Source organism: Zeus faber (assembly GCF_960531495.2).
Source record: "Zeus faber genome assembly, chromosome: 7".
NCBI classification, from domain to species: domain Eukaryota; kingdom Metazoa; phylum Chordata; class Actinopteri; order Zeiformes; family Zeidae; genus Zeus; species Zeus faber.
Window position 1 is genome coordinate 8,730,588 of NC_137203.1, and position 144,179 is coordinate 8,874,766.

General features: G+C 43.7%; 5 protein-coding genes across 15 annotated transcripts in view; all 5 read right to left on the reverse strand.

The window, feature by feature from the left end:
• The window catches only part of tars1 (threonyl-tRNA synthetase 1), a 23,138-nt gene extending 5,920 nt beyond the window's left edge, over positions 1-17,218 (reverse strand). Inside the window, exons 1-12 of the mRNA XM_080003469.1 lie at positions 17,091-17,218; positions 15,307-15,384; positions 12,849-13,039; positions 10,040-10,163; positions 8,440-8,564; positions 7,195-7,312; positions 6,994-7,058; positions 6,408-6,486; positions 5,840-5,986; positions 5,553-5,651; positions 2,618-2,784; positions 1,511-1,673 (exon numbers count right to left, since the gene is read on the reverse strand). Of these exons, the coding sequence (XP_079859595.1) occupies positions 1,511-1,673; positions 2,618-2,784; positions 5,553-5,651; positions 5,840-5,986; positions 6,408-6,486; positions 6,994-7,058; positions 7,195-7,312; positions 8,440-8,564; positions 10,040-10,163; positions 12,849-13,039; positions 15,307-15,384; positions 17,091-17,150 (1,416 nt within the window). The 5' untranslated portion in view covers positions 17,151-17,218. The remainder of the gene's footprint in view (positions 1-1,510; positions 1,674-2,617; positions 2,785-5,552; positions 5,652-5,839; positions 5,987-6,407; positions 6,487-6,993; positions 7,059-7,194; positions 7,313-8,439; positions 8,565-10,039; positions 10,164-12,848; positions 13,040-15,306; positions 15,385-17,090) is intronic.
• A 34,447-nt stretch (positions 17,219-51,665) lies between these two features.
• LOC307232685 (transmembrane protein 8B-like) lies at positions 51,666-74,504 on the reverse strand (the record flags this gene model as incomplete). Its single annotated transcript, XM_080003785.1, has 10 exons — positions 51,666-52,001; positions 55,454-55,570; positions 59,086-59,232; positions 59,705-59,883; positions 62,255-62,397; positions 65,643-65,766; positions 66,781-66,877; positions 69,824-70,206; positions 73,385-73,625; positions 74,493-74,504. The coding sequence occupies 10 exons, from the start codon at positions 74,502-74,504 to the stop codon at positions 51,666-51,668; spliced, it is 1,779 nt and encodes a 592-aa protein (XP_079859911.1).
• Positions 74,505-74,636: 132 nt separating this feature from the next.
• LOC307232686 (post-GPI attachment to proteins factor 6-like) lies at positions 74,637-80,643 on the reverse strand (the record flags this gene model as incomplete). Its single annotated transcript, XM_080003786.1, has 4 exons — positions 74,637-74,774; positions 78,443-78,650; positions 80,166-80,355; positions 80,583-80,643. 4 exons carry the CDS (start codon positions 80,641-80,643, stop codon positions 74,637-74,639), a joined length of 597 nt encoding a protein of 198 aa, XP_079859912.1.
• A 12,474-nt stretch (positions 80,644-93,117) lies between these two features.
• Positions 93,118-118,663, reverse strand: mccc2 (methylcrotonyl-CoA carboxylase subunit 2). The gene is made up of 17 exons (XM_080003712.1): positions 118,429-118,663; positions 116,901-116,967; positions 115,649-115,733; positions 115,212-115,313; positions 113,987-114,114; positions 113,403-113,515; positions 111,534-111,647; positions 111,100-111,164; positions 109,478-109,577; positions 109,181-109,276; positions 108,797-108,869; positions 108,631-108,707; positions 101,368-101,434; positions 97,531-97,687; positions 96,919-97,033; positions 95,502-95,587; positions 93,118-93,793 (listed from the first exon to the last, which is right to left on the reverse strand). Exons 1-17 carry the CDS (start codon positions 118,558-118,560, stop codon positions 93,676-93,678), a joined length of 1,695 nt encoding a protein of 564 aa, XP_079859838.1. The 5' UTR covers positions 118,561-118,663; the 3' UTR covers positions 93,118-93,675.
• A 16,167-nt stretch (positions 118,664-134,830) lies between these two features.
• Positions 134,831-144,179, reverse strand: part of LOC307232604 (transducin-like enhancer protein 4) — a gene marked incomplete at both ends in the record, with an annotated part of 40,116 nt that continues 30,767 nt past the window's right edge. For all 11 annotated transcript variants that reach the window (XM_080003696.1, XM_080003698.1, XM_080003697.1 and 8 more), the window contains 8 exons: positions 134,831-134,938; positions 136,210-136,286; positions 137,536-137,686; positions 138,943-139,090; positions 139,201-139,448; positions 141,235-141,484; positions 142,146-142,222; positions 143,654-143,841. In XM_080003696.1, coding sequence (XP_079859822.1) covers positions 134,831-134,938; positions 136,210-136,286; positions 137,536-137,686; positions 138,943-139,090; positions 139,201-139,448; positions 141,235-141,484; positions 142,146-142,222; positions 143,654-143,841 — 1,247 coding nt within the window. The remainder of the gene's footprint in view (positions 134,939-136,209; positions 136,287-137,535; positions 137,687-138,942; positions 139,091-139,200; positions 139,449-141,234; positions 141,485-142,145; positions 142,223-143,653; positions 143,842-144,179) is intronic.

The following is a 144,179-nucleotide window of genomic DNA, read 5'->3' on the forward strand; positions in this document are numbered from 1 at the left end:
CACGCTGTACTGCCACCCAAGTATGGTTGGCAGTAAGGCACACTGGAATTATGTTGCTTATTTTGTGAAAAACAAATAAATAAAATCTTTAAAAAATATATGATGTATTAATTGGATAATATAATAAACTATTATTATAGTACATCGTTAACGCAATAAGAAATTGTTCCATGACAACCACCTCGACCACATCCGGAATTAAATAAAATAATAATGCAACCATTCCAAAGTTTCCAACGTCATAACCTCCTGAGAAGAAGAGAAGAGTCTTCCCAAGACTGACAATGAAATAAGGAATGTTTTCGAGCCTGTTTATAATACATCAGATGAATGCCTGGGCTTAATGATGCCTGTTAGTAATGTAATATCCAGTCTGTGGATGTAATGTGCATCGTGCCTGTGCTCAGCAACAGTTTAGGAGGGAATTTGTCATTGCCGTAACCTTTCCAACGAGTTTAGACTATAAAGTCTGTGTCATTCAGAGGCAGTTTGAACGGCTCAAAATTGAGCCAGACGAATAATTGCGCCATCAAACAGCTGACAGTATTGACGCGCTGTTCGCCGTCCCGTCACAAAATCAAGTTTATGTGTGTATGTGTCTGTAAATATTTACAGTGGTTCCACTTGGAAATTAGCTCTGCCATTCAGCAGACTACAGCAGTATTTCTTTCTTTATTAGAATATATGTAAAATTATATTCTGAGAATGAGCAGTCAGTATCAAACACATATTGTGTTAGTAGAAGAGGGTTATTGTTTCGACTTTTATCCAGATAGTGAACTGAATTAAATTTGTCATATTGTGATGCACAACTGGGTGGTCTCTAAATTGACTTAACATACAAAATGATCATATGTCATCTGAAACATAAAAATAACTTAATTGAATAACTACAATTTTGGTCGTACATAATTGACTGTGTAATTCAATGTGATCAACCTCAGTTAGATTCATAATATATAGTATTTTGTATTGCTAAGCAGATACTATTTTAGATAATTGTGGAATAAGTTTTAATCAATATTTTTTCTTTGATTCAAAGGTAATGGCAAGGTACACTAAAGAGGTAATTGTAAAAGTGTAATGAGTCTGATTCATTAGTTAATATTACTCTTTTATGTTCCTTCTTATTTCTTTCTTGTCCCCATTCATTCATTTTAAGTATTATTATTATTTTGGTTTGTAATTGATGTCTCATGTGCAGCCTATTTATTATCAGCTGTGCAGCAATCTATCTGGTTCCTATATTTGTTTGTATGAATTTGTTTGTAATATTTCTGTGTGCACCGCATGAGGAATAGTGGCTGAATGTTGTTTATTTTGTGAAAAACAAATAAATAAAATCGAAAAGAAATTAGATAAAAACAATTCCCTTTTATTATCATCGTGACAAAATATTCCTTTATCATCCAACTCGACCGCACCAGGAATTAAAAAAAACAAAACATTGACCATTCAAAAAATTTCCAATATCATCCAAGTTATCCCCCTTCCCAGCGCTGATCCTCACCTGGTCCATGGAGCAGAAGATGTGAGCGTCGTCTTGCTGGAAGCGCCGAACCCTGGTGAGGCCGGTCAGTGCCCCCGACAGCTCGTTCCTGTGAAGCACGCCGAAATCGGCCAAGCGCAGGGGCAGCTCCCTCCAGGAGCGCGGGCGGTGGTCGAACATCAGACTGAGAAGAGCGGGAACACGAGGAACTGAACCATGCTGACAGGCGACGACTCAGTCCTTACGTTTTATACGCAGTCTCAAGGAAAACCCTGCTGATATTCAACCTTGTTTCCATGATTTGGTCTTAAGTGGTAGGTTCTCAGCTTCTCACCGTGGTTAAATGCGGTCCAACTGGGCAAACATTTTTAGCCTGAAGAAACAGTTAAATCTCCTTTTTGAAAACAGGAAGGTCATAATAGTCAGTAGATCTGAAAATGGTAGCTAGAAAGGTAGAAACTGTGACTCAAACTTATTGACTCTTTTGCAATTCTGCCAATCAGCTCCTTTGGCTACATCCACATTAATGTGAGATCTAGTAACGGGAAGTTGGGTCACTTCCAACTGGAAACCCATTGAAGCCAAAGTTACGCTCCAGAGTACAGCGGCAATTGCAAAAAAAGAGTTTAATATAAAATGTGATTTTTTATTAAAATATGTAAAAAATATAAAAATAATAATGATCATAATACACCGAGATACCTCAGACCATAATGTGAGTTTCCCCATTTTCAAAAAAGGTTTAACGATTTAAATATTTCAACTGCTTCAAGCCTTTTTTTTTTGTAGACTTCAAAAGACTTGTAGTTTTTTTTTACGTTTTCTGCCAGCATAGTAGTAGGTTTCTCAATAGTAAAGCATACAGCGAGGTTATGCTATGAAGAGTTATAAATGATGAGAACCAACATCTTAATAGAAATCATTGTGGAACTTAGAGATGCACAATCCTAACCTTGAAGGTTTTGTGCAACTATAATGTCCTCAATGAATTTGTAAATTCCATTTGAAAAGGCGGAAAGTAAGTTTCTCACCGAGTCCTCCCAATTTACCATCATGTAAATGGTCTAAAACACAATTTCACCTCCCCCCCTGTATTGTGTTTAGAGGTAGAACTGCAGAAGGCCTCACCAGTGTCCAGGGCAGTTCATGGGTTTGAGCGCGAAGGTCTCCTTCTCCACTTCGAAGGAGAACATGTTCTCGCTGTAGTGCTGCCAGTGACCAGAGGTCTGCCACAGCTTGCTGTTGTAGATGTTGGGAGTGACGACTTCCTGGAAGCCTCTCTTCCTGTACTCACTCTGTCAATAGCACAATAAAAAGATTTCCTTTTGTTTATTTTCTTCCCCGAGGGGCCATTCTCCATGACAACCGAATACAGGGAGGCTTATACCGTTTTTTGTTTGCCTACAGAAAAGGTTGGATTTTGCATGGATGTTTGTTTGTCTATAAGGTATAGACAAAACATCCTGTTAATATTCCTGGCAGATGACTGACTTTCCAACAGGTTTTCTTCCAATTGCTTCACACGAAACCCAAAATTTGCATAGAAATGTGTGTACTCCCGTGTGTATAACTGCATTTTATTCTTATTTTAAATTCAAATCATGAAGTGGGTCCACAGACAGTAAATATTGTTTCATTTTAAAAATGTAGAACGGCAGCATTATAACCTAAAAGGAGGCGCTTCATAATTGGTTTCACTTAGAGAGGCTCTTGAAACATGAAAAGAAGTAGAATTACTGTGTTGCGGTTGTATGCCTCCGCCAACCACTCAAGTTGCAGTTTACTGCACATCCATGTCTTTCAAGACTCAAAATATATGTAGGGAAGACTTTGAAGGAATTTTATAAAAGGTGTTAAGGTTATTTTTTGGCTAAATGGAAGTTATCACTTTATTGACATGTATGATTCCAGTGAATAATTCCAAGTGAGAAACATACTGTCTTCACTAAGAGACAATTTTTACAGGGGAGTACAGAGGACTGATATACAGTTTTTACACCAAAATTAGCAAATTTTAGGCGAGTGACGCCTTTCCCACTGCGAGGGGAAATGCCCTTGTTTTTATTTTTCTGGTGTGGCACGTTCAACGTCACGAACAGGCCGGAAAAGGGGCGTGTCATGGTTCCAGTGTGATTAAGAACAAAACAGTAAAGGAGACAGCAACCTAAACAAACAATGACATAAAACTGTAAAACTTAATAGAAGAAAAAAAAAAAAAAGTATTTTGTGCCGTTCAAAAGAATCTGCTCGTTCCTGAACGACCCAACACTAGAGTAGAAGCAGCATGGTGCCGATGCCTGCACCGCTCCTTCAGCGGTGGGGAGCGGAGACCGGCTTGGGGCGGTGCTGGAGTGGCTGGGAGCCCGGCGGGGAGCCTGGGGTCTCCCACTGTGGTCCCCACGGAGCGACCCCCACACTCACAACATTTCATGCGGGGAAAAAAAGTCATGACTTCTGATTTTGGATTCTAAATGGGATATGAAGTGGTCGAATGACACATGGATATTCCCGTCTATAAAACCCCAGCGTACTTGACTTCAATGCGCGTTGCATTGTGCAGGTAAAGGGGCCATAATTAGCGGGCGACCCCGGTGTCCTGTTCACATCAGAGCCACTCACATAAATGAGTCGGATACAAAGGAGCTAGAACACCCGCCTGTTTCCTAAAAATCAACCGTGTGGGAAGATTTTGGGTTCCCAGTGAACTACAACAGCAATGGAGAGCGAGTGGTGGATCGGATGAGGACGGTGTCTCGATGTTGTTCGACAGTTGTAGGGTATGTGTGCGGAAACAGAGTGAAACACTCCTAATGCGCACCTTTTATTTTTCATTATTCTACTGTACATTGACAAGTCTAGACCCCAAATATATCGACACCACATTTTCACACGCATTTTTTGTTTTCCAGGAAAAAGACAAACATCTTATATCCGGGTCAATATTGTAATTAACCAGAACGTCTCATAATGACAAATGCCGGTTCAGTGGTTGCATAAAATCGAAGCAGTTTAGGCTCGTACACAGGACCGGCAAAACCGGAAATGGACCCAACTCCACTCCAGGCGTTCCTGAGATATCGCATTCACGAGAATGGGACGGCACATGACGTCACAGTGACCTTGACCTGGGACTACCAAAATCTAATCAGTTCATCCTTGAGTCCAAGTGGTTGATTGAAGAAATTCCCTCAAGGCATTCCTGAGATATCGCGTTCACGAGAATGCGACAGGCGGACGGACAGAGGGACAGACGGACGGACAGATGGAAGGACAGAGAGACAGACAGACAAGAGGGACAGACAGAAAGACAGACCGACGGACAGACGGACAGAGGGACATACGGATGGACAGACAACCTGAAACGATAATGCCTCCAGCCTCGGCTATCGAGGCACGGAGGCTTAAAAAGCCAGGATTTCAACAACATACATGCCAGGCCTTTGACTGAGGAGACATTCCTTTGCTTAAACCATCTAATGAATGAGTCCTGTAACTTTTTTATGTCTTATGGAGATTATGCAAATACTACTTTTAAATAAGAAGCACATAAGATACATTCCCTGCCTTGGTGAATGCATTATTAGAGCTCAGGCTTACAAATTACTCCTTTCTCTCCAGAGGCTTCAAACTAAATCTATCAGCCTCACCATCTCCCTCTGGATGTCAAAGAAGAAATGACTCTGCATTTATCCAAATGTTCCTTTCAGAGAACAGACTCACTCCAGTTCCTGGCACACACTAACCAGGGTTGCGAGATATTGCGATACGAGACTAGACATCGTCTGGGATTTGGTTTATTGTAATATCATGATAAAGTTAAACGTTGCCTTTAACGAAATTACAATTTTGGAACTTTGTACACCGTTCTGACCAATGACGCTACCTGCTTGGTCATAATATCCACATTATTAATGATTGTTTCTGGAATATTTCTAGCGTGTAAATATCTTATGAAAGCAGCAATAGTTATCCCCAATATTATATTATTATTATATAGTCTTAAAAAAAAAAAAAAAAAAAAAAAAAAAACTTGATACAGAGGAAGAACAATTGTCAAACTCACTCTGATGAACTGGACCAGGGTGTTGTAGATAAAAGCTCCTTTAGGCAGGAAGAAGCAGCTTCCTGGACTCAGGTCATGGAAGAAGAAAAGATCTTGTTCCTTAAGAAGGAAATACAACACATTTTGTTCATTCATTCATAGGAAAACAATATATAAAATACCTGTAATTCCTTAAAAACAGACTTTGATGCTGTCTGTTCCAGGCACTAAACCGTACAGTGATAGAATTCTCCTTCTGCATTGAGTGGTTCCCAAAGTGTACTGTAGGAGATGCAGGAGCATCATACCCGGCCCAGTTTGCGATGATCCCGGTTCTTGGCTTCTTCCTGGAACTTCTCCCACTCCTTGAGCATCTTGGAGTCTGGGAAGGAGATCCCGTAGATCCTCTGGAGCGTCTCCATGTCCGCTTTTCCCTCCCAGTATGTGGAGGAATTCTACAAGGACATTTATCAAGAATAGTTGGCTTTTTAAGTGTCCCTTCTCCGTTTAGGCAGTGTAAATAAAGATTTTAAAAAAAAGAAAGACAAATAAAAATACAGATGAAATATAAACAAACAGCAATAAAAGACACCAGCTAAAAACTGGCATAAAAAAAAAAAAAAAGAAAAGAAACCTCATAAAAAACCCTGCTGGCATGACTTGGCATAACCAGCACATACAGATGGAACCATTAAAAGGTCAGAGAGAAACAAGAACATTTTGAAGATAACAAAAGACATGCCCTCAATCAAACATGCTCAATTTCCAGATGGTTTGGTATTACAAGATCATTTGTTTCCGTCCAATTAACGGTTTATAACTAAATTTATGTTTCACGGCCTACTTTAAACAAAGCCTGATCGTTGCGAGACCCACCTTGTGGATCTTCATGGCCTTGATCTTGCCGGTGTGTCGGACGTGCGGCCCTCGGCAAAGATCGATCAAGGGACCACACCTGGAATAAACAGCACGTTCAACAGGCGATACCAGGATGACTAGGTTTGGGTGATATTTTTGGGATATATTTTTCCACGGTATAACAGCATGTGACATTTCATTTTTATTTTTTATTTAAGCAGAAAATGTTTGTATAACTTCCATACAATGTATCGAAATTACAATTTTACAATTGATTTAGAAACAAGATAATTCAATTGTATCACAGTATAAACTTTTTGTTTTTAACCCAGCCCCAAATGGCAGGTTTCATTTTTCAAATATGAATTAAGATCTGCCACGAACCTTTTTCTCTTTCGAAGTCTATTCCCATTCCATTATACAACAGCATTTTATCTTATGATAAAATAATAAAAAACCATGCAATACAATGAAAAAAAAAAAGAAAAAAAAATGAATATCAACACTGCAGTTTTGGTCAAAAAAAAACATGAGGGTATTGTAAAAGCAATACCTGTATACCCTCAAAAGATATATCAACAACAAGTACTGAACTCCAACTAACCTGTAAACGGTGGTGGTGGGAGTGGTGACCTTCTCATTAAGGATACGACACTTGAACTTGTTGTACTGTCGAGGAGAACAGGGTCATTTTAGGGGGGGAGGTAGTAGCGGTGACCCAGTTATGCATTGTTCATATGCATAAGTATGTGGTGCATGCAGCGCTACTGCAAGCATGTGTGAGCCTGCATGCGTGCACATATACCTTAAACATTTCCAGGAGAGTCTCTTTCTTTATTTCCAGCCTCTCAAACGGCTGCTTCTCCTTGATAATCTTCTTGCACAAGGTCTCCAGGCCTGGAAAGTCGTTGCTGGAAACCCCCCTGTGAGGAGACACTCGGGTTTAACACAACACGAAAGCATGAAGAATGATTCCGCCGGATACTTTGTAGTCTGCATTAGTATGCCAAGTGTTTCTATTTCCGATTTCTGTTTTCCAGGGGGCATCGACAATGTGACGAGATGTTCCCCCCGTGCACATCCAGAGGTATTGTCCGGCGACAACTCTTGCCTCTGCCAGAAAGTGATAACCTCGAAAAGGCGGATTCGCATGCCCACCGGCCGGGGCATTCAGGGCTTGTGCACTTCAAAATGACCTCGCGAAAAGAGCCTCCAGATGCCATTAGCATAAAATCACTCCAATAAGGGCGCCGCAGAATTAATTAGACAGCACGCTTCAGCATCTCCAGCAGGCGGAGGCGGAGGGGGAAAAAAGCGCATTTGTTTTAGAAGAAGGAAGGTCAAACAAACAAGATGCTCTGAAAGGAAAGGGTACTTAGACTTAACAAGGCCTTACAAACACTGTCAAACTATAGTAAAATAAATCTCACCTGGTTGTACTCCCGGGGAACTGAATACTAGGTCTGGGTATCGACAGGATCTCACAATATGATTTTGATACAAAGGGTCACAATTGGATTCAACACGATATTAACACAAATCAATAAATTGCCAATGAGAATTGCCAAACCAAGCCTTGTACAGAAATGAAATATGTAAATGAATTTGTGACCGGTGGTACAGTATATAAGCGGAAAATGTAACTTCTGAACAAAGTATGGACATTACAATTTTTAAATAGATTCTGGAGCAACAGATTCAATCAAACAAGAGAATTCAATCAGCGCATATGAGGATCTTATCTTTTCAACCCAGACATACAAAATACAGTATGTATAGCATCCTTTTTTTAAGCTAAAACTATTAGAGACCAGATTGTCCTTCCAAAACAAAGCGCAAAAAAAGAAAAAAAATCGAGTTAGATGACATACTGCTCCCACATATTTCTTTTGCGTGTGTGTGTGTTGTGCGTTGGTCTTAATAATAAAACCTGACCGACAGCCTTGCAGCTCAGCGCCTGCCAAAACAAACACTGCATGCAAGTATAATGAGACAGCTAATTATCGTAAGCGGCGAAACGTCCCCACCCGGCTGCACCCGTGTGACTTACTCTGCGCCGTCGAGGAACATGTCATAGTAGAAGCCGTTCTCGATGGGGGGGCCGTAGCAGAGGCAGCCTCCGTACACCCTCTCCATGGCCTCACCCATGATGTGGGCGCTGGAGTGCCAGTACACCTGTGGAATGTCGGGGACAACACTGCCTGATTAGCCAAATCAGCAGGGGAATCCATTGTGTTTAAAATGATTAGAAAACACCAGTTTTTGTGAAAAATGTCCTCATTTCTATGCCGCTGTGGCTCTTTACTGTGAGTCTACAGAGCGTTCTGTCGTTTGAAAAACCTTCACACCCACAAGGTTATTTTTGGTCCAGTTATTCATATTAGCGGGTACCAGATCCGATTCTGTGCTCAGGTAATGGTAAAAACTGATATGGTAACCAGAAATAGAGTGAATTAGTTGCATTCAGTTCCTGTTTTTATTTTTGGAACTTTTTAAAAATGTATTATTGAAGTTATAGATGTGCACAAACAACACCCATAAACTAAAAATACAATTTCATTATCAAAACAAAGTGCTTAAGAGCGATAAGAGCCATTTCTATAATTGAGCTTAGGCAAAGGCTACAGCTCTCTGAAAAGAGCCAAAATGCCCAAAACAAGCCCTCAGCAATATCAAGGAATGCATACTTGTATTGCTATAGAGAACTGAGGTGTATTTTTTAAAAGCAGTTTTATATTATATTACTTCCATTATATCATGTCCATTGGTGTGTCCCATCTACACAATTTCTTGTAAATAAACAAGGTTGACCAAAAATAATATCTTTTATAAATGACACTGCAGTTGACACATCTTGCATGATTTGAAATGAGTCAACAAAAGCTGAGCCAATTATTGTATTGGGCAACTTCAAAATCAACTTAAATCTGGCCCCTCTTATTTGAGCAGTTTCACCCGTGTTTAATTCAAAATGATGGCGCTTTGTAACTTTTGACACTTTTTAAATAAACCAATTGTGAGAAATAACATAGCATCAGGAGAAATCAAAACAATTCCAAAAACAGGAGAAACAAAAATCAGAAATTGAAAAAAAATAATAATAATAAAAAAAATAATAATAATAATAATAAAAAAGCAAAATACACAGGCCTGTACTTTAGTGTACAGCCTCTGACTCAGGCTCTGTTCAGAATGTTTCAGCCTTTTCAACAAATGTTCCATGTAGGGAGCTAATTTTCCAGCATCGTAAAGAAAGGGAACAGAGCCGCGTTTGAATGTGTTCCCTGCAATGCAGCAGCGTGTCGCTGATAACACTTGCAGGTGCTCGCCCCGCGTACGCTTCCATCCCGGTGTTCGCTTGGAGACCTTGTTTCGTTTTGATAGAAATGCTAAACGGCGCTGCCATCAGGCCAATTAACAGTGCTCAACCAAGCCAATGGAAGACAACACCATCCATTGTTTTCGACACAAAGCATTTTAAATAAATTACCCTTTTTCATAGCTTTGCTCAAAATTCTTTGGAAAGAATTGGAGTGCCAATAATATTTGTAATGAGTTTCATCGGCGTAGTGATCCAGAAAATGTAAAAGGAACTGCTTAATAAGGAAAAGATAAAAAATAAAATGACCCTTTAACAAGCAGACACTTACTGCCTGAGCCTCCTCGTCCTCAAACTTGAGCAGCTGCAGACTACAGTCGTCCTCCAGAGGTCTGTCCAGGTCCCACACATCGTTGTTGACTTTAGAAATCACTGTGTTGTCAGCAAGACCTTGACTGGACAGGGGGGAAAAAATGTTTTTTGAAATAGATTTCCAAACACCATTTCTTTGAGTTAAACTAGTGCAATGCCTGTTCAAAACATGTGTTTGGAACGGGCTGAACTGTTCCGAACCCTGTGACCGTTCAAAACATGTCTGTTCCTAATGGGCTGCACTGTGGATGTAAATAAGTCAGTCGCAGAGCCCTGAAGCCCCACCGCTGCACACTACAAGACCTGTGCGGTCAAAAGTCTCTTGAGAGATATTTTTCTGGAAGTACCCAACAACTTTCCCCCGTTGTTCGAAGTTACTCGAGGGCAACGAGACTGAATTCATTGTCATAGTAGTAGTCGACCGAATTTCGGCCTGGACAATAATTGGATCTGTTAATCATCACTTTTCCAATTATCTGAATCGTTATTTTGTCGGATGATTGCCGATAAAATAAATACATAAATAAAAATGCGCTCCCCTGGCTCTGATGCAGCTGCATCTCTCTGAAAGGTTTCTGCTGGTAATCTGGCTCCATGTCCCGCCCGCAGCTTTTTCGGATTAGTTATACATCACGAATAAATAGCAGGGTTATCAGTGTTATTAACCCAATCAACACTGGATTTGTAGGAGAGACGTGGGGAAGAGAAACGCAGAGAGAGATCGATGGCTGAGACGAGAGGCTGTTTATTTTCAAAGGTAAGAATTATGGTAAGGCTAATCAAATGGTAGTCGTAATCAGATTTTTATCCGTAAAATGCACCTAATTGCCTTGTTCGGATGGTGGGAATCGGAAAAACCAGAAGTTGCTCAAAAAGGCAGTGAACGGAGCTACTTGCTTTTATTGTGGGGAAAAAAACGGATGCAATTTTTCCACTGTGTTGATTTTGCACTTTTCCGTCTTAAAATAAAAGTCTGCCTCCGAACAGACTGAAGATGGATGGATAATGCCTCACCTTACGTATGTCACGCCGTTGCGGCAGATGGCAAATGTTGTAATAATCCATGAATGGTGCCATCGCGCAAGTTCCAATGATTCCACTATGCCTCAAAACGCTCACGTTGCATGTATTGCATTCGGCTGTTTTGCTTTTGCACTTTGTCTTAAAATGATTCCACACCGCTGACATATACTGTATGTTACAAAGGCATGTTAAGGAAGTTTTGTGTTGGAGTTTGTATGACTGTAAATTTTGACACCAAAATTTTCATTTTTACTGCAAAAGTTCATGGGCCCCAAATATCGATTATCGGTCTCCTTGATTACTAACGGGGGGTGAGACGATAGAATAAAATTATATATTTTACTGTTTTTACGATATCTTATGTCCACTGAAGAGGGCAGAACAGAGACCGGCAGCTTGTGAGAAGTGCTGCTAGGTACCGGTACGCGCTCCATAACAGTAGTTAACGTTATGGATATGATTTTGGATTGTGATATATCAAAGATAAGATAATAATGTTAAACGGAACATGATGCTGTGATATGAGTAGAATTAGGAGGAAAAAGGGTGGCGCTAATCATATTTTTTCCATTCATTACCATGTTCAAAGGAAGGTATCATGCGTGCCTCATACTTGTATTTAAACATTGGACTTCTTGAATGTTGTTTTCATTCAAGCCTATGGGCAAAAGTTCCTTGTTTTAATTTTTTACAGAATAAATGGAAAGCAAAGTTATATTTGCACCCCCACACTTTCGCTGATCCGAAAAATGATCCAATCCGTGACTCTAAAACTGTGATACGATCCGAACCGTGATTTTTGTGATCAATTGAACCCCCCGGTTGGACAAAAATATTCGGTTGACTAAAAATGTTCATGAAAACTGTTCCTAAATCAATCCAAGTGGTTAATTTAAGCTCTTGACAAACATGAATATTTTAAATTACTAACTTGCAGTATGATGCATTGATATAAAAATCAATACATTTCACTTTGCCAGAAACAAACATCTGAACCTGCTGGGATAATTCAATCCGTAACTTTAACTGCAGCCTGCGTGCTTCTCTCAGGGCCATTAAAGGGGAGCCATTAAGTTTTTAACTACATATTTTGTCAATAGAAAATTAATTTCCACTTAGCAACCCCCATTTCCATCTAATGAACCAATGTTACTGAAGGAAAGATAAAAAGGCTGTCCTCTACTGTTGACTTACACTGTTTTTTGCTGCTGTGATGCCTGCATTTCTCCACAGTTATTAATAAAGTGTTATCTTATCTCTATAACCACCAACAATTGAGACTATTGTCAAGGAGATTGGTACTTTCTGCATAATGAATCCCAAAGCCTGGCACTCGGTGAGATTTCCTGTTATATCTGATAGAGCGTCCAAAGCAGACGGGAAGAGCCACAGTTATCTCTACATTAACAAAAGTGATGTACTTGAAAATAGCTGTTGCAACGCTATGCCACATGAGAGCAGATACAGCTATTGGTAACCAGAGGCAACGAAGCACATGGGAAATAAAGTCTTTATTCCAGGAAACATTACCGCTTCTCCAAAACTAGCCTTTAAGAACTAAAAATTGAAAACCCCAAGAAACCTTCTGTCAAATCCCCATGTTCCTTAAAGTGTATTTATGTAGACAGTTCTTTGGCACGGACACTTGAGGTCAACTTTTTCTTCTCCTTCTTTCATTTTTGTCTAATGAAGACACTCAACATTAGGTCAGATTGGGAAAGAACAGTCCCCACTGCCACACTGACCTGATCCCACTGGCCACCTGATAAGGGGTGGTCTTCCAGGATTCTGCCTCAACGACCTTTCCATCAGGCAGCGTCACCTTGATCGGTCGGCTGTTCTTCTCCGCTCTCTCGGTCATCAAGGCGTCGTGCTCCGCTTTCAGCTTTGTGTAGAGCGTGAGGCGCTGCTCGATATACTGAGGCTGCGGCGACAGCTGTAACATGACAATAATGCAGCCAAGGCAATGGAGGAAAGTTAATAACTGATCTCCACTCGGTAGTCAATCACCGCCTGACTTTTTGTCACATTGTGGCGATAACGTGACACATGAGGTAAGTGAGCAGTGTTTTGGTTTGTTGCACATATACAAAACTATATATGGCTGCCTCACAAACAGTTCATTTTATTTGTGCTGTTATTTTGTTTGCAACTAGTTTTACAAATACCATATATACAAGAACCTTCTGCACGACACAGTCACCTGTAGAACAACTATTTTGCATTGATGGCAACACATGCCAATAACGTGAGCAGTGCATTGACCAGAATCTGGTTTCTACTGTATGTGTCACTATACGAGGGTCACACATTAATTAGGATTGGACTGCATTGCATTTCTATCAATACAGCAACGTATGTATGTGAGATTGTGGCAAGATTTCGGATCTTCAGAGACCCAATCGACTGCCTACCTAACAGAGCTGTTACCATTCTGAAAGACTGTGTGTCTCTGCACAATTTTCTGAGCCACTCAGCTGACGCCCTGCCAGAGCCACACAGGTACTTTTCTTCCGGCGGAGACAAACCGTTTCCAGTGACACCTGCCTAGATGATCCTTCATGGGCAAGAGAGAGGCCCTGACTGTCAGGAATAATTTCAGAGATGACTTTGCCTCCGAGGCTGGAAATCGGCCATTCCAGGAGAATATTGTTCAGCATGGAGCCCTGGACTCAAATAAATAAATATAAATTGTGTAGTATGCTTTCGGTTCACATTAACTTCTGATTGATTAAATTGTCTACTTTTAACATTTTCACATTGTGTTTTGTGTGTCCCCCTGTTTGTCATATTTCAAGATTGGTAGTATACGTGTACTCTGATATATAAGTTAGGTTAAGAAAATATTAGTCCAGTACAGTAAGGCATTCTTTCAGAGGCAGTATTTATTTTTATTACTAAATAATTCTCCACTTCAAAAATCAATAGTCGATTATTTGCACATTACCGTTTACATATTACGACAAATAATGAACTCATATAGAAGAATATATAATTACAGCATGTTTTTCTGTGTACAGCAGAAAAATAAACAGTGGTCTAAATAAATATGCCTGTAATAAACTTAAAATTGAAAAACTCAACTAAGGCGGACAAAATGTCCATGTGTAAGCATCAGCTGGTTGATCTCCCTCATTAATCGTCTCCCTTCTTGCTCTGGCAGCAAAAAAAAAAACTGGTGTGAATTAAGTGATGAAAACTGAAAAGATGTCACGCTTCTTGGTGGCTGTATTCTCCTCCCGCAGTTCTCATAGCCGGTCCAGAAAGGCTCTCAACAGGATTCTGCTTTCTCTTTCTCTTTCTCTTTCTCTTCCTCTTCCTCTTCCCTGAGCTGAGCTGAGCCGCGCGGGCTGCAGGACGAGAGGTGGTGGGAGGATCTCTCTGGGGAGGGGGCTGGGACGTAGACTGAGAGACAGGCGCTGCTTGCTGGCTGTACTGGTTGAAACGACTGAGGTGTCGAGTCAGTTTGTACGAGGAAGCTGGCTGCGATCCGACCACCCTGACTACATTCCTCATGTGAACATTAAAAGCAACATAACACGGGGATGGTAGCTCAGGAGGTAGAGCTGGTCGTCTTGTAATCTAAAGGTAGCTTGATCGATCCCAGGCTCCTCCTGCTGGCATGCTGTAGTGTCCTTGAGCAAGACACTTAACCCCTAATTGCTCCTGATGGCTGCGTCCGTCGGTGTTTGAATAATTGTAAGTCGCTTTGGATAAAAGTATCTGCCTAATGTAATGTAAACGTAAACATAAGTTAAAGCTCTGTACAGATAGTGCGATTACAAACTGTAATTTTTACTTCCCATAATATTCTATATAGAATACTTGTAAACTATGCTCGTTGACCTAAATATTTGTGTTTGGTAGCAGGTGAATTTCATCAGAGCAATACAGTTAAATAGTTATTTAATAGTCAACATGTAGGGTACTGTAATTTAAGACTATGATTCCACACTCATACAATTTCAGTGAAGTATGTTGCAATTTTGCCATTGCACATTTCAACTATAGACAAGACAAAGAAAACATAACGTTGTCAATTTATCAAGGCTGGACTCGGAGGTACGTGGTGGTGCTTGTGAAAGTCAAGAGAGCCATCCCAGCAGTTCCAGAACCACTGGATACCCAGAACCACTCACAGCATCCCGCTACGCACATAGGGCACTGTTCAGACCTTTGCGCTCCTAAGATACAGTAACTCACCTCCGCTCTTCCACCAGCGTCGCCCGAAGCACCTTTCGCCTTCTTCTTTCCTCCATCTTTAGCACCGGCAGCTCCTGCCTGTCATCAAGTCACAGAATTGTGTCAAGAATATATATATTTACCTTAATATTAGAGTAAATATGATGAGTCGGCGCGTGCGCGCACACACACACACACACACTTTCCATTAGAAAATTGCTGCCAGTCAAAGTGTACTGGAAGATTGCCATTTCTCGGACAAATGGGAGAGATTCCAGTGTACAAATATTATCTGTGTTTATTGAGCTTAAAAACAATTGATAAGCAGGATATAAAAAGAATGAAGTCATGTCGATTTATAGTATTTTTTATTGAATATTCAAAATAAAAGAATTCCAGTAGGGTTACGCGGTTCGAAAAATAAATAAGTAAATATTAGGCATTTTATGATTTGAAATCAAATAATTTTCTGTTTGTGATCAGTAAATAACAAGTGCAGATGCTTTAATTAACATTTTACTCAAATACAATTTTGACGAAAATCAATAAAAATGGATGAAATGGCAAGCGGGTTTAAATAAACAACAAAAGTTGGCGGCGTTGCACCGCTTGTCGACATATTTTACACAATGGATATTCACCGTCTGCTTTGCGTCTGAACTTAAATATAAATATGATTAAAAAAATAAAAAAAAAAACCTCCAAACTATGGACTTAGGTGTGATTGTCGTCCCATGACGTCATCTTTCTGCTTCCCCTCCGCGCTCTGGATGCGCCGTCACGACTCCGCGCGCGCGCTCACGAGCCCAATTGTGCACGAGGGAGGAGGTGGGGCCTATTTCTACGTCGACAAACGCGATTGGTCGCGAGCTTTACGTCGTCCGAACCGATTGGCTTCCCGTTGCAACTTGCCCAACGCCGAAACGAACAGATCTGCGGATTTTTACTAATTCATGGGGATAAATATTGCCGATACATATTCTAATAATCATCGTTATCGTTTTGTCACCCGGCACGAGTTAAAATTGTGCTTGGAGGGAATTATTTTCACCGAACATTATGACCGGAGAGATGAAAATGTCAGGACTTCACCGGATTTTCCCCAGTCAAAAACCGGTAACCGAACCTCAGAGAGAGAGAGAGACACACACACACACACACACACACACACACACACACCTGTATGTACTAGGAAAGTGTTTCTCAGCTCGACTTTCTGCCATGGCAAATGTTTTTCAAAATGTTCAGCAAAATAAGCGGGTGGCGCACCTCTCCACCTCCCTCGAACGTCACGAGCATGTTTACCTGTGACTGTGATCGGGCTTCTCGTAGCACGACTAGAGCTCCGTGTGAAACCTGAGCTTGTTCGGATGCAGAACATAGTTGGTTTAATGGCCGCAAGAGATTATTCGGTGCGGCCCGGCACGTTTGACTTTAAAACACGTTTTGGGAGTTTTTTCTTTGAATTTGAAAAAAAAAAAAAAAAAAAAAAAGTCACAGCAGTTAAACACTGTGCTGGGGTTCTGGTTTCTATATATCCATCTGTATAAAATGCTTGCAGGGCGATATAACGTTGGTGTACTTGCCAAAATCTAATTATTGTTATTATTATTATTATTATTGTCATATACAGTAAAGCACATAACCTCAAGGTTCCAGGAAGTTTGGAAGCTAAACGTCATAGCGGCTAACCACAGCGCCGGCGTTCACGTCCCAGCATGCGGCTAACAGCTGGCTAGGCTCACCGCTAGCCGCCCACTTGGGTTAACTCTTCCCGCGGCGACGCGCTCGCAACAAAGCCTCACCTTGTCGCCGTCTCGCACCTGCAGTTCGCTCATCTTCTCCGCCACGCTGCCCTCGGCCATGACAGCGCTGCAGCCTCGTCTCCTTCCCGCGGCGGTGACGCCAACCGGCTCAGCGGGGCTCGGGCAACTCCGCGCGAGCCGGGTGCGCGACTGATGACGTACCCGGATGTTGCGAATCTGACGCAACAATCGCGAGCGGTGACTTTATTTTCACCTTTTTACTCTCTTTGTCAGTAATAGGGTAAACGATGGGAGATGTTTGGTAAGAAAAATACATACATAACTATTAAAATTAATTATATATGTATTTTTTATATTCTATTTATGTTTATTTTCTATTTCCCATTCATACCCATGTGATTAAATGACAATAATAATAAATAGATGATGTACCCTGTGTGTATATGGTGGTGCCAGGGAGTGTCTAAAAATGCCTCTTTTCTGATACTTTATAATAAATGATTATTTGGACGATTCTACATGTATGCACAGTATGCACACAGACATACAGTCACACTAGTTTTTTTTTTTTTAAAGCCCATCATCATGTTCTGTGATTATTCTGTTGATTTATGAGCTGATAGCGCGGGACTCAAGAGGAACGTCAACAAGGAAAGGAAAAAAAAACAACAGGAAATGTAATAAGAAAGAAAAGTATTAAAGTGAATTCAGTGATTTGTTTCTAAAATGCATTATAAATGTCAGAAAGTAATTGGCAAAAACATGCAAAGAGACCGAACCATGTCGTATTGAATTGCGGAGTCAAACTGTTAAACTGTCTCAACGTTTTCGCGTTCGGGATTATTTGGGGCGGGGCATAATAGTGACTTGATGACGCGGAGCGGCGTGGCCCCTCCCCACTAACGCCACATCAACACCGGGTGGGAATCGAAGCGTCAGTGGTGAAATAAGATAAGCTCACAGCCTGGAGTCTGCGCTCAAACGCTGTTGAGGGAATAAACGCCTGGAGTAAAAGGCGTCTTCTGGGAGACCGTGAACTTATGCCACGGACGCCCGTAACAAAAAAAGAAGCGTCCCGCTGGTTTGACCGCACAGGGGGTTTGGTTATGTTAGCGTTAGGTGCGTGCTAGCAGGCCGCGGAGCCCCGACTCAGCGGGGGGTCCAGCAGCCAGACAGCGCTGCTTCGAGGTCAACGGCTAGAGACACAGGACTGGATTCAGTAAAGTAACATTAAAACATGGAAGTTAATCTGATGTAAACGTTTATATATTATTACACGGTTTGGGTGTGGTTTCAGCAGACATGCCCCCAGCGTCTCGGGAACTGCCTTTTTTTTCTCCACGATTTTTTAAACCTAATTTTGTATACTTTGCCATTTCTTTAATCATTTAAATTTGGCTGTACGGTTTATAACACATTTTTCTGTGGTGTGACCAAGTCTGAACACATGTTCATTTTTGCTTTACAGGGACATTTAAGGTGCAGTTTGTAGGATCAACAGAACAGACTTGGAAATAGAATATATTATTATAAGTATGTTTAAATTACCGTATAATCCCATGAAAATAAGAATCGTTGTGTTGGAATTAGCTAGCGGGTACACTTCATGTAGGCAGCCATGTTGCACCGCCACGTTTCTTCTACAGTAGCCCAAAACAGACAAACCAAACACTGGCTCTAGAAAGGGCCTTTCGCGTTTTTCGCAGCTACTGTCTCTTCTACAGAGGCCGCCATGTTGCACCGCCATGAGGAGGGGGTATTCAATTGGCTGTGATCTGCAACCTCACCACTAGATGCCAGTAAATTCTGCACACTGCACCTTTAAGTAGTCTAAAAGTTAAGTTAAAAAATAAGCTATACTTTCCGAATGTACTTTGTCATTTGGCTTTTATAGCCTTAATAATATTTAATACACAAAACAGAATTCATGTCATGAACAAAAACACTTTAAAATGAAAAAATATTTTTTTGCCATAAGTTCCCTGTGGCCATCTCTGCAAATAACTACTGTATATCCAGTATGGATGTCAAATTACATTGTCTGTGTAGTCATTTAGTGATAATAGCTCCTTCATGTAAATGTCTTCCCTTATGCTTTTCTATCAGATAGCTGAACAATAAAAAACATTTGTGAATATATTTACACAGATGAGCCCTTTGGATGACTATTGACTATTGACACTCTAAAATCTGGTAACATTTAGTTTAAACAATGGCCTTCGGCCAATTTCCCAGATTTTAATATAAAATGAAAACAAACAAAAAAACCAAACACAGACTCCAGACTTGTACCACTCCCCTACTGCAACATCTTACAATAGGTTCCAAAACAACAGCGAGAGAGGAGCACGACAGCGACCCGTCGGGTTCCATCCTCGACGACAGACTGACCTTTGGAGGCGTCTGTCATGGAGCGCACACCAAATGTCACTCAAGCCTGTTTTTCCTTAACAAACTGAGGAGACTGAATGGGAACTGAATGGGTCGGTGCTCCGTGCCTCCTGTCCCTGCTTCATTGAGCGGGTATTGACCTTCAGTTGCAGAACTGTTTGGAACAATATGGAAGACTATGAGACCAGAGAGGGGGATAATGACGAGTGGTAAAATCACTGGAGAAAAAAAACAGCTAAATACCGCCAGGGACCCTTATGAGGAGCGAGCAATCCAGAAAGGAGAATATATTGTATAATGGACCTTCAAACCACATTTCAAAAAAAAAAAAAAAATCACCTCTGATCTCTATTATAGTCTGGAAGTACAATAGAAGGCCACCAGGGTTGAGCGCCTCCTCAACAGCTTTATGTGGACATATCTGAGGCTGGGAGCTCAGAACACCCCCTGAAGTTCCTGCATGGAAACATATTCTATTCTACACCTTTCCCTTTTCTGCGTCTCCAAATATTGATTCTTTATGCGTGTGGAGTCACTGGGTCGCTTCACTACAAACCCTCCTCAATGGCTTTAAAATGCACTGGTGACTTTGCAACGACTTTTAGATGGCAGATGCATGTAGGTTGCATAGTATAGTATCAATTCAGACAATTTAGACCAAAATTATCAATGTGAAGAATCTATCAGCTGGTTAATTGACAACAGGGGTGCATATTTTGACAAATTTCTTTAGCCTTAGTCTTGTGTATTTTTATTTAATTTAGTCGTATATACTTAATCAATCCCGGTAGTGCAAACTAGTTCCTTTATAGTTAAGGTTGTTTTTTTTTAATTATTACAATGGCATAGGATTTTACTTATATCTTAAATATACAGTATCATACAATTAATACAAAACAGTGGCTTAAAAAAGTAGTTTTATGATAAGGACCTTGTGTGAGGCTTTGCGCGATCATTTCCTCATTGAAGAATATAAGGAGCTCATTAATCTTCTGACTGATTAGAGTTAGATCTGATTGCTCGGTGCGAGTAATTACATTGACTTGTGCCATTCCAATTTTTTTGTCCAGTGCGAGTCTGAGGAGAATAAATCCCCGACAAAGACCCGCACGTTTCAATTAGAGGCTCGGAATGGTTTTAAACTTGTGACCCTCTCAAAGGGAATAAGGCAGAAGCTGCAGCAAATCCTGCTCTCGCACTGTTCCCAGTCTTGTTGTGAGGAGAGCCAAGCTGATGAATAATTAACCTCATAGCACTTGAAAAGTCAGATGCACTATGTTCCATTTCTTGGCACGGAATATTAGGAGCGTGTGACAAGACTGTTGGGTGGTCCGAGTTGGAGGAACGGACAAGAGGGTTCGGATATAGTCAGGCTTCTATTTTCCTTCAAATTAAACAAAAAGTCTAGAGAAGTAACCTACTAAACCACCTAAATTCACAGGTGCTCCTGTGCCCTCGGCGAACACAAAACACACCTTTTCAGACAGATTTCAATGTGCTGGGTCAGGCCAGCCTTTGTCAATTAAGCCCATTTCCCACTTGCACTGACTCGATATTCTGTAAAAGTCGTTCTGTGAATTTCCCCACTCTCGACCGAGTCATTTCTGGGGAAATTCCAGTATGGCTGTGAATTGAAGTGTGTGGGAATGGAAGCAGTAACATTGCCGTTAAGTAGGGGTTGGGCCAAACTCAAATAATGCACAAATAGCGGGTTATTACAAATATTTATTTAGTACAAAAATCTTTTTAAAATTAATTATTATTCAAGAAGACAAAAATATATATATATCTGATCCATGGTGCTCAGCTGCAAAGATGAGAACCTGAACCACATCCAGTCTCTACGGAGACAGGTCTTTATATTCTTACATTCTTTATGTTTCTATGTCTTTTAGCATTAGGGGTCTGGTGCGGTGGCATTTGGCACAAGCGCTGCGCTTGTCCACCAGCTGCACCAGAGCAGTAGACTGAGTGAGCAGAGAGGGAGAAGAACGGGTGGAGAACGTTCCTTCTCTGGAGGCAGAGCGCGTAGGACTGGTGGAAAATTATCACACTGATTTGATAACTTTGGGTGAGTATTATTGCATTTGGGGATGGGGGCTCTGTTAGCAGAGGGAACCGAGACCGTCCGGGAGGGGCGAGATGAGAGCAAAGCACTGGTCTAAAAAACAAAACAAATCTGTTGCCTAATCTAATAAAGGAGGCCAACGTGGGAATGACTCCTTGTGGCCTTTGCTGGATATTTTTTATCAAAGTTCAAAGTGTTTTATTTGTCAAGTGTACAGTACAACACAAGGTCATTCTGTACAATGAAATTCTTGGGGCATGACAGGCAACAACTGCATAGTGGGCATAAAAAGATAAAACAAGGCAAATATAAGGAGGAAATATATATTTTTTGTAAAATAAGTCGAATATAAAAAGTAAGAGTTGATGTTACAAATACGGGCAAGAGGTCACAGTGTACATAACATTAAAATAAGAAAAATAATCCTAAAATGGAAACTAAAAAATTGGAATTGTAGCAGTTCCAACAGAAATACCGTAGGTCAGTCTATTGCACAAGATATGGATATAAATATAAAGTGATGTAATTTTAATTTACATAGGTGACTACAGATGTTGCAGGTTGAGAAGCCTGATGGCCTGAGAGTAAAAACTGAGAGTCTGGTAGTCCGTGCCTGGATGCTCCGGTAACATAACCAGCAATGTCATGGATTCCATGTGTGAAAGGGGCTTCGGTTAAACTACCCACAGCTCTGTCTTCCACTGGTTGAGCCACAAACCATGCCCCCCTACCACATACCCCCACCACCCGACTTAAGCCGGGGAGCCATCCACCCGACAGCTAACTATCCTCCTCCTCCTCCTCCTCCTCAACCTCAGTCAATGAGGTTGCACACAATGACGTGTGGTTTGTGACAACAAAGGGCCCTTGGGGAATTGTTTGGAGCTAGATGTGGGGAGTAAAAGAAGGACCTTATCTCATGGTGAGAATTGTCTTAGCTGGGGTTTGAGGCCCTCTGTCGCCGTTGCCATTCCTGTGCCTGGAGTAAATTTTCCAGTGACAACTGTCCTAGAGTGTTGAGTTTCTCTCAGATCCAGGACATATTGAATTTCATTCTTAGTGGTGCTTGGGCCTCCCTCCCAGCTTTCCTTAAGTAGGTCCAACACACAACTGGGCTTTCTACCAAAAAGAAGCTCAAAGGGAGAAAATCCCATGGAGGCCTGGGGAACCTCTCGCACGGCAAATAACAGAGTGCAACAACCTATCCCATCTCAGCTGTCCTCGTGAACAAACTTCCAAACCAGGTTCCCCAGCGTTTCATTGAACCGTTCTAGACGGGATGGTACACACTGGTCCAAATGGAACACCCAACAATTTGTACACTTACTTGAGTGTGTGTGACAAAAACAAACTGCCTTGATCAGTTAATCTCTTTTGGGATTCCTACTCGGGAGATAACATGAAACAGAGTCTATGCAACACTCTTTGCAGAGATTCTACATTGGGGAACTGCTTCGTGATACCATGTTGCATAGTCCACCAGCACTAACACTAAGCGGTATCCCCTAGCACTCTGGTCTCATGGCCGATGAGGTACTTCCCAATTCTTTCTAAAGGGGCCTCAACTAACGGAAAAGCCGCGATGGCGCTTTTGGGGTGGCCAGCGGATTGAATAACTGGCATTCACGGTAGGACACACAACACAGTCGCACTTCTGCACAAATCCCTGGCCAATAGAAACGGGCCATTATCTGGTTCAGTGTTTTTTGTAACCCAGATGACAAGCCATGCTCAACCACCTCCTTTGTTGAGTGTCTTGACCTATCTGTACATCTTATTATGGATTACGCAGAAGTACGGTGAGTGGGAGCTACAGTACGCCAAGGGACACCAGTTGACCATCGATTTTCATCACCTAGTCAAAGGCTGAGCACAGGGTGTCGTCACACAACTACTCGAGGGGGAAATCTGCCATGGGCTGACCTCAGGAGCCTGTATGCTCTCCCTCAAAGACCCCTTTGGTTCTCTTCCCACAGCGGCATTGGACGACCCTGCGTCTCCACTGAGCACTGCACACCACTCGCACGTCCCCACCGGTCGTGAATGTGCCCCCCCACTACGTCCCTACAGTAACTAGCCGATTAAACCCTGGCCAATCAGTCCCTAATAACGAGCGTATGATGGGGGAGCTAACCGTGAACTTCATATAATGTTTCTTCCCCTTACAGTGAGTTTCCACCTACACTGGGCACTCATGAATGTCCTCATGCACACACCTTATCCTTACTCACGACGCCTCCACCAGTGGCCCAGGTCGAACCAGACGCTGGTAGATCAGGGTCTGCTTTCAGCCAAAATCCAACCTGGTGTGTACCCCCCTGTATATTTACCAGTATACTGTACCTCCATTCTGGACCAGGAGATGGGTCTGGTTCGCAAACGATCCAAACCAACTGCCCCACCTCCATTAACGGACACTCTCGGCGGATATGTCCTGGCCAACCATACCACCAACACCCCTGTCCCATGGTCTGAGGGGCCCCCTGTTGGTCCGGTACAGCAGACACTGATCTGGGCCCTGTGGGAAAAAGGGATTTGTGCCTTGACAGAGTTGGGAGGTATATCGGTTGGTGTGAGTAGGGGTGAATGTGGGGAAGTTTTTTCCAGGGGCTGGGGTAAGTGAAGCGGTGCTTGGAGGCCTTGCCTCATCCTCTGGCTGACTCCGGGGGGAAAGGGACAAGTTGTTCTCCGCTAGGGCGACTGCGTCTTCCAAGCTGGTGGGCCGCTCGCACTGGACCCAGGCCGCGATTTGCGGTGGCAGGACAGTGATCAGCTGCTCCAAGACGATGGTCCTCACCACCACCTCTGCTAACGGGATTTCCGGCTGGCACCAACAATGTCCAGTGTCCATAAGCTGCTGGGCGAGAGCAAAAAGCCAGCCAGCAGCCTTGAAAGTGAGCTCCCTGAAGTGGCAGCAATGGTCCTTGGGGGTGTGACCCAGCCAGTCCAGGATGGCCCACCTGACCTTCTTTAGTCCATGCGCAAGGCTGGCGGTAGACTGTGCGCCGCTACTTGTGCACCCCCCGTGAGGAGGGGGGGGGGGGGGGGGTGTGCACAAGCCAGTTTCACCTTTGGCCAACTGCACACCTCTCTGGTGCCCTCAAAGATGGCCAGATATGCCTAGGCACAGCGTTTGCGGTCGATGCTCCTCTCCATCTCCCGCACATAAGCCCTGTCCTCTGCCTGCCGCGCCACAAGCTCCACCAGGGACTTTGTGTGGTGCTGAATGGCTAGCAGCTGTTGTTGGAGGGCCGCCTGGCTGTCCTGTGCCCCCGCCAACCAAGCGAAGGGCTTGCCCGAGCTGAGACTTCCCTTGTCTTCCCAGTTCTCCTTCCATCCCGGATCCTGCTGACTACCCCACTGTGACAAGACTGTCTGTTGTGTGGGCCATACTGGAGGAATGGACAAGAGGGTTCGAGTACAATCAGACTTTTATTGTCCTTTAAATCAAACAAAAAGTCTCAATAAGAGTGAGACCCAGCCTCACTGTGAGAGAGAAGAGACAGAGATGAGACACATGGCAGTTTTTAAAGCCTCTATCAATTAGTTCAACCACCGACAGCTGTGTCTGCTGCCGTTCAGCCACTCCTCCCTCCACCCTGCTGCAGCAGACGCCAAACCACACCCCCCTACCAAAGACTGCAACATCACAGGCACAGGCTTTGTGCGGTGTGGAATAAGGGTTCAGGTAGATGAGGTGTTTAGAGTAAACAGGTTTTGGGTTATCAGATTTATTTTAAATGAAAAAAAAAAAAAAAAGTTAGAACTTAAAGAACTACGGGTGATAAAGAAAATTCAAGGATTTTTTTTTAACCTACTGTACATAATTGTTTCATGCAATCTGATTTGCAGATTACACCGTAGAGGACATATTCCAAATGTCGCCTGTAAATTTTCCATTCAAGTTCTCGGCGGCAAGGACAAGGCCAAAAGCAATCTGGAGTAATTGGATCAGAACGGATCAATTGAGATTGAAGAATGAGTCCAAAAAGAATTTGATTATGCCGAGATTACAATTTTAAAGCAGGTCGTTATGAAATCCATTTTGGAAGGAACCCTCTAATCCTGTAAACTGCGCTATGCATTCAACAAATTAAAATGAAAATGAGATAGAGGGGCTTAATGATAGATAAACCCGTGCCAGGAGACGCTTATTGGAGGAGAAGAAAGCTGGGCCGCTGACAAAGATGTGGTCCGAGCGCCATCCACGGTTTGTGGAGAGGCCAAACTGGCATGGAATCAAATGAATCCAGTTTATTCAGTGATTTATGGATTTTGATGTCACATGGTTCTACATTTCTGCCACATGGTGATTCCTAACACAATGATGAGAGCGGGACGAGGGAACAAGTGTTTTTAGGAGAGTAGGGCACGGTGGTATGGGGATGGTGTGTTTTGAGCAGCCACACCTGACCTGGATCTAGATAATTGGGGACCCAGGATGAGAGTGGCTGCATACCTGTTGCTCTATGGTTGGTCTTACGAGCAGCAGGCAAAATCCCCATCCCCACACACACTCAGGAGAGAGGAGCCCTTGTCATGACCCGTGTCCATCTGCTCCGGGGCTTTTTCTATCAAGCCCCCTCTCCACAATAAACTTGTGTGTTTTCTACAACCCCGTCTTCTGTGTCTCTGTGCTGGAGGTCCCTAAACATGACACTTGGGTGGCGCGTGGTAGGCGAAACTGCCACAGGCACATTAAGTATGATTTCAACGCTTGCTCCAACACAGTGTTCTAAATATTTGATGCTGGCAGTCATTAGGTGTGAGTAGAGAGAGAGATCTTACAGAGAAAAAAACCCAAGCCAGAGTGGGTTATCTCACACCTTTCCATCTCTGACACCCCCATTCACTTCCCACCTGACGCCTTCATCCCAGCGTCACCTCGCTTCTGAAACTTTCATTTGCACTTTGTCTCCAGGCTTCTCCTCTCACTCTTATCGGAGCCTTTCTCTCTGCTTTACATTCAAAGGGACAATTTGGGAGGCAAAAGCGTGGCGGGATTCCTTTCAAAACGCTCCATTAATATTTCAACCCTTCTATGTGAAACTGAGATGGTCTCTTTCATTTATAATTGACGTTAATTAGATTCTCATTCTATGCATAAGAGGGTCTCTCGCAGCTCTGAAACATTGACAGATGTTACTTGTTACTTGTCTGGGTCTGGGGTGGTTCAATTTATACTTAAAGTCAAAATTGAGACGTAAAATAAAAGACAAGCATTTAATAGCGCGGCCTCGATCAGGACTCTGCATTTTGGTGTATAGAACTGAAAAGTTTCCATTTTCTCACCATTTGCTATGCACCATTAATGTATGTTCCTTTTCAAGTCTATTTATGTCCGCGGGAACAAAACACATTCTGAAAAATGGATTTTGAAAGCATTAGCAGCGGAATCAATATCATCCGTGATGCTGTTCTCCCATCAGCAAATGAGGGAGCTTAATGTCTCGCAAACGATCTGTTTCCGATAGCGCAGGTCGCTAAATGAAAGTGTTCCAACAACCTCTGGTACGCTCACGTTATGCAGTACAGCATCTGGTGCCGTATCTGCATCGCTGAGTTTTGTACCCTTAGCCCTGCAAAAGGTAAAGGTGTGACACCAAATGTTTAACTTTACTTAAGTGGTAATCCGTGAAATTATTTTGCTTAATAAACCTGTATATGTCCCATATTTTATGCTTTACTTGGTCTATATTTTATTTAAAAAAAAGCTATTCAGTGTATTTGTGTTATGTTCTATACATGCTTCTCTACATGGCATGCTGTTGCCATTGTTGGTGGCGGGGTCCGCCACACCGTTTCCGACAAAACACACTGATTGGGAACAAGCAAGGAGGGAAAAGCAGCGGCTGTGAATTTGATGAAGCAGCGTGGGCTACTTGTGGTCAATAAATTGTCAATATGGATAAATATTCCCAAAACTGAACAGCACCCTCAGATGAATAAATATCACCGCCACCTCATGTGACCAAGAAATAAAAAACAAAAACAAATCAATTGATCAGAAGAAAGCAAACCTTGGAAAACAGAAAATGACCCGGAGGTTGGAAAAGGACATTGCAGTGAATTAAGTGCACTAGATTCTGGGATTTATCGAATAATCCACCTAACACAGACACTCCTATGGATTCACACTTTAAACAGGTTCATCTAATCTTAACTATATTCTACAATATGTGATTCTTTACACAGACTAGAGAGAAAATATATTGTCTCCAGCTTTGTTATGTGATCTACAGCCTTCCTCTGGAAACGTTTGGTGATTATATCCGTCTGGATAATATCTTTCAATTAGGATTTTCTATTAAATCTAAGATTGTTCCAGTCGTTTTATGATAATGGTGGTAATTAAAAACTATGATTTTTAGCCTTTTTCTCTTTTTTTTCGATTGCTCCTCGATCAGTCAATTTCGATCCAGGTACACTCACACAAAGAAAATATGTGAGTTGCAACCTTACAGAACCAAAAAAGCACATTGATATGAAGCAATGTTTCACTTAATGTTATGTACATAATGAAAAACATATATACACAGATTAGGGTGACCGGGCGCCCCTCTTTAGGTTGCACTGCATAGCTTTTTTATCCCGTCCCACATTTTGAGACAACGTCCCACATTTTGACTGGCTCTAGCTTTCAAAAGTCAAACCGCTGCAGGAGATGCTTTTCCAAAATCTGGCTTCTTACCAATGGCTGTGAAGAAAGCAGGGAAGGCTGTCGTCACGGGGCTGCGTTGGACGTCAATCAAACTGCGCTATGTGGGTCAGGTGCAGGTCAATCTGTCACCGTCTTTGCTATGCTTCCGGGCAAAATTGTGCAAGACTCCAAAGTCACAAACTATGCAGTTTTAGGCGGAATATGATGTAAACTAGCAGAAAGAAAAGGAAACGCAGCAACAACCTAGACTGGGAAGCCACTTATAACCAGGTGAAGCAGGTGCAAGGCGATTCCTACTGTTTTCTGCTGAATTTGCAAAAATGGTTTCTAAATTTTGTGCCGAGAGGAATCCGACATGAAACAGCACAGTACTGTAATGTGAGGCTCACAAGATAAAAAATGCATAGAGATGTTACGACCTATGGGGCGGAATAGAAATGTTTATTTTTGAAGTAGGATAAACGTTATGTCAACATTCTTAGACGGCCTCTCAACATTGGTAACGTGTCCCGCATTGTCCCACACAAACATACTCTTTGTCCCGCACATACTGCACAAAATTGAAAAATCCCTCTGTGTGAGGATCCGACTGGTTGTGTAATTTGTGTATAAATCTGAATTGACTTTGCCATCGTCATCAGCAGTGAGGCCAAATCCCTCAATTGACATTCCTTACTTTTTAAAAAAAACAACGTGTTTCCAACGCCTCTGTTTGCAGCTGAGAATTGTGACGCGACCCACCTCACGAGAAAAAAGCCCCGGTATACAGTGAAGAAGGCGCGTACGGTTCCACTGCAGCACAGATTGAGAGCTGAAAGCATGGAGCTTAAAAGGAAATCTGAATATCGAAACACAACAACCATCAAGTGAAGAGCAATAAACAACTCAAACTTAACGCTGGAAAAAACCTGTTCTCATAAACCTTGAGTGCCGCTCGTCTTTATTCCTTCTCAACTTTGGGGTAAAATGGCACGCTACAGTAATGTATTTTAAAAAGAGCTGCAATGCACCATAAAAAAAAATTAACCACACGTTACCTGACCGCTGTAGGGCAGACGGTAAGATTTGCGATTCAAATTAGGAGCAAAACAATGGAAACAATCGTAGGGCTATCCTCTAATTCATTATGTATGGAAACGATTCAGGTTTATTTAACAAAACAATGCACAAAAATACATTTCCACCTCTTTTTTGGACAGAAATATCTGCCCTTGGTTTAAGTGCCCCATTTTTGGTCTTTTGAAAGCACGAAACACTGAATTTTGACAGCTTACTCTTCACTATAAACTCAATTTTGTTCTCAAACTTTGCTCCTGGTCCCATTAAATATTTATCTTCAGTGCCATGTACCTCGAGTACAGACCTAGTTTTTAAAAGGGGGCAGGCCGTGCGGTTTGGCCTTTATGTTGTATTGTTGTCTTTACAGGCAGTGGCAGCAACGGGATTCCATTCAATAAAAGCTCCTTCTCGCCTCTCCTCTTCCCTCGAACCCCTCAGTTTCCCCCGTGAATCCATTTCTCTTTTTCGGCTGTGTAGAAAAACCCACCAAAGAGGCATTGAGATTATTTCTATCTGCTTCCTCCTCTGTGAGAAACGATTGTCTCGGTAATATAAGACAAAATGTAGAAAATGTACATCCATCCCATCTCGCCGGCATGAAAAAGAGACGATTTATTGTCTATTTACCACAGCCGGGGAGGAAAATGAAAAAAGATGTATAAAAAAAGTGTGTGAGGGATAGATAGAGAGAGAGCGTGAGAGAGAGAGAGAGAGAGAGAGAGAGAGAGAGAGGGATGGAGACAGCATTACTGTGAGGATTTAGGCTGTGTTCTTGTCCTTTATCATTCAGCTCGCTCAGCTGGCTCAGCAGTAAGCAAATTGAAACTAAACGGATTTGGTGGAGCTGCTTCCTCACAGCGGTGTGTGCGACACGCCGGCCCAGGCTGTCATTACCAGATTAGGAGATGGGTCCGAAATGCCACTGCCCAACTACCCCACTGCTCACTACCACACTACCCACTGTCCAACTACCCCACTGCTCACTACCACACTACCCACTGCCCAACTACCCCACTAGACACGACCCACTGCTCTCTACCCACTACCCACTGCTCACTACCAAACTACTCACTACAAACTACCACACTACTCCACTACCCACTGCTCACTATCAAACTACTCACTACATACTACCACACTACTCCACTACCCACTGCTCACTACCAAACTACTCACTAAAAACTACCACACTACCCACTACCCACTGCTCATTACCAAAATACTCACTACAAACTACCACACTACTCCACTACCCACTGCTCACTACCAAAATACTCACTACAAACTACCACACTACTCCACTACCCACTGCCCACTACCACACTACCCACAACCCACTGCTCACTACCACACTACCCACTACAAACTACCACACTACACCACTACCCACTCCCCACTACCACACTACTCACTACCCACTGCCACTACCCACTACAAACTACCACACTACCCACTACCCACTGCTCACTACCACACTACCCACTGCCACACTACCCACTACGCACTGCTCACTACTACACTACCCACTACCCGCTTCCTCACAGCGGTGTGTGTGACATGGCGGCCTGGGCTGTTATTACCAGATTAGTAGATGGGTCAGAAACCCCACTACCCACCTACCCCACTGCTCACTACCCCACTACCCACTGCCCACTACCACACTACCCACTACCCACTGCCCACTACCACACTACCAATGACCCACTGCTCTCTACCCCTACCCACTGCTCACTACCACATTACCCACTACAAACTACCACACTACCCACTGCTCACTACCACACTACCCACTACAAACTACCACACTACCCACTACCAACTGCTCACTACCAAACTACCCACTACAAACTACCACAGTTATTGTTGCTTTAGGCTTTGGTATTTTAATGCACCCACATGCCAACTAACATGCACATTTTGCATTGGTACTAGCATAGTATCTATACAGTCACTTATTTATTAGAAATAAAGAACATTCTTATTTTTTATATTTTAAAATAAGTTATTTTAGATCTCTTACAATGACTGACATATATTGATTATTGTCTACAAGCACAAGCTCAAATCTTTATACTGAGTCAATAGCCTTAAATATAAATGAATTCACTTCCATTTGACTTTTTGTCACCGTGGCTGTACAGTTTGGAACAAAACGTGTCCCAAGCAGAAAAATAGTGCAGTATGCAGAGAAACGGTTCATGAGAAATAACACCTTTCTAACGTTCTGAATTCCAGTTAGAGCCACGACACAACACCCTCCTCCCGGGGCTCAGCCACCGAGTCCATTCTGAGATCTGTGCAGGTAAGCTGGCTTCAGCTCACAGGCTTTGATTCCATTTTCCAATAAACAAAAATAAAAATAACCAGCCAGAAAGCTCACACATGCTCAGAAAGAGTGTGAAACTGGATTTTTGGTTCTTACAGGGGGTAGCAAATGAAGCGGATAAAAGGCTTTTTGAAACTTTGCGGCTGTGCAGACGGCACAACCTTGGATATTTCTTGCCATTTTGTTAAAAGAAAATTTAAACAAATTTTCACAATAATATTAAAGTGCAAATCCGTAAGATGATTTTCTTCAAAAACCCTTGTGGGAGTCTCTGCCCGCAGGTAGGGGTTTAGGGAGGGAGACGGAGTCTTTCTGGCCGCGCGTTGCCGACATTGCGAGAGTTGTTTTTTGTTTTTTTTGTAAAACAGAAAGGTTCCCTGGCCAAAAGCATAAATAACACACAATAATGGGTTGGGGGCGCAGAAGGAATGACATTTCTGATCTGGCTCCTGGTCAGCTAACGAGCCCGTGCGCCGATCCCACTCAGCAAGATGGACAAATATGGAGAAAAATCCCTCCCTCCGGATCGCGCCTCGCAGGCGCTGATCCGACCGACTCGGGGCAGATGTGCGGCCGCGGGAAGTACGCCATGCTGCCGTCTGCAGCCGCAGCTTAACCACGCCCCTGGGTCCGCTACAACCGTATACAGTATTTTATATCCATCCCATATTTATGTATTGGCACTTTTTAAGAAACAGCCATTCAATGTGCTTTCAATTTGTGTTATGCATGTACTCTTCCATGCTGTTTCCTTTGTCGGTGGCGGCGTCCACCTTTCCCGGCAAGAATGCGCCGATGGGGTATGTGAAGCGAGTTGCGATCAGTAGTTGGGGAAAACCATTCCCCACCATCTCAGGTGAGCAACTTTTTCGGATAGAAGTCTTTCGAACGCCTTTGGAAATCAGCCCTGACTGCACGTCCACTACCTTTATTTAACAGAGAGATGGATAATAATGACATTTAGCAGACGCTTTTATCCAAAGCGATTTACAATTCTTCAAACACCGACGGACGCAGCCATCAGGAGCAATTAGGGGTTAAGTGTCTTGCTCAAGGACACTACAGCATGCTAGCAGGAGGAGCCTGGGATCAAACCAGCAACCTTTTGATTACTAGACGACCAGCTCTACCATTCCCCAATAATAATGTCTTTGAAATGTCTTTGAATGGGGTAAAGGATGCCAGAGCGACCTAGTTCTCGCATCTGTTGTGTAACAATCGGCTTGACACTATCAGTCATGTTACTCCGCCATCACCCGCTGTTGCGATTTTTTTCAAGTGAGGAACACAAGAAATGTCTTTCTCTCCTTGTGGGCAAGATAAATGATATCAGATTGAACACCCTCCCCTCACTATCCCATGCTGCTCCCTGCCTACAACCCTGGAGAGTTTTTCTCCGACAACACGTCAAGATCCTACTGACTTGTTATGGAAACTTCCTCTCGCCCCCTTGACATCTTACCAACTTTAAAAAATGTCATTGGCTCAATCGCTCCCGTTGTGCTCTCCGTAATCAACAACTCTCTGCTATCTGGTCGTGTCTCTGCTGTTATTCAACCGCTTCTCAAAATAAATCAAACCTTGATCCGTCTGTACCTCAACATTTCAGGCCCATCTCCAAGATGCCCTTTTGTAGCCAGAATTTTAGAAAAAGTGGTTGCTAAGCAGCTGGTAGCGCTGGCTTCAGTCTGGCTTCCGCCGGGTCGCGCTCCACAGAAACAGCTCCGCTCAGAGTCTCGAGTGGTGCCGTGACGCGTGGTGACGCAGGAGAATGTTTGGCGTCGGTGCCGTTGGGTGGCAGCGCAGCTTTTGATACTGTGGACCGCCGTCCAGTATCGTGGTTAAGAGACAGAGACTACCTCTCTGGCGGGAGTTTTAACCGTTTCGCCTCCTCATCCGAAAAGGCCGCGTTGTGGTGCGCCCCAAGGTTCAGTCCTTGGTCCTGTTCCGTTTGCCTCGCATATGCTTCCCCTCGGACGGATGAAAAGGCACTTTAAAGGTATCTTCTTTCACTGCTGTGCAGATGATATTCAGATGTACATCTCATTTAAACCTCAGAGGATAGCTAAAATGGCAGTTTTAAATTATTGCCTAAACGCTACAAAAAAGTGGATCATTTCTCACCGCTAAATGCAGACAAAACAGCAATCCTTATTTCTGCCCCTGCTAGTCTTGACCCCGAGATTAAGGATGGTCTTGGGCCTCTGGTTAAATCCTCCATAAGGAATCTACCGTAGGTGTCACTATGGACCAGGCTCTGACTGTCAACTACCTGATTCGCTCTTGTTTTTTCAACTGAGAAACCCTGCAAAGCTCATGACCGTTGTGTCTCAAGCGGCGATGGAGATGTTAATTCACGCTTTTATCGCGCTCAGCAGTGACCGCACGCTCTTTGGACGGCTCAGTTTCCGGAAGTGAGTTTCCCAATTAATCACTCCATTGAAGTTTCCCGAAAATCCTTCTATAAAGAGTTTTAAGCCTGGAACCAAGCCAACCAACTACCGGATGAATCGGGGCCGTAAAACATTTGATTCGGAGCAAAAAAAAAAAGGAAAAAAGGAAAACGGGAAAAAACAGGCAACGGTGCAAGACTTGTTTTTGTCGTGTGTATACATACAATATAGTGTTTGTGGCGGTTAGTGGTTGCAGTAACTCACTCGTCGACAGTGACGTTCGCGGGTGCGGTAAACATTTCCACGGTTACAGCCAGCTCCACCAATCAGAGACATCGCTGTTACACTTGAGCACTGTGGAAAGTGACAGTAGTACTTCTCCAAGACATCGCAAATAAAACGCTTTTTTATTAAAACAAGGTTGATATCATACGGACTTGTGGCTTCTACAGGAGCGTGTACCGGCGTTTCACAATCTCATAGCTTCTGGTGAGTCTACCTGGGACGGTTACGACATCATGGCTACTAATCAAAATGCTCGATTCAGAATACGATTGCGATTTTCACTTTTGCCTCAGCAAATCATCCCTGGATCGCTTACGAGTAGTCCAAAATACTGCTACTAAACCCTGGACCGGGTCCTCCAACAGGTCTCATGTGACACCAATTCTCATTGCTCTTCACTGGCTCCCAATCCAATTCAAAGATCTTGTGACCTGTAGAGCTCTGCGTGATCTACTGCAGCCCTACGTCACCAGCAGGTCTCTAAGATCCTCTGATCAGAGTTTGCTGGTTGTTCCAAGATCGAGATCCTTTTAAACTAAAGGGGACCGTGCTTTTGAGGTTGTCACCCCTAAACTTTGGAACTCTCTCCCTTTGGGCTTAAGATCTGTGGACACTGTGAACACATTGAAAGGCAGCTTAAGAATCTTTTTTTTTTTAACTTGCCTATTTTTTTAAATTGTGTTTTGTGTATGTATGCATGTAGGTTTATGCTTATTTCCATTGTGAAGCACTTTGTGATGTATCTGCTCGCAAAAGGTGTTGTATAAATAAGGTAACTTATCTCATCTTTGATCATTTTCTTTCCATATGGAAAGCGAGTCATTATTGTCGGTCTGCATTTCATTAAAATATGATTAACATACTTTTCACCTCTTTTGAGATCAGTTTGAAACAATCACGGTTAAATCCACAAAAAAATCCACGTCGGTAAGATACCAGTGCAAGCAGCAAAGTGACTACTGACGGTAACCTTTTCGTACTGGTTTGGGGGAGGGAACACCTGCTGTGTGAAGGGCATAAAAGATGCTGAGGCTTCAACACCACAAACATTGCGAATAGACGGCGGATATAATCTGTACCGGCAGAGTCATCCGCACACAAAGCCAGTGAGGGGAAGGGGAAGAGGAAGGGGAAGGAGAAGGAGAAGGGGAAGTGAAAGGGGGAAGGGGAAGGCACCGGGGAGCACATAATGAGACAAACCCGCCTTGATCCCTGGCACCTGCTGGAGACCACAGGTATGAGGAGGAGCAGCAAGCAGGTGGAGCCAGCGAGGCGGCGAGGACATGAATGAAGCGGTCTGGAGATGGATGGGGCCCAGGCTCCCACCTCTCATCATTCCCCACGGAGCGCCCGCAAGCCGTCCCCGGCTTTAATCAGACCCACCTAAGCATGGCTCCGCACTGCCACGCCCGGTGATGGATGACCCGGGGAGGAACCTGGAGAGCTTTCCAGGTCCTCGCCGTACATTTTGTTAAGAGATGCAGCTCGCTTGCTTTGCACAGAGCAACGTGGAAAAGTGGAGCAGTGATGCCGGCGTGGGCGTCCGATAGAAAAAAAAGAAAGAAAAAAGAATGAGATATTCCCGGATCCTATTCGTTGCAATTTCTGTTGCAATTTCTCTCCCCCCAGATCCATCTGATGTGTATCTGGTGTGATAATCAGCTTAAGACCTCAAACTGCAAATCAGTCTATTAACGCGGTGCCAAGATAGCCCCTGCACTGGCTCTGCTGCAATCAGCCGGAAATAATTTTTTTTCCCCTGTTGTTGATGGAGTGTATAAGGCTGGTTTCATATGTGTTTCATTTTATTTTCAGGATTCATTATCACGTGCAGTCATATACGTATAGTGCAGTGAATTTCTAAATGAACCGAACAAATGCCCAAGACTGTGCAAAAGAACAAAGTAGGGGGAAAACATTGCCAAAAGAAATAACATAACAATATTCATCATCATCAAAATCATATTTTTAAGAGAGAGATATATATATACAGTGTATATATATATATATATATATATATATATATATACAAGTGAAGTGTTATCAAACTAAATTCTCTTAAAGATCTATACCTCCTGCTCCCATACCTCTGTGCAACAATACATTTTGAAGAGCAAAATCAGAAACAATGCCTATACACATACGGATGGGTATAAGTGTATTATGTACTATTCACTTGTACATAACAGATAAGTATAAGTGTATTATGTACTATACACGTATACATAACAGATACGTGTACGTGTATTATGTACTATGCAGGTGTACATAACAGATAAGTATAAGTGTATTATGTACCATACACGTGTACAAAACAGATACGTATAAGTGTGTTTTCTACTCTGCATATGTACATAACAGATAAGGGTCAACATCCAGAGAGAGACATCTTGTTTCGCTGACATCTTGTTTTGTATGTTTTGCCCTGTGTGTTCTTCCTCTCTGACATTATTCGGGGCAGAGGGAGCGCTGTGGGTCCTGCATGAAACATTATGTTTCAAGTTTCGTGTGTGTGTGTGTGTGTGTGTGTGTGTGTGTGTGTGTGTGTATGTGTGTGTGTGCGTGTGCGTGTGCGTGGGCGTGTCTGTGTGTGTGTGACGTGCCCGGGGGTCCACTAAGTCAAATCTATTCCAACGCTTCTCCACGCCGCCGCCGCCGCCACTGCCGCCACCGCCGCCGCCGCCGCCACCGCCTACAAGGTCTGAGGCTGCTGTTGAGCCGAGCTCTTCCTGTAATGGTGATAAATAATGTATGGTTAATACGGCTGATTAAACAGTCTGCGAATCCTCTCCCTTTGGGCAGTGCAACTTCTAGCAGAATAACAAAGAGTGTTCCCTCAGCCTTCCGCTCCCGTCACGCCCGCCGTCTGATGGGGAGTCAGACGGGCGTCGCAGATCAAAGAACACCTTTATGTAACTGAGCGGGGGGGTTGGCGCCGGGTCAGCCTGGATGCCAGCACGTTTTCAGGGCTCTCTGGGCTTTCTGGGCTTTGGGAAACGAACCTGGGAGGAGCATCTCCACAAGCAGCCCAGGGAAAGAGGTGCGTTTCCAATTGAAGATTCTTATATATTTTCGTTTTGCTTTTTCTTTTTTTTTTTTTTGCTTTTTTTTCTTCATCCGTATTTTGGCTAAATTGCAGGTTCTCTATGGCTCAGTTGCTCTTCCTTTGCAGGGTTTCAGGGGTTATATCGAGTTTCGAGGCTTCGGGAGATGACCCTGTACCATTTCCAGAGGCACTCACACACGTGAAAGAGGGGAATTTCCAATCGAAGATTCGGACATATTTTCTTTTTTCTCATTATTTATATGTATTTAAAACTGAATATGTGTTTTATATATACATAAAAATGCACATAAAATATACATAAAAATTAAACAATCTCTAACTCTGCTAGTGCGGTTTTACCCTCATGAAGGTTTAGCTGCAACAAAATGTACTTAAGTCACTTTGGACGAAAGTGTCTGAATGACCTCATGTAATGTAATAATGTATATGCTGTATATATGGGTATTTTAGATTTGGGGAAGGGAAAGCAGTCAAAGCACTAACCGCTTGCCTCAAAAAAAAGCAATGTTTGAATTTAACACCCGAACGTGTTTCATTTACCATTGCGATTTGATGCACTTTCGCGACACCTTGCGCGGGGAGGGCGCAGGTGGCACGTTGTGCACGTGCGGCCCCTTAACGTTGCATCTCGGTGAGAAGGCGTCGCAGATTTATTTCCTCCTTCCTCCTCCACCCCCCCGCCTCGAGCGCGAGGCGGCACCACGCCGTCTCACCATCTACGCATTATCCTTCCCAAATTCCTCCCTAATCCAGCTGCATGTAAATATTAATCACGGCGGTGCCAAGCGTGATTAGCGTCAGCTCCACTCCAGGCTCGACCTTTTTCACAAAACCCTTCCTGTGGGGATGTTATGGCGGAACGTCTCTCATTTTTTTAAAGAAATCGTTTGTGTTTGTCGATCGATTCATGAGGCCGGAATTGATGATTTAAGGGAATTTACCGCAATCACTGTCGGAATCGCACATTTAAGGGAAATCATCTGTATTTTACCATCGAGTCGGATCCTGATCTTGGGTGGGGGGACGCGGCGCCGAATTTTGTGGCTGTGCGATAATGACTTATGTTGCCGGGCTCCGACTAATGAACCCGATAGGATCGTTTCCACGAGCGGGAGGAAGAAGAGGTGAATTTATAATTGAAGCGGGGCGCCGCCGCGGAGGAGCTTTTTGAGAGACGCCGTCGCCCTTTTTCGGAGGAGGGCGCGTCTCCGAACACCCTCGCAGCGCGACGTCCGGGCGAGAGCGACGCGGTGGCCGCCTCCGTGAGTCATCGCCGTGAGTCACTTTTGCGCGAGGTCGCTCCGGTGGCGCTCTGGGGTGGAAAGAGACGTCTCAACGCGTGAAAAGGGAGGTGACGACAACAGGCGCCGCGTTCATTAGACTTCAGAAGAATCACAGCTTTCTGAGGTCACTCGGACGAAAACACAAACTTCCAGCTTTTCACGAATAGTGTGGAGCTGTTCCCAATTAATATCCTAATTTATGAAAGATTTTACTTCAAGTTGATTTTTTTTTTTATTGTAGACGAGCGGAAGCGGGTGGAGAAGGAATGTCATTAAACATGATACATAATATATGAAAATGAAACTTTTAGCCGTGAAGCCGTTTTACAGATATATAAAAGCAAAATGAACAACGTCATTAAAATTCAGGGCGGGAGGGAGGGGCTCTCCAAGGATCCGTCTGGATTCATCTTAAACAGCCGTCAAGTTAAGATAAAATAAGATGAGATGGAACTCAACTCCTGACAAACCCAGCAGGCGCTGGCGGGCGGGTGGAATAACGACTCAAGGTGAACCCTCCGGCTCAGTTTTTTTTTTTTTTGCAATCGCTTTTTAAATTTTTTTTTTTTATGTCGATTACCTGTTAATTTGAGAAAAATAACCTATAAATAGTCAAGGCTTTCGGAGCGAAATGTGATTACAGCCTCGGCCGCAGAAGATAAGCACATCGTGTCTCCGTGGGTGAAAGCTTTCGTGGAATGACTTTGCTTGACCTTGACACACACACACACACACACACACACACACACACACACACACACACAGGCACACACACGCACATGTTATTGAGGATAAATGCCTTAATAAAGTTTCCAATAGTTGAAGATAAGCTTGCCTGTCGTTATCAAGCGATCTTACACCTTGATGTGCGGATAACATTTTACACCTCCAAAGCCAAAATTGCAAACTCGCCCTATGCCATTCTGTGACACTCACACGCATTCTTCACACTGGAAAAAACACACACACACACGTGCACGCACATGCATGCACGCACACGCACGCACGCACACACACACACACACACACACACACACACACACACACACACACACACACACACACACACACACACACACACACACACACACCATTACACCCATATGAGGGGCACTTTGAATAGGTAAAGGCGTTTGATAGATATTCTTACATATTCTTTTAGTCTAATACTGTCATTCACCACCGCCTTCCCTCGTACAGTTGTTTTTTATGGCGCTCGTCCTGTTCCTCGCCGCCCGGGCGGGTTTTAGAGGAGGAAACTAAGCCGGGGACGCTGACTGGCAGCAGAGGAATTGGACCAGCTCCTGAAAAGGACAGTTGGTTACTCCTACTTTAAATCAATCATACTGGCAGCTGGTTATTGCTCTTGGACCAATAACGGCCCTTTTGGCTGTTGCCTCCGCGGAAAATAATCTCTCCTCCCAGCTAACCTATAAACAAAAACACAACATTGTTTGCCAAAGGGCAAACAGATTAAAAGTGCTGAGAGGCGGAGGGATGTGCTGCAGGTCTAAAATGGTGCCGTGGGCTGAAAGCACGGGGGGATCCCAAGCCCCAGGGACACGCCCTGACATTTCTAGAGAAGGGACGTTTCATTATAAGTTAATAGAAAGTGCTGAAATTCTTTAACAATAACATTTGTTGATATAAAATTCCACCAATTTATTGTACTGGTTTTTCGGTATAAGGCTATGTCAACCAAAAGATTAAAATAGTATGATTAACATAAATAAACAATTCAATTCAAAACAACCTATGCTAGAAAATGACTTAAGGAAATATTCAACTCTGCTGCCCGGTAACCGACATAATGCGGACCGGTGCCGGGTCGGGGACCAGTGTTTGGGAACCACTGGTGTGGCGGCCAAAACAAAAAAGGACTACTTCAAAACTTCAAAATTCAATTCCAATCTTGGTAGAGCGATCTGGACGACGACCCAACACAACACAGAGAAAATACAAAATTAATATTCTCACATGATTATTAATATTTTGTCTCTCGAATGGGAACTCGTGGCCCCGACCAGAGAATCCCTGTAACGACGCATTAAATACGATGATATAAGCAATGAACCGTTCATCCATCTCAGGTGGATGACCTCATTATAATTACACAGCCTGAAATGATGCTGCGCTGTATGGCCTCCGTGGTGTGACACCGCGGAATATTACATTTTAATTGAGCAATTTCTGAGGGCCCCACCGGTGAAACCATCCGCCGGGCGGGGTACAACACAAAATAAAATAAAATGAAAAAATAAATAAATAAATATATATATATATATATATATATATATATATATATATATATATATATATATAGAAATATGTTGCCGCACAGCTTGTTAAGCCTTAACCTTTGGCGTGTTTGAAGCTGCATGGGATGTAGATTAAAATCACCTTGAAATGTCACTCTCCACGATGGGAACTTTTATCACAGAGCCCAAAAGCAGGAGCCGGCTCCGATCAGCCCTTTCAGATATACGGAGCTGGAGCGCCCGGACGGATCATTTGGAAATGTTATAAATTCGCTCTGTGCGAGTCCCCCCTCTCGCTCTCTCTCTCTCTCTCTCTGTCTCTCTCTCCCCCTCTCTCCCTCTCCCCCTCTCTGTCTCTCTCTCTCTCCCTCTCTCTCTCACTCTCCATCTTGGTTCGGTTCTGAAACCCATTCTCTCTCTCTCTCTCTCTGTCTCTCTCTCCCTCTCGCTCTCTCCCCCCCCCCTCTCTCTCCCTCTCTCTCTCTACCCCCCCCCCCCCCCTCTCTCTCTCTCTCTCTCTCCCCCCTCTCTCTCCCTCTCTTTGAACCAGGCCCCTTTCACGCTGTAATGGATGTGATTTATGCCCGAACACTCCAGTGATTGAGCGCCCGAGTGTCGGTTTAGGGGATGGATGTCACGAAGACAGGGGCTGTCTTGATCCATTCGATATGACAGCCGTGAAACCACAATAGTTTGATTTGGGTAATATATGGCTCAGTGATGGAATTGAGTTGTTTTTTCTTTTTTTTTTTTTCTTCTCCCACTTCACAACACAACGGAGCGCGCTTCGCCTCGCTTCATGTCGAATCCTCCGCTCAATAAGGAGGAATGTGTGAATAGAAGATCAAAACATGGCGTACAGTATATGTTTTATATATAATCAAGGTGTTTTTTTTATCAATTTTTTTAAAGTTCTGCTTTGGATTCCTTATCCACAACCTTGGGGGTAGACTGTTATGATATCCAATATAAAAATCTCAAAGAATTCTAGAATTATATAAACTGACCTTGTCCGCTGCAATGCTGCGTTTTCTTCTTTGTCACTATCGTGGAGTGTTGCTCTATTTTACAACCGCAAAGGATTCAGAAGATAATAATGTTCTTATGTTGTTTGATGCTTTGACGTTTGAAAAGTACATTGCTCAGAACAATTATTTGGGAACTTTGAGTAGTTGCACTGCACCAGGAGCCCATTTACAATTCACTGATTGTAGAAGTGGCATCCCAGCATCCCCTGGAACAGTGTCTTCAATTCCACTTATTTTCATAAATCAACATTTACGACTGATTAAATTGAGACGAGGCCTATTTTAATATTCGGTAATCGGCCTCAATGAGAATAAACATAATAAAAGAAACTTTATTAGCCTCCAGAGGGTGGAATTTGGCATGAACAGCCAATGTGCTGCACAACAGGGACAGATAACGAACATAAACGGCACTCAATAGGACATCGCGTGTACGCACGTACAGAAACATTAGAGCAAAATCCAGAGGCACGACGGTTCAGTCTGGAAAAAGAATTCAGAACATTAAAAACTGTGAGAAATAATGAGAAAAAAAACAATAAGAAAAAAAACAAAAACGTAAAAAGGACAGTTATACTACAAAGTGCAATATTAATGCTTAATTTGCAAAATATGCCACAATGTTGACATTTCTACTGCATGACTTTATTAGAATCCATTTCACTTTTATTCGTCCCATTATGATTCAGAATCTATTTTAGGAAGAGAGAACCCGGCCAAGAAAACAGCAGAGAACCTTCCCGAATAAACAACATAAAATACAACACGTACAAAGCAGAGCAGCGCAGCGTAACAGAATATTTACACCTTAAAATGGGGAGAAAAATATATGAATATTTAACAGGAGAGATATATTCATTGTGGGAAGATTGGGTTCAGAATTTGAACACTTTTTAAAATAGACATTGGTTTGGGTGTGATGGACACGGACCAAACTCCTCTTTTCCTTTCTTTCCCTTTCTTTCCTTTATTTTCCTTTCTTTCTTTGCCTTTCTTTCCCTTTCTTTCCTTTATTTTATTTTCTTTCCTCCCTTATATTTATTTTCCTTTCTTTCCCTTTCCTTTCCTTTCTTTTCCTTTCTTTCCCTTTCCTTTCCTTTCTTTTCCTTTCTTTCCCTTTCTTTTCTTTCTCTTCTTTCTTTCCTTTTCTTTCCTTTCTGTTCCGTTCCTTCCAGGTCAGGTTGTGGTTGTGAAGCTCTAATTGGTAACGCGAGTGAACCAGGATTCCTTCTCCACAGGAGTGGAACCGTTCACCGACTATGGAGCTTGTTAGGGCAACGTGTGGCATCATGGGAAAAACACACACACGCATGTGCACACACATACACACACACACACACACACACACACACACACACACACTGACTCATGTGTGAACAGCATCAAACGTGTGTTTCTCAGATCACCAGGACAAACTGTTCTTTCCTTACAAAATTAAAACACCCTCATTACTCTAAGTTTCTTTCTGTGTTATAGATGGAAGCACAGCCATTAATCACAGTCAAAACATCATTATTCATATCATGAAATGTTCATGCTTCAACCAAATCTAAAATCATTAAACCAAATCCAAATTTATATAAAGTCTTTGTCAAATGTGTAAGAGCAACCATAAATCACCTAATATCTAGTATACTGATATACAAGATACACCTGATATATATAATACTAATATACACTTAATAATCACCTAATATACAATATACTCCTAATATCCACTACACTAATATACACTTAATAATCAGCTAATATACAATATCCACCTAATATATATACTATACTAATACACACTTAATAATAACCTAATATACAATATACACCTATATACTATACTCATACACACTTAATAATCACCTAATATACAATATACACCTTATATATACTATACTAATATTACACTTAATAATCACCTTATATACAATACACACCCAATATATATTATACTAATTCACACTTAATTATCACCTAATATACAATACACACCCAATATATATTATACTAATATACACTTATAATCACCTAATATACAATATATACCTTATATATACTATACTAATACACACTTAATAATCACCTAATATACAATATACTGTCCACCTGTTCCAGGCAGGGGCCTGTTGTGTGTTTTCCTCCATCTTGTTTTCTCTCCAGGTTCCGACACCACCAGTGGTTGCCACCTGTGCCGTCCGTTCCTGCTGCTCGCTGGCTCCCCCGGGCTTCCAGCCCGCCTGTCGTCATTGGGGCCCTCAATAAAAGGGCCGAGCCTCAAGAGTTTCGCTCTCTCATTTTCTTTATTTTTTTCATTTTTGTCGTGAACGACGGAAGGAGGTTTGCGGGGGGGAGGGTGAGGACGGTGGGCGAGGACACACACGTGGTTGACGTTCGTCCGGAGACTCTGGGATTATCAGCCGGTGCCACCCCTGGATCCCTGTTGGTGAAGCTCTTTTTGCAGATAAGCGAGTCGGGTCTTCTGTTGGTGCTTTTGTTTTCAGAGATAGGGATTAGTCAGGCCTGGTTTTGTTGATATTGATTTATATTTGTTTGGCAGGACCACCTTGCCCCCCCCCCCCCCGCACACACACACACACACACACACACACACACACACACACACACACACACACACACACACACACACACACATACACACACACACACACACACACTCATTTTGAGAACCTTTGTTATGTTTGCAAGTATCGAGCTGAAAATAAATCACTTTCATTATCACTTCTACTCTGACTCCTTCAAATTCTTGGGTTGTCGCGTTATCCTCTCCGTTCCGCCCCATTTTCCCCAAGGAGACGCAGCAGCACCTAATGCGCATTTATAAGTGTCATTTCAATGCCATTATTTACAGCTGCTTCACCTTTGTTCCGCCGGCCGTTACACCATTTTATCATAAAAAAGCAATATCAACAAAGCAATTTTTTGAAGGCGAAAATTACAAAGTGCAGATATAAATATAAATCACATTAGTTTCTCAGGCGCTGTTTGGGTTCGTCTGCGACTCTAAACGTTATCGGCACAACGGTCTTTCAACCGTTCCTCATTACTCGCCATTGATTTAAACACCGTCCCCCGGCGAACGTTAAGTGCAATTAATATCAACACGGAGTGACCTATCGCCTCAGATCCCCAAACCTCGTGAAGCCATAGGCCAGTGAGCAAGATGCATCCCATAATAGGACGGCGGCTGTGTGCAAAACGAATGACTCTAAGAACAGTACTCAGTGCGGCATCATTAGCAGCAACGGAGATCCGCTGCCGTGTTGTAATTTGTGTTAATGCAGCCGGGGCAATTTGTAACAGAGGCAATGGGAAAAGCTAAGAGTAATACGTCATATTTATCACATTATATTGAGGAGTACGCGTCAAAAGACTCCCTGGATGACGTCAGCGACAGCAACAAAATGACTTCACCGGGTCAGCCAGACGGGGCTCCTCAGTAAAGTAGCACAGTGAGGGATTTTGATCCTGGCCACAGAATTATTTTGGGAATTTCATAAATTCCAGCAGCTGGGAGGAGCGGCCCGGACGTGGCACTTTGATAGATTCTGCAATTTAGCGTAATGATAAACAACATTAGGCTCTGGCCCCGAGCGCTGGGAGGCACAGAGTCCAGATGCGGTTCAGGCCCCTGGATGCCACCATGGAGCAGCGGGAGGAGGAGGGAGGAGGGAGGAGGAGGGAGGGGGAGGAACAAGAAGAGGAGGGAGGAGGAAGAGGCGGAATAGGAGGATTAGGAGGAGGAGGAGGAGGAAGAGGAGGGATAGGAGGATGAGGAGGAGGAGGAAGAGGAATAATAGGAGGCTGAGGAGGAGGAGGAAGAAGAATAATAGGAGGATGAGGAGGAGGAGGAAGAGGAGGATGAGGAGGAAGAGGGGGGGGTCCTTTTTGCTTTTCTTTTTTTTAATTATCAAAGGGTAGAAAATGAAGAAAAGGTTGTATAGTCTGTGTTTATACACATACATATACATATATATATTTATATACATATATACTGTACATATATACATATACATATAGATATATTTATGTATACATATATACATATATACATATTTATATATACATATATACATATATACAGACACACACACATATATATGTATATATGCATTTGTATTTGTATATACTGTATGTATATATATATATATATACTAATCACTTCACTCTACTCTCACACAGATTATTCAGCAATTTATAAAAGACAACTTGAGGACATTAAAACATGTTTTCAAAGATGAAATTGAATCGGGTCTTTGCAGGAGGTCGTACAAGTGTTGTTTTGCAGCCTCCACATAAATGACACATTTTACCACTTTAAAAGCAGGAGGCCATTTGCATTTGGATGCCGTGGAAGTGAAAGATGAAGACTGAAACGATGCCCCCCCCCCCGAAAAAATATCACCATGAGAGAACGATCTGGAAGCCACGGCCCGATTTATCCCTCCATCGTTAGCGCTCGATAGTGAACCATCACGGCTTCTCATTATTTCGGCCGCCGGTCGATTCCCCCCCGTCCGGTGTGACGAGCATCTCGTCCGTGGGAGGAAACAGACACACAACTTGCCGGCTGCAGATTAAGAAGTTTAATCTGGCGGCGGCTTCACCCACCCGCCATACCCCACCCTCCCTCCACTCCGCATCTGAAATGGATTAGTGAGTTCCTCTGAATGCCGCCTGACCTTTTCCGGTCGCTCCAGACGGGCGGAGGAGCCGCCGCCGCCGCCGCCCGCCTGGCGCGGTGCGTTCAGCCTAAGCCGACAGTGCTCTGGTCGGAAGGCCACAAAAAAAAAACAAACAAAAAAAAAAAACGAACCAAAACGGAAACGGAAAAAAACAACAAAAAAAACCTCCAAATTCAGATGAGTCACTCCATGAAAGGAGCCCCATTGGGGTCCACGACGTTTAATGAAGTCTGTAAAACACAATAATCCGCCAACATGTTTTCCAAGATAAAAACGACTCATTTAAAGTTCATCACTGACACACTAGACGAGAAAATGTTATTTAAAGTGAATAATAATGTCGTTTTTTTTATAATTTCAAAATATATATATATTTTTTCATGTCCGTATATAGAGTCATGGAAGTTGCATCAAAAATATGACTAAATATGAATAAATGTATTACCGTCACAATTTGGCTGTTTTCAGGAGTAAATTTGTTTCTCCATCCACACGGCACATATTAATAAAATATAAAAACATGTTTTTTTTATTGTTCCTTAGTTGAACTGTTGCTATGCTAAGTGACATCATAAAGAGGAAGCAACTATATATACTGTATATATATACAGTGTATATATGTATATATTTATATCTATGTATATATATATAACATATATAACATGTATGTATGTATGTATGTATGTATGTATATATATAATTATTATCTAATGAATTTAGCCCTGGGTAAATCTTTTGTGTGGCTGACATTTTAGGATGAAATTTTCCACCCCGTCGTCCACAGAAACGTCTCCCGCTCCCACTCCTCGCTGCATCCGAGGCAGCCTCACACGAAGGAGGAAAAAAAAAAAAAAAAAAATCATGTGATTCGATTTGATTATATATCTTATTAAATACGAAATAGCTTAAATAGCCAAATCTTTGAGGGAATAAGCACCCCACACCCCCACACCCCTCCACTGAGTCAGAGCTCCAGTAAAGTATCAAAGCAGCAAAGTGATCCTAACGAGACCCATTGCACAGAACTGTAGATGGGTTATTTAATCAGCGTCCCCCTGAGGGGAACGCCGGAGGGGTAATCAGCATTCACCGTGTACATGTGTTGAAAAGCGGCGCATAATTGGACTTTTGTTTTCCTTTGCTGTGTGAACTGAATAGACGATCGCTCGAACCGGGCCTGGGATGCCGCCACCGTCTCAAACTGTGCAAATGTTCCTTGAAAGACGTTTTTTTTGATTTTTTATTTTTATTATACACTGTGACTGTGTGTTGAGATCCTCGCTGGTATTTAAATGGACGGGAAGGTTTCCACCAAACTAGATCCCACCGAGTGTTTACATGTTGTATATTCCTGTGTTATATCATTTAATGTTTAAAACGTCCGGGGCTGTTTAATATGAGCAGTCAGTGCTAATAAACACATCCGAGAGGCCTCTTGAATTATTAATATATGAAAATGAGTTAAAGAAGCTGTGGAAGATGTTAAAATCACCGCCGGATTACATGTGTGGTTGAAACCCCAATGACTTCGTTTGAGATTTGTACTTTTGTGAAATACTGTATGTCATGTATGTCAAATAGTCTTTTTATCATCAGAAAACGGCTCTAGCTGCACGATTTTAAGGATAAAATGCATCATGAGTGTGGGCGTAACCAGAATTTTCGGTTCTCCGCAAAATCCACTCGATTGTGATTCTGAAATATGGATATCCGGTACAGTACGGGTATGTCAGAACACTACAAATATTTTTTGTGGATTTGGGATGACGAAACAGCACAATGCCGAGTGAGCGGAAAAGTATCGGACCCCGTGGTTTAACCCGGCGCGGTAGCTTTCCCCGCAGACGGCGGGATTCATCCCTGGGAGCAACTGTCGCGCAAACAAGACAAGATGAAATTGCCCAAATGCTCCGGGCGGTGGCTTCGTAAGAGTAATAATCCTGTGAGATATGTTCGCCCGGAATCCATGAATACAAAACAGGCACTTGCTTTGATTTCATGCGCGGTTGAAGTGCGGCGATGTCCGCGGCCCCGCGCCCCGGCGTCTGAGGCCCCGTGTCGTTTCGGAATAATTTTCCTTAGTAAGTGCCGTCAAAAGGGGCCGTTAGTCCCCGTCGATCGGCGAACTCCGCTCCCCGAAAAACATCCACTCTCCGCTCAGGACGTTTCACCGAGTGGACCGGGAACAGGGCAGATGTTGCTTTTTTCATCCCCCTATTTCAACGTCTTCAGAAGCCCCATAAAGCGGTTGACACCACAAGATAATGAGCTGATGTTGGATCCCAATTTTTGGATGGCTCGAAAGATTATGGCGCCAGACTTTCCTGCGGCGTGAGGGATGTTACAAGTGTTTTTTTAGCAAGTCCGTCCCGGCGGCAGCCATCGCAATTTGCAAATATTGTTCAAACATGTTTCAAAATTCAGGATGGGATATCCTGTCATGCGGGGGGGGGGTGCAGACTGTGGGTTTTCCCACGGGAAAGAGCGAGAGCCGACGGGGAGCCGACGGGGAGCCGACGGGGAGCCGACGGGGAGCCGACGGGGAGCCGACGGGGAGCCGACCGGGAGCCGACGGGGAGCCGACGGGGAGCCGACCGGGAGCTGAACTGAGGTTATAAACACAAACACACCCCACGTTCACGCCGCCTCCATCAACTCATCCCTGCGTTTTTGCTTTTTTCGCGTTCAGATTTCCTGTGATAAATAGCGCAAAAACCGGTTGGTTCTTCCTGTCTGTCGTCCGGCATGTTTGTTTTCTCTAAGGTCACGTTTGATATTTGCCATTTTGAGATTCCGGGACTCTCGTCGCTGTTGTTGGGGAGTGGAATCCGTTGGTGTGTGCCGCCGGTTTGGCCAAATCGTCGCTCTCCGCACACACGTGTCGTGATGTGTTGTTATGTGCGTGGTCTCACACATTTTCAACATCCTCAAAAATCTTTTAGCGTGGGCCCACAACTGTAATTAAAACGTGTAGTTATTGATTGTAGTTAAGATTTTCAACTACTCAAAAATAACGCAAAGAAGTTAAAAGAGCACATTAAAACAAATCTCGCCCGCTGGTTAAAGAGTTGTCATTTTGATTTAAAGGAGCAATAGACAACCTTTTCGCTTTCACTTATCATTATGAAGTGAATGTTGATTGCACGGTGTATTGACTATAGAGAAATGACACCATGGGCGCCACCGCTGGTCTACGGTCATGGTTACACGCAGAGCGTTTTTGTTTTGTTTCAATAAATACTTCCAGGATAAAACACACACAAAAATTAAAAAAAACGCCGTTGTTATTGGTTTTGTTTGGAGACATGGGCGCGCGCAGTGGAACGGGGATCTTAGTGTTGCGTGCCACATAACACGTGTGTGTGTGTGTTTCTCTTCCCTCACCAGTGGAGATGTAACAGCGGAGATTGGCTGCTCAGCCAACCGCTGATTTTATTTAAAATCCCGAGAAAATAAAAACTGAGAGGACAGCGGGGATAAAAGGGGGGAAATGCGGGAAAATCCTGAGGGAAATGCGGGGGGTTGGCAGCCCCGCGTTTTTTCACACAGAACTTGGTCCTGTGGAATATGTAAAGCGATCCCATTGTCTTGGCGACAGTGGCGTAAACAATAATACCACTCAGAAACATAGATATATAAAATAATATATATGAATATAATAAAGATCATATCATATATAATATATATTAAATATAAAGGAATATAAAGGACGACTTTAAATCTGGAATTTTCTCACGCCACAGGTTGAACACCAGCGCTTTAAGGAGACAAAGGGAGGAGAGTTTTTCCTCCTTCCTGGAGCACATTTCTAAGGCAGGAACACGCAGGGGTGGAGGAGGGCGTGGCAGGTGACGGGAGGAAGGTTGGGACGTCGAGCGTGAGTGACGAGCCAGCGGAAGAGAACGTGAACCGGGGAATTATTCACCCCCCTCCCCCTGTCTACTCCCGGCGCCGTCGGCCGACTCCCCCCCGCGCGGACAAGCGGCTCGCATCGGGATCAGGGGGGCCGCGACGCGGTCGCCGCGTCTCGGATCCGCAGGTAGAGACGCAGGTAGAGAATGAGAAACAAAAAAGAAGAAGCATTTATTGTTTATGAATGCAGTGTCAGAAAGAACAGGAAAGTTGAGGTCATCGTTTGAGGTTTTCTGAAATGATCTGACGTCTCCCGCGCCTTCCCAACGGGGTGGGGGTGGGGGCGGGGGCTTTGGAACCGTTCCCCTCTTCGAGAACATCTAGCACATTCGTGTCGAAGCGGTTGAATTGAAAAATTTGCGAGAAAAAGAAAAGCGCGACTACGTTTTAAAAAGACGGCCTAACATTCCACGTCACAACTACGTTTTACATGTTCAACTCTGTGATGCCGATTTCGGCTTTAGACATATAATTAGAAAAGTTTACGGAGTAACATTTGTTGTGTCTCAGTGCAAAAGATATATTCGAAAAGAATTTGATAAAAGCGGTGCCCCTGACCCCTGACCCCGCCCGCCCGCCCCCCCCGGCGCCGCCCACAACAGTAAAATAAGTGTCCGTTGAAGAGACCCCCAATAAATATTGAACAGAAGCAGTTTTACAGTCACCGTCAAGTAGCAGCAGTGTTTCAGCTTTGACTTTTAAATACATACATATATACATATTCACAAACAATAGTGTGCCACTGTACACCCACAAAATTCATCAGAACAATTTCAACACCAGGCAATAATAATAATAATAATAATAATAATAATAATGATACGAATAATAATAATAATTAATAATTACAGTAGTATTGTGAAATAATAATTACCATGACGAGAACAACAACCCGAAAAATAAAATAAAAAACAAACAAACCAAAAAACGCAATGTGCCTCTCTCTCGTCTGAGATATTTACATTTGATATTTCGAGTTCTGTGGCTTGACTTCCTGTATCTGCGTGTGTGTGTGTGTGTGTGTGTGTACACGTGTGCGCTGGGCGTGTGTGCGTGTGTGTGTGTGTGAATATCCCGGTTTTCTAAAAGAAGGCAATGGAGTGTCTTTCAGGAGGGTTTTTTTTTTTGTTTTGTTTTTTTTGTTTTTTAGGGGGTGGGTGGGTAGGGGGGGGGGGGGGGTCTGAATCCATCAGCTGGTGCAGATGCTGTTGATGGAGATGATGGCGGGGTCCACCAGCCCCATCTCCTCGTGCTCGTTGACGCAGAGCTGGTAGCCGCAGCCGCGCCGGCGCTTCAGCGGCGTGACCTTGGCGTCGGGCTTGGCGCGCGGCGGCAGCAGGAAGCCCACGCTGCCGGCGATCAGCATGTGCCAGATGCTGTGGATGTAGAAGTAGTTCTCCTCCGTCTCCACGAAGGCGTACAGCGCCACGGCCGACGTGGCGATCATGGTGCCCGGGAACAGGAAGAACACCCAGCGCTTCCAGGTGGGCGGGTAGCAGCGTCGCCGCCGGACGGTGCGCACTGTCTGATTGGCCCGGAGAGGGAACACAGGTACACGCGCACGCACACGCACGCACACGCACACGCACACGCACACACACACACACACACACACACAGTTATTTATTGTTTTATTTTTGGTTTAATTTGAGTGTTTATTGATCATTCTTATTTTTAGGTTTACTGTACTGTATTATTGCCAGTTTTTATTGTTATCAATTTTCATTATTCATTGTTATTTTTCTGGCTTATTATTTATTGTTAGGTACATTTTTGTCATTTATTTATTTTTTATCGTTAATTGTTCTTTTTTTATGGTTTACTTTTATTGTTCATTACTAGCTTTACTCTATATTGCCAATTTGTACTGTTCATTGGTCATTTTAGGGTTAGGGTTTTAAGATTAGGGTTTTAGGGTTGGGATTGGCTAACCCTAAATCCCAAACCCTAGTATAACCCGAGCCCTAACCCTGTTGTTCTGGTTAATATTTAGTGTTAGGTTTATTTTTATTGTTTATAGTAAAAAAATATATAGTTCATTGTATATTTCCAATTTAGTATTTACTTTTATTGTTTTGCTAGTTCTTAGGTTTAATGCCTATTGCCAATCTTTCTGTTTTAGGGTTAGGGGTTAGGGTTAGGTCTACTTATATCTATCTACACAAGGCTGGTGATATATCAATATTGAGATATGAGCCTGTCTGGGATAGTAATAGATAAGATTGTACTTCATTGATTCCTGAAGGGGGGGATGGACAGACAGACAGACAGACAGATAGACAGACCCGAACACCATAGACTGTACCAACGCCTCTACCTGCTCAGCTCTTGTGTGTAAATACCAACAGTTACCCCCGAAATGTTAGCAGTATCCCAGCCCTACATCCACAAACGCAGGGCACTTTCTAACTCCGGTTCCAGTCGCCTGCCTGCCTCTAAACCCCTGTGACAGCCGAAACAGCTCAAACTGACACTCATAACAGACCACGGTAATTAGACGAGCATTCAAACAACGTCACTCACTGATTTTCAACGCTCGCACATATTTATCCCTCCTCGGGCATTTTCTTTAGACCAGATCTTAAAAAAAAAAAATCATTTTTTAAACTGCCGTGGTTATTGCATGTCTGCGACGTCATTGCAATCTATTTTGGAGCAAATGCAGCACTTGTGGAGGGGAGGTCGTGTTTATTGTATGAGCCAGCGAGCCCGCTCTGAGTGGAAAAGCACGGGTGTTTGGCGCTGACAGATCTGAACTCCCTGCCCGCCGCGCGGCACTTTGAGTGCACGACGCCCCCGCCAAGCAGCAGCCGCTCGGCGCTCTCCGCTCCACTGATCTAATTTGGTTTTGTCTGGGAACAGTGAGAACGCCCGGCTCGGCGCAGACATGACAGTTTGATGCGGGAGCGGCCGTCGCAGGAAATGTACGGCGGCTCGAATCCGGAGAGGGAACGCTGGGACGCAAACATTTTGGAACGCCTGCTAAATTAAAAAGAGACAAGTTAATCAAGGTGCGCACAGGAAAAGAAAAGGGAGAAAAAGTTTGCCGTGGGAATTCTTTTGCATCGTCATTCTGTCTCAATTTGGTGTTTGGCGGGAGATAATTATTCTGTCTTAATGTCACGCCTTTTCGGTGGGCCCCTCCTTCTGGACCCCACGCTGTAAATCATGATTGAGCGGACCTGCTGAATTGACCTCAGGTGTACGACTATGATGATATTTTATATCATGACGTATCCTATTGCTTCACATTGTAATTGGATGATCCTAAGCTGCGCGACATTTCCTAAAGTACAGTCTGTGCCGTCCCCGTAATTAATTTTGCAAATCATACAGAGCCATTCAGTCATACAGTCAGCCACCAGCTGATGTTGACAAGAAATATATAAATAAAATATTATGAAAATATATTAAAAATATTATATTAAAATAATTATTCAATATAATTGAATATATTAAATATTAATATTGGCATGACTTTGCTATATATTATTTATTATTCTTAATATCAAAAACAATTAATTACATATGATTTATTTTATTAAATATCAACAAATACTGTATATATTATAATAAATATATATTATATATATATTATAAATATTAATCGCAATGTGTAAAATAAATAATAATATTATTTATTTTACACATTTCGATTAATATCTATAATATATATACAATTTACATATATACATATTTTATATTACCATTAATCATATTCCATATCACAATAACATTAAGATTTTAGCCAGAAAAACAAAAAGTACTTTCAGAATTGAACTGCTTGGTGTAATTCTTGGAAAGCAGGACAGGACAGCGCATGAAGAGATATCTGTGTCTGACATCGGAATAAAATCAATCTTGTCCCTCGTGATATGCGTGTGAGGCTACATTAGGATTTGCAAAGTAAAATGAAATGCAAAATGTCGGTGCAGTCCTTGGCTCACGGGCCTCCCCGCTGCAATTTCTTCACGGGAGGCTGCAAACCTTGCTCTCAAACTCAAGTCAGAGTTGAGGTGTTGGAATTCCGTCTTCTTTTTTCTTATAACAACCCGCCTGAAATACTATTATTTTTTATCTTCTCAGTCCAGGGAACACATTATGACTCAGAGAAGAGTCAGTGAAAGTACAAGCTGACTTATAATGGAACTACGAGCCATGACTAATACCCACGGGCTGCAAAACTTTTAAATCTCCCTCTATGCTAATGTGGCAGAGCACCATTGGTCAGAAACTCAAGATTTTCTGGCTCTGCACATGCTCCCGTCCCACGCAACCCTAAGTGACAGATTAAGTCCCTTTACGCCGGCTCTGCAGCAAGAACAATGGCAGTACAATGCCGACACTCTTCATTTGGATGCTCTGGATATGTCGGATACGCCAGTGCTCTATAATACATGAGCAAGACGGCCACTTTCTGCATGCAGATAGAGCGTGCTCCTCTCGCTCGCCTCGGAGGGCTCCCTTTGTCCTCAGATTTTCTGTGTATCCACTTATATAAAAAAAGATATCCACACAAATACATTTCATGAGCCCGGCTGTCCCTCCCTGTAGGAGCCAAAATAGAGATTTTTATGTTCTATACCAGGCTTCATTTATTTTAAGAAACACCATTTTGGGAGCACATACAGTCTTTTGACCACACACATACACACACACACACACACACATACAGATACTCAGAGATCCTTTGACGTATTTTTATTAATATTTTTTCTGAATTTTTTGTGACAATCTCGGCTATGGAATAATACCGTCGATTTACCTTTTGTTTAAATCAACTCTGGACATCCAGACTATTTGGTCACCACAGTGGTTTTATTATAATAAAATTGCATAGGAAACAACCGCTACACTCCCCTTCTGCAAATGGTGTGGATCTCTCATCACGCATGTCGTCAAAAACACAACAATTATTGGGTCGCGGGCTGATTTTTTTTTTTTTTTTGGGGTGGGGGCGAGTGTGCTCCACCTTACCCAGGCCACCGCCATGATGCCCAGAGCGAACAGGCTGGGTCCCAGCAGGTTCCACAGGCCGTGGCGGTCCAGCTGCAGCGCCATGGACAGAGACATGGCCCCCAGCAGGTACAGCACCTGGAGGGTCGACACACACGGTTCATAGAAATGATTGTAATATTGTGGTAATACTGCAGGAAACAATTTAGCAATAACACATAGTACTCATTCATGTTATCTATGCCTGTATTATTGTAAACATATTTATTCATTGTGTACAGTATATCCCCCTATATTTAGATTTTATACTCACAGCCACACTGACACTGAAACCCAGATATTGCATTTTAAATTACCATATCCTGTGCATGGAGAATCACTTTTTGTACTTTTTGTATATTTTTGATATTTGGCTATTCATTTTTTTTTATTTGGCAATTTTTTATTGCCTTTTTTTGCCTATGTTTGTATATTTGTCTTTTTTATTTGGCTATTTTTGTATATTTGTCAATTGTTTTATTTTTTCTTTTAAGCTATTTTTATGCAAATTGTGTGTACAGCAATACACCAATCTGCCAAAACCACGACAAATATCCTTGTATATGAAAATGTACTCGGCCACATAAATGGATTCTGATCTGATTCTAAAGCTCAGCATCATTATAAAAATATAAGGAACTAAGAGTCTATTTACAAGAGTAGTGAGCTGACGCTGCCCATTGTGTGCACGGAACGGGACCTGTTTGTATGTTTACGCACAGTGACAGCATGCGCTAGGTTGTCATGGCAACAGAGGCAACAGACGCTCAACTCGGCAGGGCTCCTGCGTGGGAAGAGCTCTGTTATCTATGCCACACCTTCGTCAATAAAGGCGCTTGGATGCCGCGGTGGCGGTGGTGGCAGGACGTCTTTTGGCTTCCTCGTGGTTCCTAGAGAACTCTGGGATGATTGATTGATCTTGATGTGTGATCGTCGCTCCGGTTGCGTTTCCCCAAGACGGAGCGACCCGTTCAGCGGGGCCACACCTTCACTCACAGAGCCGCACGGTGCGCCGACTGCAAGGTGGACGGCTTTGTTTTGGCCGGTGAATATCTGACCCCGTAGCGCTTCAATTCAGGTCGGGTTGTTGAAAATGAAATGGGGAGGCATGAGGACATTATCGGCGGATCGCCGCCTCCCGGTCTGAACCCCAAATGAAACAATAAGAAGCATCAACAAGAGAAATCTCGAGAAAGTTTTATTTAAAAAATGGCATCTCCACGCGCTCTGGGCAGCTTATGCCGGTGTGTCAGAAAAGCCTGCCGGCTCGATTTTTCTACGGCCCTGGCAGGGGAAGATGAGTGTTGGAGGAGAGAGAGAGAGAGAGAGAGAGAGAGAGAGAGAGAGAGAGATGGGAGGGAGGGAGGGATGAGGGATGGGTGGGTGAGGGCAGGATATGACCCGCCTGCAGAGGGGTAGGACTAATTGGCGCAGAGCATGGAGAAAAGCAGCATTGTGGTGAAGCCTCCAGACTCCGGGCCGCACCGGTCATCAGTCATAGCAGATCGCACACACACACACACACACACACACACACACACACACACACACACACACACACACACACACACACACACACACACACACACACACACACACACACACACACACACACACACACATGCATTGCGCATTTGCAAGAACATTCCATTTACTTAAAATTGATTTCCTCGGCCCTAATTCATGGAGCTGCACATTCTGTATATTAACACACACACACACACACACACACACACACACACACACACACACACACACACACACAAAGAAATTAGACAATTTCAATTAGCTTCAATTAACATTTTTTTCATCCTCTGTCGTTAAAAGAAATCTTTTTGGATCTCTGAAAATAAGCCGTGTCTACACACCACACACGCACACACACCTACACACACACACACACACTCTGGTGCAAGCTCCCGGGGTCCTTCATCTGCGATGGCTGTTCTGGTCGTGGATATGAACAAACTACATTTATACACACACACACTTACTTGCCATTCCTGACATGTGCGATTTGATTAGTGACTGCGTAGTGCAGTGCTCAGCAGAAATGAAAGCTCTAGAGGACAGCAGATGTTCCTCTCTCTCTCTCTCTCTCTCTCTCTCTCTCTCTCTCTCTCTCTCTCTCTCTCTCTCTCTCTCTCTCTCTCTCTCTCTCTCTCTCTCTCTCTCTCTCTCTCTCTCTCTCTCTCTCTCTCTCTCTCTCTCTGCCGTGGTTCCGCCCTGGTGCGCGGCCAGGGAGTGACCCGGGGAGCGTGTGCACCTGTTCCTGTTTACGGACACACACACACACACACACACACACACACACACACACACACACACACACACACACACACACACACACACACACACACACACACACACACACACACACACACACACACACGCCAGGCCGCCGCCGCCGCCCAGTGGTTCCACGCCGGCCGCATCTCTGACACCCCTCGCTCCGTCAGGGGGGCCCTTCCGTGGACACAGAATACTAATCGCACGTCTTAGTCAATATACGTCGGGTTTTCGTTTCATCTGCTGCTTACCATCACCGTCCACCCCGCACCCCCCGTCACCTTCCCCGAGTGCGGAAGGTCACGGGAATTGAGGAAACCTGACAACCGTCGTTTGACATTACCTCGCCGTTTACCACAATGACGGTGCCCCCCACCAGCCCCTCCCCTCCTCCCCTCCAGCCTGTCGCTGTAGCTGCCACTTTAACAGCCGAAAACGCTGCCACCAAATGTCCTTGTGAAGACATTTTTCATTAGAACATTTAGCTACGCTTGACCTTTCGGAGTATGAATAAAGTCCGTCTCTGCCAATGAATCTGCACAAGTGCTTATTTTCCTTTCGTTTCACAGGCGCCAAAAGGTCTTCCGACGCCTCCTCAGGTTGTCCCGTGCTGACCAAGCAACGGGTGTTATTTCTTTGAATTTCTGCCAAATCAAGAAACCTCACCGCGGTGTCTCCTGTGCATTGTAACGGGAAGATTCTAAGCAGCTGTATTTCCTAACATTCCCAACATAGCCAAGAATTTACCTTGCAAATCAGATTTCATAGTGTAGTATGTATATAGATATGAACTACTAACAGTATCAATAGCTAAAAATATATATATAATATATGTATTTGTACTTATTATTTATAGCCTTATATAAATGTTCTTCTCCTCCAACAATTGCACTCCCAGTGGTATATTATAATGACATTGGGACATTGTCAAAAATGTTTTTGTAGTCTTAATTAATGATGATGAGAAGATAGAAACCCAAATTTCTTTTGATATGAGTTCTGAAATGTAATGTAATGTAATCTTGGAAAAACAACTGGATTCTTGAAAGGGATGCTGAAAAAGGGATTTCTGAAAAAACTAAATTTAAACACAGCTTTTTTTTTTTTTCAAACTTGATTTATGTCAACAATCTGGCAACCCTAACCCTGTAGGGCGCACAGGCAGCTTCACAGTGGATGGATAAATGGTTACCCATGAAAAAGTTCAGAAAGCAGCTGCAATTAAGACGACACTGTAATGTGTTTTAATTTCCCCCTTGTCGTAAAGACAAATAAATGGGGCAGCTGCCATCGCGAGGGTAAATTCTGCCGCATCGGTCCCCCACCTGTTTGACGATGGCCTTGAGTCTGGCCATGGCGATGACGGTGACCCACACCGACATGAGCGAGCCGAGGAAGTCACAGAACTGCAGGACGTCGTACTCCATGATGCAGAAAACCACGATGCCCGGCTGGTCGCACGCGTGGTAGAACTGCCGGGAGAGAGGGGGAGAAACGCAGCTAGGCCCAGAACCCCTAGCCTCACAGAGAAATACAGGCCAGCGGAACGGAAGCAAAAAAACCCTGACGTGTTAACGTCTCATCTGATGTTAAGCTCAAGAAAAACATCATGTATCCCATTAAAACCGGATGCAGCATTTGCGTGTATATTTAAGAGCATGGATGGTAAAATATTAATTCAACTGAATCAAATTAATTGAGCGAGCATCATAAATGGTCACACATACATTATTCCAATGTTAAGCAAAGCCAATGGAAGGTGGTGATTGTGCCGAAAAGACAATATTTGGCGTCACATGCAAACCAAGAACCCCAATTTTACAAACAGTCAAATGGTAGCTATTGTTATCATGAATAAAACGTCAAGAAAATAAATTTCCAGACGCCGCGAGCATGCACTGACTTTTGTCTATACTCGGTAACTTTTGTGTGGGCGGGACTCACGGTGGAGAAGAACATGGTGAAGATGTAGACGGACGCCTCCAGCAGGTAGTGGCTGCGGACGGCGATGAAGACGGGCGGGACGAACATCAGGTTGCTGAGGCAGAGCAGCAGCGTGGAGAGCAGCTGGAAGCCGTAGGAGTACGCCGCAGCGTTGTCCGTGCAGCCCCAGCCGTCCCAGCCTGGACGCCACAAACACAGTCACAGCATTATGTATTATGTATTACTGGCTATCTTCAGTTGTTTCCCCTTATGCACAGTTTTGCCTGTACACCCTTTACTTTATATATGCAGTATATGTGTGGAAACTTGCACAATTTCAAAATTATTTCTTGTTTTAACATTTATTTTTTGGGGTAATTTGTATTGTCTATTGTACATTTTTAGGTTTATTGTATATTGGCAATTTTTTCTTGTATCTTGTTTGTTTTAAGCTTTATCATTTGTCATTTTGGAGGTTATTGTATATTGCCAATGTTTCTAGCTGTAGTCAATTTTTTGGTTTATTGAATTTCAGAACTTTGAACTGTTTATTGGTAATTTTTCTGTTTATTGTATATTGAGGAATTGTTATTCTATTTTATTGAACATGGTATTCTTATTACTTTGTGTAGCTTTTCTGTTTCTTTTGTAAATTTTCACATTTATTGCATATTGCAGAATTGTTATTCAAGTTTTTAATCTTATTACTCCATCTACTATACTTATCTGTCTGTCTGTCTGTCTGTCTGTCTATCAAAAATAAAATGGTGTGCTGCAGTAAACTAGGTGTACAAAAAAAGATGATGGACCAGTTGTGAAAAAGGGATTATGGAAGCGAAACCTCTGCCGTCGGGAGCTACGACTTTCTTGTTGTCCCTGGAGACCGAAGAAACATGGCGACTGTTTCTTTTTTTTTTTTTCCCCCCCTCAGAACGTAGAAGGATTAAGAATTGGTCGCGGGCCCTTCCCGAAGCCTGCCCGATAAGCATCAAAATGAAATTGAAAGACCTTTATAAGTAGCCGATGGTTTATGCCACATGAAATAACCCCTTGAGGGTTTTTTTTTCAAACTCTCCACCCTCATGGAAAAACCTGGATTGTTATGCAGGCAGAGAGATGGGGGGGGGGGGGGGTGTAGCAGGTGTCAAGTACTGAAAGACTATTAGGACTTTCTATTGTTTGCATAATCAAAGCACCGCAGCGTCAGGCAGACAACCCCACGAGACCAGAAATCAGAAGCCCCGGAAGAAAGAAACGCTGCTAAATTAAGCTCAAAGGCAGTCGCTAAATCTAACACCAAAGGGAGCGGTCGTGTGTTCAAAGCCACATCCAGGCTGCGGGAAACTGGCGATTGAGGAAATGAAACGGAAAAAGGAATGGCAGAGAATTGTCGAATCACCGACTCACCGACGGGTCGAGGGGCGATGTGAGAACAGCGCCAGAACAGACACCTTGCACCTCCATCGCAACACAGTTCATAATTTTGAGTATTCCTGTAGATTGGAGAGCCCTGCCAGTGGTTTTGATGACATTGCAGCAACATCTGGACTCTATAGTAATGATGTATAACCAGTTACCATACCATAATATATCCAACCCGGCCACATCTGTTGGTTGATTGGACATGGGAGGTGTTAACAAGACACAGGATTCATTTAGAGAAGAGGAAATGTATAAAAGATACGATAGCTGGGAAGTGGTTTCTCAGTTTCCTGATTGATTTCACGTCAAAATCATGAATTTGTTCAAGTAGTAATCCGTCACATTATTTTGTAAAAACAACTAAATGTATTGATACTTTAGTCAGCTGCCACTTTTTTTTTTAAGAAACAGCCATTCAATGCATTTTTGTCATGTATGTGTTGTATGTTTCGTTTTGCTATATGCTGTTTCCATTGTTGGTGGCGGGGTCCACCACCACGCACTAGAAGTGAAAGGCGGCTGCAAGGAATTTGAGGAAGCAGCGCGCGGTGTGGGGATGGTGCGGTTTGAGCAGCTACACCTGTCTCGGGTCTCGGTAATTGGGGCCCAGGATCAGCGTGGCTATACAACGGTTGCCCGTTGATTGGTCTAACGAGCAGCAGGTAAAAACCCCATCACCCCCACACACACACACAGGAAAGGAGCCCTGTCATGACATCTTTCCATCAGCTCCGGGCTTGTTCCACCTAGCCCACTCGCCGCAATAAACTGATGTGCTTCCAACCCCATCGCCTGTGTGTCTGTGCCGGAGGGCCCTGAAAACGCCACTTAGGTGGCGTGTGGCAGGCGGAACTGCCACAGGGCGTGGCTAGTTGTGGTCGGTCAACCCGATATGGATGAACATCCCCAAAATGGATTGCCAGCCTCGGATGACAGAAAATCCCCACGACCTCAGGCGACCAAGAAAACAAACAAATAAACCCAGTCGATCAGGAGAAAAAGAACGTTTGGAGAAACCATGGATGTTGTGTTGTTGCAGTTTTGAATGGCGCTGTAATCCACCCAGCACAGACGGTCAGACGGATGACACGTTAAATTAACAATTAACAAGTAAGACACGTTTTGTTTTGTTTTAATCCACTTCCTTACCTGCTTTGCATTCGCACGCGGCATAAAGGAAGTTGTTGGTGCGCAGGAGTTTGCACTGTCCGTACGTGCCGCAGTCGTTGATGCAGGGCGTCAGGTAAGAGCGCAGGTAAACCTCCGCCGTCACTTTGGCGCACGCCTCGAACCTGGACGTGAAGGAAGGGAGAGAGAGGGAAAGAAAGAGAGAGAGAGAGAGAGAGAGAGAGAGGGAGAGAGAGAGGGAGAGAGAGAGGGAGAGAAGAGAGAGGGAAAGAGAGAGAGAGAGAGAGAGCGAGAGAAAGAGAGGGAGAGAAAGGGAGAGAAAGAGAGAGGGAGCGAGGAAGAGAGAGAGGTGACGAGCGGCGTATGTGTGCGGATCCTCAGTGCCCTTCAAACGTGGATAACAGAACCATCCATCAGATTTTGTCTTGGTCTAGAAAGGAGACTTTAAATTCACAAGCTGCTTCCCTTTCACGTCAACCGAAAAAAAAAAAAATGAAATAAGCAGAAGTTGCGACGACTTTTTTTTTTTCCCCCGCCCAGCGCCAAAAAAATTAAGCGATGCAGCTGTTATTTTATTTTATAATTTTATTTTATTTTATTTTTTTTATTTTTTTACGATCAATCATTTCAATTTCATCGCAATCAAGGACAGGGTTCTTCCTCCGCTCCTCGTTTGCAACCGACAGCCAAACAGGAATGTATAAATAAGTGGAAATCAAGGCGTTAAAGGCTTAACAGGGGTGCTCAGACCTCATCGATGTTCTCACGCGCGTCCCACGCCATCTGTTATTCAGATTCAATTTGAAACCCCCAAATGGCTGGAGAATTATTATTTTTTTAAACATTTTTTTTTTTTTTTAAATCTGCTCCATTTTATCCCGCGCACATTTTCTCCACTTAATTTAGGGCGTCAGTCCTAAAGCTGGATCTGCTTAACCAATGCCGTGAAAAATAATCTAAAAACTTTAATTTGCTCTTTTTCAACATCCTTCGGCGTCCCTGTTACAGTTGCACAGCGGCGGACGTGAAAATTAATTAAAAGAGCACCTATTGTGGCTCCTCCTCAACGAGTTAATGTAATGTCTCTGAGGTCCCCCAAAACATGTTTTTGAAGTTTCTTTTGCTGAAAATACCACTCCGATGATGCATTCTAGCCATTCTAACATGCGTCCAATCCACCCTGTCTAAAACCGGGCTGTTTGAGTGGGTGGAGCCTCCCTCCTGACGCCGCGAGCTCTGTGAGCCAATGGGGTTTGAGCATTGGCTTCCGGGTTCCGTTGTATTTGCCCCGTAACTTTCACTTGTTTCACCTCATCGGTCCGCCAAAATCAGTTTCTGAAAATTTGAGGGGAGAAATAATCAATCCAGTTGACGAATCTTCACTCATATTGGGTCTACGAGGCCTCGCTTAAATGTTCGTTCAGACTTTGGTTGCCGTGCCACAGGCTGGTGGGAGACATGGACACGCCTCTTCCGCCCTCCGACGCGATCGCCGCTGCCCAGCTTTTCTCCGAGGAGCGCGCGGCGAGGCTGACGCGGGCCCCCGGGGATGCTCAGCGTCCGGGCGCGGGCGGAGATCTCAGTGGGCACGCGGTGTCCAGGATCCTCGCTGGAGTTCTCCTGGGACGGGCTGGAGGGAGGCACTCGCCGCCGCAGAGGAAAGGCGACCCCGGAACGGGAACGCCGCGCTTTGGCGTGGCCTAGCCAAACCCAAGCCGCGACGGGGCGGGGCGCCGCCTTCGCGAGGAGAGGGGCTGTTGAGCAAAGACGCGCTTTGCCGGGCCACCGGGGGTGGGCGTTTTCACGGGAGAGGGGAAGGACAGTTTCCCAGTGGCCTGCTTTGGGTTGATCGCTCGGACCAGCTTGGGAGGCGGGAACCGACTCTCGCTTGTTTCATGTAAACGTCGGAAAATAAAATACAATAAATACATCTGCAATAAAAACACACCGTTTTTATTGGTTTTATAAGAAGGAATCTGATACGAGCTGACGCCTGAGCCTGATCGTGTTGTTCACAGCCATTACTTTGTCATTAGTTTATCTCGTTATCTGACACTTTGGTCACGTCTAATAAGAACTTCCCACATTCTAACATTATGTGAGATAAATGAGGAAAAGCCTAATAGGTCCCATTTAATAAAACACAGACACACACACACACACACACACACACACACACACACACACACACACACACACACACACACACACACACACACACACAGATAAAACTCCGGCAGGGTGTAAATGTGATTATATTTAAAAGTCTGCAATTAGGAGCTCAAACAAATGCGGCGACACGCGGCGTGAAGCCGGTTCCGAAATGAAACAGAGGCGGCGGGGGGGTGGGGTGGGTGTAAACTGAACCACGGGGGTGAACGTGTAACCGGGGGAGGCAGCTCCCCCTAAAAAGAGGGAAGAGTACTTTTGTACGTTTGGTGAACTATTCCAGATTCAAACTAAACTAAAGTGTATTTCACTGTGGTATTAAATGAACCCTCTGAATACTGGATGACCCACTCTACGTTCTGCACCGCTGCTGGCCCAATCTATCTATCTATCTATCTATTGCATCTATCTATCTATCTACAGTATCTATCTATCTATTTCATCTACACTATCTATCTATCTATGTATCTATCTATTGCATCTATCTAAGGCATCTATCTACTATCTATTGCATCTATCTATCTATCTATTGCATCTATCTACTATATATTGCATCTATCTATTGCATCCATCTACTATCTATTGCATCTATCTATCTATTTATCTATCTATCTATTTATCCATCTATCTATTTATCCATCTATCAATCGATCTATCTATCTTTGCATTGATCTATCCATCTATCTATCTATCTATCTATTGCATTGATCTATCTATTGCATTGATCTATCTATCTATCTATCTATCTATCTATCTATCTATCTATCTATCTATCGTATCTATCGTTAATGCTTGATTAGGTCCGTAATAGTTGTAAATGACATTGACGCTTCCAATACTATTTCTTTTGTAACTTGTAATCAGGATCTTCATGAGCATCATCTGGTACAAAGGTCCAGTAAAGACTTGACGTTGTATTAAAGACATTTAATTTTAGTACATTTTATGTACATTTAACAGCAAGTACTTAAATACTTTAACTGTGGTAATAATGTCAAAGTGGTACTTTCACTAGAGTCATGAGCGTCAGGAGTCTTTGTACATTTACTTAAAGTAAAAGGTCTGAGAACTTTTTCTTCCACCATTAGTCGGCAAATGTAGACTTTGACTGGATTTTTGGTTCATGGTTTACTGGTGCGTTGCGGCTTCTTTAGGGGCGGCCGGAAAACGGTGAATCTAATGAAGACGAATAATAATAAACCCAGCAGCTGTGTCACGGTTGTGTTGTTGTCGCTCTCACCCGTGCGCGGTGCCGCAGAGCGAGCGCAGGCTCAGGTACCAGGTCCCCGTCTGAGGGTACGGGATCCTCAGCTTGGTGATGTTGGACGAGGCGTTCACCGAGAGGAGGAAGCCAGACGCAGACTCTGAAGGGAGAGGATGGAGGGAGGGGAAGGGGAGGAGAGGAGCGAGGGAGGGGAGGGGGAGAGGAGTGGAGCAAGGGGGGGAGGGGGTGAGGGGAGGATGGAGGGAGGGGAGGAGAGGATGGCGGGAGGGGAGGGGGTGAGGAGAGGAGGGAGGGAGGGGAGGGGGTGAGGAGAGGAGGGAGGGAGGGGAGGGGGTGAGGAGAGGATGGAGGGAGAAAAGGGGTGAGAGAGATTGAATCAAATGGACCCAAAACATTAGATATTCAAGTAAAATAACACCATCAGATATATTTGTCATTATTGATTTAGACTGCACAACTGTTAATTTTAATAAGATAATGTTTATAGATAGATAGATAGATAGATAGATAGATAGATAGATAGATAGATAGATAGATAGATAGATAGATAGATTCAAGAGGTATATTCGTCACATACATATACATACGTTCATACATATATGCAGTGAAATGTCTTTGCAACGCACCCGGAGATTATGCACAATAGTTACTAAACCGAACAGCTAACCTAATTCCTACCTAGCAACTAACTGAAACTGATTCCTAAAACGTAATGCAGTTAGTGAATAGAATAATATAAATAAAATAAAATAAAAAGAAAACAAGACTCAAAAAGATAATACAAGTGGGGGTACAAAATACAAGGGAATATAGTTATGTGTATGGGATAGGCCATTTGTAAGCACAGATATGTGCATACAAGTGTGTATGTGTATATGGAGATATACAGAAGAATATACAACCGTACGACACAGCAATACAGCGCCGTATGCAGTAACCCAGAGAAGTGATACAATGACAGACAGACAGACAGACAGACAGACAGACAGACAGATAGACAGATAGATAGATAGACAGATAGACAGATAGACAGACAGATAGACAGGCAGACAGACAGACAGACAGATAGATGAGAAAAGAGGGGAATAAAGAGAGCGTTCCTCATGGACACGTTTCGGATGTCGTTCTAATTTAACTGTGTTTTACGTCGTACCTGATTCACACTTCAGGGAGGAGTTTTCGCGCAGGAACAGCGGAATTCCGTGGTTCAAGCAGCCGAACACGGTGACATTCATTCCTTTCAACGTCGACTGGAGGAGGAAACAAACCATTTCCACAAACATTGTTTATTTTTCCCAGCTGTCATCCGTCCGCTAATGCCACGTTTATGGACCAACAATTATGTGCTTATGTGTATTTGCCTTCAGCTGAAACTCAGAGGGTCTAAAACTAACAAATGAACTACTCAAAATGCTCGTTCCCTCCCCTCTTTTCTCTTCCAGGCAACTAAATGAAAATGTTGACAATTCGTCTCTCTACAGCATGCATTATTGATAAGCAAAAACCAAAAGTCGGGGAGTTACTGTGGGAGAAGAACGCAGAGCCGGGATGGCTTTTTACGAGTCACGGTGCACGTCGCATCCACTCAGTTTTAGAAAATAGGCCAGTGCAGCCAAATTTAACCAGACTACAAATACATTCATGAATAAATAAATAAATAAATCTGCACCTTAAAAAAAAGAAAAAAAAAAAAGAAAAGAAATAAATGGACGTATTCGCAATTTCCGACTCCAAGCTGCGGTAGAATGAGCAGACGTTCACAATAGAAGTGTAAAATATCTGACTCACTGTGCGCACCTTCACACTGCACTCCCACTTGACAAAAGCGAGATTAACTCTCGGGAAAATGACCACTTGCTATAGCTATATATAGGAAGATCCGCCTTCCATGAAATACTCTTCACTGTCCACCTGTTGTCCACACAGAAACCACCTAATCGCCCGAAATGGAAGCGACTTCCGCATTTCAGCAAAGTCTGTTTAATTCACGCTTTGCTTGACTGTAATTAAGGTTCTCGTGCATGTGGCAGCGTTTCAGATTCACCCTCCGTCTCTGAGTCCCCGGGAGGGAGGGAGGGAGGGAGGGAGAGGGATGAGGATCCGACTGACGCTGCTGATATCAACGGTGACTAACGCCGATCACTCACGGCCCGGAAAAGCCGACAGGCAGGGAAAATTTTGACACAAAACTTCTGCCTGCGCCGTCTGGACGTCAAGGGGGCTGAGATGGATTCAACAAGGCCAGCTGGTCGCGGCTTTGAAACATCTTTCTTCTGTGTGAATGTGGCGAGGACGTCTGACGCTGCCGGAACCATCACATAACGGCTGCGTTTCAAGGAGGGTTCGCGCCCCAGGCAGATAAAAGCGGAAACAATAAGAACAGAGCGAGCGGAGGGTTCATCAATACCCAGATCTCAAGGCCGCGCCGGGTCCTTGGGAAGCGCAGAAGTATAGAAGTACAGAAGTGCAGAAGTACAACAGTACAGAAGTGCAGAAGTATAGAAGTACAGAAGTGCAGAAGTATAGAAGTACAGAAGTGCAGAAGTGCAACAGCACAGAAGTTCAGAAGTATAGAAGTACAGAAGTGCAGAGATGTAGAAGTACAGAAGTACAACAGCACAGAAGTACAACATCACAGAGGTGCAGCAGTATAGAAGTACAGAAGTGCAGAAGTACAACAGCACAGAAGTGCAGAAGTACAGAAGCATTAAAGTAAATAAGTATAGAAGTACAGAAGTATACAAGTATTGCAGTACAGAAGTATAGAAGTACAGAATAGAAGCAGAGTACAACAAACGTATCGAAGTACAGAAGTGCAGGTTTTCCCTCCCGTCACACTGTCCATGTCAGACGAGTTATCCGAGTCACAGCAGACGAACGGGTGGAGCACACATCCGGGCATTTTGAGGCGTTTTGGCCTTGATTCAAGAGGGAAGATTCTCGACTCGTCACACGCCGCCACACGTGGACGGTGCAGGGAAATGACGGAAGGTCAAGAACCAAGGGCTGTGTAAAAGAGCAAGGCAGTAAAAAACAATCACCCAAATCAGAATAGACATTGTGGTGTGGGGGAGGTGTGGTTTGAGCAGCCACGCCTGTCTTGGGTCGAGGTAATTGGGCTCAGGGGTGGCTGTACGCCTGTTGCCCATCAGAGCAATCGACGAGCAACAGGTTCAATCACCCATCCCCCGCACACGCACACGGGGGGGGGGGGGGGGCTCTGTCATGACGAGTGTCCATCTCTCCCTGGAACCATCCGCTCTCTCCAAATCAACTGGTGTGTTTGAAACGTCTGCCTGTGTGTCTGTGTGGGAGGGCCCTGGAAGCGTCACTCGGGGGGCGCGTGGCAGGCGGACCTGCCACAGACATGTATTTATATACATGGAAGGAAAATGTAAATGTGTAATGTATGTATGTACAGTATCCAACGGGGAATAATTACCTCCACGGTGCTCAGCGGGAAAATAGATTCATTTAAATTCAATTATTCAGTAGGGGGCTGTCATTCCACGGACGTAAAGTGATTCAGACGTACTAGCGCCGTGTGCATTTCCGGTGCACACCAGGGGTGTGGCGGATACACGACTGCCCCTTTCAATTGGAGATTCAACTCGGGGGAAGATTTACACCAAATGACAATATATTCAGTATATGTGCATATTCAGTAGGAGACGGCCGGTCCGCCTGTGACTAATGTGCCTGTGACTGTGAGGAAACACAAATCTTCTCACGTGCAGATCACAACAGCGCGCGCATCAGAACAACCCATCATCACATTCATCGTAGTTGATCCTAACACAGTGTCCCTAAAAGGCGTCCCTCTCCCACAGGTTAATTTTTATTTGCTCTAACGATAAACCTTTTCATGGATTAATATTCTTTGTGTTTAGTTGCCATTTATGCCATTTATGGCAACTAAACATCATCTAAACATCTGAACATTTATCAGCCTCGCTGCTACATGTTTAGTTCATCATGTGTGTGGGATGATGACAAACTAGTCTGTTCTAGTGGAGAGGGAAGGAAAAAACAGTGAATATCTCTCCGGTCAAGTAAGGATTCTGTTTCGAGTGGATTGGTTCACAGTCTTATAACAATAATAACTCAATAGCCAAAAAAGCGACCATACACAGGTTAAGACAAAGTCCACACACTCCCGAAACCAATTGTCGATGGGTGTATATCGTCGTACTCACCATATTGAGTTTGATCTCCATGTTGAGGACGCCGCCGCTGTCCAGCACGGGCATCAGGTTGATGGCGAACACCGCGGCCCTGTCCGGCGGAATGGAGATGTTGGGACCGAAGAAGACGTAGAAGTGCACGGAGAAGGTATCCAGCTCGTTGCGCAGCGTGGGCCGGATGGGCCAGCATTTGTTGGGGTCGGAGCTGGGGGCCAGGTACGTGACGCTCTCCTCCGAGCCGCGGAGGTGACTGGCGTTCTTGGACAGGCTGGGGAGGTCCGCCACGGCGAGCGTCTCGGACAGGGAGAAGCCCAGCGCCATCCCAAAAGACTGGGGCATGTTCAGGGACGAGCCAGGAGACACCTGGTCCTTGGAAAGGTTAGATTTGGAGCAATCTGGTTGGAGAAAAGGGAATCGCGTTATGTCAATTCTATTTTCGGCGGTAACCCATTAGTGTCTTGTTTCACAAGATTTACCCCGATGTAATAACCCCTATAATATAATCTGGAATAAACATTACTTGAATTGCATTACGCACGCTGAGCTACAACGTCTTCTGCAAATGTTTGGAGTGATCCCCCTCAGCTGGTTTCCATAGAGCAGTGCTCATAGGCTGCACACTGTGTTTTTTAATGCGAGAGAGGTTCGGAGTGATTACAACATGCTTTCGCTCAACAGGAAACCAAAGAAAAGGCCACTGAAGGCAGCTGACAACACATCGCCAGAAAACAAACAATCCACAAGGGGAAGAATTTGAAAGGCTTTTTCTGGCTTGGCCTAATTTGCATAGTGTCAGACTCTTCACAGTCTCTGGAATTGCTTCCGATATTTCTACGCACATCTGGGACGGCAGCACCAGCGCCCCTCAAAACCCCCCGAAACCTGGTTCTCCCTCATCCAGTGTGAAGGTGGGGAAAATATTAGCATGAACAGTGATAAATCTCCACCCAGATCCTCTCCCTGAGCACATGGCCTCAGTATTAGTCGGTTTCACTCACTGGAAAAGAGGCCACGCATTTTCCTGAAAAGACGTCGCAGTGAAAGTGGCACAGCGAGGCAGTCTGTCCCTAAATTTGACGCATGCTCCAATTTAAGAGCAGATCTGCAAAAGGTCAAGTGAAATGTGGCTGGCTGGCACGGGGGAAGACAGCGCCTGAATAATTAGTGTCTGTGTTGCCATGGTGACAAAGTGCACCACCGTGGAGCGGAATGCAGGGGAAGGGATCTCTGCGCGGAAGTGGACTTCCCGCAGTGTTCCTGAGCCGTTCCCATGGTGGGAGCAGGGAGAGCGCCTTGGCGAGTACGACTCCAGAACGCAGCGTGCGGCTCTCCAGCGCAGCGTCGACCTCGACGATGACACGGGAATGTCTTTGTATCTCAGACACTTCATGACTCCCTCGTGGGGGAAACTAATTCTCCGCAATTGACCCAAACCGCAGTATCCTCAGATCTAGCAGCGGTGAGCTGCCACAAAGCGGCGCCCCGGGGACCAACTCCAGATGTTGACCGTTGCTCAGGGGCATCGGCAGCGGGGTCTGAAGGCGGAGGCGTACTTAAAAATACGTGGAGAACAAAAGACGTAACAACCACCGGAGAACATGTCCCCAGAACACTGTTGTTGTCAGAATACTCAATAAGAACTCCGTTTTGCTTCTTTATGTCATCCCATGCCCCTAGGGGGCGCAGAATAATTCCGCGGGACCTATTTCTGGAGTGAAACGGAAAGAAACTGAGCAAAACAACAAGGGCGGCGGTGGAACAAGCACGTATGCGACAGCGAGAGGAGTCGCCAGTGGCTTTGGCGGATTCAAAGATAAAAAATAAATAAAAATAAAAGGAAAAAGGAGGTCGACCCGGAAAGGGAGGCTGAAATCCCCTGCCATGACGCAAGGCCATTCGGATCAGTCGGCGACAAGGGGAGCTCTCAGAGCGAAAGAACCCAAATCACCGCGTCATTTTGTTCTTTTCTTGTTCTGAACGCGTCTCCTTGGTCAAGTTTTTCCGGAGGTTCTACGTTTCTTTTTAAGTATGCCTCCGCCCTAACCCTGACGTGCATGTCCTCTGGCGGGTGGGGGGAAACCCGAGCAGCCGGAGGAAACCCACTTGAACATGCAGACCCTGCACGGAAAGGCGCCTGTCTGGTTCGAACCCAGTGGGATTCAAACCCACAGCCGTCTTGAACCGCCCCTGTTTGGCTTCTAGACACCACACACACACCCCTCCGAGATTTTAAGATAAAGTATCTTAGCATTTTGAGCGAGTCGATGGAAAACACAACGTAAAAGATAAAGAAATGTCAATGTTAGACGGTGCGTGACAGCGTCTTGTGTTTTTTAGAAAATGGGCTGTGAGTTAAATAGGTCATCGAGCCATCCATGGCTTTTCCCAGGCCCACGTTAAAAAGAACAATTATACAACACTCCACAATCATGTTACATCAGTGGGGAAAGTAGGAACTGCTAGTTCAAACAGTAACCAGCGAGCAGTAGTAAATGTACCACTGTGTTGTTCAGGTACCTAACAAAAGCAGCAGCAGACCACCGTGGATGATACTCAACACGAATACAAAATATATATACATAGATTTCACATTTAAAAAAATATTACATTATACGTTTTAACAACAAAACCAGAAATATTTGTACTCATTAATTACGATAAATCAAATTGTTTTAACTATTTTAATTATTTCATCTTATTTTATTTCATTTTTTTATTGAGCTCATTTTGGGGAAATGGTTTGGCAAAATTGCTTAATCAGCAAAATGTGTATTAGGCAATCAGATGGAGTGGGTGATGTCATTTCTGTCTGACAAAGTCCCTTTCCCTTTCAAAGCTTTTTAAAGTCCATTTAAAAACCTCGCCTTAAGCAAGACAATTTTACTGTATAGCTACTTGCACAAGAAGCAAAAATTGGGGAATGGTTATACGAGGTCCACAGAGGGAGATTTTACAGCTGACAGCCATAAATACAGTTGAATTCCCTCCGTGTGAGAACATGATGATGAAATACATTACAGAACAATGTCGGACCACACACCTCAACAGGCTATTACTTCATGATGAATTACACAGCAATAATACGCTCATTACCTCATTATGAATGCTGTAATTGAGCAGTTGATCATTAGAAATCACATTACTGCATGTTTTGATGAATCTGTGTCCGCCAAGTAAAAAAAAAGATTTAAAAGTTTTACGCTGACAGGAAATCTGAATATGAATCTGAACTATTCAACACAATAACAATCAAGAAGCAACGAAAACAAACCTTTGCCCTACGCATGACAAACTTATTTTCTGTTGTCAATGTCAAGTTTATATGCAGCGCCACTAAATGGCGCCACAAGCTAGTGTCAGCATCAGCATGCAGGCAGCGCGAAACTACGGACGCCAGGCAGAGAGGTGGTTGCCGTGGGAACGGTCATCATCTAGAAATAACCGACTGCTGATTGCCGCTATTGACTAATCAGAATCGAGTATTCCAAAGAACCACGGTGTAATAAACTGGTTTATAGCCGATATTCATGATACGATAACGAGTTAATATATCATTAACGGTCATTAACTCACCAGTGACCTGGACCCCGATGCGGAAGTAGACGTCAGAGTTGCTGAGGTAGCGCTCCACCAGGATGTAGAACCACTGCCCCCAGGCCGAGGGCAGCGTGTCCAGCTCGCACGGGTTCCACTCCCTGCAGTCCAGGGCGCTGGAGTTGTGCACGGGCGGGGCCCGCGCCCTCATCTTCAGCACCACGGGACACGTGTCGCCGCTCCGGTTCCGGGTGCTGCAGTTGACCAGCTGCACCTTGATCTTGGAGATGTAGTTGGGGACGAACACTCTGCATCACGCACGCACGCACGCACGCACGCACGCACGCACGCACGCACGCACGCACGCACGCACACACACACACACACACACACACACACACACACACACACACACACACACACACACACACACACACACACACACACACACACACACGTGTTATGTTAAGTCATAACACCAAGTATTTTTATTTCATTTACTATTTACCACCTCAGCAAAAATCCTCTTTCTCATAAAACCTGGCAAAAAGGCATCCCACCTCTTCGAAATGGGACTGATTTCATATCTCACAATTATTACATCATGTAGTTGCTTTGCAAAAAAATTATATTTCATTTAGTTCACAATAATATCCTATGATTGCCTTTCAGTCCTCCATTGAGTTTGGGCATGGTGGAAAGCGATTGTTCTTTCGGTTCCACAGAGCTGCCTTTACCTCTTTTCAGTCTCAATCAACACTGCGGGCTGCCCTTGAATGGGTTATTACCTTAGATTAGCGTTAAATTACTGTTACAACCATGCGGTGTAAAAGCTAATGATTGTAAAATTTTAAACAGTGGAATTAGTTTTTAGACTAATAACCATGACCACCAACACCTTCAGCAAATTATTTAGAACGGCATCAAACATTTCAATAAAAACTGCGACACGCCCGCAAAATGTGAATCATCTTAATAATTAAAAATCACTTAAGCATACATTACTTTCTGCGTGCGCATTAGGACCTTTAAGGCTCCAGAAACTACGTATAAGATGAAGGTGACATTTAGGAATGCGGTAGTTTATAAAGGTGCTCAGGCGTTACGGGAGGACAAGCTTTTTTTTTTTCAAAGTAAAAGTCCTCACCACTGGGGACATCAAGTGAGAGGAAATTTTTCAGCAGAGGAGTTATATAAATTCGGGGTATAAAGCACTGTATTTATGTAACCATTGCGAATGACGAGGTGACTCATCGGAAACCAAACTCGGCTCCCAGACTTGCTTTCCCACTCACTTATAAAGCGCTGACCGGTTGTGGACGGGGATCATCTGGTCGATGAAGTACCCGGGGTAGAGCACGGCGATGCCCACCAGTCTCTGGACGATGAGCTGGGGCTGGAACAGATACTGGCACTCCTCATAAAGACCCTGCGGGGGGGGGCGGGGGAATTAGAGGAAACAGCCGTTAGGCGGCGCCGACGTCAGCGGACCTGTCGAAAGAGCCCGCGCCCCTCTGATCCTCGACCCAGATCTCGGTGCCTGTCGTCGTGTCCCGCGCCGGCGCGCGGCGCTTGATGTGAGTTGCACTGCGAAGAGACGCGCGGCGCCTTTCAACTCGGGCGGAGCGGGGAGGTGTATTCCTAAAAGGAAATGCACCAATTGCACAACTTCCAGGATGGTGAATTTGATGGTGGAGAGGTGCTATTTTTCTATTGTTTTTTTTTTCCCTGGTTGATTTGTTAGGTTTATATTTAACGTTTCTCGTTTGGTTTATAGTACATTACCAATTTCTCCTCATCTTTAGGTTCATCTTTCTGATTCACTCATTTCAGTAGGACCCATAGGTTTTTGGGTCATTTTTATTTATTATTATTTTATTCTTTATTCTCTCGTTTTTTTTTTAGGTTATTTTGGTTTGGATTATTACCTGTTGCTCGTTGGATGGTCTAACGAGCAGCAGGTAAAACCCCCATCCCCACACTCAGTCAGGAGAGGAGCCTGTGTCGTAACACATCTCTATCTGCTCCTGGGCTTATTCCAACTGGCCCACTCTCTACAATAAACTGGTGTCTGCACCCCCGTCTTCTGTGTCTCTGCGCCGGAGGTCCCTGAACACGCCACTTTAGTTGCGAGCGGTAGGCGAGCCGATAGACATGTGTTATGACAAGGGCTCTTCTCCTGAGTGAGTGTGGGGAGGGGGGCGTTACCTGCTGCTCATTAGACCAACCAGCAGGTATGCAGCCACTCTGATCCTGGATCCACCAGTCACCTCGACCCAGGTCAGGTGTGGCTGCTCGGACCACACCACAAGTACATATACTCAATTTAGTTTTAATTTAAAGTTGGTTTGTCTATCCATATGTCCATCAAACTGCTATCTATCTAATATATACCTACTATCTATCTAATTTATATCTATCTATCTATCTAATTTATAACTATTTATATGTATGTATATCTATCTACAGTATCTATTTATCTCTATCTATCTATTTATCGCTGTCTTTTGGAGTTTATCCCGAAAGTTTCCAGTCGCAAGGGTCACCCGAGCGTCTAAATCAAAAGGCCCGTGCGGGAGCCAAGTGTGATCCCTCATTCCTGTTGACGGATCGCGAGCCCTCCAGCCCGAGGCGCTGCAGCTACTGTGGCGTGTCATTAGAACCGCCGGTGTCACCCTGAACCTTTGATTCATGGTGGGCTGTCAGCCAGACCAGCAGCACCACCAGCATCAACACGGGTAACATGAAATATGATGAGATGAGATAAGACAAGATAATATATGATATGATATGATAATATATGGTATGATATGATACATGTGTGATATGATATGATATGATATATGGTATGAATTATATGACATGATAAGATAAGATAACATTTTATTAATCCCGGGAGTAAATTCAGGATGAGGAATAACCTTGCGCTTTTAAAAATGGCTTTTAAAATGTAGTGTCAATATGGACCTCAAAATTCCATTCCATTTTGCTCAAAATCAATATTTTATATCAATACTATGAAACGAAACTACAAAAAAGTCAAAAACAGAAAAAAACAAAACAAGGTTTACAGTAGCCATTTCCTTGTTTTCAGATTCCATGATCGGAAGAAATATGACGTAGCATTGATCGTTTGAATTCATAATGCAAAAATCCCGATTGGTTTCAATTGCTTAGGTCCCGCCTCCTACAGCTCAGAGCCACGCCCACTCATCTACCGAAAAGGCAGTAACCGCTGTTTTTGCTATTAGGTTGTGCTATTGAGTCGCGTTACCGTGGAGTCACACAGTATCAGCATCAGCACCAGCATTTCAAGAGGTAACGTCGGTTGACTTGTTGAGGGGCGTGTCCTACGAGCCACTGACCACGCCCGTCCAGCAGAACCCCGCCCACCTTTGAGCATTTTTCAACAAAAGAGGAGATGGCGAGAGAAACTGAAACTTCTGTGTTCAGAGGCTCTCTGAAATGAACGAACAAAGGAACGACCGAATGAAGAATTTAATGAATAAACAAATGAATAAACGATAAAATAAACGAACGAATAAACAAACAAACGAAGGAATGAATGAATGAGAGTGATGAGAGTGACACCAATGGAAGGTTCCCCAATTATGTCTATTTTCTTGACTGATGGTCTCATTTAGGAATAGCCGTCCGTTCTAATAGCTTGCACGGGTAATATTTCTATCAAAATTCAAAAGAAAACCGTCTGCAGGTGCATCCAATCTGCGATGCAACACCAATTTGGCTCCGGGTTCATAAAGATGTCTGCCCCCTTGATTACATCATTCAGTCCCCCCGCCTGAGTGGATAATGCAATATGAAGCCAATTACAACAAGCCTTTTGCTTTACAGTGATGTGTAATAACTTGGAAGCGGGCGGTAATGCACCTGCCGCAAAATGAAATTGATGAAAAAGCTGCCATGACAATACCCACAATTATATTTCGGGACAAATGGGTCTCTCAATGAAGATTGTTAAGCCAGGCACCCAGCCATACGTCGCATGCCGCAGAGATAATACAGGCAAAGTAATTTATTAGACGGCAATGTGGGAAAAAATGAATTTGATATAGGCGCCAAAGGAATGAATCTGAGATGAGTATCTGATTGAAATTGCGCTGAAGGGCGCGACATCCCGTCGTGTATAAAACGCAGCTGTATATTCTGTTTACCGCTTTGTTTCTCTTTGCTCGTGCCGTACTTAACTGTTGACATTTCACTCTTAATTACAGTATGACGCCTCACAAAGTACTGAACTGATTCGATTCCCTCTCAGATCCGTTTCTCTCACTGGAATACTCTGTTTGTTTTGTGGGAAATTCACTTACCCAGGCTCAGCTGAGAAGGTCAACGTGATAATGCTGCGTGAGCGACAAAAATAAAACAACTAAAATCGAGTTTTTGTTATCATGTTATTATTAATTTTTTTTTTTCAACTTTACTCATCATAAGACGCCAGATGCATCACACGAATGTCTTGGTTTTTTGAGCTTTAAGGTGCTGGAAGGAGTGTTTCCCTAATTTCACAGGAGCTAGGCTCGCTGATCCCACCCGCAGCCATGCATTGAGCTAACACAGTTAGCACGCAGCCCGTTGCTGTCACTGTACTGGACGCAGAGGGATGACGCTGGTGTTTGGCTTTCTCGCCTGAATCTGGGTAAGACTGAGCAAAAAACAGGAGTATCCCTTTAAAAGAAAGGAAAAAAAAAATGCTCACCATTACCGTGCAAAGCATGCTGGTCCCAAGTTGCAAATAATGAATACTTACAACCCTAAAATCACCTTTGTGAGTAGCAGTCGGTGGAAGCCACTCAAAAGCGTACATACATTTTGAGAGGTTAGCAGCAGGTTTTAATATGAGGGAGCGGGGAACGGAGCCCGGTGCTGTTACTCTCCTTTCAGCACTTCTTTAATCTCACAGCAACGCGGGTCAGAACACTAATACCGACGGAGGCTTAAATCACTTCCACCGTGTGTGTTTTTCCTCCTCACTCCAATTAACTGAAGGGGGTAGTTAAGTGGCCATGAATAAAACATCTTTACATGTGGATGTAAATTATTTTAATGTTATTTGCGTTAATTAGTTAATTTCACCTTGACGGAGATCTTCCCTTCATCCTTGGGCAGATGCGCTGCCAGGAACCAGTCCCCGGGGAGCGGGCTGGTGACATTGAACGCCCCCGTGGTGCGGTTCGGGAGGGTCCACGTCAGAGTGACGGCAAAGGATCCCGGGACGGCCGTGTCCCGGGGGAAGTGGGTGTAAAGGGGGTTGATCACGGGGGGAGCCCCGGACCTGAAGTACCTGAACCGCAAAAGAAGCCCAGTGTGAGAAGCCTTGTTAGTGGGACCGGCAGCATCTGGCAGATACAAAATAATACGAGTAAATATGAACTAATGAAGTGCCAGAGATAATAATAATAACAATAGTATTAATAACAACACTAACAATCATAATAATAATAATATTATTATTAATGATAATAATAACAATAGTATTAATAACAACACTAACAAAAATATTATTATTATTAATAATAATAATAATAATAATAATAATAATAATAATAGTAATATAATATTGTGCTAATGATATATGTATACTGCATGTTTAACAATGCAGTGCAGGTATCAGAGATTACATTTTTTTTAATAAAATAAAAGTAACGATAAAGTAAATGTAATTTTTTTAAAGAACTTTTAAAAGACAGATTCTAACCTAATGTTAGATGCATTTTTGAACAAATGGCCTCCCAGGTATCAGGTTCGGAATTAGACATCAGAGGCTTTTTTTAACGTCAGAAGGGCTGACGCAAGAACTTGACTAATTTCGACAAAAAGAAACGGGCTAATAGCATCGGACAAAACGTCTGCGCCGAGATTAGGACCTCGTAAATTCGGGACTATTTAACGACCTTTAAGGGCCTGCAGACACGCTGATATAAATCACCCAACAACCGCTGCACCAGATCGCAGAAACAACGCAGGAGATATAGTCCAGAAATACATGTCGTGTACATGTAGATGCCGATCGGTACCAAACAAGCGAAGAAAAAAAAAAAAAAAAAAAAAAAAAAAAAAAAAAAAAGCCTCGCTTGCCAGTGCCATTGAATTAGCCTGGTAACACAACGCAGGGCCCCGCCGACGATTGAGACTCTGCTATTAATATCTGACATCGAACGCGTTTTTTGGGCTGCGGTGGCCTCGCCCGTTCAGCGGCGAGCGGCGGTTCGATGGCTCATCATCCTGAGCCACGGCAGCAATCACTGCCCGTGCCGAGTGCTTTAAGAGCTTTGTGGGATTGGACGCCGGCGGCCATTAACCTCAACCAACACCTTTCGGGCTCCCCCACTTGATGCCAAAACAATTAAGGCGCTTTTCGCTTGTTTGTTCGACGGGAGCGATGAGAAGTTCGACCCCTTCCGGAGAGCCGGGCTCTGCGCGAGTGTACTCGGGGAGAACGCAACGTGCACTGTGGCACACGCGTCCAATGTGAATTTACCCCAAACGCCTTTCACATTCATCTGATCCTCGGTGATCATTTCCCCTTGGACTCTCGGATCCCGCGGCTCTCGTTCGCGATCCGGGTTTTTTTCCGGGAGTCGTCGTCTCCGATCGGAGCCCCGGGTGAGGCTGCGTGCCCGGCCGCGGTTACAGAGTCGCCGACCGACGGGCGGCTTTCTGCCGGGGTGACTCGCGACTCCCGAGCCGTTTGAAAAAAAAAAAGATCGGTTCTCCGCGAAACGAACAGTTTGGCAGGTCTCGCGACGGCACGAGGACGCGCGTGCGCCCCCCCCCCCCCCCCACGCCGACGCCTTACACGGTCACGTTGTGGTCCGGGCAACTGTCCCCGAAGGTGCCCCCTCGCTCTTTGAAGGTGATGAGGTTCCAGACGGCCATCACGGTGTCGTCAGGCACGTTGAAGTGGAAGAGCTCCACGCTGGCGAAGGAGTTGAAAGCGTTCAGCTTACGAGGCGTGCGGGTGAAATAGTCAGTCACAAAAAGGCAATCTAGGAAACGGGAGAAAGCGAACGTGTGAATATACAGTATATATACGTAGATTCCCTGGACGTTATCAGTCTGTGAGCGATTAAGGCAGCCTTCCTTGCGGAAAATGTCAAAAATAAATGGAATTAGCTGATGCGCGATGGCGGCGTTTTAGCTCCTTTTTAAGCAGCCGGGGGAGATGAACGCGGGCTCGTCCGCGCCCTGCATTACCTCCAAATCCTTGGATTACATCCACGGAGACGGGCTCCCGCATAAAGGCGGCGGGACGAGTGGCGGGTGTAATCTGCCATATTAGCACGTTCCCGGCGCCGCCCGGAACCACACGAGGGCACGTGGAAGGAGGAGAAACCACATGAATAAAAGTGAAACGACGCCCCCACTCAGTGACGAGGGGGGCGGTGGAAACTTCCTGGAGTTTCTCGCTCTTTCTCTCTTTCTCGCTCTGTTTTTGTTTATTCAAGTCAGCTGCCGGGATGGTGTGCACTGGGTAGATTGCTTTGTTGTTGTTTTCTTTTGTCTGGTCTTTATTCCACCGACACAATACGTGTCTTTATCCCCGAGCAGGTGCTGTATCGTCTATACTTTACTATACTACTATATATTGTACTTTGTTCTTCATAACACCACCTTGCATTATGAATCATTATAAACAGTAAATGACATACACTATACTTTGTTATATATACGTCACCATACTGTATTGTTGGGATAGTGCTACAAATTAGGATAGTATTACTAGTTAGGCTAGTGCTACTAATAAGGATAATGTCTCTAGTTAGGATAATGCTACTAGATACGGTAGTGGCACTAATTAGTAAAGTGTTACTAATTAGGATAGTAGTACTAGTTAGGTTAGTGTTACTAGTTACGATAGTGTTACAAATGAGGATAGTATTACTAGTGAGGATAGTTATACTTATTGGGAGAGTGTTACTAGTTATGATAGTGCTACTAATTAGGAAAGTGTTACTAGTTAGGGTAGTGCTACTAATTAGGATACTGTTACTTGTAAGGTTAGTGTTACTAATTAGGATAGTGTTACTAGTTAGGATAGTGGTACTAGTTAGGATAGTGGTACTAATTAGCACAGTGTTACAAATGAGGATAGTGTTACAAATGAGGATATTGTTACTAGTTAGGATAGTTCTACTAATTAGGATATCGTTACTTGTTAGGGTAGTGCTACTAATTTGGATAGTGTTACTAGTCAGGATAGTGTTACTAGTTAGGATAATGTTACTCGTTAGGTAGTGCTTCTAATTAGGTAAGTGTTACTATTTAGTTATGATAGAGCTATTCATTAGGATAGTGTCACTAGGATAGTGGTACTAATTAGCACAGTGTTACAAATGAGGATAGTGTTACTAGTTAGGATATTGTTACTAGTTAGGATAGCGTTACTTGTTAGGATAGTGCTACTAATCAGCTTTGTGTTACAATCTAGGATAGTGCTACTATTTAGGATAGTGTTACTAATTAGGAAAGCGGTACAAGTAAGGTTATTGCTGCTAGTTAGGATAGTTCTAATATTTAGGACATTGTGACTAGTTGGGATAGTGTATCTAGTTAGGATAGTGCTCCAAATTAGGACAGTGTTACTAGTTAGGATGGTTACACTTACTGTATTAGGATAGTGTTACTAGTTGGGATAGTGCTACTAATTTGGACAGTGTTACTAGTTAGGGTAGTGCTACTAATTAGGATACTTTTTTTGTAAGGATATTGTTACTAGTTAGGAAAGTGTTACTAGTTAGGGTAGTGGTTCTAATTAGGTAAGCGTTACTATTAAGAATAGTGTTGGTAGTTAGGATAGAGCTATTGATTAGGATAGTATCACTAGTTAGGATAGTGCTACTAATCAGGTTTGTGTTACAATCTAGGATAGTGCTACTATTAAGGATAGTGTTACTAATTAGGGAAGTGGTACAAGTAAGGTTGTGGCTGCTAGTTAGGATAGTTCTAATATTTAGGACATTGTGACTAGTTGGGATAGTGTATCTAGTTAGGATGGTGCTCCTAATTAGGACAGTGTTACTAGTTAGGATGGTTACACTTACTGTATTAGGATAGTGTTACTAGTTAGGATACTGTTAATTGTTAGGATAATGCTACTAGTAAGGATAGTGTCACTAATTTGTAAAGTGTTACTAATTAGGATAGTGGTACTAGTTAGTTAGGATTAGTTAGGACAGCGTTACAATTAAGGATAGTGTTGCTAGTTAGGATATTGCTATTGATTTGGATAGTGTGACTAGTTGGGAAAGCGGTACTAGTTAGGTTAGTGTTACTAGTTAGGATATTGTTACTAGCTAGGATAGTTCTCCTAATTAGGATAGTGTTACTACTTAGGATTTTGTTACTAGTTAGGATACTCTTACTTGTTAGGATAATGCTACTAGTAAGGACAGTGTCACTAATTAGTATAGTGTTACAAATTAGAATAGTCGTACTATTTAGGTTTGTGTAACTAGTATGGATAATACTATTAGTTAGGATCGTGTTGCTTATTTGGATTGTGTTATTAATTAGAATAGTGTTACAAATTAGGATAGTGTTACAAGTTAGGATAGTGCTACTAATTAGGATAGTGTTACCATTAAGGATAGTGTAACTATTAAGGATAGTGTGGGCAGCATATTGCTATTGATTAGGATAGTGCAACTAGTAAGGATAGTGTTAATAATTTGGAAAGTGGTACTGGTTAGGTTAGTGCTTCTGTTAGTTCTGGTAGTGCTACTATAAAGGATATTGTTACAAGTTGGGATAGTGTTATTAGTTAGGATAGTTAAACTCATTAGGATAGTGTTACTAGTTGGGATATTGTTACTTGTGAGGAAAGTGCTACTAGTTAGGACTGTTACTAGTTAGGATACTAGTTAGGATAGTTATACTAGTCGGGGTGTGTAACTAGTTAGGATAGTGTTACTAGTTAGAGTAATGTTACTAGATAGGATAGTGTTCCTAGTCAGGATAGCGTAAATATTTAGGGTAGTGGTACTAGTTAGAATAGTGTTACTAATTAGGATAGTCTTACTTATTAGGATAGTGTTACTAGTTAAGAAGTGCTACTAGATAGGCAATTGTTACTCGTTGGAATAGTTTAACTTGTTAGGATACTGCTCCTAATTAGGACAGTGTTACTAGTTAGGATACTTATACGGATTAGGATAGTGTTACTAGTTAGGATAGTGTTACTCATGAGGAGAGTGCTACTAGTTAGGATAGCTATACTTGTTGGGATAGTGTTACTAGTTAGGATAGTGTTACGCACTCCGCTGCTCATCGAGCTCCACTGGTTACCTGTAGCCGCCCGCATCAAGTTCAAGTCTCTTATGCTGGCCTACAGAGTGATTGCTGGGAATGCTCCCACCTACTTAAGTGCTCTTGTAAGAGCACATGTTGCCCCCCGGATGCTGCGCTCGTCAAATGAGCGTCGCCTGGCTCTGCCGGCCATACAGCCACGGCAATCCAGGCTATTCTCATTTGTAGTTCCACGTTGGTGGAACGAGCTGCCAAAAATGACCAGAGCGGGGACCTCCCTCTCTGTCTTTAAGAAGCACCTGAAGACCCAGCTCTTCAGTGACTACCTCCTGTCCTAATCTACAATTACTTAGCACCACCTTGCAGTATTTATTGTTACACTAATGTTGTTATTACACTAATGTCTGTCGCAATGTAGCTGAATGTTATTCTCCCTTGTAAGTCGCTTTGGATAAAAGCGTCTGCTAAATGACTAAATGTAAATGTAAGGAGAGTGCTACTAGTTAGGATAGTGTTACTAGTTGGGAGAGTGTTACTGGTTATGATAGTGGTACTAATAAAGAAAGCTCTACTAATTAAGGAAGTGCTACTAGTTAGGATAGTGCTACAAGTTAGTATAGGGCTATTAGTTAGTATAGGGCTACTAATTAGGAACGTGTTACTAGTTGGGATGTGCTAGTAATTAGGATAGTGCTACTGATGAGGATAGTCTTACGAGTTAAGATTGTGTTACTAATTAGTACCATGCTACTCATTAGGATAGTGTCACTTGTTGCGATGTGTTACTTGTTAACATAGTGCTACTAGTTAGTATATTGCTACTTGTTAGTATAGTGTTACTAGTTTGTATAGTGCGACTAATTAGTATTGTGCTACTAGTTAGGATAGTGCTACTAGTTAGGATAGTGCTACTAATTTGGATAGTGTTACTAGTTAGGATAGTGCTACTAGCTAGGATAGTGCTACTAGCTAGTACAGTGCTACTAATTAGGATAGTGGCACTATTTGGGATGTGTTACTAGTTAGGATGGTGCTACTAGTTAGGATAGTATTAGTAGTTGGGGTGTGTTACTTGTTAGGATAGTGCTTCTAGTTAGGACAATGCTACTAGTTAGGATAGTGCTACTTGCTAGGTTAGTGCTCCTTGTTTGTACAGTGCGCCTAATTAGGATAGTGTTACTAGTTCGGATAGTGCTGCTAGTAAAGATAGTATTACTAGTTGGGATGTGTTACTAGTTAGGATAGTGCTGCTAGTTACGATATAATTACTAGTTGGGGTGTGTTACTAGTTAGGATAGTGCTGCTAGTTAAGATAGTATTAGTAGTTGGGATGTGTTGCTAGTTAGGATAGTATTACTAGTAGGGATGTGTTTACTCTGTGGATATTTGCGTCCATATGTTACTTACATATTTTTTAATTTCATTTTTTTTTTTATTTCATCTCCATCTTACTTTTCATCCACGTCTTGTCTTGCTGCTGTGACACCTGAATCCTCCGTTCAGATGTTTACATTTTGATCGTCTCTTCTCTCTCATCACTGCAGCTCATCTCCCTTCATCTTATTATTATTTCTTTACCTTTTTTTTTTAATTCCTACTCCGGTTTTAATTTTTGTTCTCCAGTTGTGCATCTAATCTGCTGCCGGGAGTTCACCTGCAAAGCACTTTGTAAGAGCACAGTGTGTTTCAGAGATAAAGCGTCAGAAATAAAGATTTACTGACTGAGTTAATGATCTCATCCCATCTTAATATCCACTCTTTAAAGAAACACGTGCAACCTGATCGGCAGAAGGAGCGCCTCGTCACCTCCCCCCGCGCTCACCCCCCGCTCTTTCATGGCGATGCCCTAACGCCGGCGGCGGCGGCGGCGGCGGAAAAGCCGAGCCGCCCTCCGGAGGGCGGGGGTGCCGGGGTGCGACCGTGCAGCGCCGAGCGTCCCCTGAATGCACAATGTGTTCGAGTGTGTCCCTCAGCAGCAGAGAGAGAGACAAACGTCCTGCGCCGCCGCCGCCGCCAAACTGCATCGCGGGAGCTCAGAGCCTCGGAGAGTCTACTGCAGAGCTCACCCCCCCCCCCCCCCCCCGACACCAAATTAGATTCCCAGGGACAACGCAGGAAATAAAAACTGAGAATGATTAAATAATGTGTGAGCCGACATGACACACCCTCCTCCGTCCAATCTCATTCCTTCTATGTCCTTGTCTTCTGGGTGTCGGGGGTTTATTTCTATTTTTATCTATCTATTATGTCGTATTTTTATTTTATTATTATTACTTTATATATATATATATATATATATATATATATATCATTTTTTTCAGGTTATATTTGTTGTTATTGTTTTTTTTTACTTTAACATGTATTTTAACAGGTTTGTTAATTGTTAATCATAAGGTTTATGTTGTATATTGCCATATTTTTTATGTGTACAGTTTACTATCAGGTTTATCATATATTTTCAAACTTATATTGACAATATTGTTTCATATTTTCATTGTTGATTTATTATAATTTTGCAATTTCACCCCGGAGATGATAAAGTATCCATCCATCCATCCATCTATCTACTGTATCTGTCCATCCATCCATCCATCTATCTACAGTATCTACTGTATCTATCTATCTATCTGTCTCTCTAGCTGTATCTATCTACAGTATCTATCCATCCATCTATCAATCTGTCTGTCTGTCTGTTTGTCCGTCTCTATCTACAGTATCTATCTATCTATCTACAGTATCTATCTATATATCTATCGATCATAATATGTACCTCTGTTCCCCCTTTTTAATGAGTTTATTAGGATACCTACACCTCAGACCAGGTTACGATTAGGCTTATAGGATTACATTTAAACAAATTTGTTCAACTGCTATGTGGTGTGAAAACCTTTTTTTTTTAAATACATCATTAAATCAAAGTGGTAGTCCATAAGATTATTTTGTCAAATAAATAACATTTATATTTTATTTCACCGACACTGAAACAGCCATTCCATGTATTTGTGACCTGCATGTGCCGCTCTACACGCTGTTTTCATTGTTGGTGGCGGGGTCCGCCATGCCTTTCCCTGGCGAGCGGCATGCACACGCAAGTGAGGGGGAGCCGCGGTGAATCTGCTGAAGCAGCGTAGCTCGTTGGGGTTCGTAAACTGTCGATATGGACATTCACAAGAAAAGAACAGGAAAAAAAATAATAATAATAATCCCAACCACCTCAAGGGACCAAGAAAAAAAAATCCACTGATCAGGAGAAAGCAAAGTTTGGAGAAAAGAATGTGACGGAGATGGGGATGGCGGTATCGAATGGAATTCTGCGCGCGCTGCGCTCGGTAACCGAGCAGAACTGACAAACCGCAGGTCCCCGGCAAGGAAGTGAAAACCGATCGAGGGATGAAAAGAATGATCAATCCGTCAAAGGATCAATGGGCGTGGTCTGCTTCTGGATAACTCGGCACGCTCTGCTGAGTTTAACGGTTAAATCATCCAAACGGCGCCGCCCAAGCCAATAATCTATCTTCTCATTGTCGTACAAAGTACATTTGGGTTAAACTGCCGCTCGTCATTCCGCATTAAAGGAGACCGACTCAAAAACAAAACACGTAACATCCATTGTTAGTGCGCCTCGCCTGGAGGGACCGGCCCGTTCCCTTTATTCATCAGGCACGCTCGATAACAATCAGATACCAGCTGCATTAGCAAGAAAAAGCTTGACAATGAAAGCTTACCCATTTTGCCTCTCCTAAAATAATTCCTCAGGTGGGTTGTTGATCAAGTGATTTGGCGATAACCCAATGAAGCTGTGCATAACCTGGGGCAAATCTAGAAAAGAAGCCAGTAACGAGCAAAAGGTGAACATTTAGAGGGAAATGTTTCCAATCCCCTCGGGGGGCAAATGCTAAATGCCGAAACAGGCTCCTGGAGATGGAAGATCAAATAAGTCAAATACCTGTGTGATTGACAAAGAAATATTCACAATTAAACAATCGCACGTATACAATATATACAGTATAACATATATACTGTATATGTGCATACATATGCGATGCAGGTCAACCAAGCCAAGCGACAAAGCAACGGCGCCATTGATCTCGTGACGTAAAAGCCGTAGGAGCGGGAAGACACCGGCTCACAGGTCCTCCCAGGCATACGCCAGACGTGTTCACTTGGAATGTTGAAACGTTCAAACTGCTCCTGAGGGTCGGAACGTTCGTACGACCGCGGGAAGGGACGACAGGGAAAAAACCCTTCCCACCGGGACCCAATGAAAGGTCGTACGGCGGGTAAAAAAAAAAGAAAAAGACGAAACCGCGGCACCCAAACCCTTCAACGAGACAAGGAGATAGAGGAAACATATTCACAAAGGAAAGGTGTTTGAAATTCCTCCTCCGGGTCACGTTATCTGAGCCTGTGCGTTTCCAGGTTCCCAAATGAAGGCGTCTTACTTCGATAAGGTGCACAGCGTATGAACTCTCTTTGGGGGCGGTTTTGGAGCCGAGGAAATCCCAGATTAGTACCTTCCAAACCCCCTTTCCCCCCCTCGGCTCGCTTTAGGGCTCAGCAGACGATTTTTTTAATGTATTTTCTCTTTATCAGTGCATGGAGGCAGCTGATGTTTTTTGAAGGAAATGGGTGATTGCATATAGATAAATGAGCGCACATTCTTGCACATTCAGAGACACATCTCAAAAACACACCGATGGACTCGGCAAGAGCTGCAATTAAGACCAAAAGCTACAAACCCACACACACACACACACACACACACACACACACCGATAGGATCAATACACACATCCCTGGCCAGTGCGCGTGCACCGAGCTCCCCGGGTTCGGGTTCGGGTTCAACAGTTAATAGTGGAAGAGGAGGCATGGAGCTGCAACAAGTCGGTCGGGGCACTGCAACATGCCAACACAGCCCCGGACCCCGCACTCCCTCCCCAGTGGGGATGCAGGCTTTTGTTCCGTGCCGGGGGTCTCATCTTTGTATCATATCAACACATGCGGGTTTGGATGGAGGCACGAAGGAAGACACACACACACACACACACACACACACACACACACACACACACACACACACACACACACACACACACACTTTTACAAAGCAATTCCCTTTTCTACTAAAATGCTACTAAAACCCAGAGGAAAACACAGAGGAAAACCAGGAAGGTGAGTGTAAAGATTTAACTTCATCTTCCCGGGCTCCCCCCTTGTTATGCAGTTAAACAGATCCAAGCTTCAGAGCACTTAGTCTGGCATTACTGAGTGCATCGACTGACACATTTTTTTTTTTTTTTTTTTAACTAAATTAAAATAAAATAAAACAAACAAAGACAAAAAAATATATACAGTATATACATATGGTGGAAACAAATAGAAGGCTTTGCATGACGTGTTTCTCCTTCCACACTACATATCCAGGAAGGTAGAGAAGCATCTGCCAGACATAAATATTACCAAGTATTATACTGATATATTTTTATCTCTCACACACACACAGACAGACAGACACACATACACAGACACACACAGCCTTAGTGAAAGCAGCGGCTCTGTGGAGTGAAACACACCGGAATGTGAATCCATTCGGATCCCAGTCAGGGTTTCAGCACCCCACAAAGAGGAACAGCTCCCACCCTCCAGCCATCCCTCCCTCGGTCCCTCCGTCGCTCCGTCCACCCCTCCATACATCCATCCTTCCTACCCTCCATCCACCTCCTCCATCCATCCACCCATCCATCCAGCCCCCCAGTGCCTTGGACGGACGGCGGAGCCGGCGGGCGGACCACTCACCTCCCAGGGCGCAGAGCTGCGTGTGGAGCAGCAGCAGGAGCAGCGCCGGGGGGCTCCGTCCGGCGCCCGCAGCCTCCGAACGCCACATCGCCGCACGGGGGGTCGGAGAGACGCGCGTCGTAGTGCGGGGCAGCTGCAGCCGCCGCGCCGCTCCACCTCCTCTCGGATCCGACGCCGAGCGACCAGCTGTTTGTGCGTGACGTCATCGGGAGGGGGGGAGCGGGGCGGGGGGGGGGCGGGGCGCGTTGGGCTCCGCCCCCCCCCCCCCGCCGCCCGCCGCCCGCCCCTTGCCGACCGCAGCGCTGATTGGACGACGCGGGGCCGGTGGCGGGAGGTGATTGGCGCTCCGCCCGCGTCGATCAGGCGGCGCCGCAGCCGCTCGTCACCCGGAGCGCAACACAACGCGACCGTAAAGTCACACCGCGATGTGACGATAAAATATAAAATATATATATATATATATATATATATATATATATATGATGATTTTTACGGAGAGAAATGAGCAAAGCGCGCGGCCGAGGAACGCAACGAGCATTCTATTTCCTCGTTCTTATTCCATATACATATTATTCTGCGGAGCGCTTTATTATAGGGATTTCTTTTTTTTTTTTTTTTGTCAAAAGGTGAGGAGAAAACACGGGTTCCCTCCCAATCTGTGCTCCGCGATTTGCACTGCAGGGATGTTATCTGTTCATATCTCTGCATTATAATTTTACATGGAGAAAAAAAACATGTAAAAAATATATTTTAATTATGGTTTTAATAGTCGGTTTTTTTTTCACAAAACATGTATACTCAACCTCACGAATGATGGGTTACAAAATAACTGTTTGCACTGATATAGGGTGTGAGTATTTTTTTTCAAACCCATAAATTCAAAAGTTCCATATGAATTATGCCTCCCATCGTCTTGCTGTGGTCGAGTTAGTGGAGATGTATTGTACGAGTGCTGCAAGTACCCAAGGGTGTAGATTCTGATGGGTGACCATAACCAAAACTGGCCAGTACAACCCCTCAATTTCAGTCCATATCATGATAAATGAAACAAAGAATAAGTGAATGATCATGGTGTTTTTGCATCTTTTCCTCCCCTTGAAAATCAGGACAACACAACATTTAACAGTCCTTAAAAACACCACTCACCCATCTACTCTTACACCAACACTACCTCTTCAAGAATGAAGTAGGTCACTCTATGTAATATGATCGAATCAAAACAAAATACTCAATCCATGCGAGTTCAGCGCCGAGGAAAACCCCGTCTAGGAATGGATCATAAAGAGGTTCATCCTGGATTCATTTACTCACTGAAGTGCACACAGGAAATCAAAACGCACAAACAAAGCTGTTTAGCGAGTGATTAGCTTTGCAATTCAGCCGCCTAATCAGATCAAGCGTAATTCCAGTCCTCCCAAACCAATATCATCACTTGACTCAAACATACTAATTAAGGGGAGTAAAGCACAGGGGATGGGGGGCTCCGTCTCCCCTTAAGACATGTAATTAGGGGCCTTCAGAGACTCCTCGTGCAGCCGGTCTTCAAATTCCACAAGTGTGCGCGGCCGATTTAGGTTGTTTTCACACGGGTGTTCAACAGGAGAGGTAGTCCGTCTGAATATGAATTTATGAATCATCAGTGAACTAAATAATTCACGACTGTCGGCCGGGGGGGAAGAGTTGAGTATGAGTGAACTCGGGAGGAAGCGGAGTTTTCCAGTTCTTGGTCAAAACCTGCCGTGAAACGTAAAATAAGACTTTTTCTTTGGCGCTGCGCGTCGCAAAATCTTGGGCGTCGTCTCAAGGTTTTCATTGAACGCCAGTTTGATGTTGATAAAATAAATCGTCGAAATGCCCTGACGTCTCTACTCTGCAGGAATCCAAAAAAACCCCCCAAGGCCTGCTTTAAACACGGTTTGGTTGTATACCGCACGCATTAGCTGCACATATTCCTCCCGACACACTGATAACCACGTGGATCGTCCGCTAATTTCAACTTTTCATTTCCTTTCACTCATTCCCATGCGCGCTATTACCTGAGTTAAAAAGTTTGAAAGTAATTGAACCTCATCTCTACAGTGCCATCTCCATTATCAGGGTTTTTTTTTTTTTTTAAATTGAGCTAATTGATCGAATACCTTTCAAACCACTGCAGCGACTAGAATGCGTAAAACGCAGAGAAATGTGCGATGGCAATTAGTTGAATCGAATTAAATTGAATCACACTCCCACTTCAGCAAAGTGACATTTTAACGACCCGACGCATTAAATGATTGAGACGGGTTCGGAGGTTTATTGTGGTTAACTTAATATAAATTATTTTTAACAGAGCTTGTTTACAGGTGGCACTTCATCCAAACCAAACACGTTGACATTTTAAAGACGCTCTCACAAATCTCACCGAGGGCCCCTAGGAGTGACACTTTTTGAAAGAATTCAGAGGAGAAAGCTTTTTCCTTTCCCACACCTCCCCCAGAATTGGTGCTTGAAGGAGGTGAAGGACGCGTGTTGAAGGAGGTGTGTGTTGGTGACACCCGCACAGACACACGCAATTTCTCCCTTCTCGCAAAGTGCCGCTCTGAAAAGCCTCTGTGTTCCATCCACACGCCGACCCTCCGTCGCTTTCTACCGAGCGTGCCGCCGGACCCGACGCCTTGACACCTTTTACCAAGCAGTTTGACATTGAAACGTCGACCCCCCCTGCCATTAAGTGGGTGTGGCGCCGCTCGGAGAGGGAAAAACCCACGAGTTCGAATTCCGCAAAGCGCGCGGCGCCGGGGCTTTGACGGGGAAGGAGCCATCGGACGCACCCCCCCCAGTCTGAGAGGAGGGACGGGGAGACGGACGGCCACCGAAAATGTGTTCCCTGCTCGTGGCTCCGTCTGCAGCGAGGGCTCTTTACAAAAGGCGTCCGGAGCTTGGCGTTGGATCACCCACACGGGCGTTTTCCAACGCGGACGCTGTTAAAAGGGTTAACCCCCTAACTTTGAAGGGATTCATCCTTAAGGAAGCATCATCTCAAACAATTCAGTCATCCCATCGAGGAACGTTCCAAAAAAAAGCAGGCGGGGTATTGGGGATCTAGCCCCCCGCCCCCGCCCCGCCCCCGCCTCCGGACCGGAGAGTGGGAGAGGCCGTTCGACTTCATTATTTATGTCACCTTTACATCACCACGTCCATCAGATAAATACGGCCGCATTTGCAACCGTCGTGCTAAATTATTCAGGTGACGTGGCAGGCGAGTTCGTGGCAGATGTGAGAAAGGGGAATAACTCCGGATCTTATTTTAATTTATTAGGCAATTATCACTCCTGCCTCGACCTGATGAGACCCCACCGGTCCCAACTCGCGGACGTGCATAAATATTGTCTTCGCCGTTTTTGTTTTTTTTTGGGGGGGGGGGGGGGGGGTTTAAAAGTATATTCAAGTAGAGGTGGTGTTTTGGTTCTCCTCTCACTGCGGTCACTCTTCACGTTAGAAGGACTTATAGGAGTCAAGTCGTGCTCCCAAAAAAAAAAAAGGCAGAATTTCTTGGCGGGATTTGAGGGGGGTCGTTTCAAGGGCGACATTTCAAAACTAAGCGACCTTAAAAATTTGGCGGATTTACCTTTCCTTGTTCAGGAAAAAACAAAACAAAAAAAACAAACTCCAGCTTGAAACATGTTGACTCAAGAGACTGAACAAGTAATCACTTCTGCGTCTACGGACACACTGAATAAGAATGTTCTGTTTATTGTGTTAAACAAAAGTCAACAAAACCAACCTATTTCCGTACCGGGATCACAGCGTCTGACACATCTTGATAACAGCGTCGAAACTTCAGAAAAGATTTCAAATTGGGATCAGTGCCTGTCGCGGGTGCAACGATGTGCGATTTGTGGCTAAACAGCGCCCCCTGTTGATGGGTTCATCAACACTTTCAAGTAAAGTAAACTACCTTCACTTCAGAGGTCAACTTCTCTTCACTTCCAAAAAAAAATTACTTGAATTGTCAGGAAATGTTAGTATCGTTAACCAAATACAGAACCTGTTGAATAAACAACACCACAAATAACAGTTTGACAAATTTGGGGAAACGGACACTGGGGTAGTGAGACATAAGGCACAATTTAATGAAGTGTGTTCCGTGACGTCTCAAATCTCACTGCCCCGATCCGAATCGACACGAGAATAATCGGTGTTTTTCCTACTCTGCGTACGCCCCCTCTACTTGAGGTACGTCACACTACGCCACACCGATGAACCCACGGCGTCGGCAGGGAGAATCACATCCTGAAAACCCCAAACCGGGTCTTCGTGGTCGGCGCGTTGAGGGCGGCGCTGAGACTCAGCCCCAAGATCAGGCGCGTGTCGGTGGGGTCGATGATGCCGTCGTCCCACAGCCTGGAAGAAATTCAACAAAGACATGATCAGACGGCGTCTCGCGGCCAACTCTCTGGCTCAGCCTCGTTAGGCAGAGTTATTAGTGTCATATCGTGCAGTGGTTCCTTGATATCAAAAAGTCCAAACGCTGTTTTGTTTTTGAAGTCGGCGTAGGCACGCAATTAAGCAACGCCGGCGCAAGTCCATAAGTTTGGTTGGCCCCCCCCCCCCCCCCCACCCCGGGGATCCATTTAATGTCAGAACCACCAGAGCTTTAAAGGATTTGTTGTTTCCCCGTCCCGAGGATTTCAGATTCAAATCTGAACCTAAAGCCGAGGGAGGCTCCCCGAGGCGGCTCGGAACGCGCTTTAATAATTGAAACCCGTCGCCGCGGCGACGCCTACGCCATTTAAATATGCATCCGGAGATGCAGCGGCGAGGTGAGACGGTGAAGAAGGTGCGACAGTAAAAGCCTGACACCTCGCCCTCATCTACATTCCCAACGCTTTGGTTTTGTTCCTTATTTTATTTTTTATTTATTTTTTTGCTGCATTCGATTGATGGCTCCTGACATAAAATAATTTCCCGCAAAACAAATCACACAAATCAGAGCGACCGTACGGGAAACAATATTTCCTCCAGGAAATAAAAGAAATGTCGTTATAAACCCAGCACATATTTTACAGTTTTACCATGGGGATGGTAGCTCAGGCGGTAGAGCTGGTGGTCTAGTGATCTAAAGGTTGCTGGTTGGATCCCAGGCTCCTCCTGCTAGCATGCTGTAGTGTCCTTGAGCAAGACACTTAACCCCTAATTGCTCCTGATGGCTGCGTCCGTCGGTGTTTGACAATTGTAAGTCGCTTTGGATAAAAGCGTCTGCTAAATGAAATGTAATGTAATGTTATATTACTTAGCACCACCTTGCAGTATTTATTGTTACACCAATGTTGTTATTACACTAATCTCTGTCGCAATGTAGCTGAATGTTATTCTCCCTTGTAAGTCGCTTTGGATAAAAGCGTCTGCCAAATGACTAAATGTTAATGTAAATGTTACCAGGCGCCTCCTGATTCACAGACAAAGGCCACAGTTACAGCTGTATTGCCTGATATTCACTTTGTTTCTGACAAAGTTGAATGTATAGAATTTACGTTCACGTATCGTACCGCGAGTCAAAAAAAATGAAGATATCCATAGGTTGATTTGTTGTCCGGCAGAGGTTAAATACACATGACATGCATTTTTCATTGACATTACTTATTTTTTAAGATATATATATTTTGGGGGCATTTTCATGCTTTATTTGACGGTGAAAGCGGATGGAGAGAGGATGACATGCAGTAAATCGCCACCTGCCGTAATCGAACCCGGGCCCCTTGAGGTAACTGGTAAAGACTGAGCCTTGTATATGGTGTGTGCTACCCAGTGAGCTGCCGGGCTGCCCCCACTTATATCACTTCCTGTTTCCACACTCCAGTGTCCCAAACAACGACATTCCGGCTCGCAATACGGCAGCGCCGGCCGCTAGTAGTGCCGCTGCGCTTGTCGCGTCAAGGCGACGAGGACGTTTTTTCCGTTCATAAAAAGTGATTTTGTGATAACGCCACAACGTTGAGAGATCCTCAAGTTCCGTGCGCTGCAGACGTCTGGACTTTTTGAGGATTCAATGCACGGCGACCGGCCTGCACGGCGTAAAAAAAAAAAAAAAAAAAAAAACACGGGACGGTACCTGGCGCTGGAGTAGTACGGGCTTCCCTCCTCCTCAAACCGCCGGACCACCGGCTCTTTCAAGGCCGCCTCTTGTTCCGCTGTGAACTGGGATGGAACCGGGGGGGGAAGCAAACATCGGTAAGAACCGTGGATTCATGGAGAGATTTTTAAATGAAAAAATACCGAAGTCGCCGCGAAATGAGGCTGTCAATCACGACGCCTGACAAATACATATTTCCAATCAGAGAGCCCGGGCGTGAATTCACGAGCAGGAGCTAAAAGAAAAACACCAAATTCTGAGCAGAGGCGCCGCGTTCGAGCCAAGTCTGGTGTTTGTATTGCGTTTGGCTATAATCAGTGCAAAAGCAAACAACACAGACACATGTTGCATAATCACATATTGAACAATGTCACGGAACGTTAACAAACCAAAGCTCAAAATAAATCAAATCAGTACTTTCCGAGGTTAACCAAATATATTTTTTCCTTCCCGCAAGTCAGAGGTTCTTGAACGCAGTGCGAAAAACAACACGTTTTTAGTCAAAGAAATGTGTTCTACCCAGTGTAGTTTAGCAGCTTTTTTAGATTTAAGTCTTCAGATGAACATGCTTATCAGCTTCAGTCACATTTTAGCCATTTTTATCCTTCATAGTTTCAGTCGACAGCTCAAAACGTTTCAGTCGACGAAAAGTCACTGCATTTTAGTCAAAATGTTTTCTGTCCCCAGACTCATTGAACGAGGCTTGATATACTGTCTGCGTGGCTGGGATTCTGCTGACGGAATGCCAACGGGCTTGGAGGACCCCTCCGTTTGCATTCGGGGAATTGTCGTTATAAATGGGAGCTTCCGCCGCCCTCCTCTCCCAATCCATAAGGACCTGGAGATGAAGGCTTTTCAAGGGGACGTGACGTTTCTTGCTCCCGGTGTTTATTTGCGGTCGTTTCTTCGGCGGTGTTCACGGAAGTGACGCTCCGGTCGATACACTTTTCAACCTTATTCCATCACAACGGCCTCACACTCTGACTTGACATCACAGGGAACAACGAAGGACGACCTTGATCTGCACGTGGGCGTCAAAGGAACCGTAAGAACGCCGCTCGCGCCATTGTTCCGAGTTCAACAACGGGCGAGTAAACCCAGTTTAGAAAACAAGATGAAGATCAAAACTGCCCAGGAAAAAATCTTGAGGAACTTAAGCACAATTTGGGGAAAATTTCATGCATTTTGAATGTCCAAATGACCACCACTAACATTTCAGTTCCGTCTCTTCTTATCATCAAAAACAAAACATACACGTCAACATAGTTTTTATTAATCAAAGATCTACTTGTAGCTTGTCAAGGTCTGGTCTTAGTCATGGAGAAAAGAAAAAAAAGGTCCTTGACGAACATATTTGGTCATAGCTCGGGTTGGTGAAATGAACAGCGGCTCCTACCTCCTTTCCTTCCCGTGCTCTCTGGTCCTTGGTGATGGTGGCCAGCACCATGGCAGCCTGCTCGCCGCCCATCACCGAGATACGCGAGTTGGGCCACATGTAGAGGAAACGAGGGCTGTGGGAGGAGGGAAGCACGCGGACGCTCGGTCGGTTATTGTTTGCGGACGCCGGAAAAAAAAATACGCTGCACCGCAAGACGATGGACGTTGAAAACGACAAAAGACGGAAGTCTTGCTTTCAGGACACTCCGAAAGGTTTGGCAAACACAGAAATATCTCAAAGGAGAAATTCTTAGCGTACCCGGCTGAATATTTGCCAAATTTGAAAATACACCAACGTGGATCTTTGTTCCAATTTTGCCAAGCCATAAGTTTTATTGTCCATCACAATGTCACAGAAACTCGTCCTTGACATGGTTTAGACACCGTACGCACAAGGACTATAATCACAATTACAGATAGCAGAGTGGATATTTCTCAACATTAAGAAGTGTCCAATGGCTCTTTCGACTTTCTTTCGAAGGTTATTCATCTTCATCATCATCATCTCTGCTCGGTCTTAGGTTTAATGTTCATTGTGACAGAATATTTAAATCAATTACTCAACAGTCACCTGTAAGCTCTGCCGCACATGCCGTAGTTTCCTGCGCCGTAGGAACCTCCGATGATGACGGTGATCTTGGGCACGCTGGCGCAAGCCACGGCCGTCACCATCTTGGCTCCGTCCTTGGCGATTCCGCCGGCTTCGTACTCGCGACCCACCATGAAGCCTGCGACGCACATGAGACACAAGGGGCTTTTCGCTTGTTTTTGTTTCCTACACATGAAGGATAACTTCAGCCTGCAGCCAAATTTATATTCACCAAGTATACTGTATATACAGTAAAGTGGCTTCAGAGAGTAGTCAGACCAAATTGTGGTCAGGCTCATGCTTTTTTTCTTTAATCTTCCTTGAGATGTGTCTAGAACCTGACTGGAGTTCACCTGTGGCAAACTGAATTAATTGGACATAGTTTAGAAAGGCACACAACGGTGTATATAAGGTCCCACATTTCACACTGCAGACCTGCCAACTTTGGGAAAATATTTGGAGCACCAATATATTGTCACAGGGAGCCTCCTAGGAGTTTGAGTGACTGCATCCGTTATTTACACCGTAGCCGTCTCGTAACGAGGCTAATGACGTAATGTATGCAAGCTTCTACGGCTATCTGTATACAATATACTCATTTATCTCGTTAGGATTTAGCATCATCTTGTAAAGCTACCGAACATGTTTTCCAACTAGACATGCACCGATTCTGGCCGATTCAGATTTTCATTCAATTGTATGTTCATAATGAAACATTGACCATTAACTATCTTTTACATTGTCCTCCGATCATTTTGAGTTAATATCTGTGATCCGAGAAATCACATTTTCTTATCATTCGGTCTCATTGGCTATATGTGCTGAACGTCAATGACAAATTCATCTTGTGATCTGACCACGTGATAGGACAGCAACACATACGGACGAGACTGCAATTTTCAGTTTGCACAAATATAGTGAGATAGCTGATTTTGACGATGTGTGTTTATTGTTGTTCATTATTCACTATGGAACAACAATAGAACAGATAGAATAATAGAATAAATCTGTCCCTGAGTTCCAATAAAATAGAATACAACATGGAACGGTCACTGAGTTCCAGTAAAATAGAATATTGGACAGTCATCAGGTTTTAGTATAATGCAAACTGTAACTCACTGAGTTCTAGTAGGACACCACATATAACTAACATGGAAATGTCCAGTTTAAACGTCAAATTAAAGTGTCTTTCACTTGTAAGTGAAAATATACATTTCTATCATATTTATATGGTACTTGCATTCTAAAATAAATTGCAGTTGTTGCAAAAGGTAGTAGTAATAAATGGCCGACTCTTCTCGCTCTCGTTTACTGGAAGTCCTCCTTCCCAGTAAACCAACTGAATCAAATCCAACGACTCGTTTTACTGAGTGACTTGTGTTGAGTGAATGAGAGGAGAGGGAGGGGAGGCGTTACGGAACCTCGAGCACAACGTTGTGGCATCTGGTCAAATCCCAGAGATGTAGTTTAATGTACACCCCATCTCAATAATTATGAAATGGAAGAAGTTTGGAAGCACCAGGACTCTTCCCTGAGTCGGCCGTCCGGCCAAACTGAGTGACCAGGCAAGAAGAGCCTCGTGAGGGAGGCGACTGAGAACCCATGGTCACTCTAAGAGAGCTCGGGAAGTGAAGGACAACCATCTCAGCAGCACTCCATCAACCGGGCCTTTACTGTAGAGTGGCTAGACGGAGGCCACTCTTGGGTAAAAGGCATATGACAGCCACATGGAGTCTGCATTTAAAGGAGCGTGACGAAAAATATTCTCTGAGACAAAAAATTCAACTCTTTGGGCGGAAGTCCAAGCACTATGTCTGGCGAACACAGGGCACTGCTCATCACCTCGCTAGTACCATCCCGGCCGTGAAGCATGGCGGTGGCAACACCATGCTATGGGGGTGCTTCTCAGCGGTCGGGGACATTACATTTACATTCAGTCATTTAGCAGACGCTTTTATCCAAAGCGACTTACAATTATTCAAACACCGACGGACGCAGCCATCAGGAGCAATGAGGGGTTAAGTGTCTTGCTCAAGGACACTACAGCATGCTAGCAGGAGGAGCCTGGGATCGAACCAGCAACCTTTAGATTACTAGACGACCAGCTCTACCTCCTGAGCTACCGTCCCCCCCCTACAGGGGACAGGGAGACTGGTCAGAATTGAGTTAGGGACAAATGCAGCCAAATACAGAGAGGTCCTTGAAGAAAACCTGCTCCAGAGCGCACGCGACCTCAGACCGGGGTGATGGTTCACCTTTCAGCACGACGAGGCCCCGAAGCATACAGCCAAGACAACGCTGGAGTGGGTTCGGGACAAGTCTGACTGTCCTTGAGTGCCCCAGCCAAAGCCCAGACTTAAACCCCCATAAAACATCCGTGGGGAGATCTGAAGATGGCAGCTCATGGATACTTCCATCCAATCTGACAGCGCTCGGGAGGATCTGCCAGTGAGAATGGGAAAAACCTCCCAAATCCAGGTGTGCAAAGCTTGCAGAGACTCACCCGAGAAGACTCTAATCTGTAATTGCTGCCAGAGGGACTTCTACCAAGTACGGAATAAAAGGTCTGAATACTTATGTAGATGAGAGATTTATGTTTTTGGATTTTAACAAATTTGCAAATATCTCTAAAAGCATGTTTTCACTGTCATTATGGGTTGTTGGGTGTGGATTGATAGGCAAAAATGGCAATTTTATCCATTTAAAATTACATCTATAACACAATAAAGCATGCAAAAGTGAAGGTTAATATTTTCTGAACACACACACACACACACACACACACACACACACACACACACACACACACACACACACACACACACACACACACACACACACACACACACACACACACACACACACACACACACACACACACACACACTAGGGCCTTCCTTTTCTCTCTATTCCCCTTGATTCTTCTTGGCATGGACTCTACAAGATGTTGGAAATATTCCTTTGAGATTCTGCTCCATGTCGACCATGCATGTGCCTCAGCAGAAATCAAGATTTATCAGACCAGGCTTTGTCTTTCCAGTCTTCAACTCTCGAGTTTTGGTGAGCCTGTGCCCACTGCAACCTCAGCTTTCTGTTCTTGGCTGACAGAAGTGGAACCGGATGTGGTCTTCTGCTGTTGTAGTCCATCCTCCTCAAGGTTCGACATGTTGTGCATTATGGGACGTTTTTATGTGGTTATCTGAGTTACTGAGTTATGATTGGCTGATCAGATAATTGAATGAATAAGTAGGTGTACAGGTGTTCCGAATAAAATTCTCAGTGAGTATATGCAACAGGCATGCAAAAAAAAAATTAACAGAACTCATTCACTGGGCCAATTTTGTCTTGATATAAAATAAAACAGATTTTATGTGTTTCACCATGCTGCTGTTACAGACTTGATTTCCAGAATAAATATTGGGTTTGTCACGTGCTCAAAAGACATCAAACTGACATGAAATTGATTATTATTTTAAATTGGGAAGTCAATGATTGTGTAAGTTCTTCATGTAGGGCTGGGTGATGTTAAAATAAATAAATAAAAAAAAACATTTTAAAAAGCATTTATGATGAATCCCTCAACATCAATAATTACACAATATTGTGGGGATGATTATTGATGCTTTCATGAAATAGCTACATGCATTAAATATTTGATAAAATATGAGTAATTTTGTATTATAACAAAACAGGTAGAGGAACTACCTACTAACTATTTAACTGTAATGCAGCTATAAAGACAATATCCAGCTAAATCACGATAATCAAGGTTACAAGGAAAAGAAGGAAATTCAAAAGAAATAGCTAATTGTGGCTTACCAGTTATATTCTGGAGAAAGATAAGTGGAATGTTCCTCTGGCAACATAATTCGATGAAATGCGTCCCCTGCAAAAGATGTTTAAATTGCTGTAAATGACCAAGATTACATGAAGAGAACAATTATGCAGAGTGAAAATAGAGAACATCTCTTACACGGAAGGGTGAGGATTTATTCATTTTTGAAACCTTAATGGTTCAATATTATAATTCCCCACAGAGGTTAGGGATCAGGACCACGGACCTGTATCCGTGTATCTTCTGTACCGCTCTCTTTCCCCGCACGGAGCTGGAAGGACGATGCACCGCTTGATTTTGATGGGCTCCAATCCCTCACGATGAAGGAAGGTGCTTCTTTCTTGGCTCCGATAATGGTGCTTGATATTTTATTCTTATTTGTTTTTGACCCCGGCTGGTCCTGATTTTAATTCACTTATCCGCATCTTAATTCTTGCTCCCTACCTGCCAATCAGCATGTTGCCTTCAGAACCTATTTTGCTTTTATTGACTGAACAGTATCCCCATAAGATGCATGGAAGGTGTGGAGACCATAATGTGCCTCATCTTTTATCCCTTCAAAAAAGCACATACTAGGATATTAAATCTTTTAGGAGCTCTCCCATCTGGATTACACAATTGCCCAAGGCCACATGACATGATGTTGTTTTCAATCTACTCTTATCCCCGAAGTAGACCAGGGGTTAGGAATAATCAATCAGTGCTCACACAAATCTCAATGAAAATAAAAGGTTTTATTACTCTCTTGCTTTATTATAATTGTTTGAGTACCCCCCGTGATTTCAAAGCTAGATCCGGACCTTGTGTTATTCACCTAAATGTCAGTAGTCTACTTCCTAAATTGGATCTAGTAAAAATCTGGGCAAAATCATCTGAAACTGATATTGTTGTTTTGTCTGAAACTTGGCAACACAAACCTCTCACGGCCATCACAAAGACGTTGCAATTAAGGGCTGCATTGTCAGTCTGAACTCTTGAGGAATTCGTTGTGACCGTCCCAGAAAAGGTGGTGGCGTTGTCATTTATATAAAGAACATATTTTATGCTACCGTCCTATCATTGGTACCCCTCGGCAGAAAATTTGAACTTGTTGCCTTGAAATAGGAACTTCTTCAAGGCCACTTTTATCACTGTTGTAGTTTGTTATAGACCCCCCCTCCCAGCAAGCAGTGAGGCTTTATCATAGATAAGTAAACAACTATCAACCTTAGATTTTAATGAGGTTCTCCTTGCTGGAGATTTTTTTTAACTGGGACTAGTTGTCCTTTGTCTCTTACCGTTTTAAGACTCATTGTGACTCATTTCATCTTAGACAACTAATAAATAGGTTGCCCAAATCTTAAATGCCCAGAGAAAACCTCTTGATTATTTTTAACAAATTCTTCTGATAAATATTCGAATCTTGGTATTTTTGCAAATTATGTGAGCGACCATTGTGTTACAGCTACAGTCAGACAAGTTCAGCTCCCAAAATCAAGACCACAAATTATTCTTCAACAAGATCTTAAGCATATCTGTGAGCAAGCTTTTTGTCATGATTTGAGGAACTTTGACTGGAACAACATCTCTCTCATTTATGATACAGAACTAGCTTGGAAATACTTTCATGACGGCCTAACTGATATTATACACAAACATGCTCCCTTCCGCGAATTTAGAGTGAAGGACCGAAACAATCCCTGGGTTTCTGCACAGCTGTCCAGTCCACTAATAAAAGAAAGGGTTGCTGCCTGGGCTCCAGTTTGATGGGTTTTCCTCTTCCTTCCTCCCTGTATCCAAAGGCGTGCCCCAGGGTTCCATACTAGGACCACTGTTGTTTTCCATATATATGAATAATCTTTGCGATCATTTATCAAATGCTGCGTTCCATTTTAATGCAGATGATAGTTATCTACTGCGTATCCGATTCAGGAGTACAAACCCTTGAATTCCTGCAGCCTGCCAATGATGTTCACTCCCATTTAACTCAATTTGTGTTGGTGCTAAATACAGAGGGCCAAACTCATGATATTTTCAAATGGAAAAGAGTTAACATCTAATCTTGCTAAGATTTCAACTGCTCAAAGGGTTGAAATTAAAATGGTCACAAGATATACTTTTTTGGGTATTGTTTACTGATCAGAAGTTATCATCTAATTCACATATTGAAAACCACATTTCCCAGCCGAAACTTAAATTATGTTTATTTTTTAGGAATAAATCCTATTTCTCCCTCTAGGCAAGGAGACACTTTTTGGCAACTTTTTTATCGTCATTGGATTACCGCAATCAGCTCTTGATGAACGCACCTGATCACTGCCAGAGAGGTTGGATACTGGACACCACTGTGCTTTACGTTTTATTACTGGCTGTGGAAATCTTGTATTGCACCGTACTCTGTATGCTGCTGGTCAGGGGCGACCTCTGTATGTCCGCAGACTTTGCATTGGTTGGATTTTATATATAAATCTCTCCTAGGGCTTGTTCCTTCTTATCTATGCCCATACATGTGTAAAAACCAAAATCAATATAGCCTGAGCTCTCTACAGATCTTCTAAAGATGTTGGTCCCCAGAGTCAGAACAGAATTATGGCAATAAAGCTTTTAAATACGCTGCCCCTTCTTCCTGGAATAAGGTACAAAAGGAAAATAGTCTGAGCTCATTACAATGGGGGAATTTAAGTCAGTTTTAAAGGATCGTGAAAATAGTACTCTTGGTCATTGTGATAAAATTTCATTGAAATCGCTTTAGAAAATGTGTACCCATTTATCCTAACTGGATTTTTGTCCTTGACCTTGTATTGCATTTTAATTGGATATTGCGTTCACTCATCTGTAGTGTGTGACAGTTGTATATCTCTCTTTGTATTGTTTGGGTTTATTGTTGTAGGTCTGCAGGTCACTCTTGAAAAATATTTTAATCTCAAGAGACTTTTTACCTGGTTAAATAAAGGAGATACTGTGCGCGCGCGCACGCACGCACACGCACACAACGATAAAGGAAGGAATCTCTCTCTATTGTATGTCTATCTGTCCTTCGGTTATTTTGATTATAACCGTTCATCAAATCTACTTCACACTTAGCCGGTATATTGCTGGGGACCCAAGGATTTGCAGTGTCTAATTTGCTGCAATTTGGACACACCCACAGCTAAGTGAGACAGCTGTGTCTATCAAAAGTGACACCGGGAGATGATTTGGACAGAATATGATTCACAGAGTCTGCTGCGCAAATCGTTTGTTCCTGTTTCCAAGGAAAACGGGAGCAGCTCCAAAGTGCTTTGGTCGTCATCGTTTAGTCATAACTCTGTGCCAGCATTAAAGCGTTTCCTTTGAGCGCGGAGGTGGGTTAAGATACAGCGACTGATGGAGGGGGGGAGCTGCCTGCGTACCTGGATGGATGGGGCACCTGTCAGCATTCCGTCATTATAATTTGACTGAAGCATTTTTTTAATAGTTTTTCTGGCGTTTGCTTTGCATTCAGGGGGAGTTGAATGATCCCAGAAATTCGATAGGGCGAGAGGGTCAGACGCCTGAGAAAACCTCACTCAAAAAAGAGCGCTCTACGTGCAGCCGCCCATTTCAAATATAGTTTGTTTTCGTCCATTACTCTGGTGTTTTTCTTATTTGGCAGAGCCCTATCAGCCCCCCTTGCAATAAAAGTGCGCATGTCGCTTCGCAAAGTGTAAACAAAACTCCACTGACACTTCTCACGACTAGAAGGTGTCACTTCTAAAAATAAAAAATAAAAATCTGATCCGCTTGGCTATTGTGATCCCAACCGATATTCTCTTTTCTCTGCTACCTCGCTCTTTCACAAAATAAGAAGCTGGGGAAATAAGCTTTTAACAATGTGACGGCGGAACAGAACGCCGCACGGCTCCTCGGGGACGACAGTGTCTGAAAAATGCGTCTGGAAAATGCGGGAGGCATCCTGATGTGCTGTGTATTCTGTCTGAGTATTAGTTAGTTGGTCCCCGTCTTGCGGATCCTGTCGGCTGATTTAGAAAACAACGACCAGAGTCGGTAGATAAACAAGTACAGTTTGAGGATCAAACGTTCAAAAATGTTGTTACATTTGTACGAGGACTTAAGAATTTAGGAAGTACATTTATCTGTTATATTTTATAAATATTAAGAAATACAATACTTACTTTATACATATTTATCAAAATAAATACATGTTTAAATAAAATGTGTATTTTGTCTTTATATGTATTTATATTTAAAAAACACTACATAAATATTAATATATACAATATTAATCATGCATCATGCAAATTATATCTTTGTCACAAGTTCAGGTTCTCTTTTTGCCCCTAACAAATTAGGTGAAACTCAGCTGAGGGTTTTTTTCCGTCAGCTTTTTTCTTCTTGACACCATTTCCTAATTCTGTTATGTTATTAAAGCGGTATTCCTTGGAGCCTATGGGTGTGTAAGTGTTGATTAAGAGCTTATTGTGTGAGCCGAGCGGCTTTTTTTTTTGGTTAAGACGAGAGGGCTCCATCACAGCAGAAACACTGGCGTTCAGGGATGAAGGAGCAAATTTTATGCATTCTTGAAAATGCTTGAGACTTGCTTCAAAATCCTCACAAGTTCTTGGCATTTTGAAAAGCACTTTACCCGGCCAGACAGACATGGTTGTTGCTTTGCAAATTCAACATTATCTGGAGGCTAAGCTTTACACAATTTACAAAAGGAGAGGAGGGTACGTATGGCTCCTGAATCAGCAACTAAGTCCGCGGGATAGAAGCTGTCCGAGGCTGAACTTTGTTTGAAAGTCACACACACACAAACACAGACACAGACACACACACACACACACACACACACGAACTTGGGAGTCCATACAACTTTTCAGAAGCAATTACAATATCATATTTATTAATACTCAGGAAACCCCTCCGGCTACCTTGGTGTACAAACAAGAATTTAACTTGATACTCTTTAAGACCCTTTTAAGACAAATTTCAGCAGAATTTAAGAATGATGTTGACAGTTAAATCATCTCTCTTAGACCCCGTTTACACCTGGCATTAACACGCGTCTTTGGTGATCCCATCACAAGATGGGTCCACCAATGCGTCCTCAATGCGGTTTGAGCTCCGATCGCTCGGACGACATTCGGAGGTGGTCTGGGCTGCATATGGCCATGTTCTTTTAGCAGTGTAGACACGAATGTGTGCTGGGACTCATTGAAGGACACTCAAGTGCCTACAGCCTACTCGACTGGCGTCCTTTGTGTGAGCGGAAGAACGTACTCATTCCAGTGCTGACGGCATCATTTAAAGTCTGGTCGGGAGAGTGTCCCCACTACAGAAGCGCAGGATTTATGATTTACAAGTAAAGTATTTGCCCAAAAAACATCCAGTTTCCAATAAATTAAGTCCCATAGTAACGGAAAGCTACGGGGAGACGTGCGTGACGCAGCACCGGCACAGGACACATAGGTTTTAAGTTGTTTTTTATGTTTTGTTTTTGTTTCCTTCATTCCATTACGCAGTGATCGAGAAATTTGTGTTTAATAACCTTGTGTCATACAAGTAAGAAACTAACGAAAAAAAAAAAAAAAAAAAAACATTTGTCTACACCGCTGTCAAGATGGTACAGTGGACCAGAGATCACTTCCTCTGGCGTCCTGATCCGTGGCGTGTACGGCCAACGCTGAGGAGAAAAAACTCATGTTCCCGTTTTTAATTTTCCGTGTAAGTTCAGCCTGAACCCTACAGTACACACTGCACCAAAATTTCAGTTTGTATTGTTTTGATTTTGCCCGTTCGCCAAAGGCTTCGCATTTGGTCTTTGCAAATGGAAATGATGTACGTGGTTATTAGCATATAGAGCGTGGAAGTGAGATCACTCAAGATGCATGTGGAGACACATTCTAATGCCAGGTGTAAACCGACATACTTAGAGCTGTCAACTTGTGATCAAATACCCCAAAATGCCTGTTAATGGCAGATGTAAACAAGGCCTTATATACACTCACTGAGCACTTAATGAGGAACATCTGTACACCAACCTATTTATGCAATTATCTAGTCAGCCAATCGTGTGGCAGCAGTGCAATGCATAAAATCATGCAGATACGGCTCAGCAGCACAAGTTAATATTCACATCAACCATCAAAATCAGGAAAAAATGTGATCTGTGTTTTTCAACCGTGGCATGTTTGTTGGTGCCAGACGGGCTGGTTTTGAGTATTTCCGTAACTGCAGATTTCCTGGGATTTTCACGCACAACAGTCTCTAGTTTACTCAGAATGGTGCGAAAAACATAAAACATGCAGTGAGCGGCAGTTCTGCGGAAGGAAACTGCTTGTTAATGAGAGAGGTCGACAGGGAATGGCCAGACTGGTTCGAGCTGACAGAAAGGCTACGGTAACTCAGATACTGTGGTGAGCAGAGAAACATCTGAGAATGCACAACATGTCGAATCTTGAGGAGGATGGGCTCCAACAGCAGAAGACCACGTCGGGTTCCACTTCTGTCAGCCAAGAACAGAAAGCTGAGGCTGCAGTGGGCACAGGCTCACCAAAACCAGAAAGTTGAAGACTGGAAAAACAAAGCCTTGTCTGATGAACCTCAATTTCTGCTGAAGCACACAGATGGTAGGGTCAGAATTTGGTGCCAACAGCATGAATCCATGGACCCAACCTACCTTGTATCAACAGTCCAGGCTGGTGATGGTGGTGGTGTAATGGTGTGGGGAACTTTTTCTTGGCACACTTCGGACCCGTTAATACCAATCAATCATGGCTTGAATGGCACAGCTTGAATATTGCTGCTGACCATGTGCATCCCTTCATGGCCACAATTGACCCATCTTCTAACGGCTACTTCCAGCATGATGATCAACTATGTCAAAGTAAAAGTCAAAGCGGTTTCATGAACATGACTGAGTTCAATGTTCTTCAGTGGCCTTCCCAGTCACCGGATCTTAATAACCAAATAACACCTCTGGGATGTGATAGAACAGGAGATTCGCAGCATAAATGTGCAGCTGACAAATCTGCAGGACTTGCGTGATGCAATCATGTCAACATGGAACCAGAATATCAAATGATCTTGTGCAATCCATGCAATTAAGAATTGAGGCTGTTTAAAGAGCCAAGGAAGAGCCCTACCCAGTGCTTTTGATAAAGTGCTCAGTGAGTGTAAATGGACAGTAGAGGGAAAATTAGCATTGCACGTAAGTGGAAACTAAAGGGTAATTATCGTTGTATATATTTGGTGTGAAGGGAGACCCTTGATTAGATCACGTTTACCTTTTTCGCAGACTCTGAAAACAAGACGCCGTTGTTGCCGATGATTCCGACAGGGTACCCGAATATTCTGGAGAAACCTGAGAACACGATCGTGTTAAAAACCAGGAAATTGGTAGGAGTGTGCGGCGCTGACATAATTCTGTGCAAATGAACGCTCTTCACTCACCTGTGACGAGTGTGTCCCCATAGAAAGCCTTGAACTCATCAAATCGACTGCCATCAACGATTCTGGAAATGACCTGAATCAAACGAATACAAAAAAACATAATGAATGCAAAAAGCAGATAAAAAGAGAAAGATCATTTTAAAGTCAAAGTAGAAGAAAAGGCAAAATTTCGGCTTCTCAAATACTTGATGTTTAAAAATCAAAAAGGAATCCATCATTTTTGCTTGCCATGTATCAAAAAGAAAAAAAAAAAACTCAGTATGACAGAATAGAACATCTGTGTAAAAAATATGACTTTCCCTATCCATGCACGCATGACTTAAATGAGGCATCTTGTTCAAATCAATATCTAAAACTTGTAAAACTTCAAATTTTGTGAAATACCTCGCGGACATCGAAATTGCGTTTCAAGTTATCGCCGACTATGCCATACAGTTCATCCGCGGGGTAGACGGGGGGTTCAGTCGGTTCCGTAGTAACCTGGAAAAACAAATTAAATAAATTAAATTATGACAGGAAATGACCAGCAGACAGGGACATGACGAGTATTTTTCTGACATCTATTTGTTATTAAATAACAATTGCTTCGTGTGTGTGTGTGTGTGTATATATTAGGACGCTGATATATGAGTTACCTTCTTAGGGAATAAATTATTGTTCTTTATGTACATAATGACTTACCTCAATATTTTTGCTGTAGTTCAGGTTTCGCACCGTCTTCCTCGCTAAATGAAGGGCGTGGTCATCGTCCAAGGCGTAGTGGTCGGTTACACCAGATTTTCTGAAAAAGAGACAGGTCACATTTATCTATTTTTATCATTTCTTTGTGAGAAAAGTTAGAGAGAAGCCGTGGATCTAAACAGCTTTTGCAGGATCCGTAGCAATGGGGTAAAACAATTTACCAGGCATGACACATATGCCGCGTGGAATTTTGCGAGGAGACCCCGTGAAAAGCATTTGTCACTGTGCGGAATCTGTCAATCTGGTCCAATTTTCACATGCCAATTACACTGATTAATTTAAAAAAATAATAATAATTATAAATAATTGTCCTTCTCCTCTCTGATCTTCCTCCTCAGCTGTTTCTGCATCACCTTCAGCTCCACCTTGTCTTCTGATTTAAAGGCCCTTTTCTTCTCCTTGAGGAGAGCCTTTATATCCAAACTAATCCAGGATTTGTTGTTGGGGAAACACCGTACAGTCCTGGTGGGTACAGTGTTTTCCCACACAGAAGTTGATGTAATCTGTGATACGGTCAGTGAGACCGTCCATATCCTCCCCATGAGGAGCACAGAGTTCTTCCCACCCAGTAGAGTCAAAGCAGTCCTGCAGAGCCTTTTCAGTCTCTTTAGACCACCTTCTCACTGTGCGGGTCACAGCTGGTTGCCTGAGCACCAGAGGTTTGTACACAGGCAGGAGATGAACCAGGTTGTGATCTGACCTTCCCAGGGGGGCAGGGGTGGCATGGCACGTACTGGGAGAACGTGGGCAGAGTGGAGGACAGAGAGGCGTGATTGAAATCCCCAGAGATAAGAAGGCGGGCATGTGGGTGCTGTGTCTGCAGCCTGCTCAGAGCCGAGTGCGGGACATCAGCGGCCGCTTCGGCGTTAGCAAAGGGGGGACATTCGCAGATCACAACCTCATGCGAAAATTCCGTCGGGAGACAGTTCGGCCTCATGCTAACGGCTAACAGCTCCATGTCCTTACAACAATGTTCTATTTCTAGTTTGTATATAATATTAAGACGGGGATCCGGTTTCACATCCGGAATTTTCGTTTCCTTGTTTTGTTGGGGTTTCTGCTCTGTGAGGTGAGTCCTGGAGGTAAGTTATGGTAAAGTTTCATTGAGGAGGATTTAGATGTATATTTAATACAACACAATACAACAATTCAGATAATTAATCCTATTATATAATTATAGAACCAGAATCGCGATTGTGGCGCCGCGTGTCAATCAGGCACATTTGAGTATTTTTAGAGCTTATAGAGCTTGTGCATAATCAACAGGTGTCATGACATTTCACTGCATATATGTACGACCGTATGTGTATGTATGTGACAAATAATCTCTTAAACTTGAACTTGAAATGAGCACTGAAAAGTGAACAGAGAAAAGCTTTAATTACCGTTTATAATTATATTCCTGCTTTAATTTATCTTAATAGAAGGACTTTAACATAAATCTCGGCGGGAGTGAAGGCTGAATTTATTTAAAAAAAAGATTCCAATCAATAAATGCAAATAAATTATTTCAGCACAAGCACATGACATGAAAATGCTGTGATAAAAAGGCTTCTCCCTACTTGCAGTGGAGATCAGCGCCACCAAGGTCTTCAGCGGACACTTCTTCCCCAGTCGCTGCTCTGACCTGGCAAAATAAAAAAGCCCAAAGTACTCATTTGCTGCAATTAAAGAAATAATGGCACCATGAGAGGATTGGGTATCATTACTGTTTTACAGGTTCCAATGCCCCTTTAAACGCTTATGAATCCACTGCTTATCAATTAAAAATGTGCTTGTAAAACGAAAATTTCATAAGATTGAAATGATCACGGCTACACGGCTTTTCCTTGTGTGCGGCGCGTTCACAAAAAGTATTCAGACCACATCACTGTTTACACGTTTCTTCATGTAAAAGCAATACTCTAAAATGGATTAAATCATTCTTCCCTCTCGTGAATCGATACACAGCACCCCATGAAAACAAAGTGAAATCAAATTTCAGATAAAAGTTCACCAGCGGGGGTCCTCCGAGGAAGATGGTTCCTTGTTTGCGCACGATGATGCTCTCGTCCGCCATGGCCGGGACGTAGGCGCCTCCCGCGGTGCACGAGCCCATCACCACAGCAATCTCGCATTTAAAGAAAAGACAAGGAAAAAAAAATGTCTGTTAACGACTTTAAATCTTGTCGTTGAATGTGTCAACATTAAGTCCATATTGGATTTAAAATTAACAGTACAAAAAAAATCGATTCAGTTACGTATTGCGAAAACAGATAGATCTAAAATAAAACGAGAGGCACGTGAGCCGGCGCGCACTGCTGTCCGGGGGACGAGAAAAAAAAAAACCAAAAAAACCTCCACTCCACAATTCTCTGAGTAAGATTTACGTTTTTCATTTTGCATACCGCGAAGAAACTGAGGAAACAAAATAAATCTAAATCTCTCTCTCGATGAGATCATCTTATATATCGTTATATTGTAATCACAACATTTGCTTATAGAGCGCGCGGGGGCGGCTGCGGGGTGGAACGACAGTGAAAACGCTGTCAGTGCTCTGCGCAGAGCGGCAAAATGCCTCCAACCGGAGCTGGGGGGGAAATTTGATCCATTTTCTTTCTTTTTTTTTTTTTTGAGCGCTTGACCCTTTTAAAGTCTCAGTACGGGACTGTAGAGCGGGGAAGTGAGACCCGACCACCAGCGGTTACTTTACAGCTGTGAGCGCAGAGGGGGAGACCCCTCCCCTCCGCTCCCCTCCCTCCCTCCCTCCCTCTCCAGTTTCAGAACACGGTAAACTGCACTTACACCGTTTCAATCCTCTGATTTTTCCCGGCGGATAAAAACATCTATACACAAACGTCTATACACAAATATACGGGCGCATCTCAATCGCCGCCACCCAGAGCTAAGTGCAGACGACAATAAGACGCGGAAACACAACCAGCCAGACAACAATCGAAGCGGCTTTGGCAAAAATTGGTTTTCTCCTGCTTGCAAGAGCAACCTCACTTTTATATCCTTTACAAATGAGTCTAAATAAACTCCACTTCATAGCACCATTCATTTCATACAAACATGCAGCCCAAAGTGCTTCACATAGCGAAATTTAAACCACATAAATTACAACAATGACACAATAAAATGTTAAAAGTCAATACAATAAACTAAAATAAGAAGTCGGCAATCACAAGTATTTCACTTGAAATTAAAGTAACTTCAAATGTTATGTTATAGTGCATATGTCAAAGGCTATGTCAAATGGCAAAAACCACAACTTTTCATCAATTCAAAGCAATAGGCCTCGTGATTTAAAGAGTAGTCTAAAGAAATACCGTATAACAATACTTCCAGAATGCCAATACGTATCAAATCGGCACCCAAGTATCGCAATACATATCCAATCTGCAGGTCTCTGGTAGTTTACACCCCTCGTGAAGACGCAAACAAGCCAACAAGCAACAATATTAACCATAATGTTGAACGTCAGTGTTCCCGTTTTATGTTTTACTTGACTTATTGTTTTCACACTTGGTGAAAGTTTCACGGTTAATCTGCTTTAACTTAAACAATCACATCAAAATCAGCGGATTCAGTGTTAATTCAACTGGAAAAGTCAACATTTTTACTTCTACCCGTTTACCGCATGAGGATCCTTTCTCCCTTCACTGAACTTTCCTGAAAACAAAAACAAACCTCTTTCTAACTCTACTGTCGACTTATTTCTATAGAACGTTTAGCCGGTTGTGACTGGGATATACAGCGGTTTGATACCACCGACAAAACTTACTTTGGACAAAAGGAGTCTGCTAAACGACGTCATGAATAAATACTTTGGTATTCTTTACTCTCGGTGTCATTTCCGGTATCTTTCCAAAACCTCAGTTACCTGTGATATTCCGTCGGAGGACAGCCTGGCCTGGTTGAAAAAGATCCGGCCAAAGTGATCCCTGTCTGGAAAGACGTCGGCCTGTCGGGGCAGATTGGCCCCTCCGGAATCCACTAGAAATGTCAAGAAAGGACACGATATTACTTCAGCCTGCTACCGATCTTTAATGTTCGGCACAGCTTTTATGAACAGAGCCTTGGATCCGGAGGCCGTTCGTGTTGTTCAGCTGAGGGGAAGGGAGCCTTTCAAACTATCTGAAAGTGGGGGTTTTAGCGAAGCAGGTTTAATGTTTTAATACAAATATCAACACACAAATTTGTTTCTTGAATTAAAAAAAATATTATTGAAATGACCCGCCTTTATTTCATCGTCACCATTAAATTATGTCGTTTTTTTTCCATCAGTAAATAAAGAAAAAAATGTGGTAAGAGAGAGGTAAGAGGTACACAGACTCTCTTTAAACTCTCTATTCAGAGCCACGGCAGTTTTTTGGGGAATAATTTATGAGAGATTCATAAAAAAAATGCAAAAAATATTCCTTTTCCTTGATTTGCCCCTCCCTATATTCTTGCATACATACTAACCCAAATATATGCATGGGAGGTGGTTCTGTTGGGCTATTTCCTGAGCCCGCAGGTGCTTCTTCACTGTCACTGGGTAGTAGGTTCCTCCTTTCACTGTGGCGTCGTTGGCGACAATCACACACTCCACCCTGATGGAGCCAGAGGACAACAACATCCACAACTTCCTTCCAAATTAAAAGTGAATACACTCATTGTTACCTGTTCCCATTGTATTATATTTTTAATTTCAATATAATATTAACAAACTTCTTATGCAACCCGTCAGCAATGCAAAAATCTTTGCCGTGACAAATTCCTCCGATGTGAAAATGAACTTGGAGAAATGGATTCTGATTGCATTTTAGAGTATTTGTATTGAATGACTTACTTGTAAAATGGCAGATCCCGAAGGTTTTCAATTACTAAAGAAATTTCATAACACCTACAAGTTCTAAGTTAAAGCAACGCCCCCGCTCATACGTCGCAATGAAATTCAAGGACTTTAAGGTACTTTTTAAGCACTATTTCTCATTTTCAAAGACCTTTCTATGTGATCTTCAATAACAAAAACATAATACAATGATTCTACATTGTCTATTATATATATTAGTATCTATTATCAGTAAATATATATATTTACTATTAATCTCATTGTCATCTACTATTACAAGTGTCGATTTCCAACGATGCTTGTCATTGTTGGAAATGTCTATGTCGTAAAAGCAATTCTGGAAAATAACAAAACCAGAGAAAATATCACAGGCTTTCAACGATCGCAATTTTTTTTCAAGGACTTTTTAAGCACTTCAGCACAGAGGGGGGCAACTTGCAAGGCATTCAATTTCTGAGGACAAAACTGAAACACTTCAAGCACCTGGTGGCCCTGGTAAGAACCCAGCTCCGTGTCTCTTTGTCCATTAAATATCACATGACCTCTCGAGTGATTATGGGGGAACAATGTGTTCAAAAAATGTAAAAAATAAAATCTCGGAACAATCAGAATATTAGATAAGCGCCGACTTCTGTGTGATGGCATGTATATGTACATTTAAATAGATCTCTATTATCGATATATTTCATAGTTTGCTATAGCAACTGCTTAGATATGTCTGAATACATGGTGTCATGAATACAACTTCTCAAAGCAAACATCCAAGTTTTGCATGGGGATGTAAAAATAAAGTGTGAGACTGTGTTTTTGTAACACTTGATATTCTCTGACGTCGCAGGTGTTTATGGCACTTACCCTGAAACTCGCCCGACTCCAGTGATTATACCCCCCGCCGGGACTTCTTCTTTGCCATACAACTCATACGCCGCAAACTGTGAGAACTCCAGGAACGGCGTCCTGAATGACAAACAAGGAGGAAGAGAGAGAAAGGAAAAGGAAAGGAAACACAATGGAGTTTTAAAAGCAGGATCTCAAATCTCACATTCAGGTAGGAGAAACTTTCCAACAATTATAAGTTTTTTGGGTTTTTTTAACAAACAATGGGCCGGAACTTTTGTGAACGCCATGTTCGCAAGAGGAATGCGGGTAAGACAATTATCACCATGTTTGAAGTAAAAAAAAATTTAAAAAAAGTAATAAATTAATAAAAAAAAAAATACATGGCAATTGAACACGAATTGGTTTTGAATTTAACTTGATTGATTTTATAATGGAAAATTGACCGTCCGTACCCTGGATCCAGGAGTCTGTCGATGCGTTCTCTGGGAAGGAGTTTCCCCCGAGAGGTGTGGAGCTTCCGGGCCTTCTCTCCTCCGCCTGAATCGATGAAAAACAAATAGATTTCACTGCCACGCTTGGTCTTTCTTAATGTAATAAACCCGACAATAGCGACGCACCAGTCCTCATATCGGTCCGATACTGACTCAAATAGCTGGATCGGGTATCGGTGACAATGGGGCCCCAATCTATTCAATTAGTTATTTTATATGGTTGCTTGTTACGAAAATCTGACAAGTGACTTTGTTTTTTTTATACATCTTTATATAAATATCGCTATTTTCCCAATTAAGAGGTTCCCAACGGCCGGGTGGCAGACCAGTGACAGGCCGTGCTCCAGAAGCGAGCAACAAGATCAGATCAGTCTCACATTAGCTGCTATATTATTTTATATTGGAATGAAAATTCCTATTTGCACTCAACGTTTACAAAGTATTTGGATTCCTTTTTATTTGTAATGTTTTGTTTTTACCAAGTTACTTTTTTATACTACTTGTATACTACCACTATTACTTTCTACTACTTTTGTGAATTGTGATTTAATTTATCAAGTTTGTTTGCACGAGTTTGTGACTTAATTGTGATTTAATGTTTACATTTTGTTCTCATTTGATGCAGTTGTATTATTTTATACTGGAATTGAAATTGCTGACTAATTAGTTGCTGCATTAAAAGGTTTAAACTTGAATTGTAATTCCTATTAATTTAATATTTTGTTTACCAAGTTGCTGGCGCACGAAATATATTATTTTAATCATAAATTACACACACACACACACACACACACACACACACACACACACACACACACACACTTTAACAAAGTTTGGAAAGCAATGTTTAGGTCAAGCCTGATGTTGTCTTACACATAAAGGAATGCTTCCCAGTCTCTTCCTCACAGTGGAATACAGCCTATTAATTTAACACTGGTATCAGATCGCGACTTGGTACTGGCCGATACCCAAAGCCCAGGTGTCTTATCGGGACTGAAAAGGTCAGATCGGTGCATCCCTACCCGACAAGTTTACCAAGAATGGGGATACCAGCCTGGAAATTATGAAAATGGCAGCATGAAAACACAGCATGAGGAAAAAAAAAAAAAAGAAAAAAGACTCATCATTGACTGATATTTCGAGTAAATCCGATTTAATTCTACGTCAAAGAGCTTTTGTTTGTTCACATGTGAAGTTGTGTCTTAATTCTTACCCAATTTAATCTTCTCTGTGCGTGTTCTTAATTCCTGGACAAGAGCTTGCATTCGCTTGTAATTTTCCTGAAAAGAAAACGCTTCATATGAATTATTTTCCCCTACACATCCGTTTTGCTGGTTCAGAAACATATGCTTTTTACTCAATTATTAGGTATGCAATGACAAAAACATAACATGTTGGTAACGCACACTATACCCAATACGCAATCCAAATCCAAGAGCTACCATGACAAAAACGCACAACATTAGAGAAAGGTGATTGCATTTCACATTCCCCTGCATTTTGAGACATAGAGGCATGGTAGATGTATTAATGAATAAAACATGTGTTGTATGCATAAACACATGTATATTTGGATGTTTTTTCGGGTTATCTTGCTCATTCAAATGTTACTTCATAATACTGACTACTTTAGTTTTGACATATTAAATGTGACTCTAACAAGCTAATGAAATAATGATAGGGAAGCACGGGTATTGGGCTACATCATCATATACTCAAATCTGTCAACTACAGGGGGCATGTATGAGGGGACAGTTCATATTTTCTAGGGGTGTAACCATTCCGATTTGAAATCGAAAATTGATCGAACTGAGCGTTCGATTTCGGTCTTCAAAATCACAAGCAGGTTCACGATTCCCCCTGTGTTTTTGTGGGGTATATAGTCCGACACGGTCGCCATACTGTCATTATTGTTAATTCCATATTGATCCTTAACACCCTGAAGTCAAGCAGCAGAAGTTAAGCGACAGTTGTCAAATACTACTGGCCCATTTGAGGGTGAACTAGAGTGTGCAAGAGTAGAACTGTTTATAACACAGGGCGCTTTATACTTTGCAGGACGGGTTTCAAAAAAAATATTTGGGGCAAAGTATAACCACTGTTATCTCCCCAACTGGAGTATGGCCACTACACCATGCTTAACGATAAACAAATCGATCTATGCATCAGACTGAGGACTTTTGATATGAAATAAGATAAGGACCACTAGAGTCCAGACTTTCCCACAAGGAAACCAGGACCGTGATGCCATCAAGCGACATGCTTTGGTGCTGCAGCCACATCAACAGTGTAAACACTCATTTTAGGAACCATTTTTAGATCCATCTTAGTGGCATCCATTTGGACGTAAAACTAATCTATACAATGCTTAATAGCCAGGGTTTGTGTACACGGGCCCGGTATGAGTGTCGGTTGTGTGCTGTTGACTGAGAGAAACCAGAAATATATTTGGAGACATATTAACCATTGAATGGGGAAAACCAGGTGTGAACCCATAGTTTCAACCGGTAGAAGTTTAGCCATGATGGGAGTGATGCTAGGACCTTGACACGTCAAGGTTTTGACCTTGCGTTGACAGCCTCATATGTATACTTTCATCCATCACCGCACTGTGGCTCATTGTTATTCCGTTGGAAAAAAAACTCTACTTTTACAGTGACTGAGCGCTGACACGACGGAACAACCGTGTCGTGCTGCAGATTTTGACCGAGCTAGCAGCGTTAGCTTCTGGCTAAACTGACCTGGTACTCCTCGGACTGAGTGTCGGGCCGGGTCCCCACCGTGGCCACTTTATCCGCATGATAAGACCTGGCGCCGGCCAGAGCCGCCGTCCTGCCGCGGAGCAGCCACGGCCTGATGGTCTGCAGCAGCATGGCGGAACTTCACCCGGAGACAGCCGTTAGCTTGGCTTGGTGAAGCTAGCGAGTGGCCGCCTGAAGAGCAGCGTCTCCTTCTGGACTTGGAGCAGAGCGACAGTCCGCCGGCGCCCCCAACCGTCGGGAGCCGCGCTGGCACGTTATGTGGCACCGCAGCGACACCTGGTGGAACTTATATGTACTGCACCTGAAGATGTCTGCGTTCACGTTAGATCTACAGTAGATGGATGGATGAATGGATGGGTAGACAGACAGACAGACAGACAGACAGACAGACAGACAGACAGATAGATAGATAGATAGATAGATAATTAGATAAATAATTAGATAGATAGGTATGGAGACAGACAGACGGACGGATGGACGGACGGACAGACGGACAGACGGATAGACGGACAGACGGACAGACGGATAGATAGATAGACGGATAGATGGATAGATGGATAGATGGATAGACAGACAGACAGACGGACAGACAGACAGACAGATGGATAGATGGATAGATAGATCCAGCAGCCGTTCTGGCTCGGCCCGATCAGCCCCCTGCTGATTGGTCTGAGTCGGCTGGGAGAGTTTCCTTATGTGCTGTTTGTCTTGCACTGAGGATCGCGTGGTGCAGGGGCCAAGAGTCTGTGGAACCAGATCGCGGAACGGACACCGACGCACACTGAGCAACCGGATTTATATTTTACGTTCACGTTCGGCCAGCGAGCCTTTTTGTGGTTTTATTGTAATTTATTGTCCGATGGTGCAGCTTGAAATTCGTTTCAAGGGGAAAAAGCATAAGGTGAAGGCTGTGGATGGTTCCTGCCTGTCGCACTCCGTGATTTTGGGTAAGGATTGGTCAGGGTTTGACCCTTTAATGAGGGAGGCTGCGGGAGTGCGCTCACGGTCAAGTACGGAAATGTTACGAGTGTTTGCGTCGCGCACGGTGACGCTGAGGGATCCCCACAGGGTGTCTTCCCCTGTTCCATTGATCACCGCCCTGGAGGACTTACCGCTAAATCAGTCGCTGGACGATATCCTTCACAGGGCCTTTGAGCGGGTAGTTATGATGGTGTATTGATGCGCCCAGACGCCACACTCACTCACCTGTATTTCCCTGTGATTAGTGACAGGTTATATCGAGTGAGCCATGACAGTCAGGGGACCAAATTACCTAGTTGTTGGTGCAGTTTGAAATGCTTTTCAGGCAGCTCACCATAACCAGATGGCCTATCCACTCGGATAGATAAGACACTGCAGCAGTTAATGGCCCACTTCTATTGGTTGGGCATTTAGGCAGATGTGCGTAAGGGGGGTGCCGTGGGGTCCCGAGTAGCAATTAGTCAATCCTCCGGCACCGTTTTGTGTTGTTCCTAGTGGACTATGCAAGCCGGTACCCCGAGGCAGTGCCATTGCGCCGTATTTTGGCCAAAAGTCTGAGGCAGGCACTGTTTGGCGTAATCTCCGGAGTCAGGAGTCCAAAGTAAATCCTGACCGGCCAGGGCACTTCCATTATATCACGTACTCTTCGGGAACTTTACGAGAGAGACTTTAGAGTAGTCTACAAGTGACTAGTGTAGCCCCATGGTTACCTACCTACCTAGCAGCCCCATGGTGCTGGTAGGTAAGCCCTATGGGTGGGTCCGGTTCTGTGTAGACTACCGAAAGGTGAACGCAGTCTCAAAATTAGACACTTACCCCTTAACCGTTTAGGTATGGCTCAATTTTTCACAACACTGGATTTAACCATGGGTTACTGGTAGATTCCCTTGTCTCCAGAGTCCAAGGAAAAATGGGCATTGGGTATTTTACCAGTTTGTCAACTTCCGTTCGGGTTGTTCGGGGCCCCAGCCACCTTTCAGAGACTCATGGACCTGGTCCTGTGTCCACAAGCAGCATACGCCGCCACCTATTTAGATGATGTAATTATTCACAGGGGGGCGGCACGTGCAGCATGAGGGCACAGTACTCGAGTCCCTGAAGGGAGCAGGGCTCGTCGCCAACCCTAAGAAGTGTGGTTGGGTAGAAGGAGGTACGGTACCGGGGGTACCACTTGGGAGGAGGACTGGTCCGACATAAAAAAAAACAAAAAAACGTGGCGGTCGCAAACAGTCCGATGCCCAAGACGAAGGAAGAGGGAAAGCCTTTTTTGGGGCTGGCCAGCTACTACAGGAGGTTTGTAGCCGACTTTTCGGAGCTGACCAGCCCTTTGTCTGATTTAACTCGAAAGAGTGCGTCAGATCCGCCGACTGGTCCGAGTCGGCTGGGAGAGTTTTCTTATGTGTTGTTTGTCTTGCCGTGAGGATCGCGTGGCGCAGGAGCAAAGAGCCCAGGGGACCAGACAGACACTGAGCAACCGGATTTATATTTTGGGTTCACGTTTGGCCAGTGAGTCTTTTTGTTGTTTTATTGTAATGAAAACCCTGCCGCGTCGGGGCCTCTCTGGCAGGAAGTCTCCGTCTCCCTCCCTGAACCCCTTCTGTGGCCCCAGCGTTCCACAGACAGGGTTCGGGGATGTTGGGGTCAAAATGTTCCCACAATGTTTACAATTTAGGCGGCATTAGCCTTGTCTGCCACCTGAAACAGATTTCCAACGGGGAGAAAATAACAAGAGGATGCATACTGTCTTTCGATCTTTATATCTATTTATGAAAAAACTTGAGATATCGTTTGGATACAATTCAACTGATTAGCATTTTAATTTCTGTCATGATTGTATATTTTGGTAATTATTTTGAATATTATTTTAGTTTATTTTGAGTATTTTCAATCTATATAGTTTCATAGTCTATTTTTGTAATTATTCACTATGCTTTCTATGAGTGCGTGACTGTGAATGCCACTGGAAAAATATGTTTTTCAATGCCAAACAGAATTTAAAATGTAAAATATCTCTCTAATGTAACATACTGTTAAGCCTTCATTGAAAATGGAAAGTAAAGTTGATATTACAGTAAGTGGAAATTGGAGCTAAAAAGCTTCAATCCTAAAGAAAAATGCTCCTGACCCAAGTACTTTATTTCTAGGCAGTAGATTATGGGCAAAGAGCGTTCAATACGAGAGCTTTTCTGTTCATTTGGTTTTGGAGAGTCCTTTCTCCTCCTACACTCGCACCTTTTTTCTCCCGCTATGCATGGAAATGCCCACGACCCCCTCTCAAATGGATGCTCCCGTTTTCTTAGGAAATGTACACTCCTCCACTCTCTGAGTGAACTCAAATGGCCCTCGCCCAACACCTCAATCTCTCCCTGTACTCCATTTGTATGCTCTCTGTACTATACCATGCCTCTATTCCTCTGCTGCGGGGCTTGAACAGTAGATACACTGTGCATACTGTGGGCATATGGGTGAATAAGAACAAGGTAAAGTAATCGAGAAGCCTTCAGAAAAATAAGTAAGACAAAGAAGGAAAGAGAGCACATGAGAGCAAGGAGAGTAAACTAGAGAGTATTTAGAGATTGGTTCAGTACTTTAAATTATAAAATGATTATTCATTTCCATGATCTTGCTTTATATAATAATAATAATAATAATTATTATAAATTGCACCACTGTGAAAACAAGCCAAAAACCCCAGAAATAAACGATAACTAAAACTCTTGCGAACATTTTGCAGCTTCACCGGTGATTGCTTGCTGGCCGCTTGCAAAAACGTTGCATACTTCTCAAGACGAAAAGACGACAGCATTGTGAAATTCTTCACGGGAAGGTCTTTGAGTGATTTTGGGGACAGAGCTTTCAAGGTGGCAGCCCCCACCCTCTGGAACTCTCTCCCTCCCGTAATCCGTAACGCCCCAACCCTAGACACTTTCAAAACAACCCTCAAGACCCACCTTTTTACCATGGCCTTTCCCTATTAGTTAGTTTAGCTATTCCTTTGTTTTGTTTTTGTTCCTCTCTCCCTTAATCTGTCCCCCCCCCCCTTGCCCCTCTCCTGTAAGGCAACCTTGGGTTCTTTGAAAAGCGCTATACAAATTGAAGTTATTATTATTATTATTATTATTGGTTATCTTGATGGGAGTGATACCGTGCAAAAAGCTTGCAACAGTATTATTGTCACAATATCTTTGCCGAACTTGCCATTTCACCTGACTTTTGTTTCTAACTGTTCGTACGTATTCATTTATTGTCAGTTTGTGTGTATTCATCACAAAAGTCAACACCACAAAATAATAATGTCCTTGGTGTTTGTGATGCAGTTCAACATGGAGAAGATGTCATCGATGCTCAGTAATCTCTCAAACAAGTGAATTATATACAGAAATGCAATTCATATATCACATATAGATATTTACCTGTACTTAAAACAAAGGACAATGCTTAATTAATTGCAAATGCCACAAATTGAAGACATAATTAAGTGTTACGCATTATATTGCCATTTATTTTTTCTACATAAAGCCGTGTCGAAGTCACGACCAAATTACAAAGAAGATGGCACTGTTGTGCCCCCTAATGGACATTCCCTCCCACATTTGACAGAATAATTGTTGATACATTGGTGCATATAAATAACCAGGGGCGTTGCTGGGATGCAAAAACATCTGGGGCTTAGCGCAGGCAGACTCAAGCCATTTTGCCGCTCTAGGCAAACTGTCGACGCACGGTGCTTGTTTCATTCCATAAGAAACTGAATAAAATAAAATAACCTACTTCTAAAATAAAAACACACTGTTTTGGCGCACTGATCATGGGCGCACTTACTCTGGCCCGCCGTGGGCATAGTCAGCACCGTCAGAGAGCATGGCACTGCAGGGCTGTTTTAGATCAAGGCCTACTCATAAAACGTTCAGGGCCCGAATGCCAACCCCTAAAGACGCCACTGCATAGGACCATCAAATGTAATGCATATCAGCCATTGCTAACCCTGTCTAAATTGATGCTACAATTTGTCTTGTGGCAGCCCATTTGTTTCTTTCGACCAAATTTGTAGGTGGCGGCAATTTTGATGGTAGCGGTGGTGGCGGCCATTTTGATTATGTCAAATAAGCCCTGCCAACACAGTTTTTGTTAACTTTAAAATTAATTGTGGCCAAACTATGGGGTGTAGTAAAAATCCATTGAATTAAATGAATTCCGGGCGCTCCAGACATGCTGTGATCCAAGTTGGATGAACACTGGATCATATCTGTAGGAGGAGTTCGGAAAAAAAAAATGTTTTGGACAAAATTCAAAATAGAGGAAAGTCTTTCATGACGCAAAAGACTTGGTATGACCGAAGGAATCAAGAATTTATGCATATATAAATGCATGCTAGTTGTAATTACTACTTTATTGTATTTTTTCTGTTAATAATGTACAATTGGAAAATTCAGTTTAATAGATTACTTGTCTATATTGTAATGCAGACAACATTCATGCAACGTTCACATTTATTTGGCAATAAAATTATTCTGGAAGAATTTGTCGATGTTACAAACCCTTTCTGTCTTTTCATTAAAGTTTAAGTTTAGGTGTAGAAAAATGTTTATCCATGCCATTTATTTAAAAAAAAGTATTTTATTTTTTACATTAAATTTCATCTTGTCATTGTTAAATCTTACCTTGTTGCATTGAAGTACATACAGTACAGTCTCAGTGAGGGTAGGTGACGTTGTGTCTCGTATATGTCAATTATGACGTATTCACATCGATTCACGATAACAGTCGAATTTACGTAATTTATTTAGTGACTTTTTTCATTAGATTACATTTTAAGTAAGTTCGTTTCCATGAAATACGAAAAACGTTCTGGTATTTCTGTGAGTAATTCCCATTGCAAGGCTTCTATTTTTCCAACACCTCCCTGGATCTTGAACCCATCACTAAGTCCCACATTCCAGTGGATTTTATTCGATGCAGTGGCAAGTTTTTGTGGACCACGGAGATAAAATATCAATCGAACAGATTTACTGACATCCCCCAGGTAAGAAAAAATACAAACACACGTTAATCGATAGTTGGTAACGTTGAACTACAACAGCGCAACTACACCGAACACTGGACACAGTCCAACTGGACGCTCTCAATCAGAATCTCTGATTAATGAAGTATCTTTATCTTATCTTGTGACATACTGGTTTAAACGACACCTTAACCACGTTCGTAGGTTCTGCTGAAGTTTGTGTTAGATAGTTTTAGCAGGGTTGGACTGAGGGTTATCAAATTTGATAAATTTGATAAATATCAAATTTGGTCCGTTTTTGTCGCTAATCTCTTTTCCGTATGTGGATTGATTTGGATGAAACTTCAACTACAAGGTGTTTGTGACATCCGGTTCAAACAAGACTTCAACGGTGTTCATAGGTTCTGCCGAAGTTTCTGTCAGGTAGTTTTAGATTCCAAAATTTTTTCCCAGAACAATGACATAGTTCAAGTTCAAGTTCGAGTTCAGGAGATGGGGTTCCAGCCGTATGGGCTGGACCCCTAATAAAAACATAAAATTATAATAATACTGATAAAAAAAATAAATAAATTAAAAATAATAATAATTAAAAAAATAATAATAATAATAGTCTCTTCTCGGTTTTCAATTGACTTTTTTCGCTTTCTCTCTTGTTATGGACATCCTTACTCCCCTCTCATTTGCTACTATTGTTTACCTGCATTATTTTCAAAGGTATTATTATTATTATTATGAGAAGAAGAAGAAGATTCTTTGTCACATGGCATACACATGCTTCAAATGGTGGGCGATGAAACTTGTTCTCTGCCTTGAACCCATCCCGGCTTGTCCTACTTCCCGGGGCAGTCAGGAGCAGTGGGCAGCATACAGCGACGCTCCAAACGTCCATCGCTAGTCAAACGACAATCTTCTGCATGTTTTTGGTGAAGGTCCTTACCGATGTTAAATCTAGGAAACCCCACGCAAGCACAGGGAGAACATGCAACCTCCACACAGAAAGGCCCCTCAACAAGCAGCCATTATGGATGGAAATGTCATGACTTTTATGCAACCTCACGTTGTATTCCGAAGAACAGTTATGGAACTGTTTAGTCTCGCTAATTGGTCCCTGGGTATTGTTTTCCATCACATTTTATAGAAAAATATTTTCAGAGAACAAGGGCTCATTTAAGACGTATCAATGTTTAAAGTGGTAATCCATAAGATTGTCAGTGTTAAACCCATTAAACTAGAAGGATTACACGTTGCACAAGAAAGGCAGACAAAGCCACCAACTGTGGAAATGTGTATAGATAGATCACTTACATAATGCAAATGCATTGCATGGCTGTTTCTCATCAAGTTCCAGCCAAATAAAGGAACAAACATAGGATGAATGTGAGATTTATGAACAAAATTGGATTACCACGTTGAATTAAATATTTCAAAACCCAGTACTTTATCGTACCACACACACACCATCACCATTTTACCTTTATTTTAATTGTTTTAGGCTCAGAGACAAAACATATGTCTCTGTGCTTCTTGTGTTGTATTCTCGGAGATGAGATCTGGTGGTGTTCCAAAGAAGGATGATGGAGCAGAACAGTGACCCGACCTTCACTGACCCAAAAATGCAGCCCAGCTTCGTGACTGAATTTTCGGTGGCCGGAGAAAGAGTGTAATGGTCGCTTTTCAAATCTATTGATCGATCGATCTATTGATCGATCTACCCATCTATCGGTCTGTCTGTCTGTCTGTCCATCCATCCATTAATAAAAGACAGCATCTTTTTGAATGAGCTGCATATTTCTACTTTTAAGCATTTTTTTTAACATTGTTTTGGAGCAGCTGCTCTGCCTGGAATGTGCCGTCAATGCTCTGAATTAATCAGGAACTCTCACAACTGCGCTCTGAATTTAAATCACAGCGTCACGTCGTGAAGGCAGTTACAGAATAACACTCGGCTGCTAACACAGGTTTGTGGAAAGATGCTGCGTGAAAAAATGATGAGACCCTTTATGAACTCTAACACCGAAAAAGAAAAAATATTTTCTATTCTAATTCTATTTACTACCTCTCTAAATTTTTATTCTCATTCCTTACAAAAAGTCACACGATTGACACGTGAAAAGCACATGTGATCTCTTCTTGTTGCATATGATATTTAAAGTCCCTGTAAAGAAAAAATAAACATGTGTTCTGAGTTTGTCACACCACAGAAAATTGTGTTATCAACCTACCCACGAGGCCAAATTTGAAAAATCCCCAAGTGTAAAAAATTGAGTTTCAAAATTGTAAAAAAAAAAAGAAAAAAGAAGTTCCTCTGTTATGAAATTCTGGGGGCGTGTCCGCTGAAGACGCTGAAATCGAGCCCAATCGCGTTAAACGTGATCAACGTTTACATTGGAGTGCGGTGTAAGTCACTTCCATGTTTAAATGTTCCTTTGCTGAACCCAGTCCTGTGTGTCTAGTTGCTCACCTCAAAGCCTCGCTGTCTGGCTGCGGGACCCCCCTGCTCTCTGGCGCCCACTGCTGGTTCCCCCGCAGGCCAGGTCGGGTCTCCGCGGCCTGCTAGCATGCGGATAATTCTAACGTAACTGTGGTGTAGGGGTGGTGTAGTGTAAGCAGCCACACCTGTCTAGTTAATTGGTCCCGGGATCGGGGGCGGCTGTACACCTGTTGCTCATGGCCTGGAAGCACCCACGGGATCCGCTTCCAGACTTGGCATGACGGTCACGGTCCCCCTGAAGACGCCTTTTACGCGAGATGTTTATTCCCAAAACAGCGTTTTATCCCGAATTCCGGGCTATTAGCTTAGCTTATTTCACCACTGATGCTCAGATTCCAACCTGGTGTTTATATGGTGTTAGGGTAGGGGCTATGCCGCTCTACATCATCGGGTCATGATTTAGCTCCGCCCAAAAAAACTAAAACGGACCACAAAAATTGTGAGAAACAATTTGACTGTCTTCTAACTCCGTCACCCTGTATGACATCGTTCAGTCTTTTCACATGTTTTCAGCAATGATTTTCTAACATTTAGAAAGTGTTTAGAAACAAATCATTAAATTCACTTCACAGGGACTTTTTAACCATATTTTCACATTTATTTTTCGGATTTTTGTTATTTTACAGTGGAACAGTCGGCGCCAGATATCCACATGTTCCACACATGGGTTTCACATCCTGTCGTGTGATTCATTTATTATCACATGCAATTCTGTCCAAAAACACAATTTATTTTACAGTTTTATGTGATTGCATTTGATAATAATATTTGATCATATGGACAACGAAATCATATGACCATTTTGTCGGGGATGCTCAAATACAGAGATGGCCGTAAAATCAAATAAGGGGGACCATATACGTTTCCCCATCATATTTGCTGCTAATATTCCAGCTTTGTTGAATCCCTCGCCGCATCACCCGAGCGATCCCGCCATACCAGGCCCCTTTCTTTGATTCAACTTTTCACGTCCGTCACGGAAAAGTGGGCAATTTCCAAACCACAAGAGCTCTTAATACAAAACGCTGAAGTAGGGTGGCTCGCTCCCACGTTGCATTCCCACCTTTTGTCCTTCTCCCCCACTCCGGGCTGCGTGGAGAGCCGCTATGAGGACTGTAACAGGAGTATCATTTACTGTAATGGCGGCGCCTGCTCCTCCACAGCCCTCACTCTCATCACTTAATCCACTCCAGCGCCGCGGCGCTCGCGTGCGCGTCGCGAGGAGAGACGGCGACGGGTGTTGACCTGTGGGCCGGCGCTGAAATGCCAAACTAAAACACTTGAAACCCGTGCGTCCCGGCTCACTCCACAACTCGGAGGCAAAGTGTGTCCATTAGAGCTCGGGTTGAATTTATAATCCTCCATCGACCTAACGGAAGCAGTGAACAGTAGGAGGAGGAGGGACATTGTGATTTGGACCCCATATCGATATCAGTCCTTTGACGATGGCTTGGGGATGGCGGTTTGGTCCATTCCCTCCATAAAAGAAATATCGGAGAAATAATCATTCGTTCTGATAGACAACATAGGCATCTTATTGATCTCAAAATATCGGAGTGACGAGCTTGATAGCCCCACTGGATAGAAGAGTACAGTCCAACAGGTGGAGGCAGGGGAGGTGGAGGGAGCGCAGCAACACAGCGAGCAAAGCAGGCAGCGAAGCCGGCCGGGCGGGCGGGACCCGCTGCTTTAAATAGGCCGGCCAAATAAGGGCGCGGAAGCGCGTGGCGCCGTCGAGTTGTCCGACAGGAGTAGCTCCGCCAGCTACGCCTCGTTAATGTGGATATTGTGAGCAAGCAGGTAAAGGGCGTTGATTAGAACTAGAACATGCTATGAAGTTCAGAAAACTGCATGACCTTACTCTCCTTAAAGACAATATTTAACTACATAATAATGTTATGATCCCAGATCCCAAAATCCCTGACGATATTTGGTCTCATGTCGTGATATCGACATTAAAACTCTTAATTGAAACTCTGCATCTCCACGTGACGCAAACATGTTTAAATCTATTAAAGACTAAAGACTTGAACAGTTGATCCACTTGGGTTCTCAGGATGGTAATAGGTGTGTGAATAATACTTTGACAAAAACATAAGCGTCCACATGTTTCCATAAATACGAAGTGCTCGGGTTAGCATTGATCACGCAGAGAGCGGGAAAACAGAATCAAAAGTAAACGAAACCAAAATTTGAGAAAAAATGAAGGCGTCTGATCGGAGCTTAATTTGGGTTTAAATATCCTGAAGTGGCTCCCGAGTGAAAGTTGGGACGTGAATGTGTTTCCTGGCTGCCGGTGGAACCTGAACCCGGAGGAGTCTAATCGGTTTAGAGAGAATGGCGGCGACGGCGGTGGCGACGGCGTTATCGTCGGAACCGTCAGCCTCGGTCATTTATGAAATTAATTGACGATGAACGCGCGATTCCTCGATGCATGCGAAAGGTAAACCAACCAAAAAAAAAAAAAAACAACGAAAAACCAACAAGATAAGCCTGCGCGTGGGTGTGTGACAGCCTGAAAAAAAAACAAAAAAACAAAAAAACGGATTCATCCCGAGCCGCGGCGCCCAAGGCCGACACGGCTCCCGTTTGCCAGAATTTGGGCACAGAAGCCGGCGCTCCTATTTCTGGGGCGTCTTTGTCACACCATAATGAAATTCTCGGAGGCGCGGCGTGCGTCAGGCGAGCCAGCGGCGCGCCGCTGCCAACGTGTCGAAATTAAACGGGAGAAACTTTGAATGCCAAAGCAATATCTGCTCTGGCTCGCCGGGCGCCGGCCCGCGGCTTTGTGCCGCCGCCGCCGGTGGAGGAGTAAAAGGTGGAAGGAAATGGAGGTGACAAACCCGACTGTGGAGGAAATGGGGGGAGGGGAGGGGGGGGGTGAGACGTCGGAGATAAGCTTCTGCTTTTTGGCGTTTGGGCGGCAATGCCCAGAGGATTAATACGACACCTGATGAAGGGAGGGATCTGGCTTTAAAACGTTAAATCTTTTCGGGGGCGGAGGCATCAATGGCCCCCGAATCTGTCACGATTTAGATGGAGGGGAAGTATGAATATCTGCACGACAACTGCGCACAGGTGCCCACGCCCTCCCGTGCTCCTCTCCCGTCCTAATCACCGAAAAAAAAATAAAAAAATAAAAAAATAAAAAAGCAGCGACGCTTCAAAGTACATTTTTCCCTCCCCGCCCTCAGACCTTAAATAATTATACAAACACGTAACTCGGGAGACGTGGCCGGAAATGTGTTTAGGCGGTGAACGCTATCTCCATCTCCACAAATCCTAAAATACACACGTTGACCTGGATGGTACTCTTCACCGGTACATACCGTTCGTCACTTCCTCCTGTGTGTGTGTGGGGGGGGGGGGGGCGGATCAATAGCCCAGACGTGAGAAACAACCACGCGCTGGAAATAAATCACAAACACGCCGAAATGTTACTGGACACAATCATTTAATAAACTCAACCACAGACTAGAAAAAAAACGGGCAAAGGCATTTTATATCCAAAAGAGATAAGACAAAACAACCCCCCCCCAAAAAAAAATAAAATAAAATAAAAATGAGCGAGCATCAGGTGGCTTTCTTGATCATTTTAAGCTGGAATCGTTACGTGTCCACGTTAATGTTTCTTCTACCCGCGACGTTCAGAGTGCATCCCGTGATCCCTCCTCGTGAAAAATACCGCGAGTACAGAGGACGAGTACGAGGCCGAAGCAAACTGTCACCTCGAACCGAGAGCCGACTGCAACTGGGAATGAGAGGCGGGGTGAGGGCGAGCGGAGCGAGAGGGGAATCAAAACAAGAGGAAACGGAATCTGCGTCTTCTGAGTCACCCCCCCTTCCCCCAAAAAAAAACAAAAACAAAAAAATTGCAGAAATGTATAACGATTCGCCCGCAGTGAACGAATATTTATAAATGACTCGAGTGTCGTAAAACTATTTAAAAAACGATTTATTATTCGTAGCGGAATAATAAAGAGAATAACGAAAAAAAGGTTTGATTCAGGAACTTTAAATGTTATTTCCTATTTCTCTGTTTGCTCTTTTTAATAATAATAATAATAATAATAATAATAATAATAATAATAGTATTAACGATAATATTCATATTATATTACTATTATTATTATTATTATTATTATTAATAATAATAATAATTATTATTATAATAATTATAATAATAATAGTATTAATGATAATATTCATATTATATTACTATTATTATTACTATTATTATTATTAATAATAATAATAATAATAATAATAATATTGAACATTTTTCACAGATCCCAGAAGGAAAGTCACTCTCCAACCGTCACGTCCCAAACCAGACAGTCCTTGAATGGATCCCACACCTACTCCCAAACAGTCTCATATTTGGGCCAAATTTGCTATTTTTTGACATTCTATGAGTTTTGGGAGTTGCCTGGAACCTGAACCTGGAACCTGATTAAACGCAGTAAATACGTGAAACAGGTTTGAAGATGGCGGCCGCTCGCCATCAATCGGAAACTATTCCCGGGTTGAATCTTATTTCCAGCACAGCGTTGTAACAGGAATTTAAAAATATATATCTAAACATATCGCCACGTGAAAAAAAAAAAAAAAGTCATTTTTTTTTAAACAAATAAAAAACAAACAAAAATCACAGAACCAGAATATGTGTGCGTGCACCCACCGGGAACCTTTTTCCTTTTCACACTGACAGCTCCGTTTCGGCGGGGGAGGAAAGCGTGTCTCCGGTTCGCGCTTCCTCAGCACGGGGAGGTTAAACTATTTTTAAAAAGCGTCGTCGTTTGAACGCGCCCGATGCCGCTCGCCTCCCACCGTGGCGGTTAAAAAAAGAAACGCCCGATGGACGCGGTCGCAAATAAACGTTGCCGTTGACGTCCGGTTTTGCAAAACGAAAACTCATCTAAATACAAGTTACGGGCCGCTTAAAAACAGGCGGCCTGTTTCGTTGCAAAAGCGGCGAAAGCCGCTCTTTCCTGCGTTTTTTGATTTTTTTGGGGGGGCTCGCGGGAAGTGTAAAACCCAACGGGAGAAAACGGGGGTTTGAAGCATCCGGCACTGGAGTTAACTCCGGGAGGCTTTCAGGCAGATCTCCGAGTTTGGGGTCTCGACGTGAGAAGGGCGGGGCCAACACATCACTAACTCAAGACTCTGTCTGGTTTGGTATCTGATCTGAAGGGGCGGGGCCGGGAGGGATGGCCAGGCGGTAGGGAGTGGACGCAACCTAGTCTGACTCGTGTTTTCAACACACGCATGCATGCACACGCACGCACACACGCACACACACACACACACACACACACACACACACACACACACACGATTCTTACTCACTGTGTTACTTTTTTAACTGTGAGAATTCCTACTGTGGAAGAAACAAAACAGAAAAACAATTGCAAAAAACAAATGAAAAGAACTTAATAAATATTTCAAGTAAAAAAAAAATAATAATCTATAAAAGTCTGAGTTTGAAGACGAGAGGTCATTGGTCATAGGATTTCTGACGATTTTAGCAAAAAGCGGAAAAAAAACCCCAAAAAAACAGACGTCAGCACATTTCTTCCTTAACATAGTGTGTTATGTAAAAGGGACACAGGGAGGAAGACAGGAAGGTCAACACCAATTTCATCCCCGTGTCCAGTGTAGCCATAGCGACCGGCTGCATGTTAACTGTGTTGGCGCAATTCGTGGCTGCAGAGGGGTTCAGCTAGCCTATGTGGGAGAAATTCTTCTGCAATGATCGGCGAGGTTAATCTGCCCGCTACAAGAAAACAAAAACAGAGAATATTCAAGATTATTTATTCTGCAGAATAAAGAGAAAGATACAGTACTGCTCCAAAGCAGTGTCCTGATCAGTCTGATCTTATTTCTGATCAAGAGGGCTTTATACAACAACAGAGGGTGTGGCTTGGGTCAGAAGTCATTTACACGTCTGTGTCCCTCAACCGTCTCCCTGGACGCCAACCTCAAACGGTCAATTCACAGGAGCTTGTAAACGACCCGGCAGACGCGGACCACAATCCCTGACAATGCACCTCCAGGCGCCCTGCGGTTATTCTTCATCTCCTTACAAGGCAAACAGGGCCAAATGTGATCCGGTTCTCCCATGTTAGAATAGAATAGAATTGTAGAGAGAAAGAACATTTCTCTTCACATAATGTTGGAGGGCTCCTGGGAAAACAGAGACAATGTTTTAAAAAACTCCCCCTCTGGAGGCAGAGGCCTTTGTCCTCATTCAATACAAATAATCGTAAGCATTTTTCTCCCACACCTAGCTCCTGTGAAACTGGGGAAATATACCTTCCGATACTCGTGATGATGTGTGTGTGTGTGTGTGTGTGTGTGTGTGTGTGTGTGTGTGTGTGTGTGTGTGTGTGTGTGTGTGTGTGTGTGTGTGTGTGTGTGTGTAATGGTGTGGTACAGTGTGTCGCGCTTTTTCTATTTCTAGGTTGGGGAAGAGAGTGTTTTCGAGGACGGGGACACCCAGACCCAGACCAAACTCCTCGTCTATCGAGCGGTAGCTCTGCCTTCCCTGCTCTCCGGGGCCAGTAAGCCGGACCGCCTGCAGCATACGTGTGAAAGCCCGGTAACACCAGCCACGCCTCGGCAAGATCCCGAGGATCAGCCGGGAAGATAGGCAAACTAATGTCGGCGTCTCGGGAGGGAGCCGAGATCGCCGGCAATTCACCTCGACCATCGGCTGCCAAGTCCCCGCCCTCCGAAGCAAACGCTTTACGGCCGGCGGCTGAAGGAAGGGCAACCCACCCCAAGGGGGATGGCAATGAAAGGGTGCAGGGGCGACGTCAAACCCCACCAGAGAAAGCGCCGCTTTCGACCTCAGCAGCTCCGCCGTGCCGCGGGAGTAGAAGAGGCAACAAAGAAAGGGGAGATCCGCCACCAAAGCGGCTCCTCCGAACACCGCTGCCATGACAACCATCCACAAATGCCCCCGTTGCAACAGAACCTGTGGACCAGGGATGGGGCCTCTCCGGCCACCTGGGGACCCACCGACGGGAGGACAATCATACTGGACTTCGAGTGGTCGGCGATGATGATGAAGATGAGCGCGTAAAATATCTACACATCACTACAAGGTGTATTTCCCTAATATCACAGGAGCTAAGCTAGCTGATCCCCTCTGCAGCCATGCACTGAGCTAACACAGTTAGCACGCAGCCCGTCGATATTTCGGTTCCGGACACGCTGGGATGAGACCGGTATTGACCCGAATCTCGGCGACGATGGACAAAAAGCGAGTTTCCCAAAACAGCGCAGCACAATGACAAACAGACACACGACACAAATGCCGGACCTTTGTGTTTGGATTCAACCCGACTACAGTTTTTGCTCAACATGTCTCCAGAACGAAACGTTAAAATGTCTCCAGAAGTGAAAAAACAAAAGGCCAAACAACACTATGAGGTATTATGTAAAGGCGAGAACCAAAACCCAAGAAGTGCACAACAATAAAACAAACAAAACCATCAATATTACGACAGCTTCATAAAGAAACATGTGGTAAACAAGAGCGCTGACGAGGCGTTAGCTTAGCGTGCGCCACCTTCCCCTTCAAACCTCCGCGTGGAGAGAGCGCCGCCCATCGCCACGGCGACAGCGAAACGTCGTACCGCCGGAAAACGGAAAAAAGGAGCCGGCGCCCAGGTGCTCGTCTCCGGCCCGTTCCTGTTGCTCCGATCCGCAACCGGTCCGGGGGGGTCACAGGTCGCGCTCTCCGCGAGAATCAAGCTGTTTGGTTTTGTTGCGTACAAAAAAACCCATTAATATACAAGTTAAAAATATACACAGGGGCGTGACAAAGTGCTTGGAGGGGGCGGGGCTGGTTTTTTTTTTTTTTTTTTTTGTTTGGTGAGTTTGGGTGACCTTTGACCTTCCTAGTAGATGACCTCGTAGACGGTGGCCTTCTTGTCCCCCGAGCCCGTCACGATGTACTTGTCGTCGACCGAGACGTCGCAGCTCAGAACCGAGGACGATTCCTTGGACTGGGGAAGGAAACGCAGAAAAAATGTTTCTAGTCCCACGTGTGTCATGGAGGTACGACACTATGAGCGACGATCACAGGATCCGGTGCCTCGCTCAAGGGCACGTCGGCAGGAAACGCTGCTGCTGTGGAGCCTGATCGATCTTTGGGTAAGCACAAATCTTGCCCCAAAAGCATCAGAAAATCCAACAATCCCAGAATAGAACAGAATAGAATAGAAAATAACAGAATAGAATAGAAAAGAATAGGACAGAATAAAATAGGTTAGAATAGGATAGAATTGAATAGAATAGAATGAGATAGAACAGAATATAATAGAATAGGGTAGAATAGAAAAGAATAGAAAATAATAGAATAGAAAAGGATAGAATAAAACAGAATAGAACAGAATAGAATTGAATGGGATAGAACAGAAGAGAATAGAATAGGATATAATAGAACAGAACAGAGCAGAATAGAATAAAATAGAACAGAGCAGAACAGAACAGAATAGAATAGAATAGAACAGAACGGAACACAATAGAATAGAATAGAACAGAACAGAACAGGGTAGAACAGAAAAGAGTGCAACAGAATAGAACACAATAGAATAAAATGGGATAGCACGGAATAAAATAGAATATAATAGAAAAGGATAGAATAGAGCAGAGCAGAATAGAAGAGAACAGAACAATATGGAACAGAATAGAATTGAACAGGACAGAACAGAATAGAACAGAATAGAACAGAATAGAACAGAAGAGAATAGAACAGAACGGAATAGAACAGAACAATATGGAACAGAATAGAATAGAACAGAATAGAATAGAACAAAACTAAATAGAACAGAACAGAATAGAACAGAACAGCAGAGAACATAATAGAGAAGAACAGAACAAGAGAATAGAACAGAACAGAAAATAATAGAATAGAAAACAATAGAATAGAATAGAATAGAATAGAATAGAATAGAATAGAATAGAATAGAAAATAACAGAATAGAAAAGAAAATTATAGGATATAACAGAACAGAACAATTCAGAATACAATAGAAAACAATAGAATAGAATCAGAATCAGAATCAGATAGAATAGAAGATGTCATATTCCAGTGGTATGTCGCATTACCTCAATAAAGTAAAAGGTAAATTGAGAAAAACGACCAAGATAGAAGTGACACCGAGGATCACAAAAAATAAATGACGAGGGGACTGAAGGGTTTTAGAAGCCTCACACTGTGATTCACAACCAGACCCTGACTCTGTATCTGGAGTCGGGACGTTGCCATGGTTACCTGGAATATGGACGCTCCGTACGGCGTTCTCCAGGCGTTGAGCAGGTTGTCCTTCCCTGTGCTCACAAACCACTTCCCTGCAGAGAGAGAGAGAACGAGTTTCAGAACCCAACCAAGATGGAGAGAGAGAGAGAGAGAGAGGGACAGAGAGAGAGAGAGAGAGAGAGAGAGGGAGAGAGGGGGAGGGGGAGAGGGAGAGATAGAGGGGGGGGGGAGGGAGAGAGAGAACGAGTTTCAGAACCCAACCAAGATGGAGAGAGAGAGAGAGGGGGAGAGAGGGGGAGAGAGAGGGAGAGGGAGAGAGAGAGGGAGAGGGTGAGAGAGGGGGGGGAAGAGAGAGAGAGAGGGAGAGAGCTAGCTTCAAAACTGAACCAAGATGGAGAAAGAGAGAGAGGGAGAGAGAGAGGGGGGGGAGGGTGAGAGGGGGAGGAGAGAGAGGGAGAGAGAGAGAAAGGGAGCGAGGGAGAGAGATAGAGAGAAAAGGGGAGGGAGAGAGAGAGAGAGAGAGAGGGAGAGAGAAAGAGAGAGGGGGGAGAGAAAGAGAGAGGGAGGGGGAGAGGGAGAGAGAGAGAAAGAGAGAGAGGGGGGGAGAGAGGGAGAGAGAGAGAAAGAGAGAGAGGGGGGAGAGAGAGAGAGGGAGAGAGAGATAGAGAAAAAGGGAGAGAGAGCGAGAGAGAGGGGGAGAGAGAAAGAGAGGGGGAGAGAAAGAGAGAGGGAGGGGGAGAGGGAGAGAGAGAAAGAGAGAGAAGGAGAGAAAGGGAGCGGGGGAGAGAGAGATAGAGAGAAAAAGGGAGAGAGGGGGGGAGAGAAAGAGAGAGGGAGACAGAGAGAGAGAGACAGAGAGAGAGAGAGAATAAGTTTCCGAACCCTACCAAGATGGAGAGAGAGAGAGCGAGAGAGAAGCCTTGGTCTTGTCTCTTGATGATTTCACTGTCTGTTCAGAACAGTCTCGGGGGTTGACGGTAACAGCACACATCAAAACACCGTCTCGTATGGAGGCAGGGTTTGGGTGGAGGCGGAGTTTGATCAGAAGTTGGTTCATTTTCTCCGTCTCAACCGACTAATGAGCTGAGGAGGAGGAGAAGGACGGGCCAGGACGCCCAGCGCCGCGGACGCTGTGGGAGTCGACGGCGACCGTCTCCTTCCCCCCAGTCAGTTCACTCATTTTGGGTGGAATAACTGTGTGACGTAAGAGCTGGAATAGATGGAGGTTTTCACTTTAACCCTAATTGGTTAAAAAAAAAAGGTCGGGCGAGCGACAAAAAGTGCGACGTCTCTACCGGACGGAGGGCTGTGTGGTGGATGGTGCGGGACGTGGGCTCTCACCGCAGTGGGCGAAGCGCAGTGACAGCACGCAGCTCTCGTGGAGGTGGAGCTGGTACTTGTCGGGCTTGGTGACGTGGAGAACCTCCACGTTGCTGTTCTCCATCCCCACCGCCAGCCACTCCCCCGTCGGACAGTATCCCAGAGAGAAGATCTGCAAAGCACCACCTACTGGTTACCTCCAGGCTCTCAGGGTGGGTGTGTGTCTATACTATACTATGTATACTATACTATACTATATTATACTATGCTATACTATATCATATATACTATACAGTACTATACTATACTATACTTAACTATATTATATACACTATACTATACAGTACTATACTATACAGTACTATACTATATTATACTATGCTATACGATACTAAATTATATATACTATACTATACAGTACTATACTATACTATATTATGCTATACTATACTACATACTATGCTATACAAGAATGTACTCTACTTTGCTATACTATACTGTACTAGGCTTTACTATACTATACTATAGTATGCTATACTATACTATACTATACAGGAATACACTTTACTATACAGTACTATGCTATACTATAATATACAGTACAATACAGTACTATACTATGCTATACTATACAATACTACACCATACAGTACTATACTGTACTATACTATGCTGTATAATACTGTACTATGCTATACTAGAATATACTGTACTATGCTATACTATTCTCTACTCTACTATCCTATATTATGCTGAATTATACTATACCACAATACATTCAATATCAGGGCTACAAGGCTAGAACACCTACTATTCATTAAAAATAAAGAGATTCTATGTGTTTTGAGGAATGAAAAAGAACTGTGAGATGGAACTATTCTGAATGAAATGAGGTTTAAAAAGAGAAAAGAAAGTCAGAAATCACATTTCCTACTAAATGGAACCATTAACTAAATGGCGGTATTGTTTTCCCAAACGTATAAATCCAGACCTTTGGTTGTTTGACAGGCGTTATTGTGCAGCGTGAAATCACTCTACATGCTTTATTCTCCACCTGTCTGCGTGTCTTCACCACTCCACACATTGTAAAAATGTCCCTTTTCAAGAAAATCCCAAGAGAAGCCAATTATTGCTTATTATGGCTTTTTTTACCTGACAGACTGAGCCAGAGTTCCATTCTGTAGTGCGGTTAGAGGCAGAAATTAGCCTGAGACTGTGGACGCTACAGACAATTGCCTGTGCGTGCGTGTGGGCGTTTGCGTGTGCGTGTGTAGGTGTGCATTTGTGTATGTGTGTGTGTGTGTGTGTGTGTGCGTGTGTGTGTGTGCCTGTGTGTAGGGGTGTGTGTGTGTGTGTGTGTGTGTGTGTGTGTGTGTGTGCGTGTGTGAGTGTGTGGGCATGCGTGTGTGTGTGTGTGTGTGTGTGCACCTGGGAGGTGAAGTCGTGCTGCTGCAGCTGCCTGCCCTCTCTCAGGTCCCAGGAGCGCACGGTGTTGTCCAGCCCTCCGGTCCACAGTTTGGTCCCGTCGTTGGAGATGTCGATGCAGCTCGCCCCATCGGTGTGGCCCTGGAACTGCCTGCGGGCGTGATAGGCGCGGGCGGAGAAGCGGTTGTGGTTAAAAACAAAAAAAAAAAGAATCACATTGGAATGAAGGTTCATTCTTTTGGTTCTTATGGATCCCCATACCTGACCAGTGTCTGGTTGTGGAGGTCCCACACGGCGATGTTCCCGTCGGAGCAGCAGGAGAAGCAGACCTTGGAGTCGGGGCTGATGGCCAGGGCGTAGCAGGCGGGGGCCGAGGACGTCAGCTCCGCCTTGATGCGCGGAGTGGGCGTGGCCAAGTCCCAGATGGACAGCGTGCTGGCCTCGCCGCCCACTATCAGCGTCCGCCCGTCCGGAAGGAGACGACACGAGCGGATGTAGTTATCTCTGTTCTGATGCGAGACCCGCCCACGCACGCGGGCACACGCACACGCACACACACACACACACACACACACACACACACACACACACACACACACACACACACACACACACACACACACACACACGACATTGTGAGACTGTGTTAAGATAACTACATTCCTCCTGCTATTCATTGTAGGTTAGAGGAAGGTACCGACATCAAAAACGTTAGGATGGATCCATTATGAAAACATAAACCTGTCTGTGTTCATTCAAAAATATATTTTACGCGCAAAATCTTGAAAAGAAATGCCAGAAATTTGAAATGCCTCACTATTGTCAAGATGTATTGTTTTACATTTGTTCAGGTGGAGAAGTTGGCGTGTGGATAGAGAAGACAAATAAACGATGACGGAGAAGGATTTTTGGATTGATGATATTGAGCAGTGATGAAGTGCGGCCACGGCCCACTAGTGGAACCCAGGGGTATTGCTCGCAAGCCACCTTTTTTTTTTAATGTGAATTAGAACAAATGTAATAAATAAATATGAAATTATACAATATTGTAGTCAATATTTTGTGTATATAATAATAATATAGAGTAGAGTACGCAGAGGCGTACACATTCTTTGCTTAGAGGTATATACAACCACGGCGTAGTTCTGGCGAGTGGCGACTCAGCGTCTCTCAGAATGGGACGGTGGGCGGCATCCGGCTCTGAATTAGGACTGATCAACAAACGAGAAGATAAAGGACGCCCTCGACACAAAAATTAAACGTAAGACTATCGATTTAAGACATTTGCAGACATAAATAAGTGAGTCGTGGTGGTGGGCCGTGGATCTTTCTTCCAATTTTCAAGCGGGCCGATGACGTAGAGCAGTCATTACATTATATTACGTCATCGATGCGTCATTTTTTCCAACGCTACGAGCATTAAGTATGTTTTGTCAGTACTGTAGCATCAATCCAACTGTTTATCACACTCACCGTCTAGAGCAGGGGCCTCAGACTCGCGGCCCGCGGGCCAATTGAGGGACGATATTTTGTGGCCCCCTACTTGACATCAAAGTTTAGTGTTAGTTAGTTGTTGTTTTCTCACGCGCACCTTTTTGCCGAGCCGTTGCCCCGGGCGTTTTATATATATTTTTAATCACTTATGGGCTACCATAGCTCAGGCTCGTGACAGCTTCCGGTGGTGTTAGTCACTTGGTTAAAAACGTGATTCCGGAGTGACACTAAGTGGAAGGAAAATATATCCTGTCACCCAGTGCAAGATACAGAGGACTTAGGAAGTGGGCGGATTCAACAAGAGTAATCAGTGACCTAATAAAGACAGCATAGTGTTGCAATAGGAAAGGGAAAAGAAGTTGTACTTTTTTGTGGAATACTTGATGCGGCCCAGCCTCACCCAGACTCTACCTCCAGCAGCCCCCGGGTAAGTTGAGGTTGAGACCCCTGGTCTAGAGGGATAAGTAACATTCATAGAGTGGAATTATTTTCACATTTTTCCCGGTCCCACTCCCAAAACTACGTTTGCAGCCATTATAATATCCATCACAATATTGGACATGGGATTTCTCGCACCCACGACTCCTCCAACGCCCCGGTACATCTCTGAAACCCTCCACTATTTCCCCTGGGTCCGCGCCGATCAGCTGCTGTTGCTAAGCAACCACAGTTGATGGAAACACGTCGACTCACATTCTGTTTCGGCGACTTTATGGAAATTCGCCTCAAAACAAAAAAAAGGGGGGGCGCGGCTGGGGTGGGCGGGGCAGGAGGTCCCGGACGTCCCTCTGATGCACTCACCAGGCAGTCCAGCTGGGACACGGGCGTCTTGTTGCCGGGGTGACTGATGTCCCACACCTTGACGCAGCCCTTCCCGCCGGTGTAGACGTGCCGCGTGGGGTTGCTGATGGTGACGGCGCACACCACCTCGCCGTGGCCGAGCGTGTTGATCTGGCGGGCGTGGCGCGGGATGCCGGGGCCCATCAGCGCGTCGGGGGGGAAAGGCACCGGCTGCATCTGGCCGTCCGCGCTGACGTGGAAGGAGTAGGCGCTGGAGGGGGGTTGGGGAAGGAGAGGGGACGGGGAGACGGGGGCGTGTCAGGTGCGGCGGTCTGAATTCGCACCGTTTTGTTTTCTATCTCCTTCCTACGGCAGCGTGTCGTCATTTATTGTCATTTTTGATTCATGCGTTGGGGTTTTGTTCGGTATAATTGTCATGTAGAGTAATGAGAAAAGCCCTGTCAAAATAAAATATAATATTGTAGTTATTATAATAAAGAATTTTTTTATTATTATGTGGGGTTTTTTTTTTTCATTGAATAGAAACAAACAACAAAATTGCAAAATTAATGAATGGATTTATGAATGAATGAATGAACAGACTAAAAAAAATACATAAAAACTATTGTTGAAATTGTTGAAAGTTTAACCACTTCATTGCACAAAAAGTTGACATGACAGGATGTTATAAACAACAACACGTGCAGAGGACGAATCATTGAAAAACACACACAATGAAATGAAGTTTCATGTTTTTTTTAAGTCATATCACTCTAACTTAAAAAACATGAAAGATACGCATATAATGTGTGCATATATAATATTATACATGAACAATATTTTCCCCGGCTCTAAAATGGAGAACGATAAGAGGGAACGTTATGTTCACAGCTGTGAATCTCATTATCATATTTTGACAGCGGCATACTTACGGTTTCCCACCGGGGACGCCAGACAGGTTGGGAGGGAGGCCAGGAACACGTATATGATGATGCGGATCAAATCCCACCTACAGACCCAAGAGAGAAAGGGGGTGAGAGAGAGAAAGCGAGAGAGAGAGAGAGAGAGAGAGAGAGAGAGAGGGCGGGGGACACACATTTTACGCCGAATTGAACCACACATAAATGCCGCGCGCACCCACTCCCGCGCCCGCAGAACTGCCGGCTCCGCGATGGGGAGCGATTAGCAAGCGCACGCCTCTTTGTGTGCGCACGTCTCCGGTAATTTCGGCGCTGTCACCGGAGTGAAGCGCCAGGGAATGAAATGCCGAGAGTGGATTCGGTGGCGTGCGCTCAATTTGAGTTCAAATTAAATATGCGCGGACCTTTAAGCACGAGAGATAAAAGAAAGGCCCGTTTTAAAACTCGTGCGTCGGGAGCTTAGGTTTACCCCGTCAAACGTGCGCACCACGCAACGCTGCCCCACTACAGACGACGGGCGCCGCGGTTGAAAGTAAATAGTTCGTTTATTTCTCTCCACGTTTCAATATAAAAGGCAACCTTTTAAGTTGTTGCCAAGATACATAATAAATGCGGCATTCCTGACTGCCCCTGACAGCCAAATGAGTTTTGGGGAATTCATACATGTCAATCACGACACGGGCCAGAGGACGACGGCGTACATGTATGTACCGTGTGCTCTGACCGCCCAAGAGGGAGGCTGAAGCTGAAAGAATGCTGAATAGAAAACTCAGAAAGTGTGGGTGAATATCCTCGAGCCTCCGCGGCCGGGGTAAATTCTTCCTATTTCTCATGCTCATGACGAGGGCAATCATGATAAAAACTAAAATTAAAAATAAAAATAAAAAATTCCTTAAATACTGTATTATTGGATGCTTCATGGCCTGAAAAAAATATGTAAACTATCACCGCCACTGGTTATGAGGGTTGACGATATGTTCCCAAACTACAGTGGATCAGCGGTGCTCAACCTGTGGGCCCCCTAGTGGTCAGTAAGCGTGCTGCGAGTGGGCTGCCAAATCATTATTTATTAATTCATGGGGTTTTTTTCGAAAAAAATCTTAAAAACTCATCTGATGTTTGTTTTCAAAACGTTTAAAAAAACAAATATTTTTTCTTTAAAACTTTTAAACTGCATCACCGCTGTGAGAAACCAAGAGATAGGAACTTATGAAACACTGCGTTGATCGCTGCGTGCAGCTCCTTTGATTGTTAGAATAAACAGCTCTGAGGATAAACAGCTCTGAGGATGCGCCCGTCTCCCGTGTCGCTTTCGGTCCCGTGTCGCTTACTGTCGGATGTGGGACACAAACAGTTCTGAGATATGCGAGCGGGGCCGTGAGCCAGAAAAAGAACCGCCGTTCGTCCAGAGCCGCCGTCGGAGATGGTTTTCGGCGTCCTAAAACCGAGGTACTTATGTGATGTTAACCACAGACGTTGAACGCAGCGTGTGAGCTGCACATGCATTCGGATGCGTTTACCACTTGCGTGCGTCCGTACGCCGCCACCGCCGCCGCCGCCACCGCGCTCATTTGCGGTGAAATGTTGTGGAGGCCGGCATAGGCCGCCGCCGCGCCCCCCAGGTCTCCGTTCATGCCGGGGTGGGGCACCATGCCGAACGGCCCCGGGTAGGAGCAAGGCACTGCCAGCGGCGTGCGCAGGCCGGGGACTGCAACACACAACACAACATTGTGTGTTAAATGCTATTGTGCCGCGCCGCATTCCTATTGTTTGGTTTTCTGTCTGCTGAAATAATCCAGGAAATTGGCTTTAAGACTCTGGTACTGTAGGTGCTGGGCGTATAACCAGGACATTTTTAGGATATAATGACAACCGCGGCTCCAGTGTTTTTCTTTTGTGTGTATGTGTGTGAGTGTGTTTTTGGAATCAATTAAAATCCAAGCCAAGTCAAATAGTCAATTCCCCCCCATGGCACTTGGATTCAGTATTTACTTGCAGTAAGTGCTCTTTTTAAAAATGCATTTACATGATCACTCATCTCCCATC

Excerpts from the sequence above, each read along its gene's own strand:
- mccc2 (XM_080003712.1), bottom strand. The coding sequence starts at position 118,560 with ATGCTGCTGCAGACCATCAGGCCGTGGCTGCTCCGCGGCAGGACGGCG. Across the intron at positions 108,708-108,796 it reads TGGGGACACACTCGTCACAG|GTTTCTCCAGAATATTCGGG; the intron begins GTGAGTGAAGAG and ends TCGTGTTCTCAG. Across the intron at positions 97,688-101,367 it reads CTTTCTCCAGAATATAACTG|GCTTCATGGTGGGTCGCGAG; the intron begins GTAAGCCACAAT and ends TGTGCGTCGCAG.